Source organism: Pseudophryne corroboree, chromosome 9 (assembly GCF_028390025.1).
Source record: "Pseudophryne corroboree isolate aPseCor3 chromosome 9, aPseCor3.hap2, whole genome shotgun sequence".
In the NCBI taxonomy this organism is placed as follows: Eukaryota; Metazoa; Chordata; class Amphibia; order Anura; family Myobatrachidae; genus Pseudophryne; species Pseudophryne corroboree.
Genome location: NC_086452.1, coordinates 239,213,314 through 239,357,492, shown reverse-complemented (window position 1 = coordinate 239,357,492; position 144,179 = coordinate 239,213,314).

The following is a 144,179-nucleotide window of genomic DNA, read 5'->3' as shown; positions in this document are numbered from 1 at the left end:
CTCAAACCAGGTCAGTGATAGTATACTCAGGCCACATGGACTCGGGGAATCGGAACACGGACTCAAGTGCCATCCAGGACCTGGCTTCCCGTGTACAAAGTCAGGAAGCGGCACAAGGTCAGGTGATGCAGTACCTCCAGGAGTTGTCCGGACGTCTGGATCAGATTCAGGCGTCTCTAGCCTCAGTAATTCCGGCACCAGTTCCGGTAGCTGCACCACTTGCCACCTCCAGCAATGTCCAACCATCGGCCGGTGCCACTCCGCGCCTTCAGCTGCCTACGCCATCCCGTTACAATGGGAATCCTAAGAATTGTCGTGGTTTCTTAAACCAATGCGAGGTACATTTCGAGCTACTAGCTCAAAACTTTCCTACAGACCGGTCCAAGGTAGCATATATTATTTCTCTGCTGGAAGGATCTGCCTTGGACTGGGTGTCTCCATTATGGGAACGTTCTGATTCACTGGTTTCCAATTACTCCGAATTCATCACGTCTTTTCGACGAATTTTTGACGAGCCCGGCAGGATGACCTCGGCCTCTTCTGACTTACTCCGCATCCGTCAAGGCTCCCGATCCGTGGGTCAGTATGTGGTTCATTTCCTAACCATTGCCTCTGAACTTCGTTGGAATAATGAGGCTCTGAGAGCTGCTTTCTGGAACGGTCTTTCTGATCGCCTGAAGGACGAGTTGGTCACTCGAGAGCTTCCGGGTTCTTTAGAGGAATTGATCTCCCTCTGTGTCAAGGTAGATCTCCAGATGCAGGAACGTGGAGGAGAACGTAGTCGATCGGATCGTTCTAGGTTCCGGCTTCCTCCTGCAAGGCAAGCGGTGGGTTTAAGTCCAGACGAACCCATGCAGATTAACCGATCCCGATTGTCCCCGGAGGAGCGGCAACGTCGTCATGAGGGTAAGCTCTGCCTGTACTGCGGAGCTGCGGGTCACTTCATCAAGTCCTGCAAATCCCGTCCGGGAAACGAGAAGGCCTAGCTTGTTCCGGAGGAGTCAAGTTGGGGGTTACGACCAAATCTTCTCCCACTTCGGACTGTTTGCTTCCTGTAACGTTAATCACCAAGGCCACTTCCAAGTCTTTTGAAGCCCTGTTGGACTCTGGAGCTGCGGGAATTTTGTTTCTTCCCTCTGTGTTCAAAGCCTGAATTTGGAAGTACGGTCCATCGAACGGCCTATTTCCTTGACAGCCATCAATGGTACTAGGATATCCAAGGGTATCATAACAGAACGCACGGTTGCAGTTAAACTACAGGTCGGGGCTCTACATCAAGAATACTTGGAGTTCCTGGTGATCCCGGAAATGCATCACGATCTGGTTCTCGGAATACCTTGGCTCAAAAGTCACAATCCCCATATCGATTGGAAGACCGCACAGATTCGGTCTTGGGGTTCTTTTTGTCACGTTAACTGTCTCACCCCTGTTTGTCCGCTTCGTGTTTCTTCTAAGGCGGAGGAGGAACCTATTCCAGAGGCATACCAAGAATTTAGAGATGTGTTTTCAGAACAAGCAGCCGACCAGTTACCACCCCATAGAGCTTGGGACTGCCCCATTGACCTTATCCCTGGAAAAATGCCGCCTCGGGGTCGCATTTATCCTCTGTCTTTCCCAGAGACACAGGCTATGTCTGACTATATCAAAACCAATCTTCACAAGGGATTCATCCGCCCCTCTACTTCCCCGGCTGGAGCGGGCTTTTTCTTCGTGAAAAAAAAGGACGGAGGGTTAAGACCATGTATCGACTACCGCGGCTTAAATGATATTACCATCAAAAATAAATACCCCTTGCCTCTAATCACAAAGTTATTTGATAGAGTTTGTGGTGCCCATGTTTTTTCCAAGCTCGATTTGAGGGGGGCCTATAACCTTATACGCATCAGAGAGGGAGATGAATGGAAGACCGCCTTCAATACCCGGGATGGGCATTATGAGTACCTGGTGATGCCGTTCGGTCTTAGCAATGCTCCTGCTGTCTTCCAGGGATTCGTCAACTAAATATTCCGAGACATGTTATACCTAAGTGTCGTGGTGTATTTGGATGACATCCTGATTTTTTCAAAAGACCTTGCTGAACACAGATTACAAGTCAAAGAGGTACTCCGCCGTCTACGTGAGAATCATCTCTATGCCAAGATGTCCAAGTGTACTTTTGAAGTAACATCAATACCGTTCCTCGGTTATATTATCTCGGGGAAGGAGCTTCGCATGGATCCGGAGAAACTCTCTGCCATTCGGGACTGGGCACAGCCACTCTCCTTGAAAGCAATACAAAGGTTCCTGGGATTTGCGAACTATTATAGAAAGTTCATTAGAGGTTTCTCCACCATTGTTGCACCCATTACCGCCCTAACGAGAAAGGGTTCCAACCCGGGGTTGTGGTCTCCCGAAGCCATAGAGGCCTTTTCCCACTTGAAATCAGCTTTTATGTCCGCTCCAGTACTCCAACAACCAAATTTCGAGGAACCTTTCTTCCTAGAAGTCGACGCATCCTAGGTCGGAGTTGGGGCCGTTCTCTCTCAGTATGCCTCAGATAAGAAATTACATCCGTGCGGCTTTCACTCTCGTAAATTCTCTCCAGCTGAACGGAATTACACTATTGGAGACCAGGAACTCTTGGCGATTAAATCTGCCTTGGAAGAGTGGAGATGTCTCTTAGTGGGGGCCAAACATGTGACTACCATTTACACTGATCACAAAAATTTGTTGTATATCAAAACCGCACAGTGTTTGAATCCTCGCCAAGCTAGATGGGCACTCTTCTTCACTCGATTTTCTTTCATTATCAAATACTGAGCCGGGACTTTCAATACCAAAGCGGATGCACTGTCCAGTTCACAAACTCCCACAGATGATGAGGATTCCTTTGAACGGAGTTTAATTTTAAATCCAATTTCTGTCTCTGCTGCCTTGACTACTTCAGGTCCTCTTCCTGGAAGAATGTCCGTACCGGTCAAATTCCGGTCGAGGATACTTCAGTGGGCCCATATCTCCAAATTCTCCGGTCATCCCGGCGCTCAGAAGATGTACAAGTTTCTGCAAAGATCTTACTGGTGGGACTCCATGAGGAAGGATGTACAGGATTACGTTAATTCCTGTCCCCAGTGTACACAGCATAAATCTCCCCGTTTACCTCCTGCTGGGTTGCTTCGTCCTTTGTCCATTCCTATGAAACCCTGGACTCATATTTCCATGGACTTCATCACTGACTTGCCCCATTCCAAGGGTTGCAACACCGTTTGGGTAATCGTCGACCGTTTTTTCGAAGATGGCACACTTCGTTCCTTTGACTGGTCTACCAACAGCCCCGAAACTAGCTCTACTGTTCATCCAAGAACATTTTCGGTTGCATGGGTTGCCACAGGAAATAGTCTCTGATCGTGGAGTACAGTTCACCGCAAGGTTTTGGAAAGCCCTCTGTTCGACTCTACAGATTAAACTTAAGTTTTCCTCCGCTTATCATCCCCAAACGAATGGACAAACGGAACGAGTCAATCAAGATCTAGAGACTTTCCTCCGTCTTTATCTCTCCCCTTCACAGGACAACTGGGTGGAGTTGTTACCTTGGGCAGAGTTTGCCCATAATCATTTGTTTCATTCTTCCACTGGTGAATCTCCATTTTTCATCAACTATGGGTTCCATCCAAGTGTTCCAGAATTACATAGCCTTCCGATGGAAGAGGTTCCAGCCGTAACGTCCACTCTACTACACTTCAGACAAATTTGGAGTAAGGTTCATGCTAGTCTTAAGAAGGTTTCAGTCCGGTACAAGTTCTTTGCGGATAAGAAACGGCGAGCCGCTCCACAATACAAGGTTGGCGACAGGGTATGGCTGTCCACACGTAATCTCCGGTTGAAGGTGCCCACCATGAAGTTTGCTCCAAGATTCATCGGTCCTTACCCTGTGCTACAAGTCCTGAATCCTGTGGTCTGCAAGCTGGGTTTACCTTCACACCTACGTATACTGAACGCCTTCCATGTTTCTCTTCTTCGTCCTCTCGTCCTTAATCATTTCCATTCAAAGACCTCTAGCCCCACCTCAGTGGAGACTGAAACAGGAACAGACTTCGAGATCAAAAATATTCTAGACTCGCGTTACCTTCACAAGAATCTGCAATATCTGGTGGAATGGAAAGGATATGGTCCTGAGGAGAGAAGTTGGATAAAGGCTTCTGAGGTCTCGGCTCCTCGACTAGTCCGGATCTTCCATGCTAGACATCCTACGAAGCCGGGAAAGTGTCCAGGGGCCACTCCTAGAGGAGGGGGTACTGTCACGGCGCCGCGGTCTTCAGACTTACCTCTCCGGGCGCGCTGGGTCTCCGTGCGGCCGTCCTCGCTGGCGGGTCCCCGGCATCCGGCGCTCCGTCTAGCAGGCCTCCACGTCCGACGTCCTCGGGAGCTGCGGGTGACGTCATCGGCCCGTCCTCCAATCAGGCCCTGACGGGAAGTTTAAATTCAGACGCCGGGCAGTGCTCCGGCGCCTGAGTATCATCGTTCAAACTGTACCTGTGATCTCCAGTGCTCCGTGTCTCCAGCACATCCGTGCCTCCCAGCACTTCCGTGCCTCCAAGCACCTCCGTGCCTCCAGCACCTCTGTGCCTCCAAGCACCTCCGTGCCTCCAAGCACTTCCGTGCCTCCAGCACATCCGTGCCTCCAAGCACCTCCGTGCCTCCAAGCACCTCTGTGCCTCCAGCACATCCGTGCCTCCAAGCACCTCCATGCCTCCAAGCACCCCCGTGCCTCCAAGCACCCCCGTGCCTCCAAGCACCTCCGTGCCTCCAAGCACCTCTCTCCAAGCACCCCCGTGCCTCCAAGCACCCCTGTGCCTCCAAGCACCTCCGTGCCTCCAGCACATCCATGCATCCAAGCACCCCCATGCCTCCAAGCACCCCCGTGCCTCCAAGCACCTCCGTGCCTCCAAGCACTTCCGTGCCTCCAGCACATCTGTGCCTCCAAGCACCTCCGTGTCTCCAAGCACCTCCGTGCCTCCAAGCACCTCCATGCCTCCCAGCACCTCCGTGCCTCCAAGCACCTCCGTACTTCCAGCACCTCCGTGCCTCCAGCACCTCCGTGCTTCCAAGCACCTCCGTGCCTCCAAGCACCTCCGTGCCTCCAAGCACTTCCGTGCCTCCAGCACATCAGTGCCTCCAAGCACCTCTGTGCCTCCAAGCACCTCCGTGCCTCCAGCACCTCCGTGCCTCCAAGCACCCCCGTGCCTCCAAGCACCCCCGTGCCTCCAAGCAACCCCGTGCCTCCAAGCACCTCCGTGCCTCCAAGCACCTCCGTGCCTCCAAGCACTTCCGTGCCTCCAGCACATTCGTGCATCCAAGCACCTCCGTGCATCCAAGCACTTCCGTACCTCCAGCACATCCGTGCCTCCAAGCACCTCCGTGCCTCCAAGCACCTCCGTGCCTCCAGCACATCCGTGCCTCCAAGCACCTCTGTGCCTCCAAGCACCCCCGTGCCTCCAAGCACCCCCGTGCCTCCAAGCACCTCCGTGCCTCCAAGCACCTCTCTCCAAGCACCCCCGTGCCTCCAAGCACCCCCGTGCCTCCAAGCACCTCCGTGCCTCCAAGCACCTCCGTGCCTCCAGCACATCCGTGCATCCAAGCACCCCCGTGCCTCCAAGCACCCCCGTGCCTCCAAACACCTCCGTGCCTCCAAGCACCCCCGTGCCTCCAAGCACCTCCGTGCCTCCAAGCACTTCCGTGCCTCCAGCACATCCGTGCCTCCAAGCACCTCCATGCCTCCTACACCTCCGTGCCTCCAAGCACCTCCGTACTTCCAGCACCTCTGTGCCTCCAGCACCTCCGTGCTTCCAAGCACCTCCGTGCCTCCAAGCACCTCCGTGCCTCCAAGCACTTCCGTGCCTCCAGCACATCTGTGCCTCCAAGCACCTCTGTGCCTCCAAGCACCTCCGTGCCTCCAGCACCTCCGTGCCTACAAGCACCCCCGTGCCTCCAATCACCCCCGTGCCTCCAAGCACCTCCGTGCCTCCAAGCACCCCCGTGCCTCCAAGCACCTCCGTGCCTCCAAGCACCTCCGTGCCTCCAAGCACCTCTCTCCAAGCACCCCCGTGCCTCCAAGCACCCCCGTGCCTCCAAACACCTCCGTGCCTCCAGCACCTCCGTGCCTCCAAGCACCTCCGTGCCTCCAAGCACCTCTCTCCAAGCACCCCCGTGCCTCCAAGCACCCCCGTGCCTCCAAACACCTCCGTGCCTCCAAGCACCCCCGTGCCTCCAAGCACCTCCGTGCCTCCAAGCACCTCCGTGCCTCCAGCACCTCCGTGCCTCCAAGCACCCCCGTGCCTCCAAGCACCCCCGTGCCTCCAAGCACCTCCGTGCCTCCAAGCACTTCCGTGCCTCCAGCACATCAGTGCCTCCAAGCACCTCTGTGCCTCCAAGCACCTCCGTGCCTCCAGCACCTCCGTGCCTCCAAGCACCCCCGTGCCTCCAAGCAACCCCGTGCCTCCAAGCAACCCCGTGCCTCCAAGCACCTCCGTGCCTCCAAGCACTTCCGTGCCTCCAGCACATCCGTGCATCCAAGCACCTCCGTGCCTCCAAGCACCTCCGTGCCTCCAGCACATCCGTGCCTCCAAGCACCTCTGTGCCTCCAAGCACCCCCGTGCCTCCAAGCACCCCCGTGCCTCCAAGCACCTCTCTCCAAGCACCCCCGTGCCTCCAAGCACCTCCATGCATCCAAGCACCCCCGTGCATCCAAGCACCCCCGTGCCTCCAAGCACCCCCGTGCCTCCAAGCACCTCCGTGCCTCCAAGCACCTCCGTGCCTCCAGCACCTCCGTGCCTCCAAGCACCCCCGTGCCTCCAAGCACCCCCGTGCCTCCAAGCACCTCCGTGCCTCCAAGCACCCCTGTGCCTCCAAGCACCCCCGTGCCTCCAAGCACCTCCGTGCCTCCAAGCACCTCTGTGCCTCCAAGCACCTCCATGCCTCCTACACCTCCGTGCCTCCAAGCACCTACGTACCTCCAGCACCTCCGTGCCTCCAGCACCTCCGTGCTTCCAAGCACCTCCGTGCCTCCAGCACCTTCGTACCTCCGTGCCTCCAAGCACCTCTGTGCCTCCCAGCACCTTCGTGATTTACCAGCACCTGTCAAGTTCTCTCTTTCAGGAGACCTTCAGCGTCCGCACGTGCCTCCTGTCCGCCGATCAGATCCTGCATGAGGAAGACTTACATCCGGCCATCTCTGCTGCGGCACAGTTGCGGTTCCACTTCCCGGTCATCGGAAGAAACCCCGAGTCCACAACCTCCTCAAACCAGGTCAGTGATACTCACAGATTATTAATTCGTCCTCACTGGAATCCACCATCTCATATCCCTGTGTACTTTCTGGAGGCAATTGCCGGTGAATGTCTCCACGGAGCAATTGATTATAATTCATTTTGATGAACATCATCTTCTCCACATTTTCTGGAAGTATCCTCGTACGCCGATTGCTGACAAGGTGAGCGGCGGCACTAAACACTCTTTCGGAGTACACAGTGGAGGGAGGGCAACTTAGGTAGAATAAAGCCAGTTTGTGCAAGGGCCTCCAAATTGCCTCTTTTTCCTGCCAGTATACGTACGGACTGTCTGACGTGCCTACTTGGATGCGGTCACTCATATAATCCTCCACCATTCTTTCAATGGTGAGAGAATCATATGCAGTGACAGTAGACGACATGTCAGTAATCGTTGGCAGGTCCTTCAGTCTGGACCAGATGTCAGCACTCGCTCCAGACTGCCCTGCATCACCGCCAGCGGGTGGGCTCGGAATTCTTAGCCTTTTCCTCGCACCCCCAGTTGCGGGAGAATGTGAAGGAGGAGATGTTGACGGGTCACGTTCCGCTTGACTTGACAATTTTCTCACCAGCAGGTCTTTGAACCTCTGCACACTTGTGTCTACCGGAAACAGAGATACAACGTAGGTTTTAAATCTAGGATCGAGCACGGTGGCCAAAATGTAGTGCTCTGATTTCCACAGATTGACCACCCGTGAATCCTGGTTAAGCGAATTAAGGGCTTCATCCACAAGTCCCACATGCCTAGCGGAATCGCTCTGTTTTAGCTCCTCCTTCAATGTCTCCAGCTTCTTCTGCAAAAGCCTGATGAGGGGAATGACCTGACTCAGGCTGGCAGTGTCTGAACTGACTTCACGTGTGGCAAGTTCAAAGGGTTGCAGAACCTTGCACAACGTTGAAATCATTCTCCACTGCGCTTGAGTCACGTGCATTCCCCCTCCTTTGCCTATATCGTGGGCAGATGTATAGGCTTGAATGGCCTTTTGCTGCTCCTCCATCCTCTGAAGCATATAGAGGGTTGAATTCCACCTCGTTACCACCTCTTGCTTCAGATAATGGCAGGGCAGGTTCAGGATTGTTTGGTGGTGCTCCAGTCTTCTGTACGCTGTGGCTGAATGCCGAAAGTGGCCCGCAATTCTTCGGGCCACCGACAGCATCTCTTGCACACCCCTGTCGTTTTTTAAATAATTCTGCACCACCAAATTCAATGTATGTGCAAAACATGGGACGTGCTGGAATTTGCCCAGATGTAATGCACGCACAATATTGCTGGTGTTGTCCGATGTCACAAATACCCAGGAGAGTCCAATTGGGGTAAGCCATTCTGCGATGATCTTCCTCAGTTTCCGTAAGAGGTTGTCAGCTGTGTGCCTCTTCTGGAAAGCGGTGATACAAAGCGTAGCCTGCCTAGGAACGAGTTGGCATTTGGGAGATGGTGCTACTGGTGCCACCGCTGCTGTTCTTGCTGCGGGAGGCAATACATCTACCAAGTGGGCTGTCACAGTCATATAGTCCTGAGTCTGCTCTGCTCCACTTGTCCACATGTCCGTGGTTAAGTGGACATTGGGTACAACTGCATTTTTTAGGACACTGGTGACTCTTTTTCTGATGTCTGTGTACATTTTCGGTATCGCCTGCCTAGAGAAATGGAACCTAGATGTTATTTGGTACCGGGGACACAGTACCTCAATCAAGTCTCTAGTTGCCTCTGAATTAACGGTGGATACCGGAACCACGTTTCTCACCGCCCAGGCTGCCAAGGCCTGAGTTATCCGCTTTGCAGCAGGATGACTGCTGTGATATTTCATCTTCCTCGCAAAGGACTGTTGGACAGTCAATTGCTTACTGGAAGTAGTACAAGTGGTCTTCCGACTTCCCCTCTGGGATGACGATCGACTCCCAGCAGCTACAACAGCAGCGCCAGCAGCAGTAGGCGTTACACTCAAGGATGCATCGGAGGAATCCCAGGCAGGAGAGGACACGTCAGACTTGCCAGTGACTTGGCCTGCAGGACTATTGGCTTTCCTGGGTAAGGAGGAAATTGACACTGAGGGAGTTGGTGGTGTGGTTTGCAGGAGCTTGGTTACAAGAGGAAGGGATTAAGTGGTCAGTGGACTGCTTCGGCTGTCATCCAAAGTTTTTTAACTTGTCACTGACTTATGATGAATGCGCTGCAGGTGACGTATAAGGGAGGATGTTCCGAGGTGGTTAACGTCCTCATCCCTACTTATTACAGCTTGACAAAGGCAACACACGGCTTGACACCTGTTGTCCGCATTTGTGTTGAAATAATTCCACACCGAAGAGCTGATTTTTTTTGTAATTTGACCAGGCATGTCAATGGCCATATTCGTCCCACGGACAACAGGTGTCTCCCCGGGTGCCTGACTTAAACAAACCACCTCACCATCAGAATCCTCCTTGTCAATTTCCTCCCCAGCGCCAGCAACACCCATATCCTCATCCTGGTGTACTTCAACAGTGACATCTTCAATTTGACTATCAGGAACTGGACTGCGGGTGCTCCTTCCAGCACTTGCAGGGGGCGTGCAAATGGTGGAAGGCGCAAGCTCTTCCCGTCCAGTGTTGGGAAGGTCAGGCATCGCAACCGACACAATTGGACTCTCCTTGGGGATTTGTGATTTAGAAGAACGCACAGTTCTTTGCTGTGTTTTGCCAGCTTAAGTCTTTTCATTTTTCTAGCGAGAGGATGAGTGCTTCCATCCTCATGTGAATCTGAACCACTAGCCATGAACATAGGCCAGGGCCTCAGCCGTTCCTTGCCACTCCGTGTCGTAAATGGCATATTGGCAAGTTTACGCTTCTCATCAGACGCTTTCAATTTTGATTTTTGGGTCATTTTACTGAACTTTTGTTTTTTGGATTTTACATGCTCTCTACTATGACATTGGGCATCGGCCTTGGCAGACGACGTTGATGGCATTTCATCGTCTCGGCCATGACTAGTGGCAGCAGCTTCAGCACGAGGTGGAAGTGGATCTTGATCTTTCCCTATTTTAACCTCCACATTTTTGTTCTCCATTTTTTAATATGTGGAATTATATGCCAGTATCAATAGCAATGGCCTACTACTATATATACTGCGCACAACTAAAATGCACCACAGGTATAGAATGTAGATTGATAGTATACTTAATGACGACACAGAGGTAGGTACAGCAGTGGCCTTCCGTACCGTACTGCTATATATACTGGTGGTCACTGTGTCAGTAAACTGCAAAACTAAAATGCACCACAGGTATAGAATGTAGATGGATAGTATACTTAATGATGACACAGAGGTAGGTACAGCAGTGGCCTTCCGTACCGTACTGCTATATATTCTGGTGGTCACTGTGTCAGCAAACTGCAAAACTAAAATGCACCCCAGGTATAGAATGTAGATGGATAGTATACTTAATGACGACACAGAGGTAGGTACAGCAGTGGCCTTCCGTACCGTACTGCTATATATACTGGTGGTCACTGTGTCAGCAAACTGCAAAACTAAAATGCACCACAGGTATAGAATGTAGATGGATAGTATACTTAATGACGACACAGAGGTAGGTACAGCAGTGGCCTTCCGTACCGTACTGCTATATATACTGGTGGTCACTGTGTCAGCAAACTGCAAAACTAAAATGCACCACAGGTATAGAATGTAGATGTATAGTATACTTAATGACGACACAGAGGTAGGTACAGCAGTGGCCTTCCGTACCGTACTGCTATATATACTGGTGGTCACTGTGTCAGCAAACTTCAAAACTAAAATGCACCACAGGTATAGAATTAGAATGTAGATAGATAGTATACTTAATGACGACACAGAGGTAGGTACAGCAGTGGCCTTCCGTACCGTACTGCTATATATACTGGTGGTCACTGTGTCAGCAAAACTCTGCACTGTACTCCTCCTATATAATATTATACTGGTGGTCCCGACTCCCCAGTCCCCACAATAAAGCAGCACACTGAGCACAGATATGGAGTGTTTTTCAGGCAGACAACGTATACTGGTGGTCACTGTAAGCAAAACTCTGCACTGTACTCCTGCTATATAATACGGCTGCTCCCCAGTCCCCACAATTAAGCAGTGTGAGCACAGATATATGCAGCACACTTATCACAGATATGGAGTGTTTTTTTCAGGCAGAGAATGGATAAAACTGGTGGTCACTGATCAGCAAAACTCTGCACTGTACTCCTCCTATATTAATATAAAGCTGCTCCCTAGTCCCCACAATGATATAAGCAAGCACAAATATTTGCATCAACTCAACAATGAATAAACGGAGAGGACGCCAGCCACGTCCTCTCCCTAACATTAACAATGCACGAGTGAAAATGGCGGCGACGTGCGGCTGCTTATATAGAATATGAATCTCGCGAGAATCCGACAGCGGGATGATGACGTTCAGGCGCGCTCGGGTTAACCGAGCCATACGGGAGAATCCGAGTATGGCTCGGACCCGTGTAAAAAGGGTGAAGTTCGGGGGGGTTCGGTTTACGAGAAACCGAACCCGCTCATCACTACTTTATAATAGCACAGTCTCGTATTACCAGCAATAACAATAGGCAGCTGAGTTGCGGGAACAGGTAAGCAAGCTGGCGTTGTCTTTATTATAGCACAGTCTTGTATAACCAGCAATAACTATAGGCAGGTGAGTTATGAAAACAGGTAAGCAAGCTGGTGTTGTATTTATTATAGCACAGTCTTATATTACCAGCAATAACTATAGGCAGGTGAGTTATGAAAACAGGTAAGCAAGGTGGTGTTGTCTTTATAATAGCACAGTCTTGTATAACCAGCAATAACAATAGGCAGGTGCGTTGCGGGAGCAGGTAAGCAAGCTGGCGTTGTCTTTATTTAACACAGAGGTATATGCTTTACAGGCACGGCTGGGCGGAGTTTGCATAACCAGTCAATAAATAACCCTCCTTTGTAGAAGTAAACACACAAGATATGTAAGCTTTAATAGGTACTGCTGGGCGGAGTTTGCATAAAACAGTCATTAAATAACCCACCTTTGTAGTAGTAAGCACACAGATAAATAAGGCGCCCATAATTTTATTGCGATTGACATAAACACTTCTTTAAGCTAGCTTATCACTAAAATAACGACACACACTAAAATAACGACACGGACACGGTTAGCTGTAGTTAAAAGTCAGACTATATTTATTAATCGCTGACCTGTTCTTTAAACTATAATTGTAATTGAATTGATTTTATATTGGAGGATGGCAAAGGACAAGTCGCTACCAGACACCAGCTCCAGTCCCTTGGATGAAATCCAACCACCAAGGAGGGGAGTACCCAGACCCCGCCTCCTCCCTGCATAACCTGCATTGTGCAGGACTCACCACTCTTTTCTCTGGCAAACGTTCGGTTCCCGCAGGGGAACGTCTAAATGTCCAACCGCAAGGTAAGGACACACCTGTCGTCCTTCTAAAGAGGGTGCCCCACAATGACCACTTATGCCCATCTGACCGCTGGTTGGTAGCGACTTCCCGCCACAAAGGTTTAACAAACCGCCCCGCCATCCAAACCAATAAAAACCAGGAAAACAAGAAAGCTAACTGAAAGGACCAAAACCCCAGGTAAGAAAAACCTGCAACACTCCAGCCGGAGAAGACGAACCCCTTCCTCCTTGTCGAAATTGCGGCTGACGCAGTACAAGCAGAGGATGCCTGACCACCTAAAAGCCATAACCCAGAACATCAGCTGTCCTACGTGCCAAGTAATGCCCTGCCGCCCAAAAATGTAAGAGTGGCCAAACCAGCCATTCCTGTTCAAACCATCGATGGCTGCAAAAGAAAAACACCCTAAAATCATCACACTGACATACATCACATAGGAAAACCAAGTGACAGATAACAGAATTAACCCAAGTGAAGCAGAAAACTCAAAAAACCTCCCGTGGACCTTTGATGAGCCAATTGTAATTAGGCCCCCTCGGAGGAAAATGTAAAAATTCACTTCACACCCTCGATTCCTGAACGCTACCCGTTCAAAAAACCGACGGGTAAACAAGTTTTTGGGTTAGCGCAACAGGCGCAACTAAACATTATCCACATGCAGAAGGCTTATAGTAAGCATCCCTCCACGGAGCACCTCCTGAATAGCTGCCGTGGAGGACCCTATGGCTGCCGCACGGTAGCCACCCCCATCCGCAAGGAACAGGACCTAAAAAGTATACCTCCAACGGCCCACCTCCTGAATAGCCGCCGTGAAGGAACCTGTGCCTCCGAATGGTAGCCACCCCATCCATATGGAATAGGACCTAAGAAGTATACTTCCAATGGACCACCCCTTGAATAGCTGCCGAGGACGATCCTATGGCTGCCGCATGGCAGCCACCCCCATCCGCAAGGAACAGGACCTAAAAAGTATACCTCCAACGGCCCACCTCCTGAATAGCCGCCGTGAAGGAACCTGTGGCTGCCGCACGGTAGCCACCCCCATCCGCAAGGAACAGGACCTAAGAAGTATACCTCCAACGGACCACCTCCTGAATAGCTGCCGCGGAGGACCCTATGGCTGCCGCATGGTAGCCACCCCCATCCGCAAGGAATAGGACCTAAGAAGTATACCCCCAACGCCCCAGCTCCTGAACCGCTGCCGCGGAGGACCCTGTGGCTGCCGCACGGCAGCCACCCCAATCCGCTAGGAATAGGACCTATAAGGAGTAAACCTGTAACGCCCCAGCTCCTGAACAGCCGCCGTGGAGGACCCTGTGGCTGACGCATGTCAGCCTCCCCAATCTGCAAGGAACAGGACCTAAGAAGTATACCTCCAACGGCCCAGCACCGGAACAGCTGACGAGGGGGACCCTGTGGCTGCCGCATGGTAGCCTCCCCAATCCGCAAGGAATAGGACCTGCAAGAAGCATACCCCCAACGGCCCCGCTCCTGAACCGCTGCCGTGGAGGACCCTGTGGCTGCTGCATGGTCAGCCGCCCCAGTCCGCAAGGAATAGGACCTATAAGAAGCATACCCCCAACGACCCTGCTACTGAACAGCTGCCGAGGAGGACCCCGTGGCTGCCTCAAGGTAGCCACCCCAATCCGCAAGGAATAGGCCATAAGAAGTATATCTCCAATGGCCCAGCTCCTGAATAGCTGCTGTGGAGGCCCCTGTGGCTGCCGCATGGCAGCCTCCCCCATCCGCAAGGAATAGGACCTAAGAAGTATACCGCCAACGGGCAAGCTCCTGAACAGCAGCCGTGGAGGACCCTGTGGCTGCCGCATGGTAGCCACCCCAATCTGCAAGGAATAGGACCTAAGAAGTATACCCCCAACGACCCCGCTCCTGAACAGCTGCCGTGGCGGACCCTGTGGCTGCCGCATGGTCAGCCGCCCCATTCCGCAAGGAATGGTCACTGAACCCAAACATAGCAGCAACACTGTACATTGGTGAGAGAACCCGCGAGCGCCTGTATCAGCAACTGGTCGCCCCCCCCCCCCCCCCCTCCGGAGGCCCATCTATACTCATACGCCAGGCGCAGCGGGCAGACACCCACCTCCTCCTGGGCCTCCAAGGACACCCAGTGACCCCCAGCTGCTTGGTCTGATTTGGAGCACACCATCCTGCAGAGCCACCGACCATCCTGCAACACACGTTACAGAAAAAGGCCCCGGAATCCCGAAATGTCTGCTGCTCACCACTACTCGCTTACCCCCCAAACTCAGAAGAAAGCCCAGCAAGGGCTAATCTCAAACAGGGGGGCCACCTCCAACACCGCCTCAGCGACAGGAGGCAGCACATCCAGCAACTCCACCAAAAATTGCCACGCAGCAGGCCTACGGGTATCCGCAGGCGCGGGCGCACCCTAACCACAACCCTTAAGCGCCCACGAAAGGGCGAAAGACCAGGTGGGGCCCACCAGACCGCGCAGCCTAGATGGAAGGAAATGCCCGCAAGGGCAGGATACGTGGCTGCCTTGGATCTACCTCCCAGATAACGCTCGAACACGAAAACCATCCACCGTCTACCAGGGACACACCCGCTGTATCCAACCTACTGAAAAAACACCAGGATGCAGCAGACGCCCCAAACGAGAAAGGAGCCAACGCATGCCTAGACCGAGTAGCCGCCCGTACAATCCGCCCGACAGAAGCCGGTCATGAGAAAACATATGTCGCCACCCCCTGAACCCACTCACGGCACTTATCAAACTGAAATGAGACAAAGCATCCGCAAACCCAATCCGACTCCGGGCGCGCAATGGTAAAACTGCGCCGCAAGCCGACAAACAGATTTCGCAACAGTCGCAAAGCCTAGGGGGACCGGAGGGAACAAGGAGGAGGAGGACCGAAAAACCTCCCCGTAACAAGCCTATAGGACTGTAGACCGAATCCACGAAAACATCTCTGATCTCGCGGGAAGGGAAAATGCGTGACGCTACTTGGCTGACCCCGCAGCGTCCCGCATGTTTCCTGCAAACTATGCCACCCATGAGGATAAACATGCTCGCAAAAAAAAGGGGGGTGAGCTGAACGACGACTGACCCGCTAAAACCAAACTTCGCGTTGCCCCAAGCAGTGGTTAACAAAACCAAAAGTGTCGGTAACTTGTCAGCGGGGAGGCGACAGCAACCCGCCATTGTGCCCAGTGCCAACCCCTGAAAACTCAGGCAACCGGTAGGGCCCTAGCAGCGCACCGGGGCAACGGGAAACACCCAGGACCCCGAACAAGACCTGGCAACCTACAGAAAGATAGCTGCAAACCGAAATGCCTCCCAGACCCATGAAGAGAAAATAGTCCCGGTAGCGAGCAACACCGGGGGGGGGGGCGCAGAGACGGACAGTATGCACCAACGCAAAAAAGTGCCGCATTTCTCAAAGAGGCACATGAGACATTAAACCCCAGGGACAAGCACCGTCCACAGAAAACTGGCACCTAATCGAGGCCCGAAAAATTGCAGGGGATAGGGGCGCAGGGGAAGAGGCGAAAACACGACCCAACATATGAGTTAGCCAAAAGGGAGGTACCCGGCCCCTAGTCCTGAAACAAAACGCAGAGTCCCTAAAAGACTAGCACTCACTACGCGCACGGTATCGGAAACGGAGCATGAAAAGAAACCCCATGAGGATAAGACAAATGCCAAAGCCGGTTCTGCGCCCACCTTCCGCCGGACCTGACGCGGGACATAGTGAGCGGACATAAAAAATGCTGGCGCGCCACCATGGGCAGGTTACCCGCTCGCGGCTGGGGCACCGTCACTGGCCGGGTGACAGACCTCACAAAGTTGCATGAGTGACGAAAACTGGAGTGGACCCCTGTGGTATACTAGCTAGAGATGAGCGCCGGAAATTTTTCGGGTTTTGTGTTTTGGTTTTGGGTTCGGTTCCGCGGCCGTGTTTTGAGTTCGACCGCGTTTTGGCAAAACCTCACCGAATTTTTTTTGTCGGATTCGGGTGTGTTTTGGATTTGGGTGTTTTTTTCAAAAAACCCTAAAAAACAGCTTAAATCATAGAATTTGGGGGTCATTTTGATCCCAAAGTATTATTAACCTCAAAAACCATAATTTACACTCATTTTCAGTCTATTCTGAATACCTCACACCTCACAATATTATTTTTAGTCCTAAAATTTGCACCGAGGTCGCTGTGTGAGTAAGATAAGCGACCCTAGTGGCCGACACAAACACCGGGCCCATCTAGGAGTGTCACTGCAGTGTCACGCAGGATGGCCCTTCCAAAAAACCCTCCCCAAACAGCACATGACGCAAAGAAAAAAAGAGGCGCAATGAGGTAGCTGACTGTGTGAGTAAGATAAGCGACCCTAGTGGCCGACACAATCACCGGGCCCATCTAGGAGTGGCACTGCAGTGTCACGCAGGATGTCCCTTCCAAAAAACCCTCCCCAAACAGCACATGACGCAAAGAAAAAAAGAGGCGCAATGAGGTAGCTGACTGTGTGAGTAAGATAAGCGACCCTAGTGGCCGACACAAACACCGGGCCCATCTAGGAGTGGCACTGCAGTGTCACGCAGGATGTCCCTTCCAAAAAACCCTCCCCAAACAGCACATGACGCAAAGAAAAAAAGAGGCGCAATGAGGTAGCTGACTGTGTGAGTAAGATAAGCGACCCTAGTGGCCGACACAAACACCGGGCCCATCTAGGAGTGGCACTGCAGTGTCACGCAGGATGTCCCTTCCAAAAAACCCTCCCCAAACAGCACATGACGCAAAGAAAAAAAGAGGCGCAATGAGGTAGCTGACTGTGTGAGTAAGATAAGCGACACTAGTGGCCGACTCAAACACCAGGCCCATCTAGGAGTGGCACTGCAGTGTCACGCAGGATGTCCCTTCCAAAAAACCCTCCCCAAACAGCACATGACGCAAAGAAAAAAAGAGGCGCAAAGAGGTAGCTGACTGTGTGAGTAAGATAAGCGACCCTAGTGGCCGACACAAACACCGGGCCCATCTAGGAGTGGCACTGCAGTGTCACGCAGGATGGCCCTTTCAAAAAACCCTCCCCAATCAGCACATGACGCAAAGAAAAAAAGAGGCGCAATGAGGTAGCTGACTGTGTGAGTAAGATAAGCGACCCTAGTGGCCGACACAAACACCGGGCCCATCTAGGAGTGGCACTGCAGTGTCACGCAGGATGTCCCTTCCAAAAAACCCTCCCCAAACAGCACATGACGCAAAGAAAAAAAGAGGCGCAATGAGGTAGCTGACTGTGTGAGTAAGATAAGCGACCCTAGTGGCCGACACAAACACCGGGCCCATCTAGGAGTGGCACTGCAGTGTCACGCAGGATGTCCCTTCCAAAAAACCCTCCCCAAACAGCACATGACGCAAAGAAAAAAAGAGGCGCAATGAGGTAGCTGACTGTGTGAGTAAGATAAGCGACCCTAGTGGCCGACACAAACACCGGGCCCATCTAGGAGTGGCACTGCAGTGTCACGCAGGATGTCCCTTCCAAAAAACCCTCCCCAAACAGCACATGACGCAAAGAAAAAAAGAGGCGCAATGAGGTAGCTGACTGTGTGAGTAAGATAAGCGACCCTAGTGGCCGACACAAACACCGGGCCCATCTAGGAGTGGCACTGCAGTGTCACGCAGGATGGCCCTTCCAAAAAACCCTCCCCAAACAGCACATGACGCAAAGAAAAATAAAAGAAAAAAGAGGTGCAAGATGGAATTGTCCTTGGGCCCTCCCACCCACCCTTATGTTGTATAAACAGGACATGCACACTTTAACCAACCCATCATTTCAGTGACAGGGTCTGCCACACGACTGTGACTGATATGACGGGTTGGTTTGGACCCCCCCAAAAAAAGAAGCAATTAATCTCTCCTTGCACAAACTGGCTCTACAGAGGCAAGATGTCCACCTCATCATCATCCTCCGATATATCACCGTGTACATCCCCCTCCTCACAGATTATCAATTCGTCCCCACTGGAATCCACCATCTCAGCTCCCTGTGTACTTTGTGGAGGCAATTGCTGCTGGTCAATGTCTCCGCGGAGGAATTGATTATAATTCATTTTAATGAACATCATCTTCTCCACATTTTCTGGATGTAACCTCGTACGCCGATTGCTGACAAGGTGAGCGGCGGCACTAAACACTCTTTCGGAGTACACACTTGTGGGAGGGCAACTTAGGTAGAATAAAGCCAGTTTGTGCAAGGGCCTCCAAATTGCCTCTTTTTCCTGCCAGTATAAGTACGGACTGTGTGACGTGCCTACTTGGATGCGGTCACTCATATAATCCTCCACCATTCTTTCAATGTTGAGAGAATCATATGCAGTGACAGTAGACGACATGTCCGTAATCGTTGTCAGGTCCTTCAGTCCGGACCAGATGTCAGCATCAGCAGTCGCTCCAGACTGCCCTGCATCACCGCCAGCGGGTGGGCTCGGAATTCTGAGCCTTTTCCTCGCACCCCCTGTTGCGGGAGAATGTGAAGGAGGAGATGTTGACAGGTCGCGTTCCGCTTGACTTGACAATTTTCTCACCAGCAGGTCTTTCAACCCCAGCAGACTTGTGTCTGCCGGAAAGAGAGATCAAAGGTAGGTTTTAAATCTAGGATCGAGCACGGTGGCCAAAATGTAGTGCTCTGATTTCAACAGATTGACCACCCGTGAATCCTTGTTAAGCGAATTAAGGGCTTCATCCACAAGTCCCACATGCCTAGCGGAATCGCTCCGTGTTAGCTCCTCCTTCAATGTCTCCAGCTTCTTCTGCAAAAGCCTGATGAGGGGAATGACCTGACTCAGTCTGGCAGTGTCTGAACTGACTTCACGTGTGGCAAGTTCAAAGGGCATCAGAACCTTGCACAACGTTGAAATCATTCTCCACTGCACTTGAGACAGGTGCATTCCACCTCCTATATCGTGCTCAATTGTATAGGCTTGAATGGCCTTTTGCTGCTCCTCCAACCTCTGAAGCATATAGAGGGTTGAATTCCACCTCGTTACCACTTCTTGCTTCAGATGATAGCAGGGCAGGTTCAGTAGTTTTTGGTGGTGCTCCAGTCTTCTGTACGTGGTGCCTGTACGCCGAAAGTGTCCCGCAATTCTTCTGGCCACCGACAGCATCTCTTGCACGCCCCTGTCGTTTTTTAAAAAATTCTGCACCACCAAATTCAAGGTATGTGCAAAACATGGGACGTGCTGGAATTTGCCCATATTTAATGCACACACAATATTGCTGGCGTTGTCCGATGCCACAAATCCACAGGAGAGTCCAATTGGGGTAAGCCATTCCGCGATGATCTTCCTCAGTTGCCGTAAGAGGTTTTCAGCTGTGTGCGTATTCTGGAAAGCGGTGATACAAAGCGTAGCCTGCCTAGGAAAGAGTTGGCGTTTGCGAGATGCTGCTACTGGTGCCGCCGCTGCTGTTCTTGCGGCGGGAGTCCATACATCTACCCAGTGGGCTGTCACAGTCATATAGTCCTGACCCTGCCCTGCTCCACTTGTCCACATGTCCGTGGTTAAGTGGACATTGGGTACAACTGCATTTTTTAGGACACTGGTGAGTCTTTTTCTGACGTCCGTGTACATTCTCGGTATCGCCTGCCTAGAGAAGTGGAACCTAGATGGTATTTGGTAACGGGGGCACACTGCCTCAATAAATTGTCTAGTTCCCTGTGAACTAACGGCGGATACCGGACGCACGTCTAACACCAACATAGTTGTCAAGGCCTCAGTTATCCGCTTTGCAGCAGGATGACTGCTGTGATATTTCATCTTCCTCGCAAAGGACTGTTGGACAGTCAATTGCTTACTGGAAGTAGTACAAGTGGGCTTACGACTTCCCCTCTGGGATGACCATCGACTCCCAGCAGCAACAACAGCAGCGCCAGCAGCAGTAGGCGTTACACGCAAGGATGCATCGGAGGAATCCCAGGCAGGAGAGGACTCGTCAGAATTGCCAGTGACATGGCCTGCAGGACTATTGGCATTCCTGGGGAAGGAGGAAATTGACACTGAGGGAGTTGGTGGGGTGGTCTGCGTGAGCTTGGTTACAAGAGGAAGGGATTTACTGGTCAGTGGACTGCTTCCGCTGTCGGCCAAAGTTTTTGAACTTGTCACTGACTTATTATGAATGCGCTGCAGGTGACGTATAAGGGAGGATGTTCCGAGGTGGTTAACGTCCTTACCCCTACTTATTACAGCTTGACAAAGGGAACACACGGCTTGACAAATGTTGTCCGCATTTCTGGTGAAATACTTCCACACCGATGAGCTGATTTTTTTGGTATTTTCACCAGGCATGTCAACGGCCATATTCCTCCCACGGACAACAGGTGTCTCCCCGGGTGCCTGACTTAAACAAACCACCTCACCATCAGAATCCTCCTGGTCAATTTCCTCCCCAGCGCCAGCAACACCCATATCCTCCTCATCCTGGTGTACTTCAAAACTGACATCTTCAATCTGACTATCAGGAACTGGACTGCGGGTGCTCCTTCCAGCACTTGCAGGGGGCGTGCAAATGGTGGAAGGCGCATGCTCTTCACGTCCAGTGTTGGGAAGGTCAGGCATCGCAACCGACACAATTGGACTCTCCTTGTGGATTTGGGATTTCGAAGAACGCACAGTTCTTTGCGGTGCTACTGCTTTTGCCAGCTTGAGTCTTTTCATTTTTCTAGCGAGAGGCTGAGTGCCTCCATCCTCATGTGAAGCTGAACCACTAGCCATGAACATAGGCCAGGGCCTCAGCCGTTCCTTGCCACTCCGTGTGGTAAATGGCATATTGGCAAGTTTACGCTTCTCCTCCGACAATTTTATTTTAGGTTTTGGAGTCCTTTTTTTACTGATATTTGGTGTTTTGGATTTGACATGCTCTATACTATGCCATTGGGCATCGGCCTTGGCAGACGACGTTGCTGGCATTTCATCGTCTCGGCCATGACTAGTGGCAGCAGCTTCAGCACGAGGTGGAAGTGGATCTTGATCTTTCCCTAATTTTGGAACCTCAACATTTTTGTTCTCCATATTTTAATAGGCACAACTAAAAGGCACCTCAGGTAAACAATGGAGATGGATGGATACTAGTATACAATTATGGATGGACTGCCGAGTGCCGACACAGAGGTAGCTACAGCCGTGGACTACCGTACTGTACTGTGTCTGCTGCTAATATAGACTGGATGATAATGAGATGTAGTATGTATAAAGAAGAAAGAAAAAAAACCACGGGTAGGTGGTATACAATTATGGATGGACTGCCGAGTGCCGACACAGAGGTAGCTACAGCCGTGGACTACCGTACTGTGTCTGCTGCTAATATAGACTGGTTGATAATGAGATGTAGTATGTATAAAGAAGAAAGAAAAAAAAAACCACGGGTAGGTGGTATACAATTATGGACGGACTGCCGAGTGCCGACACAGAGGTAGCTACAGCCGTGAACTACCGTACTGTGTCTGCTGCGACTGGATGATAAATAATGATATAAAAAATATATATATATCACTACTGCAGCCGGACAGGTATATATTATATAATGACGGACCTGCTGGACACTGTCTGTCAGCAGAATGAGTTTTTTATTTTATAGAATAAAAAAACACCACACAAGTCACACGACGTGTGTTTAACTTTTACAGGCAGACATTCACAATACAATATAGTATACTATATACTGGTGGTCAGGTCACTGGTCAGTCACACTGGCAGTGGCACTCCTGCAGAAAAAAAGTGTGCACTGTTTAATTTTAATATGTACTCCTGGCTCCTGCTATAACCTAACTGCTCCCCAGTCTCCCCCACAATTAAGCTGTGTGAGCACAGTCAGATATTATACATAGATGATGCAGCAGCACACTGGGCTGAGCACAGATATGGTATGTGACTGAGTCACTGTGTATCGTTTTTTCAGGCAGAGAACGGATTATATTAAATAATATAAAACTGCACTGGTGGTCACTGGTCAGTCACTAGTATAACTAACTAATACTATCAGCAAAATTCTGCACTCTCTGGGGTATATTTACTAAGCTCCCGATTTTGACCGAGATGCCGTTTTTTCTTCAAAGTGTCATCTCGGTTAATCTCGGTAATTTACTAAACACTAATCACGGCAGTGATGAGGGCATTCGTAATTTTTTGCAAGTTCAGGTAAAAAATTACGAATGAATACACCATCGGTCAAAACGCGGCTGTTTAAGTATGAATCTCGGTCATTTACTAAGAAGTGCAAAGCCAAAAAAGAACAAACACTGCCGTGAAAAATTACAACTCGTAAAAAAGTGCTAAAAAAAACAGACCTTTTTTTTTTATTCGTGATTGGATAGGCATGCACGGATCCATGAGATCCGTGCATGTATATCAGTGGGAAGGGGTGGGAAAGTGCTTATTTTTTCAAAAAAAATTGCGTGGGGTCCCCCCTCCTAAGCATAACCAGCCTCGGGCTCTTTGAGCCGATCCTGGTTGCAGAAATATGGTGAAAAAAATGACAGGGGTTCCCCCATATTTAAGCAACCAGCATCGGGCTCTGCGCCTGGTCCTGGTCCCAAAAATACGGGGGAAAAAAAGAGTAGGGGTCCCCCGTATTTTTAAAACCAGCACCGGGCTCCACTAGCTGGACAGATAATGCCACAGCCGGGGGTCACTTTTATACAGCGCCCTGCGGCCGTGGCATCAAAAATCCAACTAGTCACCCCTGGCCGGGGTACCCTGGGGGAGTGGGAACCCCTTCAATCAAGGGGTCCCCCCCCCCCAGCCACCCAAGGGCCAGGGGTGAAGCCCGAGGCTGTCCCCCCCCATCCAATGGGCTGCGGATGGGAGGGCTGATAGCCTTTGTTGTAAAATAAAAGATATTGTTTTTAGTAGCAGTACTACAAGTCCCAGCAAGCCTCCCCCGCATGCTGGTACTTGGAGAACCACAAGTACCAGCATGCGGCGGAAAAACGGGCCCGCTGGTACCTGTAGTACTACCACTAAAAAAATACCCAAAAAAACACAAGACACACACACCGTGAAAGTATAATTTTATTACATACATACACACATACATACATACTTACCTTATGTTCTCACGCAGGTCGGTCCTCTTCTCCAGTAGAATCCAAGGGGTACCTGTTGAAGAAATTCTACTCACGAGATCCAGGGGTCCAGGCTCCTCGGCAAATCCAGGGATAATCCACGTACTTGAATAAAACAAAAAAACGGTTGCCCGACCACGAACTGAAAGGTGACCCATGTTTGCACATGGGTCACCTTCCCACGAATGCCAGAAACCCACTTTGCCTTCTGGCTAAGTGGGTTTCTTCAGCCAATCAGGGAGTGCCACGTTGTAGCACCCTCCTGATCGGCTGTGTGCTCTTGTCCTCACTGACAGGCAGCACACGGCAGTGTTACAATGTAGCGCCTATGCGCTACATTGTAACCAATGATGGGAACTTTCTGCCCTGCGGTTGACCTAAAGTGACGTCACCGCTGAGCAGAAAGTTCCCATCATTGGTTACAATGTAGCGCATAGGCGCTACATTGTAACACTGCCGCGTGCTGCCTGTCACTCAGTACAGGAGCACACAGCTGATCAGGAGAGTGCTACAACGTGGCACTCCCTGATTGGCTGAAGAAACCCACTTAGCCAGAAGGCAAAGTGGGTTTCTGGCATTCGTGGGAAGGTGACCCATGTGCAAACATGGGTCACCTTTCAGTTCGTGGTCGGGCAACCGTTTTTTTGTTTTATTCAAGTACGTGGATTATCCCTGGATTTGCCGAGGAGCCTGGACCCCTGGATCTCGTGAGTAGAATTTCTTCAACAGGTACCCCTTGGATTCTACTGGAGAAGAGGACCGACCTGCGTGAGAACATAAGGTAAGTATGTATGTATGTGTGTATGTATGTAATAAAATTATACTTTCACGGTGTGTGTGTCTTGTGTTTTTTTGGGTATTTTTTTAGTGGTAGTACTACAGGTACCAGCGGGCCCGTTTTTCCGCCGCATGCTGGTACTTGTGGTTCTCCAAGTACCAGCATGCGGGGGAGGCTTGCTGGGACTTGTAGTACTGCTACTAAAAACAATATCTTTTATTTTACAACAAAGGCTATCAGCCCTCCCATCCGCAGCCCATTGGATGGGGGGGGACAGCCTCGGGCTTCACCCCTGGCCCTTGGGTGGCTGGGGGGGGGGGACCCCTTGATTGAAGGGGTCCCCACTCCCCCATGGTACCCCGGCCAGGGGTGACTAGTTGGATTTTTGATGCCACGGCCGCAGGGCACTATATAAAAGTGACCCCCGGCTGTGGCATTATCTGTCCAGCTAGTGGAGCCCGGTGCTGGTTTTAAAAATACGGGGGACCCCTACTCTTTTTTCCCCCCGTATTTTTGGGACCAGGACCAGGCGCAGAGCCCGATGCTGGTTGCTTAAATATGGGGGAACCCCTGTCATTTTTTTCCCATATTTCTGCAACCAGGATCGGCTCAAAGAGCCCGAGGCTGGTTATGCTTAGGAGGGGGGACCCCACGCATTTTTTGGGGGGATTTTACATTGTTTAATTAAAAATAAAAAATAAAAAGAACCCCAGCACGGATCACACAGATCCGGCCGAGATTGATTGTAAAAAAAAACGGCAGTGTTTTGCTAATCACTGCCGTAAAATTAGGAAAAAAAAAACGAATGACATCGACATCGGAAGAAAAGAAAAACACGAATACGACAGCTTAGTAAATCCATCGTAATAAATTCAAAAAGTTGCAGTTTTACACTCTCGATGTCATTCGTGATTGAACTTTGACCTATTTTCGGAAATTACGAATGTTAGTAAATATACCCCTCTGTCTGAGTACTCCTCCTAAGCTCCAGTAAATGAAGTGTCACTGTCTCACTCTGTCACTAGTATAACTAACTAATACTATCAGCAAAATTCTGCACTCTCTGTCTGAGTACTCCTCCTAAGCTCCAGTAAATGAAGTGTCACTGTCTCACTCTCACTCTCCTATCTATTTCTTCTCTAAACGGAGAGGACGCCAGCCACGTCCTCTCACTATCAATCTCAATGCACGTGTAAAATGGCGGCGACGCGCGGCTCCTTATATAGAATCCGAGTCTCGCGATAGAATCCGAGCCTCGCGAGAATCCGACAGCGTCATGATGACGTTCGGGCGCGCTCGGGTTAACCGAGCAAGGCGGGAAGATCTGAGTCGCTCGGATCCGTGTAAAAAAAGCTGAAGTTCGGGCGGGTTCGGATTCCGAGGAACCGAACCCGCTCATCACTAATACTAGCCCCTGCCACAAGCGAAACCCCTCCTCCCCCACCACGGAGCGCAAAAACAGAAGTGCCAACAGCGAGGGGCCTGTTACCTGGGACCCCACTGTGCGGTCCGGCCTGCCGGGTGACCCCCAACCACAAAACCAAGGAAAAAACGACGTTCCCACCCCGATCACTATGGACTTCACGTAGTAATCTCCCCAAGCGGAAACCTAGGATTTAAATTGCGTGCGCCGACACAAAACTGCACCATGTGGGGATACGCGGCAGGTCGCGACCCGGTGCCACAATCCGTAAAATCAATCCAAAAACCGTAACCACAGATGAAAGTATGGAAAGCTGTCGCCCCAATGCCCCCCCCCCCTGTCTGCCTTCTTCACGAACCGCAGGGGGCGGAGGGAACCGTAGCCGCCGGTGCCTTGCCTTTCCTAGACGTCTAACGCCACGCGCCGCGCAATGAGCCTAGCCAACTAACGCGGGCGCCAAGCAGAACCAGGGGAACACTACGGAAGTTAACGCAATGTAACAATAAGGAGAAAACAACAGCATGCTCACCGGTGCCTGAAGGACCTGGAACACCATCAGCTGCGGCCACCGATTCCGGCGGTGCGTCTTCCGCTGCCGCCGCATCCCTCCTCGGCCTCCGGTTCCTCCGTGCTGACGCCCCGACTCCTCCGGACCCGCAGACACATGCGCAGAGAAAACAGAGGGGACAACAAGCGCAGGAATCGCACGCGCTTCGACGACAAAAGAAAGGAGACACAGGCGGGAGGGGCGCAAGAGGAAATAGGGTAGGAGGGCTGCCATGACCCACGGAGAGTCCCAATGGTGAAGGCCGGAAGCCATGGTGGGGGGGGGCTATAACCCGTAGCCCGGGAAAACATGGGAGGAACGGTGGGGAACAGTGCGGGAGAGGGTAAGGCCGTAGAAACTGGGCAGGAGGGGCCGTAGCAGGGGAATTCCCGAGCTGGCCGCCCGCGTGGGCTGAACCCCCGGGGGCCGAACTGAGCAAAAATGGAAAAATGGGGGGTGGGGGTGGCAGCGGAAGGCCCGGGATGCGCGCCAAGGAAGACATGGTAATCGACCACGCAACGGGACAGGCACGAGTTCCGGGGAAAATTGGAGGGACCTGACCCCTGGCAAACCCAACCAGTGCCAAAAACCAACAGGAGGGCCAGGCAGGTGTAACAAGGCTGCCGCAGCCGACCGCGTAAACACAAACCGCACCGACCCAGCCTGCAATGCGGGGCACCCGCAAGCCGGAAAAAGGAGGGGGGGCACAGGACGGGCCAGGCAAGCGGGAGAAGGGAGGGGGCCACGCAGGTGAGCCCCCCCTGCGAGCACCGCGTCCAGGGGCCCCCACTAAAGAGGGGGGGCCACCCAAACGCACCCGCGCAACGTAGTCCACCAGCGAAAACTACGGGATCCCACCCGAGCTAGTGACCCCCCACAAACGGACCCCCCCGCGCCTAAGCGATCACACCAGCTCCCACAGCTCCCACAGCGCAGCAGCAACCCATGGAGATGCTGCAGAGACGCTGCCCCTGCCACCTCCCCCCACCACCACCAGAAAACACTGTGCGCCCCCCCCCCCCCCCTGCCCCGGGCCTCCAGGCACCACGTGTGCGCCGGAGTCGTCAGCCGGGGCCGCAACGGGGAGGAGGCAGCAGGCGCGCCGGGAGAAGGAGGACCGGCGGGGAGAGCACCGCGGCCCTGCAGACGCCGGGGATGAACTCCCCGCGACCGCGGCTGTCCACAACGGCGAACGCCGAGGAAGGGACACCACATCGCCCGCCCCAGCAACCGGGGGAGAGCGCAGCATGCAGCCGTCCGACCCCGCCTCTCTCAGCAGGCGCCGGTCCGGAGACCGGGGAGGACACGGGCCCCGCACGAGAGCGCTGGAATCTCACCCCTAATACAAGCGATGGGGTGGGAGGGGGGCGAGAAGAGGACCCGCCGGGACGCTGCATGGTGAAGGGGGCACAGGAGCCACAAGCACCCGAAGCTATAAGAAATGCACGTGGGAAGGAAGGGACAGGGATGGGGAAGGGGGGGGGGAATAAAAACAGTGGGATGGGAAAAAGCATCACATATTAGAAGTGGGATAAGAACCCACACAAAAGCAATAACCATTAACAATATATAATGCCAGCAGTACTCAGCCTTCCTGGGCCATTCCATCATGGCAAGAGGAAGTCTGAGGCACATGACCATGGCTTATATATTATTCCAAGACCAACCCCTAAACCCTTGATGGACAGCCCTATAGTCCTATAGGAAAAATACCCACGAAAACACTGATCTGCCTAGCAACTGCTTAGTCACCAACAACCAATCACAAAAAATTGGTCTCTTATATGGCCTCAGGCTTATGCAGCCTTCAGCTTATCTAAGCTTTAATAGACACTGCTGTGCGGAGCTTGCATAAAACAGTCATTAAATAACCCACCTTTGTAGTAGTAAGCACACAGATAAATAAGCTTTAATAGACACTGCTGTGCGGAGCTTGCATAAATAGTCAAAAATAAATAACCAATTTCATTTGTAGAAGACACACCTCTTTTCAAGTAACCAAGCAGCTTCAGCTGAGGATTTTAACATAACTGTAGTACCATTAAAGACAATTACTGTTGCATTAGTACATTAAAAGTTGAAAGGGCACAATTCCACTAACTCTCTCAGTATAACACCACCAGCATAATTAGCTTACAAAAAAAAAAAAACAGTACATAACCATTAGCACTAAACAGCTTACATTAGCATCACTTTGTACAATCCTCAGCATAAACAGGATACAAATATATACTTCCCTAAGGAATAAGTGTGAAGGCAGCCTGACCCATCTTCAACTTACAGTAAATAAAGCTGAGTGTATCCAAACTTAAGGGGAGCCTACCCCTACGTAAGTAGCCAAGGATGCCCTAAATAAGGGAGCTCATCCTTGCTTAACAAAAAAGGGGAGCTCACCCCCTTTTAGTTGCTCCCCAATGCAGAGTGGTGCAGCGGAAGGGATCAAGCTGGGGCAAAGAGAAATAAGGGGAGCTTACCCCCTATAATAACTAATCCTGTGGGCACAGAAGTAAAGGTAGCCTACCCCCTTTATAAAAGCATGGAGCCAGGGCCACAGGGTGTGGGAGCTTTGCAGTGGAAGGGTTAGCAAGGGGCAGAGTCTAGCAGTGGAAGGGCATCAAGTACCTCACCCCAGTTGCTGCGCTTCTGCCGCCTACGACCCGGCTCTGTCTTCGGCACCACCCAGGATGCAGAACACTGCACCAGGGATGCCCCCTTGTCCTGAGGTCTGCTGTGCCCCAGGGCCTTCTATCCCACTGCAGGTTCCTATCCTAGCTCGCTGTCCACCGGTCGCCAGTCCATGCCATCCTTCCAACCGTAAGCCTGGGGTTCTCGGTGAAGGTCCTCTGTTGCCGCGTTGTCCTCTGCAGTGCCTGCGCTGCCTTCTTTTCCAACTTCAGTGGTCTGCTGCTTTCTCCTCTGCCTCAATGCCAGCCTGGGGCAGCAGCTCTGGTCCTCTTCCTTTCCCAATGGTCTCTTTGGTCTGGTGCTCCGGTCTGTGATGTCCTCGCTCCGTGTCCCACCAGGCAGTATTGCGGACGGTCCTCCTTTTTATACAGCATCACCCAGGGTCTTCGTGAAGGTCTTTCCAGCACCACTGACTCCACGCCCAGCTGGTACACCGTCCGATCTCCGGTCTCCCACGCATCCACTCTGGGGCCAGAATCCGACGTCCATGACACTCCTCCGATCCCTCCAGGTGAGCAGTCCTCCTTCTCTTCCCAGAGCAGCCTCTAGCAACTCCACCTAATCCTTCCAGAAGAGTAGTCCTACTTCAGTTCCAAGGGGGAAAAGCTCACTCTTCCCTCGCTGTGATGATCTTTTTAAAGGGTAAGTGCTCTCCAGCACACCCCCGTCCCTTGTCATAACTGGCTCCTCGGGCCCTGGTAACAGCCTGCCCCAGTGTACTTCTGCCCTGCAAGCTGGGGGGCCACTCAGTGGGGGGCCCAGTTTCCTGGGCTCCGTTATTGCTGAGCAGAGGGGTGAATTATAGGAGGCAGTGGTGCCAATCTACCCCTGTGTAAGCTGATAGGGTCAACGAAAGGGCAGCCTATACTGTTCTATGGACTCTATTGATTTCTACCCATATGTGAGGGGACAATTTGACCCAGGGTGACCCCTGTATGTAAAAAATAAAATGCATAAACATGTGGGGGTACTGAACAAAGGACTTTGTATTATCAGATTTGATGCTGTTATCATATGTTCAGACATGACTGTGTACTTATACCTTTTAAATTGAGTTACTATATTATGAAACATATTTTTTTTTAAAATACTGCAATAGTATTATTAAACATAAACAAAAAACACTGCAATACTATATTATTTTGTCTTCTATCATTGTACAATTCTTACAATGGGGGTCATTCCGAGATGATCGCTCGCTAGCTAGTTTTAGCAGCCGTGCTGCAAACGCTATGCCGCTGCCCACTGGGGAGTGTATTTTAGCTTAGCAGAAGTACGAACGCATGTGCAGCCGAACTCTGCAAAAACAGTTTGTGCAGTTTCAGAGTAGCTCTGAACCTACTCAGTGCTTGCGATCACTTCAGCCTATTCGTGTCCGGATTTGACGTCATACACCCAAACAGCAAGCGCCCAGCCACGCCTGTGTTTTTTCAGACACGCCTGCATTTTTGCAAACACTCCCTGAAAAGGGTCAGTTGACACCCAGAAACGCCCCCTTCCTGTCAATCTTCTTGCGGCCGTCAGTGCGACTGATAACTTCGCTAGACCCTGTGTAAAACAACAATGGGCTTTGTACCCGTATGACGCGCGTTCACATTGCGCAGAAATTACGTTTTTTAGCCTGATCGCTGCGCTGCAAACAACGGCAGCTAGCGACCAACTCGGAATGACCCCGAATATCATTCAGTTTTCAAGTGCCACATACAGACTTTTTGCAGGTAATACATGTTACCACTGTTCTGGGTTTTTTTGTATTAAGTCATCTGTGTAGGTTCCTGACCGGATTCTTGATTAGGCTCTGGAGAAGGAAGAACATTTCTATATATCAGGATTTGCAAATTCTTCAGTTAACCATTGCAGGAAAACTCTACAGGAAATTCTCTCTGACATTACATATTTGTATATGATCCAGGCATTTTTATATATACTAAATTAAGAGTGTTTTGAAAAAGAGTAAATAGGCCATCGTCTAGTGCAGGCCTGGCCAACCTGTGGCTCTCCAGATGTTGTGAAACTACACATCCCAGCATGCCCTGCCACAGTTTTAGCATTCCCTAATGGCAAAACTGTGGCAAAGCATGATGGGACTTGTAGTCTTACAACAGCTGGAGAGCCACAGGTTGGCCAGGCCTGGTCTAGTGCTTGTCTGAATCTTAAATTTAAGTGCCATCTCACCAATTATGTCAACTCCATGCTTAGTATCATTATGTAATTTGGCAATTTCAGGTGTTTTCTTTGCATTATCACAGATTGTCACATCTGAATGAAGATTACTAAGAATAACAAATTTTTTCTTTGCTTTGCCCTGACAGATGGTGAGAGTCATGTCATCAGTTTTATAACCCTAATGTTGAGTATAGGGGTACTTTCAAAGATTTTATTTACGCAGGCAGCTATCTTCTTACTTTGGAGGTCATTCCAAGTTGATCGCTCGCTAGCAGTTTTTAGCAGCCGTGCAAAACGCATAGTCGCCACCCACGGGGGAGTGTATTTTTGCTTGCAGGAGTGCGAAAGCCTGTGCAGCAGAGCGCCTGCAAACACATTTTGTGTAAAACAAGACCAGTCCTGTAGTTACTTATCCTGTGCGATGATTGCTGACGAGTGACACGGTAATGACATCAGATACCCGCCCAGCAAACACCCGACCACGCCTATGTTTTTCCAAACTCTCCCAGAAAACGGTCAGTTGACACCCATAAATGCCCTCTTTCTGTCAATCTCCTTGCGTTCGGCTGAGCGATTGGAATCGTCGCTAGAACCAGTGCAAAACCACAATGGACTTCGTACCCATATGACGCACATGCGCATTGCAGTGCATACGCTTGCGCAAATTAGCCATTTTTTTCACTGATCTCTACGCAGCGAACAACGGCAGCTAGCAATCAACTCGGAATGACCCCCTTTGTTCATAGTCCCTAAAAGACTGGTCCCATTCTTTTCTAATTTTTTTTGCAAAGTTGCAAGTATTTGCCCCGATGTCAAAACTTTTTGAGCCATGTTGTTGCAAAACATACATCTAGTAGTGTATATGCCATAGCACCGGAAGAGGGAAATAAAAACAACCTTCTCCCACCCCACAAAGTGTGTAGAGCAGGATTACGGGTCACTCATCTCTTATCATGATTATTATTTTTTTATTTTACTGATATTACAATGGAGTTTAGTTTTTTGTTGGTTTGTATATACAAAGAAAAATAAAGCCTAAAAATTTGACAAACACTAATTTCAGTGCTTTGGTTCTGTTAAATCATAAAAATAAATAAAAGTCACTAGAGGTTATTCCACAAAATGAATTAGAAAATTAGATGACAAGAAAGGTTTGCGCAGAGGCAAAATGACTCCATCAGGCATTCTAGTGTTAAAGGTCTTAGTTGCGCAATCTTTCTGATATTAATTTAAAAAAATGTTCTCACTCATGCTTTTGTATGCTCATACAGGAATTCCAGCAGCTTGCAGTGTTATTTTCATTCAATAACATTATAGCACTAGTCAAGGCAGCATCACTAGTGCTAGCATTGTAATTAACCATTTATATTTGTGTTTTAATTTGCCACTTCCATAAAAGGTGGACTTTCATCTTTTCTCTACAGTAAGTATGGCTACGAATGCCATTAGGAGGAGGAATGCCGTGACTGGAGGCCTGGGCCCAGACAGCGAGGGGGGCCTACCCCTGGCTCCTACTGCCAGGGTAGTACTGGGCTACTGTTACATCCCTTAGCAGTGATTCTATTGATCTACTCATCCTAGCTGTGGGCACTGGCCTGGATCACTGTGAGTGTGGGCAGATGAGTGATGTGGGGGGGAGCCCAGTTTCATGTCAACTCAAAGCTTCACCCCGCTGAGTACCTGAAGCCCTGCCCACTCACTTGTGGCAGTTTGAAGCCCCACCACCTAGTCAACCATAGACATGTCTACTATCGCAAGAATGTTGAAGCCCCACCTCCAGCTAATCATCACAACTGGTCTCCCCAAGCTCTGGCCATTCACCCCCCTTACACGAAGCTCTGCCCATCCCGCCGAGTGCTCTAAACCCTGCCCCCATTTACTTGAAGTGCCAACCATTAACCTTGCACAAAGCCACATCCCCAGCTTTAAAGTGCCTGTGCGCAGCTGCCTATACCTACACGTTACACTATCTGCCTGTTTGTAGCGTGTCCTATATTTGCATCTTACAGTATATGTGCCTGTTTGCAGCCATTCTGAAGGGGAGGACCTACCTATATTGTCAGTCCCGGGCCCCACAATTTCTAATGGCATCCCTGAGTATGACAGATATACAGTATTTCTATATAATTTAGAGATGTGCACCGGAATTTTTTTGGGTTTTGTGTTTTGGTTTTGGATTCGGTTCCGCGGGCGTGTTTTGGATTCGTATGCGTTTTGCCAAAACCTCCCTGAAATTTTTTTGTCGGATTCAGGTGTTTTTTTTTTCAAAAAACCCACAAAAACAGCTTAAATCATAGAATTTGGGGGTAATTTTGATCCTATAGTATTATTAACCTCAATAACCACAATTTCCACTCATTTCCAGTCTGTTCTGAACTCCTCACACCTCACAATACTATTTTTAGTCCTAAAATTTGCACCAAGGTCGCTAGATGACTAAGCAAAGCGACCCAAGAGGGCGGCACAAACACCTGGCCAATCTAGGAGTGGCACTGCAGTGTCAGACAGGATGGCACTTAAAAAAATTGGCCCCAAACAGCACATGATGCAAAGAAAAGAGAAAGCGAGGTGCACTGTGGTCGCTGCACGGCTAAGCTAAGCAACACAAATACCTCAATATCACAGGAATTTTTCTTTCTAATCAATGGTATTATTGGTCCAAATCACTGGAAGAAAATGACAAAATCACTGGAATTATTCGTTCTAATCAATGGTATTATTGGTCCAAATCACTGGAAGAAAATGTCAAAATCACTGGAAAATAATGGCAGGTGTATAACACAAGTCACACAGTACAGTATACATACTGGTCACAACAATGCAGCAGATATTGAGCACTGATCAGGATACTAGAAGTGACACAGAGCTGCAAGATACTACAGCAATGGCCTAATGTACTGTACAACTATATACTGTTGGTCACCAAAATGCTGCACTGTCCTACTATATACTGCTCACAATAATGCAGCACAGATATGGAATGGTTACTTGCAGTGACACAGAGCTGCAAGATACAGCAATGGCCTACTGTACTGTACAACTATATACTGTTGATCACCAAAATGCTGCACTGTAATACTATATATACTGCTCACAAAAATGCAGCACAGATATGGAATGGATACTTGCAGTGACACAGAGCTGCACGATACAGCAATGGCCTACTGTACAACTATATGCTGTTGGTCACCAAAATGCTGCACTGTCCTACTATATACTGCTCACAATAATGCAGCACAGATATGGAATGGATACTTGCAGTGACACAGAGCTGCAAGATACAGCAATGGTCTACTGTACAACTATATACTGTTGGTCACCAAAATGCTGCACTGTCCTACTATATACTGCTCACAATAATGCAGCACAGATATGGAATGGATACTTGCAGTGACACAGAGCTGCAAGATACAGCAATGGCCTACTGTACAACTATATACTGTTGGTCACCAAAATGCTGCACTGTAATACTATATATACTGCTCACAAAAATGCAGCACAGATATGGAATGGATACTTGCAGTGACACAGAGCTGCAAGATACAGCAATGGCCTACTGTACAACTATATGCTGTTGGTCACCAAAATGCTGCACTGTCCTACTATATACTGCTCACAATAATGCAGCACAGATATGGAATGGATACTTGCAGTGACACAGAGCTGCAAGATACAGCAATGGTCTACTGTACAACTATATACTGTTGGTCACCAAAATGCTGCACTGTCCTACTATATACTGCTCACAATAATGCAGCACAGATATGGAATGGATACTTGCAGTGACACAGAGCTGCAAGATACAGCAATGGCCTACTGTACAACTATATACTGTTGGTCACCAAAATGCTGCACTGTAATACTATATATACTGCTCACAAAAATGCAGCACAGATATGGAATGGATACTTGCAGTGACACAGAGATGCAAGATACAGCAATGGCCTACTGTACTGTACTACTATTATACTGGTGGTCCCCAGTCCCCACAATAAAGCACACTGAGCACAGATATTTGCAGCACACTGAGCACAGATTACGGAGCTTTTCATGGAGAGAACGCAGCCACGTCCTCTCTGTTCAATCTCCAATGCACGAGTGAAAATGGCGGTAACGCGCGGCTCTTTATATAGAACACGAATCTCGCGAGAATCCGACAGCGGGATGATGACGTTCGGGCGCGTTCGGGTTAACCGAGCAAGGCGGGAAGATCCGAGGCTGCCTCGGAATCGTGTAAAATAGGTGAAGTTCGGGGGGGTTCGGATCTCGGAGAACCAAACCTGCTCATCTCTAATATAAATACATTAAAAAAAATATAAGGGATTCAGCATTGTGTCTTCCTGAGTATGCTTTTTAGAGTGTAAACAAAAACCTCTAGAGTATTTCTATTATGTAGAAACATGCTTGTGAGTATGGTATAATTTATAATCCTGAACACAACCTTCAAATATGCAGAGATCTCTTGTGGATTAATAACACTCTCATTACTGTAATTTCATTACACCACTGTGAGTCATATTCATTCAAAACTAGTTATTAACGAAAATATGCAGCTGTGTTGCTAATGTTACTGCTCTCTTAACTGTAAAGACTGCTTAACTTTTTCACATGATTGTTGAAATGCAATTTGTTTCCTGTTTTGAAAAATAGTAATTTGTCGTAATTTTTGCAATGTCATATCATTATTATAAAAATGTACTAATAGAACTCTCAAGCACAGAAAAAGAATAATATAGGGGTAAATGTGAGATGAATGCTTTAATGTATTTCTGGTGAGTTTGCCCAATGTTTTAAAGCTGCAATAATTTAAAAGGCAAAACTAAACTGGTTTTACCTTTTAAATCATTGCTGCTATAAAATATTACTCAGACTCGCTGGAATACCGTAGACACCTGTACACCTATTACATTTCCCACAAAGGGGGATACTTTTAAAATCTTAAGCTGGGTACATCTTAAATCTTAAATGATCACGTGCTGCTGAGTGACATTGGAGGAAATCACGCTCTAAGGCCGACTTCCTCCACTACAAATATATGCTCTCACCCTACTTTGCTGCCCTTACCCTCTCTAAACAATTTTACTTCAAAAACCTCATCTCCTGCCAATCCTCAAACCTCAGGCGCCTTTTTGCCACTTTCAACTCTCTCCTCTGCCCACCCCGCCTCAACTCCCCTCATCACTTTCTGCTCTTGACTGTGCCACCTACTTCACATACAAAATTGACTCCATTCGTCAGGACATAATATCCCACCAGAACCTGAGCAAGCCCCCTCCTCCATTTCCCAACCCCCCTTTCCTTTCCTAAAACCAACTCTGACATTTTTCTTCCCTGTATCTGCAGAGGAAGTCATGGTCTTCATACGGTCCTCTCCCCCCTCCACCTCCCCACTTGACCCTATTATCTAGCCTTCTCCGCTTCCTCTCTTCTTCTGCCTGTTCCCATATTGCCCATCTACTCAAATTCTCACTCTCATCAGGCCCTGTCCCTTCTGCCTTCAAGCATGCACTTGTCTGCCCTATGCTTAAAAATACCTATCCTTGATCCAACCAATATCTCCAACTACCGACCCATCTCTCTCCTCCCTTTTGCCTCCAAACTCCTTGAGCATATTGTCTACAACCGCCTCACTGTCTTTCTTTCTTCCCACTCACTGCTTGACCCTTTTCAGTCTGGTTTCCATCCTCTGCACTCCACTGAAACTGCCCTCATGAAAGTCTGCAATGACCTCCTTGCTGCTAAATCCAAAGGCCACTACTCTCTACTTATTCTCCTTGACCTCTCTGCTGCTTTTGATACTGTAGACCACCTTCTCCTCCTGCAAATCCTTTACTCCCTTGGTCTGCGTGATACTGCTCTCTACTGACTGACCTCCTACCTTTATGACCGTTCCTTCTTTGTCTCCTCTCATGACTTCACCTCCCCCCACTTCCTCTACCAGTAGGTGTCCTCGAGGTACTGTTCTTGGGCCTCTCCTTTTCTCTCTCTACACATCCTCATTAGGTGAGCTCATTAGCTCTTTTGACTTACAATATCATCTCTACGCTGACTATACTCAAATCTTCATTTCCTCCCCTGACCTCTCCCCTACTCTCCTCACTCGTATCTCCAACTGTCTCTCTGCTATATCCTCCTGGATGTCCCAGCGCTTTCTTAAACTTAACATGTCTAAGACTGAACTGATCATCTTCTCTCCCTCCCGCATAATCTCACCTCCCACAATTACATTATCCATTGATGGCACAACTATCTCCTCTAGCCCCCAAGTGCGATGTCTTGGAGTAATCATTGACTCCTCCCTCTCCTTCAAACCACACAATTAGTACCTCTCACAAACCTGCCGTTTTCATTTCAAAAACATCTCTAGGATCAGACTCTTTCGCATCCAGGATGCTACTAAGACCCTCATTCACTCACTGGTCTTCTCAAGATTGGACTACTGCAATCTCCTCCTATCTGGCCTCCCTCAAAAATGCCTCTCTCCACTCCAACCCATGCTGCTGCCTGTCTTATCTTCCTCACCAAACATACTACATTCACATCCCCTCTCTTGCAGGACCTTCACTGGCTACCCTTCCCATTCAGAATCCAATTCAAGCTTCTCACACTCACCTACAAAGCCCTCACTCTTCTCCCTCTTACATCTTTGACCTTATCTCTCTTAACATTCCCACTCATCCTCTTCGCTCGGCTAATGCACGCCGTCTCTCCTGCCAACTGATTAACTCCTCCCACTCCTACCTACAAGATTTTGCACATGCTGCTCCCTATCTATGGAATTTTCTACCTCTCCCCATCCGACTCTCCACCTCGCTACAAAACTTCAAAGGGCTCTCAAGACCCACTTCTTCACCAAACCCAGCCGACTCTCTTCCAAACCCTCTTGTCTATGCTCACTGTCTACCCCACCTGTGTCACCCCGGTCTGTTAGCCCTTCACCTTTTTGATTGTAAACTCGCAAGAGCCAGGCCTTCTTTCCTCATGTGCCTTTCCTTTTCTTACATATACTATCTTATACTCCATACTCCCTTTGCTGGCACCTAACCCCTGTTTTTTTATACTTGTCCTATATTGTCTTGAACTGCAAGTGCTGTTTTCTTGTTTGCCCATTTAATTATGTACTGTGTCATGGGAGCTGCTGATCCCTTGTGGCACCATATAAATAAAGGATAATAATAATAATAATAATAATAATAATAATAATATTACACCCTTGAGATGAGCACTTTCAGTTGTCTGAGAACCGGACCCACCCAAACTTTCCGATCCAAGTCCGGCTCGCAGTTTCCCGCTTTACTCGGATCCCAAATCGAGACAAAACGTCTTCATCCAACTGTCAGATTCTCGCAGGTTTTGGATTCTATAAAGGTCCCCGGTGATCAGCGCCATTTTCACTCTGGCTGTGGAGAGTATACTGAACAGATGTGTTTGTCTCAGTACTGTGTTGTCTGACTGGCATGGGTTTGGTGTATCTGAGAGGGGTGCTCTGTCTGCTATGTCTGAAAGGGGTGCTCTGTCTGCTGTATCAGTCCAGAGGTGCGCTGTCTGCTGTATCTGAAAGTGGTGCTCTGTCCATACATTTAGGGGGTTCTGCCCCAGTTTTAATTAAATTAACCCATTATAACATCCAGGTGCTGGTGTGTCCTATCAGCATCAGTCCAGGGGTGCTCTGCCTGCTGTATCTGAAGGGGGTGCTCTGTCCATACATCCAGGGGGCTCTGCCCCAGCCTTAATTAAATTAACCCATTATAACATCCAGGGGCTGGTGTGTCTTATCAGTATCAGTATCAGTCCAGGGGTGCGCTGTCTGCTATATCTGAAAGGAGTGCACTGGTGTATCTGAAAGGGGTGACCTGTCTGTCCATCCAGGGGCTCCGTCCCAGTGTAAAATTTAAAAAATAACAGCTAAAAACAAAAAGCCTAAAAAATATAATTATAAAAAAAATATTTTTTTTTTGTGCTGTACCCCAGTGTACTATACAATTATTGTTTAATTTTTATAAGTACTGTGACACTGCCTGTCATACCACAGTATATTATTATTTTGTACTCATACAGGTATTGTGTGACACTGTGGGTGAAGGTGTTACCTCAATAATATATTTTCATAGTCATACACGTATTGTGCGATACTGTGGGTGAAGGTGGTACCACAGTAACATATTTTATTTGGTACTCGTACACATATTGTGTGCCACTGTATGTGGAACATTTTATATATAAATTGGGGTGTGTGCTATACTCCACTTTGTGTTTGTTGATAAATACGGTGGATGAACATTTGAGAAGAGAGCAGTACCTCCTACGCTGATTGCTGACAAGGTTATCGGCTGCACTGAAAACTTTCTGAGTACACACTGGAGGGTGGGCAAAATAAGTAAAGCAAATCCAGTCTGTGCAAGGGCTTCCAAATTGCTTTTTTTTCCTGCCAGTATTGGAACAAACTGTCTTACACGTCTATTTGGATGCTATCACTAAAATAATCATCAACCATTTTTTTGAATGGTGACTATATTATTTACAGTCATAGCAGACATGTCAGTAATTGTAGTCAGTTCCTTCAGTCCGAAAAAGATTTCAAACGTTTTTGATGACTGATCTGCCACTGGACCTCTTAGGAATTTTTTTTTTTCCTGGCAGCTGCAGTTGCAGGAGAAACTGAAGGAGGAGATGTTGCTGTGTCACCTTCCGCTTGAGCTGACCATTTTCTCATCAACAGCTTTTTGCATCTCTGCAGATTTGTGTCTGTTTGAAAGAAAGATAAAACGTACAACTAAAACCTAGGATCAAGTATAGGGGGTAATTCAGAACTTATCGCTAGGAAGCGATTTTTGCAGTCCTGCGATTAGATAGTCGCTGCCTACAGGGGGAGTGTATTTTCGCTGTGCAAGTGTGTGAATGAATGTGAAACTGTGCTGCACAAACTGCTTTTGTGCAGTTTCAGTGCAGTTTAGGACTTACTCGGCCACTGCGATTACTTCAGCCTGTCCGGGACCAGACTTGATGTCAGACACCCTGCATTCCAAAACTTGGACACGCCTGCACTTTTCCAGACACTCCTTGAAAATGGTAAGTTGCCACCCACAAATGGCCTCTTCCTGTCAATCTCCTTGAAATCGCCCATGCAATCGATTTTTTCGCACCATCCCATCGCTATGCACCGATGCCCGAAGCAGTCATCAGATGCACCTGCGCATTTCAGTGCATACGCATGTGCAGTTTGGACCTTATTGCAGGCTGTGAGAAAATGCAGCCAAGCGATTAGGTCTGAATTAGTAGTGTCACAAGGCGGGTGCGGGGGTGCCGCCCACACCCAGGTGTGATGCCTAGAAAGAGTGACACCAATCTGTGGGCTCCACCACAGAGACAGGAGCCAGGTGGAGCCAGGTGCTGCAGTGTGAAATTCTGCTGCAGCACCTGTCTCCTGTCATAGAAGAGGAGCCGACTGCAAACAGTCTCCGGGGGCAGCCCAGCATCTCTGAATTAACGATCCATGAGGCCATACCCTCTATATTTTCAGTCATGCCCCCTTTTGCCACGAGGCGTCACCCGGTGATGCCTCAGATCTGAATTACCCCCATAGTCACTCAAGCACGATCGTGTAATTTAAAAAAAAAATTGGAACCATCAAGTTTATTGTGTGTGTATTAGGAATAATGATGTGCACTGGAAATTTTTTGGGTTTTGTATTTTGGTTTTGGATTCGGTTCCGCGGCCATGTTTTGGATTCGGACGCGTTTTGGCAAAATTTTCCTGAAAATTTTTGGTCGGATTCGGGTGTGTTTTGGATTCGGGTGTTTTTTTACAAAAAACCCTCAAAAACAGCTTAAATCATACAATTTGGGGGTCATTTTGATCCCATAGTATTACTAACCTCAATAACCATAATGTCCACTCATTTTCAGTCTCTTCTGAACACCTCACACCTCACAATATTATTTTTAGTCCTAAAATTTGCACCGAGGTCGCTGGATGACTAAGCTAAGCGACCCAAGTGGCTGACACAAACACCTGGCCCATCTAGGAGTGGCACTGCAGTGTCAGACAGGATGGCACTTCAAAAAAATAGTCCCCAAACAGCACATGATGCAAAGAAAAAAAGAGGCACAATGAGGTAGCTGTGTGACTAAGCTAAGCGACCAAAGTGGCCGACACAAACACCTGGCCCATCTAGGAGTGGCACTGCAGTGTCAGACAGGATGGCACTTTAAAAAAATAGTCCCCAAACAGCACATGATGCAAAGAAAAAAAGAGGAGCAATGAGGTAGTTGTGTGACTAAGCTAAGCAACCAAAGTGGCCGACACAAACACCTGGCCCATCTAGGAGTGGCACTGCAGTGTCAGACATGATGGCAATTAAAAAAAATAGTCCACAAACAGCACATGAAGCAAAGAAAAAAAGAGGCGCAATGAGGTAGCTGTGTGACTAAGCTAAGCGACCCAAGTGGCCGACACAAACACCTGGCCCATCTAGGAGTAGCACTCCAGTGTCAGACAGGATGGCAGATTTAAAAATAGTCCCCAAACAGCACATGATGCAAAGAAAAATAAAGGCGCAATGAGGTAGCTGTGTGACTAAGCTAAGCGACCCAAGTGGCCAACACAAACACCTGGCCCATCTAGGAGTGGCACTGCGGTGTCAGACAGGATGGCACTTTAAAAAAATAGTCCCCAAACAGCACATGAAGCAAAGAAAAAAAGAGGCGCAATGAGGTAGCTGTGTGACTAAGCTAAGCGACCCAAGTGGCCGACACAAACACCTGGCCCATCTAGGAGTGGCACTGCAGTGTCAGACAGGATGGCAGATTTAAAAATAGTCCCCAAACAGCACATGATGCAAATAAAAAAAGAGGTGCACCAAGGTCGCTGGATGGCTAAGCTAAGCGACACAAGTGGCCGACACAAACACATGGCCCATCTAGGAGTGGCACTGCAGTGGCAGGCAGGATGGCACTTCAAAAAAATAGGACCAAACAGCACATGAAGCAAAGAAAAAAAGAGGCGCAATGAGGTAGCTGTGTGACTAAGCTAAGCGACCCAAGTGGCCGACACAAACACCTGGCCCATCTAGGAGTGGCACTGCAGTTTTCTAGCGAGAGGATGAGTGCTTCCATCCGCATGTGAAGCTGAACCACTAGCCATGAACATAGGCCAGGGCCTCAGTCGTTCCTTGCCACTCCGTGTCATAAATGGCACATTGGCAAGTTTACGCTTCTCCTCAGTCGCTTTTAATTTAGATTTTTGGGTAATTTTACTGAACTTTTGTTTTTTGGATTTTACATGCTCTCTACTATGACATTGGGCATCGGCCTTGGCAGGCGACGTTGATGGCATTTCATCGTCTCGGCCATGACTAGTGGCAGCAGCTTCAGCACGAGGTGGAAGTGGATCTTGATCTTTCCCTATTTTACCCTCCACATTTTTGTTCTCCATTTTTTAATGTGTGGAATTTTATGCCAGTATCAATGGCAATGGCCTACTACTATATATACTGCGCACAACTGAAATGCACCACAGATATGGGTGGATAGCATACTTGACGACACAGAGGTAGGTAGAGCAGTGGTCTACTGTACCGTAATGCTATATATTATATACTGGTGGTCAGCAAACTGTGCAAAACTGAAATGCACCACAGGTATGGATGGATAGCATACTTGACGACACAGAGGTAGGTAGAGCAGTGGCCTACTGTACCGTAATGCTATATATTATATACTGGTGGTCAGCAAACTGTGCAAAACTTAAATGCACCACGGGTATGGATGGATAGTATACTTGACGACACAGAGGTAGGTAGAGCAGTGGCCTACTGTACCGTACTGCTATATATTATATACTGGTGGTCAGCAAACTGTGCAAAACTTAAATGCACCACAGGTATGGATGGATAGTATACTTGACAACACAGAGGTAGGTAGAGCAGTAGCCTACTGTACCGTACTGCTATATATTATATACTGGTGGTCAGCAAACTGTGCAAAACTTAAATGCACCACAGGTATGGATGGATAGTATACTTATTATTTATTATTATTATTTTATTACCAGTTATTTATATAGCGCACACATATTCCGCAGCGCTTTACAGAGAATATTTTGCCCATTCAAATCAGTCCCTGCTCCAGTGGAGCTTACAATCTATATTCCCTACCACATGTACACACAGACACATTCAATCTGGGGTTAATTTTGTTTTGAGCCAATTAACCTGCCAGTATATTTTTTTAAGATTGTGGGAGGAAACCGGAGTACCCGGAGGAAACCCACGCAAGTACGGGGAGAATATACAAACTCCACACAGTTAGGGCCATGGTGGGAATCAAACCCATGACCTCAGTGCTGTGAGGCAGTAATGCTAACCATTACACCATCCGTACTGCCCATACTTGACGACACAGAGGTAGTTAGAGCAGTGGCCTACTGTACCGTACTGCTATATATTATATACTGGTGGTCAGCAAACTGTGCAACACTGAAATGCACCACAGGTATGGATGGATAGTATACTTGACGACACAGAGGTAGGTAGAGCAGTGGCCTACTGTACCGTACTCCTATATATTATATACTGGTGGCCAGCAAAATTATGCACTGTACTCCTACTATATACTACAATGCAGCACAGATATGGAGCGTTTTTCAGGCAGGGAACGTATAATACTAGTGTTCACTGGTCAGCAAAACTCTGCACTGTACTCCTCCTATATAATACTGCTGGTCCCCAGTCCCCACAATAAAGCAGTGTGAGCACAGATATATGCAGCAAACTGAGCACAGATTTGGAGCGTTTTTCAGGCAGACAACGTATACTGGTGGTCACTGGTCAGCAAAACTCTGCACTGTACTCCTCCTATATAATACTGCTGGTCCCCAGTCCCCACAATAAAGCAATGTGAGCACAGATATATGCAGCACACTGAGCACAGATATGGAGCGTTTTTCAGGCAGACAACGTATACTGGTGGTCACTGGTCAGCAAAACTCTGCACTGTACTCCTCCTATATAATACTGCTGGTCCCCAGTCCCCACAATAAAGCAGTGTGAGCACAGATATATGCAGCACACTGAGCACAGATATGGAGCGTTTTTCAGGCAGACAACGTATACTGTTGGTCACTGGTCAGCAAAACTCTGCACTGTATTCCTCCTATAATACTGCTGGTCCACAGAATAAAGATATGCAGCCCCCTGAAACAAAGTGAGAGGACGCCAGCCACGTCCTCTCACTATCATTTCCAATGCACGAGTGAAAAATGGCGGCGACGCGCGGCTCCTTATATAGAATCCGAATCTCGCGAGAATCCGACAGCGGGATGATGACGTTCGGGCGCGCTCGGGTTAACCGAGCAAGGCGGGAGGATCCGAGTATGCCTCGGACCCGTGTAAAATGGGTGAAGTTCGGGGGGGTTCGGATCCGAGGAACCGAACCCGCTCATCTCTAATTAGGAATGACATATATGGAGGAGAATCTTAGCGGGGTAGCCATTTTGCTATGACATCCCTGAATTTTTCTTACAGAATGACACTGGTATGCTAACTAATCAATACTTCTCTCTTTCTTTTTCAACAACTAGGGCAGTATAGATCGTGTAATGGTTAGCATTACTGCCTCACAGCTCTGAGGATATAAGTTTGACTCCCACCATGGCTTCGATTCCTACCAAGGCCCTAACATGTGGAGTTTGTATATTCTCACCCACTGGTAGGTTAACTGCTTTAAAAAAAAAACCTAAAAAAAAACTTTATAATATGTGCATTAAATGGGCCGGTTCTTACTTCTTAACTGCTGTCAAATTCTAAGCTAATCCTTCTTTCTTTTTTTTACAGCAATTCAGAAGAGAAGAAAAGGCAAAGAAAGAAAAATGTCTCCAATGCCCTCCTTGATTAACATTTTCATAATTAAAAAATTAAATTAAAATATTTTATGAATCAATCCTTCCTTCCTTCCTTCTGATCTAGGCCCAAATGTATTAAGCCTGATAAAGTGGAGACGGATAAAGAGTGATAAATGATCAGCCAGTCAGCTTCCTCACTGCCATGTAACAGGCCATGGGGGTCATTCTGAGTTGATCGCACGTAGCAACTTTTTGCTGCTCGTGCGATCAACCTGACGCCGCCTATGGGGGAGTGTATTTTAGCATAGCAGGGCTGCGAACGCTTGTGCAGCCCTGCTCTGCTAAAAAAGTTTTAAGTAAAACAAGACCAGGGCTGCAGTTACTCACCCAGTGCAACAGATCCAGCGATGAAGGTCTCGGTCCTGACATCAGACAACCGCTCTCCAAACGCCTCAACACACCTGCATTGGACTCACCACTCCTGCAAAACAGTGAGTATCCGCCCCTGGAACGCCTCCCGCCTGTCCGTCTTCTTGCGATCGCCAATGCGATCACATTTCTCGCTGGCGGCGGTATTGCATGCACATTTCTGACCCGTTCGCACCGCAGTGAAAAAACGCTGTGTGTGAACGGGTCGGGATGACCCCCTATGTTAGATAAATGACAGTTAGGAAGCTGGTTGGCTAGTCATATATCACTCTTTATCCATCTAGACTTTATCACTTTTTAATGCATTCGGGCCCTAGCTCTTACTTAATGAAAACATTCTCTTGGTTACTTTATGGCACAGGTTCTCAAACTCAGTACTCAGGACCCCAAACAGTTCATGTTTTCCAGGTCCCCTCACAGAATCACAAGTGAAATAATTAGTTCCACCTGTGGATATTCTAAAATGTGTCAGTGAGTAACAAAGGCATAATTAGGGTTTTTGGAGCCCAGGGCAAGATAAGGAAGCCCCCCCCCAAAAAAAATAAAAAAAATAAAGGAAAAGAAAAGCCTTACAAACAAACTGTGTGCACGTGCCACAAAAAAAATGGGTGAGGTCACGCGGCGCAAAAAAGGGTGTGGTCACATATCAGAAGGGGTGTGGCCACTGAAATGGGGCGTGACAACATGATATGCCACCTGTTTCACGTCACACTGGGAACATTCTATTCAATTCAACACACACCTTGCCTGTATGATGTTTTCTCACAATATGGAACCTCTAAAGAACTGTATCCTCTGAGCAGACGGCATCTTCAGTCGGTAATCACTATTCATGTCGGAGATCCCATCATCCAGAAGATGCCTGTTTGTGTAGGAATATTAACAAGGTCTGCAACATGCAACAGTGGTTCAACAAGACTCACATCCTGCCCCCTGCGTCTCTCAGCCACACCATCATCTCCCTCTCGTGTCATCTCACAGTCATACCAGCACCACCCCCTGCATCATCTCTCAGCCACACCATCACCTCCCCCTGCATTGTCAGTCAGCACACCATCACCTCCCCCTGCATCGCACTCTGGGGGTCATTCTGACCTGATCGCATGCTGCAGTTTATCGCAGTGGTGCGATCGGGTCAGAACTGCACATGCGCCAGTGCCGCAGTGCGCCGGCACATGCAAGATAGTTGTTTTGTGGGCGCAGTCCAGCTAACTCAGGCGTGGCCGGACTGAACGGGGGGCGGGCCGCAGAGGCTGCATGACGTCACACGCTGCCGCTGCGGGACGGGGAGTGATGAGTAGCTCCCGGCCAGCACACTAAAGCTGCTCTGGTCGGGAGCTGTGCAATGCCTTTTCACTTCTGCGCGGGGGGGGGGGGGGGGGGGGGCGGCACTGACATACGGGGCGGGATAGCGCTGTGCTGGGCGTCCCCCCACATGTCAGTGTGAATGATCGTAGCTGTACTAGATTTAGCACAACTACGATCATCTCAGAATGACCCCCTCTGTGTCTCTGTGTGTGTCCCATGTGCTGGGACCCCATGCTGCTGCTGTCAGGGAGACTGCACTGCACCTGAGCACCCTGTGCTGGCATTCTGACAGAGAGAGCGGTATGTATTAAAATACATTGCCGCCCCTCGCTGCCTACTGCAGCGATGCTAATTGCATATGTACTAACATGCTATTAACATCGCAATGCGGTAGATGAGCACACTGCTGGTGGGGGGAGGGGGACATGAGACACACTGCTGGAGAGGGACATGGAGACACACACTACTGGTGGGGGGAGGGGGGAATGGAGACACACACTGCTGGTCGGGAAGGGGGACATGGAGACACACTTCTGGAGGGTGACATGTAGACACACACTGCTGGTGGTGGTGGCGGGGGGGACATGGAGACACACCGCTGGAGGGGGACATGGAGACACACACATTGCTGGTGGGGGGAGGGTGCATGGAGACACACTGGTGGGGGGGATGTGGGGCATAGATACAGACACTGGAGGGGGGCATGGATTCACACACTGATGGGTGGTATGGAGACACACTGGTGTGGGGAGGGGGATATGGAAACACACACTGCTGATCGGGGGAGGGAGGCACGGAGACACACACTGGTGGGGGGAGAGTACATGGAGACACATGCAGTCAGGGTCACACACAAACACAGAGATGCCCTCACCTTGATGACTTGTAGCCTCCAGCAGCTGCTCCCTCCTCTTCCACGCTGCCAGCCAGGGCACAGGAGAAGAGTTGTAGATGCCGCTGTAGCCCCGCCCCCTGCTTGGGTCAGATGAGCATGTGCTGGGCTCCACCAATCTGGGCTCTGCACATGCTCCTTTGACCCCCACTGTCATCAGGTTACTCTCTGCTGCTGCTGCTGCTACTGCTCATTATCACAGAGCAGGCTCTCAGCTCTACCCTAACGCGGGAGGGCGGCATCAGCAGCACATTGACAGAGGCGGGCGGAGCAGGTACAATGCCCTGGCTGGTGGCGTTCCCTTCTTCTGGGCCTGCCACGATGCCCAGGGCATGTGCTCTGCTCGACCCCCCTTAGTTACGCCTCTGGTGAGTAATGAGGTCACCTGTGCACCTGCTGAGTGACCAGCAAAACGTGAACAGTGTGGGGTCTTGAGGACTGAGTTTGAGAACCATTGCTTTATGAGGTCATACCAAGAGCGTAGCTACCATAGGTGCAGGGAGTGCAGCTGTTATGGTGCCCAGAGCTAAGAGAGGGGCCCACCTTTCCTGTCATAGTTACATTTGTTATATTCATTTTTCACCATTGGGTGGTACGTAGGGAACCGTACAAACTTCTATAGTGGGCCTACAATATATCTAGTTACATCCCTTGACCTGTTCATTGAAATGTTGTATAAAATGAACTGGAGTACATTATTATGTTACATAACATGAACTGATGTATTGTAATGTGGCAAAACATGAAGTGGAGGCACTATAGTGTGGCATAATATGAACTGGGAGCACTGTAATGTGACAAAATATGACCTGTGGACACTATGTCATAATGTGAATTGGAGGTACTCTGTTGCATAATGTGTACTAGGACACTACCATGATTCATAAAATAAACTATGGCACTACTATGGGGAATAACAATAAGTTCTAGTATGCTTCAGAAAATTAACTCGGTCACTATTTTGGGGCACAAAATGAACAACTGCTGCGGATAGTGGTCTTTCTAGAAGCATTGGGAAAGGGGCCCCATCAAATTGTTGCTATGGGGCCCACAAAGTTCTGGCTACGCCCCAGGATCATACAGTTTAATAAACTGCCATACTGTCTGCCACTGCAGTACCATTCTGTTTCCTAGATGTGTCATGTTGGAAGTTTAAGTGCCACATGTTTGTGTCGGCCACTGCTGTCACTTAGCTTAGTAAACCAGCTACCTCGGTGCAACCTTTATTCCTAAAAGGATGAAAACAATATTGTGAGCTGTGAGGTGGTCAAAATTAACTGGAAATGAGTGGACATTAATGTTATTGAGGTTAATAATACTGTAGGAACTGGAAAACTATATTGTTGGTCGCATAGGTAAGTTTATATCAAAAAGGTTGCCCCCTAGTTATCTCAAAGAAAACTTGTATCTCGTTGAGAAGAATGGGGGGTGTTACCACAAGCAGGAATGAATAATAAAATGGAAGAGAGGAAAGAAGAATTTTGCTTTGAAGCGGTGCACCTTATACAGTTCAATAAAATATAACTTTTAATTTACAATATATTAAAAAGAGCTACTAGTGAAATATTAAATTAAAATGAAGAATATGTGAAATAGACAAGAAAAGTGATTAAAAATAGTAAATTCTGTGCACCAGATGTCCACTTATTATATAGTTAATAAACTCATTATATACAAATGCGTCCTGTTTTATATCAGTGTATCCATTATGTTAATCAGATATAAAATGTGGTAATCATCAACAACTCAAAATGTAAATATGTATGCACCACTTTAAAGCAAAATTCTTCTTTCCTCTCTTCTGTTTGATTAATACTGTAGGAACAAAAACAGTCCGAAAATATTTGATTTCAGCTGCTTTTATTATTTAAAAAACAAAATACAGATCCAAACCTAAACCAAAACCCACAGGGGATGTTTTGGCATAAAACAACATATTGGTCAGATCATTCAGTGTGTATGGCCAATCTGCATGCTCTCGCAGTCACAGGCAATATCGTCCGGTCGGCTGTGCTGCGTGGCCAAACTAATAAAGGACGGAATGAGGGATTGTTCCGTCCTGCATTATATAATTCTGAAGTGTACCACAATAACTGTATGATGGCCTGTCTGCCATCATATCTATTTTCATAGGCCACTAGTTGCATTATTTAGTGTCCTTAGTCTATTGGATCACATAGTATAAAGTGGGAAATATATATTGATATGACACTGAAAAAATAATAAAGACTGTGATTAGTTAAAATTTAACATACTGTAGCATCTATGTTGAGCATAATAAATATATTTAAAGTTATTTTTCTGAAAATAAAAGGATAATATTAGACAATAGGTGTAGGATTCTACTGTTAAAAGAGTCACATGAGAAATGTTTGCTACATTCCAGTCTGGCAGAGTCTCCTTTAAGTAGTGGACACTGAATATTGTTTTTCACAGTATTTTATGCCTGTCTGTCTGGGATGGCAGCCCCTCCTTCTTATGTCCTTTTAGAAAGCAAAAGAAGGTTTTAGTTTGTGTGTGTGAATGCAAAATGACCACCTGCTATGCACCTAGACCCTTTGCTGGGGGAAGGAAGGGGGTCATGTAACCCCACACAACCTCATTGAGCTATTATAAGCGCCACCTCACTACCTGTATAAACAGCTGCTGATGTTATCAATGTGTAAGGGATTATTGAACACATTTATTCACTAACTAGGGTTTTAGAGTATGTGCCAGGAGATGGCTCATAAATGTTTATCTTGGTTTTAGGGATTTTCCTGACAGATGTTTCCAAACCACAATTTTGGGGATCTGAGGATCCTCAGATCTAGAAATGGATTTTTAGGGGAGGAAAGAAAAGCCCAAAGGGGCAGAAGGTTAGACTCTTAAGTGACCAAGCATTCATTGTGATAGAAAAGGAGTAATGTAAAATGCAACCATTGATTATATTCATTTAAAAATCCCTGAGGTAGGGTGTGTGTTCACATACATATCACAGAGGCGAAATATAGACAAATACATACACGTAAACAGTAATACACATATAATAGTTAAAAAGCAAACAAGTCCTTTCTTCATAAGAGTGTCACTGACCCAGTGCTTCTCAAAGAAGGTGATATAAGAGATAGCATAGGCGGGACTACTGAGGTACGTTCGGAGTTCTGCTTCCCCCCATTTGCCTAGGCATTGGATGAGGGGTGAGAGACTCCTATTAGTGTCAGTCCCTAGAAGATATAGTAGGTGTGAAAGAGATGGGAACTTTTCCTTTCTGCTTTTGGCTGATAATTGTGATAATCAGCACAGCCAATGAGAAAATTACTCAGTTACCCTCCTTCTCTCACAGAAAAAAAGTGAAGTGTAGTGGCAATGCAGTTAGGTATACAAATAACAGTGGAAAATACATTTTCACATAAATGTAGAAATCAGGTTAAAAAGGCCCTCTTCTGTGGGTCTTTGTACCTAAGCAGTATTCACTGTATTTGCATATCAAAGCGTAACAACATAATATTCATAACAGACACAGGAACAAAATAAAGAGTTTTATCAAGAGCAACAATGTAACTACTTATACCCAGTGATTTCTATTCTGAAGTATCTGTTTCTCAAAATGACATCTCAGTTCTATTAGTGTAGAAGAGGATGTTGCAACATTAAACATCTAAGCATAACAAATAACCGCTTTGTCTGTTGTATGCAAGTGTCAATCAGACAAAAGAGACAGATAGTATTTTTACAATGCAGACTGCATTCTGTACATTGTCTATGTCCTGACTACTAAAACCAGCCTACTATTGACACATATTTCTTACTGGCAGATGTCTAGGGTCAGAGTAGTAAACACATGATCGATATCAAAAACACATAATGGACCTGGATGCTGCACTAGTCCGCTATGCGCAAGTTGCGGACATACCTTTCCTGGATGTATGTTTCGCCAGGTGGGGAGGCTTTTTCCTGTCAAAAAATTTATACCACAGAAAGCCCATGCTATGATGGCCCTTCCCACAATACCGTTTATTAAATAACATATTTCAATATACTGCCATAACCAGAATTTAAACCTATAAGCTGTTTCATTCCAGTCAAACACCCTACTCATTGAGCTATTTGATCCTACATAACAACTATGAGAACTATATGAAACTACTTGTCATTTTTGAAAAATAATCAGCATTGCAATTGAGCAGATCTATGTAGTGTGCTCCCCCTACCCTGCAGCGCTATGGGCCCAATTCAGACTGGATCGCTGCAGCGATTGCAATCTGTAGCACTTTGCGGAATGCGCAACCCATGAGCCCAGTGAGATGCTAAAAGCATCTCAGGGCTGCGATTGCCTCTGTCTGTTAGAAAGGTGGAGGCGGTTGCGGGGTGGGAGGGGGCGTGCCAATGGTGGTAGAATACCATTGGTGGGGTGTAGTCCGGACAAAGCAGGCATGTCCGGACCAATGTGGGGGCGGGCCACAGCAGCTGCGTGATGTCACACGCAGCTGCTGTGACCCGGACGCAGTGGGTAGCCGTGCGATGCTTTTGCACCTGTGCGGGGGGTGCAGGGCCTGACATGCGGGGTGGACTAGCCCTGTGCTGAGTGGCACCCCGCATGTCAGAGTAATTGATCGTAGATGTGCTAAATTTAGCACATCTATGATCAGATCTGAATTACCCCCTATGTGCGGTGCCCCTTCCACACACACCTAGTTACGGCCCTGCTCTGCATTTGATACGCCACGAGTGCCTCAGCCTGTCGACCTCTGGGGGCTTTTCCACTTGTGCCTGGCTATTGTATTCCTCATCAATAAACCGATGAAAATAACTTTTATACGACTGGCTCAGCTATTGTTTATAAGCACCACCGACTCCTTATCTCACAACTCGGATTCACCACACACCTCAGTCTTAACATGGCCATTTAAGTACAGACTTTATTTTAGATCAAATTGTATTTATTTCCAAATAATTTAAGTGTGTGTAAGTAATTTGTTAAATTTGACGGTAACTGACGGTTAGGGTATAGGTAAGGAATAACTAAGTAGAAAAATTAGGAAGTTTATCCCTTTCATGTGCATTGTACCTAATGCAAGATTTAAAAAATATATATTTTTAGTCTTCAGGGCTTAAAAAAAATACAAAAAGTGTTGTTTTTTAACTATAAAAATGAAGAATTTGTACACGTCCACTTAAATGTATCCATGTATCTGTGACATAAAATTGCCCTATTATCATGGAACATATCTGGTAGGGTTCAAAATTGTTCTTATCATGCATCTTACTGTAAATCCTCTAAATTGAAAACAATATATGTATGCCTATTTCTGGATATACAGTATTCATCCAGAGAGGTTGTTTACACCTAGAAAGTTAATCTTTTTCACAAACTGAATATGACTGATTTTAATTAATTAGCTGCGTTAATACATCAGGCTCGAGAAACAAAAGCTTTTTCTGATTTTTCCCAATGTTTACATACATAGTAACATAGTAACATAGTATCTGAGGTTGAAAAAAGACAATTGTCCATCGAGTTCAGCCTATTTGTGGTGTCCTATGCATGATGATTTAACTAAAATTTCTGACTGATGCTGCTGTCAGCCATTGCATTTTATCCCTATTTATAGTAACTATAATGCATGACTATGCACCATACCCCTGGATATCCTTATCCAATAGGAATTTATCTAACCCATTCTTAAAGGTGTTGACAGATTCCGCCATTACAACTCCCTCGGGCAGGGAATTCCAAACACGTATTGTCCTTACCGTGAAAAAGCCTTTACGTCGTATTGTGCGGAATCTCCTTTCCTCTAACCTGAGCGAGTGTCCACGAGTCCTCTGTGTTGATCTAACCAAAAACAGGTCCCGCGCAAGCTCTGTGTATTGTCCCCTTATATATTTGTAGATGTTGATCATATCCCCTCTTAGTCTCCGCTTTTCCAATGTAAACATGCCTAGTCTTTCAAGCCTTTCCTTGTATTCCATCGTCTCCATGCCCTTAATTAGTTTGGTCGCCCTTCTCTGTACCTTTTCAAGCTCCAGGATATCCTTTTTGTAGTACTGTGCCCAGAACTGTACACAGTATTCAAGGTGTGGCCTCACTAGTGATTTATATAACGGGAGTATAATACTCTCGTCCCTAGCATCAATACCCCGTTTTATGCATGCTAATATCTTATTAGCCTTATTTGCTGCAGTCCTACTTTGGGTACTACTGCTTAGCTTGCTATCTATGAGGACACCTAAGTCCTTTTCCAGTACAGAATCCCCTAATTTTACCCCATTTAGTAGGTAGGTGTAATTTTTGTTCTTGTTACCACAGTGCATTACCTTACACTTGTCTGTGTTGAAGCGCATTCACCATTTGGCTGCCCATGCTTCTAATGTAACTAAGTCGTTCTGAAGAGACTCGGCATCCTCCTCTGTATTTATAGCCTTACACAATTTGATATCATCTGCAAAAATTGACACCATGCTCTCTAGACCTTCTGTTAGGTCGTTAATGAAAATATTGAACAATAGCGGTCCTAATACTGAGCCTTGCGGCACACCACTTAGCACTTCAGTCCAAGTTGAAAAAGATCCATTAACCACAACGCGCTGCTTCCTATTATCTAACCAGTTTTTGACCCAAGTGCATATTGTGCTTCCTAGCCCTGATTCTTGTAGCTTGTATATAAGTCTCATGTGTGGTACAGTATCGAACGCTTTGGCAAAGTCTAAAAAGATTACATCCACGTCTTTACCCTGATCTAGGTTTGCGCTTACTGTTTCATAAAAGCCAAGTAAGTTGGTTTGACAGGATCTGTCCTTCATAAACCCATGTTAATTCCTTTTAATGACCTTATTGGTTTCAAGGAACTTCTGATTACTATCTCTTAGAATACCTTCCAATACTTTCCCCACTATAGATGTAAGACTAACTGGTCTATAATTACCTGGTTCAGCTTTACTTCCCTTTTTGAATATAGGCACTACTTTCGCTATACGCCAGTCTTTGGGAACCATACCTGATATAACTGAATCCTCAAAGTTCAAAGATAGCGGTTTTGCCAGTTCAGAGTGAAGCTCCATTAGAACTCTTGGATGAATACCATCGGGCCCTGGTGATTTATTAATCTTTAAATGTTTTAATCGGTCACAGACTACTTCCTCGCTTAAATATGTACCTATCAGTGTGATATTGTCATTATTGAGATTGTGTGTCAGTCCCTGAATTGGGTCCTCTCTAGTGAATACTGTTGAAAAAAACTCATTTAGTGTGTCCGCTATGTCATTATCATTTTTGCTTAAGACTCCCAACTTGTCTTTCAAAGGGCCTATACTCTCCTTTTTTAATCTCTTGCTATTAATGTATTTAAAGAATTTTTTGGAATTCGCTTTGCTTTCCTTTGCTACTAGTTTTCCAGTTTCTACTTTAGCCGCTCTTATTTCCTTTTTGCAATTTTTGTTACATTCCTTATAGTGCTGAAATGACTCTGCTTCCCCGTCAGATTTGTATTTTTTAAATGCTCGCCTTTTCTTGCCCATAAGTTCCTTAATCTTTTTGTTAAGCCACATCGGTTTATGATTTTTATTCCCTTTTTTGCTACTCATAGGAATATATTTCACCGATTTATTTTTACTGTCTATAGCTCGTAAAAAAAAAAACCCTTTCTCCTGAATACACAAGGTTCAATGAAACCTATATGTTTTCGTGAGAAACAGCCCCGTTTCCACTTGAAAATGGGGCTGTCTCTGGGGATTTGGTTTTGGCTTCCTGAGGCAGGAAAAGCAAGATCACTGATAAGTTGCGGCTCTGTAATTTACCACAGCTAATAGGACACCTCTTTTGATCACTATAAATTTTACACACATGTGAGTGTAAAGCACAGGAGGAGCGGTATATATGTTTTATATGAATTTATTGTGGTTAAATAAGTTTTGTGGTACCACTTGTTCAGTTGATATTTTACTTCACATACCACTACCCTACTATTTTACAATCCTATCCTATGTCTATTCTATTTCTATCATATCTGATAGGATTACAACGAAAAACATTATAAATTTTGCCTTAAAGACATAAACTAGTAGAGGAACCTAGCCGATTTTGTGGCTGCAGCCTGCCCATTCTTTTCTTCGATACAAGATTTGTGCAGATACTGTATATAATATTTTATTCTGTACTTAGTTTTACGTTTACAAGATGCATTGTGGCACTTGTTACATATTTTTCCTCTGTAAGCAGGGCTACCATCAGAAATTGTGGGGCCTGGGATTGACAAAATTGGCAGGTCCCCCCTTCTCTTTATTCTTCCTCATCATCACATGTAGGTGTAACACTGTGGACTTGCAGGAACGATTCATAAAGGGCTGATGCACAGGGATGGCTTGTTTTCAAGAAGTCTCCCCTGCACATTGGAATGCTGTTGTTGCACAGCCTGATGTAGTTCTCCAGGTGTTAGTGGTATAAACAAAAGGGAAGACCCCTCTCCTCTGTCTGGCGTCGGGACTCCAGTCCCAGCAGTCCCCACTGATGGTGGCCCTCTCTGTAATATTTAACTAGCTATTTCATTCTCTGAACCTGATTTCAGAAGGTGCCTTTAACACGGCCCTGCACTACAACGGAAGTTGTGTCTCACTTGTAGGTTTATTTATCACCATCATCTGATGATGCGGATGACAGGTGATAACCTAGACCAAACTTGCACTGAGATAATTGAGTACATTGCATGGATGTATCAATTATCGCATGCAGGGACAGAGCTTGCGGTCAAGCTCTGTCCCTGCGATGCCTCTTCGCAGCATCTTCAGGGTATTTTTAATAAAAAAATACCCCGATGCCCTGCTGCGCATGCGCCACCACCAATTGCAACCGTGACTACCCCAGCGTCAGATAAAGCACCCACCCCCACCTGGATTCATACTTACCAGTCCCAAGAGCCGGTGTCCGCTGCTCCAGGAGGCTGCCAGGCACCGGGTATTTCTTCTGCGCTGTGACCCGCGGTGCTGTAAAGGTAGCTGCTGTTTTGCAGCATCACTTTACTGCACCAGCGTAACAGCGCAGCATATGGAAGACTTGGCGCCCAGCAGTACTCACCAGAGCAGCGGAAACCGGCTCCCTGAACTGTTAAGTATGTTTTTTTATTATTTTTCTTTTTTTTCCCTTTTTTTACACTGTGATCAGCTTGTGTGTCCATAGGGGGCAGAGAAAGCTGGGCAAAGGGTGTACATCGCAATGCTGCCCTGTGAAATTACAACAGGGCTCACTGCTGTATTTTTTTACATATATATATATATATATATATATATAATTTTTTTTTTGTACATTTGGCCACATTGCTTTTCCCATTATAAGTATGGGGATTGCGATGTGGCATACTAAAAAAATGTCAATTAAAGTGATTGGAGCAGTTTTTCATGAAAACTGCTCCAAATGCCCTTTAATACATTCAGGTGATACTAAAATAATGTGAAAATGGTGTGAAACACCCTTTTTCACATTAATTTAGTAAAAATAATGTTAATAAATAGTAGAGATGTGCACCGGACATTTTTCGGATTTTGTGGGGGGTTTTGGATTCAGTTCCGCGGCCGTGTTTTGGATTCGGACGCATTTTGGCAAAACCTCCCTGAAAATTTTTTGTCAGATTTGGGTGTGTTTTGGATTTGGGTGTTTTTTTTTTTTTTTCAAAAACCCCTCAAAAACAGCTTAAATCATAGAATTTGGGGGTAATTTTGATCCTATAGTATTATTAACCTCAATAAAAACAATTTCCACTTATTTCCAGTCTATTCTGACATCTCACACCTCACAATACTATTTTTAGACCTAAAATTTGCACAGAGGTCGCTGGATGACTAAGCAAAGCGACCCAAGAGGGCGGCACAAACACCTGGCCCATCTAGGAGTGGCACGGCAGTGTCAGACAGGATGGCACTTAAAGAAATTGGCCCCAAACAGCACATGATGCAAAGAAAAGAGAAAAAGAGGTGCACTGTGGTCGCTGGATGGCTAAGCTAAGCGACACAAACACCTCAATATCACAGGAATTATTTGTTCTAATCAATGGTATTATTGGTCCAAATCACTGGAAGAAAATGACAAAATCACTAGAATTATTCGTTCTAATCAATGGTATTATGGTCCAAATAACTGGAAGAAATTGACAAAATCACTGGAATTATTCATTCCAATCAATGGTATTATTGGTCCAAAATACTGGAAGAAAATGACAAAATCACTGGAATTATTCGTTCTAATCAATGGTATTACTGGTCCAAATCACTGGAAGAAAATGACAAAATCACTGGAATTATTCGTTCTAATCAATGGTATTATTGGTCCAAATCCCTGGAAGAAAATGACAAAATCACTGGAATTATTCATTCTAATCAATGGTATTATTGGCCCAAATAACTGGAAGAAAATGACAAAATCACTGGAATTATTCGTTCTAATCAATGGTATTATTGGTCCAAATCACTGGAAGAAAATGACAAAATCACTGGAATTATTCGTTCTAATCAATGGTATTATTGGTCCAAATCACTGGAAGAAAATGACAAAATCACTGGAATTATTTGTTCTAATCAATGGTATTATTGGTCCAAATAACTGGAAGAAAATGACAAAATCACTGGAATTATTCGTTCTAATCAATGGTATTATTGGTCCAAATCACTGGAAGAAAATGACAAAATCACTGGAATTATTCGTTCTAATCAATGGTATTATTGGTCCAAATCACTGGAAGAAAATGACAAAATCACTGGAATTATTCATTCTAATCAATGGTATTATTGGTCCAAATCACTGGAAGAAAATGGAATGGATGGATACTTGCAGTCACACAGAGCTGCAAGATACAGCAATGGCCTACTGTACACAACTATATACTGTTGGGTCACCAAAATGCTGCACTGTAATACTATATATACTGCTCACAAAAATGCCGCACAGATATGGAATGGATACTTGCAGTGACACAGAGCTGCAATATACAGCAATGGCCTACTGTACTGTACTAATATAATTATTATATAGATGACAGATATAAAGTTACATTGTGGGGGAATCCAGTATACGTTCTGTCACCAGGTACCAGTGAATGGCCACATCATGTATATAGGTGACAGATATAATGTTACATTGTGGGGGAATCCAGTATAAGTTCTGTCACCAGGTACCAGTGAATGACCACAGTATGTATATAGGTGACAGATATAAAGTTACATTGTGGGGGAATACAGTATACGTTCAGTCACCAGGTACCAGTGAATGACCACATCATGTATAAAGGTGATAGATATAAAGTTACATTGTGGGGAATCCAGTATACGTTCTGTCACCAGGTACCAGTGAATGACCACATCATGTATATAGGTGACAGATATAAAGTTACATTGTGGGGGAATCCAGTATACGTTCTGCCACCATGTACCAGTGAATGACCACATCATGTATATAGGTGATAGATATAAAGTTACATTGTGGGGGATTCCAGTTTACGTTCTGTCACCAGGTACCAGTGAATGACCACATCATGTATATAGGTGACAGATATAAAGTTACATTGTGGGGGAATCCAGTATACGTTCTGTCACCAGGTACCAGTGAATGACCACATCATGTATATACTGTAGGTGACAGATATAAAGTTACATTGTGAGGGAATCCAGTATACATTCTGTCACCAGGTACCAGTGAATGACCACATCATGTATATAGGTGATAGATATATAGTTACATTGTGGGGAATCCAGTTTACGTTCTGTCACCAGGTACCAGTGAATGACCACATCATGTATATAGGTGACAGATATAAAGTTACAATGGGGGGGAATCCAGTATACGTTCTATCACCAGGTACCAGTGAATGACCACATCATGTATATAGGTGACAGATATAAAGTTACATTGTGGGGGATTCCAGTTTACGTTCTGTCACCAGGTACCAGTGAATAACCACATCATGTATATAGGTGACAGATATTAAGTTACATTGTGGGATAATCCAGTATACGTTCTGTCACCAGGTACCAGTGAATAACCACATCATGTATATAGGTGACAGATATAAAGTTACATTGTGGGGGAATCCAGTATACGTTCTGTCACCAGGTACCAGTGAATGACCACATAATGTATATAGGTGACAGATATAAAGTTACATTGTGGGGGATTCCAGTATACGTTGACAATGCCTATTCTATACCTTGTATAAAACACGCTAAAAGGTTAAAGAACACAGTACGCAATTGGCGTATGGAATACCGTAGGAGTACGCACATAGCATAACGAACGCTTAGCCGTGGATGAGACGCACGAGCGGCACATTCGCTCACGGCTTAGAGCGTAAAGGCAAGCACGCTATAGGCTGCCGACTAACGTAATGATACGCTATCAGCGTAGCGGACGCTCGAGACCACGAGGAGATCACAAGCGGCGCTGACGCTCACAGAGTTAAACCTTTTTAACTATACCATATACAATGTACTTATACTGTAAACCCTTGTGCAGTGATAAGGTGTAAATGCAACACAGTGTAACCTTGTTAGTTTAAAAGCTGTATGAGCGTATGTGACGCTCTGAGAACCCCTTAGCAATATAATAAACACTCAAATACCGGTCTAAGGGTCTAACGCCTTTTAAGGAAATGAATGAACGTTCAATTGCAAAAGAATAATACAATACAAGTTATACACTACCAAGATAACATAAAATACCTAACCGAATCACTACACATAAAATACAATAAAGATACAATTACATTTAAGGGGGAAGGAGAGAGAGAATAGCTTATAACATTAAAATAAGAGACAATATGGTTGCAGAGAACTTACGCACCAGGGAAAACAATCGCAAGCGCCTTTTCTGGATATCCAGCTCCCGATTATCAGCAATGAGAACCGTTGAAGAGAGTAGAGAGCTGGCCCAGATCGGCTTGTCCTTTTATACACTACACACAATACAGTACAATGGTCCCTACATTCTTATTGTTCATTGGACACAGGAATTCGTCTTCGCATTATAACAAAAGGTCATAGGTTGGTTCATACAGGTGGGCTGTGACTATTTCAAACTGCTCAGGTGGGAGGGAAACTGGGTTTCCCGCCGCATGGGTAATAAAGTGCAAATATAGTAAATGTCCATAAACTTCTTATGTCCATAACTATGCGCACGAGCGATTAATCCGCTTCAAACCAACACCGGAAAATTGCTAATTATATTCTCTTCCGATGGATACTAAACACCACTGTGTAACCCCTGTCTGACCCTTCGTATCAAACAAAGAGGGATCTCTTTGTCCCCGAAAATACTACATTAACTAAACTTTCAGATTCTATCAAAGGGACCATAATCTACAAAATACATTATATGAATAAAATATGTTACGATTGAGTCGCCCGCTAGACGAACATAAACTCTACCGTAAATGCGCATACCGCGCGCCTGCGGGTGCACGCAACTGAGAGTATGCGCACGCACGGGAGGGCTCATGCACACGCAGCAGGCACTCGCATGAGGTGCATATATGGCAGTGTGTAGCGTGTTATTTTTCTGACTTTGACACAACGTTCTGTCACCAGGTACCAGTGAATGACCACATCATGTATATAGGTGACAGATATAATGTTACATTGTGGGGGAATCCAGTATACGTTCAGTCACCAGGTACCAGTGAATGACCACATCATGTATAAAGGTGATAGATAAATAGTTACATTGTGGGGGAATCAAGTATACGTTCTGTCACCAGGTTACCAGTGAATGACCACATCATGTATATAGGTGACAGATATAAAGTTACATTGTGGGGGAAGAATCCAGTATGCGTTCTGTCACCAGGTACCAGTGAATGACCACATCATGTATATAGGTGACAGATATAAAGTTACATTGTGGGGGAATCCAGTATACGTTCTGTCACCAGGTACCAGTGAATGACCACATCATGTATATAGATGACAGATATAAAGTTACATTGTGGGGGATTCCAGTTTACGTTCTGTCACTAGGTACCAGTGAATGACCACATCATGTATATAGGTGACAGATATAAAGTTACATTGTGAGGGAATCCAGTATACGTTCTGTCACCAGGTACCAGTGAACGACCACATCATGTATATAGGTGACAGATATAAAGTTACATTGTGGGGGAATCCAGTATACGTTCTGTCACCAGGTACCAGTGAATAACCACATCATGTATATAGGTGACAGATATAAAATTACATTGTGGGGGAATCCAGTATACGTTCTGTCACCAGGTACCAGTGAATGACCACATCATGTATATAGATGACAGATATAAAGTTACATTGTGGGGGAATCCAGTATACGTTCTGTCACCAGCAGAGCTGGATTAAGACTTCGGGGGGCCTGGGGTACTTAAGGCAGGGGGGCCCTCAGGTCTAAAATGAAAACCATAATACAAACGCATATATACAGTGTATGATACACGCTGTGTCATTTGAACTAGGACAGTACTGGGCAGTTTGGATTATATATATATATATATATATATATATATATATAAAAATAATGGATCAGTGCGCCTACCCTCGTCAGTATACCCTGTTCACACACCTCAGCCAGTAGAAAAGTAAGTAATCAATAACTCTTGTGTCCTGATTCCATGCTCGGGATACACGATGTATATTAACAGTCATAAACAGGCCCAATAGCCAAAAGTCCACACCCTGACCGTCTTACGGGCAGCTGCTAGGTTCTTCAGATATGCCACTAGGTACAAGTAGCTCAAGGATAAACTAAAAGACAACAGGAGGAACAAGAAAGCGCCTATGGTGTAGTAGTTCTTGGGAATATTTGTCACACGCAAATAAAAAACTGCGTACCGTGTCACAGCTTGACTCAAAGCATCTCAAACTCCCATTCTGTAGTCCAGATATCTCAAGACTGTATAAGATGGAGATGACCGATAACCGCCCTCTCCCACAGGGCTCTCCAGTGACGTGATTCTGTCTGACGTCCGGAGCGTGAAGTAAGCACCGTAATGATGAGGAGGAGGAGATGCCGGTGGCGATGCTGCGCCGTTACAACTGCCGGTCACACAGCGTACACAGCACAGTTACTATCGCCATTCAAATTACATATAGATATATAGAACATAGGAACATAGAATTTGATGGCAGAAAAGAACCACTTGGCCCATCTAGTCTTCCCATGTACACGCACAGCTACACACTAGGGCTAATTTTTTTTGGGAGCCAATTAACCTACCAGTATATTTTTGGATTGTGAAAGCAAACCATAGTACATGGCGGAAACCCACACAAGCACATGGAGACTATACAAACTCCACACAGTTAGGGTAGTGGTGGGAATCGATACCACAACATCAGTGCTGTGAGGCAGTAATGCTAAACGTTATTCCAAACATGCTGTGGACAGTTTAGTTGTGTCTACCACATAAAGATGCATATGACTGGGCTAGCTTTATGTGAAGTCTCTACTCCCAATAAATTCAAATCACATCCCCAATACGAACCACTTCATATATCACCCTAAAGCTACTGTTAGATAATTAAACTCCTACTAATAAAGATTGCACATACATTTTGCGACCATTTGATGTGGTGACCCAATAGTCAGATTTAACCAGACTGATAAAATTGGACATATCACTGTTCATCAAGTAGCTAGTAACTATACCAAGTAGCTCGTTCACATGCTCTTAGGCTATCAGAGTGTTTTTAAAGCTATGTTTATTCACACACTTAATTGAACACAAAAAGACTGTATAATGGACTAAGAATGCCAACGTTCCACTGAAGTGGCTTAATACACAATGGGGGTCATTCCGAGTTGATCGTAGCTGTGCTATATTTAGCAGAGCTACGATCATCTTTAGTGACATGCAGGGGGGACACCCAGCACAGGGCTAGTCCGCCCCGCATGTCAGTGCCGCCCCCCCCCCCCCCCGCACAAATACATAAGCATCGCACAGCTGCGATGCCTTTGTATTTGGGGAGTAACTCCTAGCCAGCGCAGCTCCTGCGGCTGGCCGGGAGTGAATTCTCGCTGCCGCTGGCCGCAGCGGCTGCGTGAGACGTCACGCAGCCGCCACGGCACACCCCCCAATGTTCCAGCCACGCCTGCGTTGGCCGGTCCGCTCCCCCTAAACGGCGGCTTAACGCCGTCATTCAGCCCCCTCCCGCCCAGCAACCGCCTCTGTCTCAGAAGCGATCGCTAGGCAATGAAAGCTGCCATGCGCCGGCGCACTGCGGCGCTGGCGCATGCGCAGTTCCGACCCGATCGCTGCACTGCGACAAACTGCAGCGAGCGATCGGGTCGGAATTACCCCCTATATTTCCAGTTACAAGCAAATATCCCTACATATACTGGTCTAGTTTTACTGCTGGGCAAATCTTAAACCTCTCTTTTCAATCAAGTGCTCCTATTTGGCACGATGTATTAAGCCTTGAAAAGTGATAAACTGCACGATGACAAAGCACCAGTCAACCAGCACCCAACTGTCATTTTTCAAACACAGCCTGTGACATGACAGTTAGGAGATCATTGTCAGGCGCGCCATCACCGTGAAATCTATCACCCTTTCAAGGCTTAGTACATCTCCCCCATTGTTTTAAATTATGAAGATCTTGAATTGTGCCCATGAACTGACTGAAAAGACTATTGGCGGTATCCAATTGGTGGCGATACTTTACATAGTTCCCGGACCCATGCGTTATCAAGCAGAAATGGGTCTCTGAGGGCCGCTTATCAGGGATTCTTCTTCACGTGTATGCCAAATCCCTGATATATATTGAATCCATGGTATGCAAAGCAGCGGCACTCAGAGACATTCATGGAGAATAAAGTGTATTTCACAACTACAACTACAAATGTTTCGGGGCGTTTTAGCCCCTTTGTCAAGGTGAACAGAACGCCCCGAAAAGTTGTAGTTGTAGTTGTAGTTGTGAAATACAAGTCTCTGAGCGCTGCTGCTTTGTGCATACCATGGATTCTGTTTAAAAAGTCTACCAGAGGGCACCGAAGCATTGTGACTTATTAGGAGGAGTGCCGGTCCACTAAAAAAATATATATATATATTCTAATGGTAATTCAGTCGCGCCTTCAGTGTTTAAAAGTGGTTCACCAAGGAATCCTTAAATGACAACTTAATATGCGTACCAGATATGAAATGATCAACCGCTTTGTACAGGGTGCCTTTACACCATTTGTCGAGGGTGCAACACCAATTATCAGTGTTTATATAAGGAGAGAGTATTATTTCTACTCATAAAAAAATGCACTCACGTTTGGCACTGCACTGTATTGGAGGTTTTTCTTGTCAGTCAACCATCAATATGGGGTGCCTTAAGATTGGGGAATACTCCTGGTTTACAGCTCACCTTATATAAACACTGATAATTGGTGTTGCACCCACAACAAATGGTAATTGAGCACATTACCTACATGGGTTACTGTACCTAATTACGAATATAATATTAGCACTCCAGCACTTTTTTGCACGTAGTCACTTTCTATAGCATTTTTTGCACAAACTCAGCACGTAGTTACTATTAAGAGCATATTAATGATACACTGCTCTACATATTTGCACATATATACTCCTCACACGGATCCGGACGGATGCAAGAGGAAAAGGAGCATGCACAAGGGTAACTCCTGATGTAAAGGCACAATGTACAAAGCGGTTGATCATTTCATATCTGGTACGCATATTAAGTTGTCATTTAAGGATTCCTTGGTGAACCACTTTTAAACACTGAAGGCGCGACTGAATTACCATTAGAACATTCTGTCTTTGGTCCATTTTGGAATTGGACTATTTTGAATTCTGGTCGTGACACCAAATTAATTGGGAGTGTTTATTATTGTTATTATTATTTTCATTATCATTTGATGTTCTGTCAGTCACTGGATTCTTGCTCTGTGTAGATATCGACCAGAAAATATCGATATCAGGTTGTAGCGCTATTTGCATTCTTACATAAATATATATATATATATATATATATATATATATATATCTTCATTTGGGACCCAGCACCAAAAAAACAATTTGGGACCCAGAACTATAACAAAAAAAAATTCAATGCAGCCAGAAAACGTAAACTCACGCAGAAAGGAGAATGAGAGTTTGAAGTTCTCTCTGACGACGAGCACAGACACGTATGCTGTGGCTGTGTGAACGGCACGGGCACTCTAGGAATCCTTCCTCTTTCATCCCTGCAGCCTGCGCTCCGGCCAGTCACCGAGCCACAGGCTGCAGCTGCACATTCCATTGGACAGCTGAGCTGTCTCTCAGCAGCCCAGCAGAGCTCTGAAGAGCCGGCGGCTGTGACGGCAGACAGCGGGGAGGAGCTCAGCGCTACGGATCGGATCTGTAACAGAGATCCGATCTGTGGCTGGCGGCGGGGGCCCTTTTAAATTTGGGGGGCCCGGGGTACTGACCCCCGGAGCTCCCCCGTTAATCCGGCTCTGGTCACCAGGTACCAGTGAATGACCACATCATGTATATAGGTGACAGATATAAAGTTACATTGTGGGGGAATCCAGCATACGTTCTGTCACCAGGTACCAGTGAATGACCACATCATGTATATAGGTGACAGATATAAAGTTACATTGTGGGGGAATCCAGTATATGTTCTGTCACCAGGTACCAGTGAATGACCACATCATGTATATACTTATACTGGTGGTCCCCAGTCCCCACAATGCAGCACACTGATCAGATATTTGCAGCACACTGAGCACAGATATGGAGAGTTTTCAGGCAGAGAACATAGATAATTTCAGCACACTGAGCACAGATGTTTGCAGCAAACTGAGCACAGATTACGGAGCTTTTCAGGGAGAGAACGCTGCCACGTCCTCTCCGTTCAATCTCCAATGCACGAGTGAAAATGGCGGCGATGCGTGGCTCCTTATATAGAATACAAATCTCGCGAGAATCCGACAGCGGGATGATGACGTTCGGGCGCATTCTGGTTAACCGAGCAAGGCGGGAAGATCCGAGGCTGCCTCGGAACCGTGTAAAATGGGTGAAGTTCGGGGAGGTTCGGATCCCGAGGAACCAAACCCGCTCATCTCTAATAAATAGGGTCCTAGGTCTTCATTCTCAGCATTGCTCCATGGAGCCAGCATTGATCAATGCTTGAACAATGGATGCTTTGAAATCCAATTGATTTTGGTCAATGAATCCAGACATTTGATACAGCAGCCATGTGTTTACACAAATCACATCAAGAAAGTAAAAGAATAGAGAAGTGTAATTATACTGTACATTGTTTGGCATGCAGTGCAAATGTCATTTGCATTCTCCATAGACACTGTCCACTTCATTTTTAAACAGTGTTTTTTTTATTTGGAAGTCACCAAGGGCCTTATAGCAAAGATTAGTATAATACTTATCTTCTTTCTTTAAAGTTGTTCTTGTAAATGTTGCGTGGTTCTATTTCTGACATTACCTGGAAAATGGCCACTTCATGGATCGCAATCTCTGTTTTATGTCAACTCAGGAGAAAAAAGAGAAAAAGCTAATTTTGCAAAGAAAATGCAGATAAAGAAGAGTTTTCCAAACTCAGCCACTGCAGTTCAGGTTTTAAAGATATTCATGCTTGAGCTCAGGTGACCTAATTAGTTCATATTTGGACTCATCTAAGGATATCCTTAAAACCTTGACTGCAATGAGTTGTTTTGGAAACCCTGAGTAAAAACTAGAGGTATTTTCAATGGGATGTAATTGGTACCCAAGTGCTTGGGATCCTGGCAGTGAGAATGCTGGCACCAGAGTCCCAACACCTGTCAGAATGCCTATGCCAGGATCCCAACTGCTGGAATCCCGAATGTAAGTATCCTGGGGAGGGTTAGGGGTAGGCTGCAGAGGGAGGAATAGTTTTAAGCTGTGGAAGAGGGTTAGGTTTAGGCTGCGGGAAGGCAGGAGGCCTCAAAAAATTTAGAATTATATTTTTGGGAGCAATTCAGTGTATTCCCTTCAGGGACGGATTGTCCATTGGGAAGATTATTGTTTGTGCTGACTCATCTGTGGGACAGCCTGTCAGGTGGGTGATTTTTTTTGTGATGTGCCCCATTAGAGGTATTCTCTATGCTACCTCTGTAACTAGAACTTGAGATGAGCGGGTTAGGTTCTCAGAGAACCGAACCCTCCCCCCAACTTCACACTCCAAGCCTGGATCCAAGTCCGGCTCAGGACTACCCACCAGACTCGGAAACCAGAACGAAGCAAAATGTCATCATCCTACTGTTGGATTCTCGTGGGTTTTGGATTCCATATAAAGAGCTGCACATCAGCATTTTCACTCTGGACTTGGAGAGTGAGGGAAACAGACCTCTGTCTCTCTGTGGGTGGTGGTATCGGGTGGGGTCAATGTGTGCTCTGTAGGGTTGCTGTTCCTGTCACTGTGGTGTCCCTGTGCTATTAGGGGTGCTGTCCTGGCTGACACTGGTGTTTCATGTGCTGTTAGGGGTGCTGCAGATGTATATGTGTGTTGCTGTCCTGGCTGTCACTGTTGTACAGGAGGTAGGGGCACTGTCCTCCTGTATGCAGTGAAAATACAGGGGTGCTGCTGTTAAAATAAAAGTACATTGGTCATGTATGTTGTAAAAATACAGGGGTGTTGCTGTTAAAATAAAAGTACACTGGTCCTGTATGCTGTAAAAATACAGGGGTGCTGTTGTTAAAACAAAAGTACACTGGTCCTGTATGCTGTAAAAATACAAGCATGCTGCTGATAAAATAAAAGTTCACTGGTCCTGTCTTTTATGCTGTAAAAATACAAGGGTGCTGCTTTTAAAAAAAGTACACTGTTCCTGTTTGCTGTAAAAATACAGGTGTGCTGCTATTAAAATTAAAGTACACTGGTCCTGTATGCTGTGAAAATACAGGGGTGCTGCTGTTAAAATAATAGTACATTGGTCATGTATGCTGTAAAAATACAGGGGTGCTGCTGATAAAATAAAAGTACACTGGGCCTGTCTTGTATGCTGTAAAAATACAGGGGTGCTACTGTTAAACATCCTTGCTTATAGGTCACCTGTAGCGCATTCATCAGAAGTCATTGTCAAGTTCAGAAACTTTGGGTAAGAGCATAAGCAGTGCACTGACACCTAAATCCCTTCTTCCTCTTGTACCCAAGCTACTGCAAGCCACACCACCATCTCCCTCAATGTCAATGTCCTCCTCAGTCAGGAACATAAGTAGTCCTGCAGTCCATGCCACTGGCATGACTGACGAGTCCTCTCCTAACTGGGATTCCTCCAGAGGATCCTTGAGTGGTATGCCTAGTGCTGCTGTCGCTGCTGTTGTTCCTGCTGGGAGTCGATCGTCATCCCAGAGAGAAAGTCAGAAGACTACTTGTACTACAGTACTTCAACTAAGCAATTAACTGTCCAACAGTCCTTTGTGAGTAAGATGAAATATGACAGCAGTCATCCTGTTGCAAAGCAGATTATGGAGGCCATAAAAACTATGCTGGTGTTAGAGGTGCGTCCGGTATCCGCTATCAGTGCAGTGGGATTTAGACAGTTGATGGACATACTGTGTCCCCGGTACCAAATCCAGTCTACATTCTAATTCACTAGGCAAGCGATTCATGGACTGTACAGGGATATTAAGAAAAGTGTCCTCAGTGTCCTGAAAAATGCCATTGTACCCAGTGTCCACTTAACCACGGACATGTGGACAAGTGGAGCAGGGCAAACTAAGGTCTACATGACTGTGACAGCCCATTGGGTCGATGTATTGCGTCCTGCGGCAACAACAGCAGCGGCAGCAGTAGCAGAATCTCACAAACGCCAACCTGTTCCTAGGCAGGCTACGATGTGTATCACCAGTTTCCGTAAGCGGAAGACCACTGACGACCTCTTATGGAAACTGAGGGACATCATCACACAATGGCTTACCCCAATTAGACTCTCCTGGGGATTTGTGATATCTGACAATACCACCAATATTGTGCGTGCATTACATCTGGCCAAATTCCAGCACGTCCCATGTTTTGCACGTACAATTAATTTGGTGGTGCAGATTTTTTTTTTTAAATGACGGGCATGCAGGAGATGCTGTCGGTGGCCAAAAAAAATGCGAGCCGCTTTCGACATTCAGCGACTGCGTGCCGAAGACTGGAGTGCCAGCAAACACTCCTACAACTGCCCTGCCATCACCTGAAGCAAGACATGGTAACTCGGTGGAATTCAACAATCTACATGCTTCAGAGGATGGAGGAGCAGCAAAAGGCCGTTCAAGCCTATACATCCACCTATAATAAAGGCAAATGATGGGAAATGGACCTGACTCAAGTGCAGTGGAGAATGATTTCCATGTTGTGCTAGGTTCTCCAACCCTTCCAACTTGCCACACGTGAAGTCAGTTCAGACACTGCCAGCATGAGTTAGGTTATTCAGATGGAGCGATTCTGCTAAGTATGTGGGACTTGTGGATGGTGCCATTCATTCACTTTGCCAGGATTCAAGGGTGGTCAATCTGATGAAATCAGAGCACTACATTTTGTCCACCATGCTCGATCCTAGGTTTAAAGCCTACGTTGCGTCTCTCTTTCCGGTGGACACAAATCTGCAGATGTGCAAAGACCTGCTGGTGAGAAAATTGTCAACTCAAGCGGAACATGACCCGTCAACAGCTCCTCCTTCATTTTCTCCTGCAACTGAGGCTGTGAGGAAAATAATAAAATGTCCTAGCCCACCCACTGGCAGTGATGCAGGACAGTCAGGAGCAAGTGTTGACATCTGGTCCAGACTGATGGAGCTGCCAACTATTACTGACATGTCTACTGTCACTGCATATGATGCTGTCACCATTGAAAGAATGGTGGAGGATTATATCGGTGACAGCATCCAAGTAGGCATGTCAGAAAGTGCGTATGTATACTCGCAGGAAAAAGAGGCAATTTGGAGGCCCTTTCACAAACTGGCTTTATTTTACCTAGGTTACCCCTCCTCCAATGTTTACTTCAAAAGAGTGTATAGTGCAGCTGGTAACCTTGTCAGCGATCAGCGTAGGAGGTTACTTCCACAAAATGTGGAGAAGATTATGTTCATCAAAATGAATTATAAATTCCTTCCGGAAGACCTTTACCAGCAATTGCCTCCAGAAAGTACACAGGGACCTGTGGTGGTTGATTCATAGTAACATAGTAACATAGAAACATAGTATCTAAGGTTGAAAAAAGACAATTGTCCATCGAGTTCAACCTATTTGTGGTCTCCTATGCACGATTATTTTGTATAAAATTTTGACTGAAGTTGATGACTGCCGTTACGTTTTACCCCTCTTTTTTATAATAACCATAGTGTGTGACTATGCCCCGTAACCCTGGATATCCTTATCCATTAGGAATTTATCTAACCCATTCTTAAAGGTGTTGACTGAGTCGGCCATACAACTCCCTCAGGCAGGGAATTCCAAACACGTATCGTCCTTACCGTAAAAAAGCCTTTATGCCGTATTGTGCGGAATCTCCTCTCCTCTAACCTGAGCGAGTGTCCACGAGTTCTCTGTGTTGATCTAACCAAAAACAGGTCCTGCGCAAGATCTGTATATTGTCCCCTTATATATTTGTAAATGATGATCATGTCCCCTCTTAATCTCCTCTTTTCCAGTGTAAACATGCCTAGTCTTGCAAGCCTTTCCTCGTATTCCAGCGTCTCCATACCCTTAATTAGTTTGGTCGTCCACCTTTGAACCTTTTCTAGCTCCAGGATATTCTTTTTGTAGTAAGGTGCCCAGAATTGTACACAGTATTCAAGGTGTGGCCTCACAAGGGATTAATATAACGGGAGTATAATACTCTCGTCCCTAGCATCAATTCCCCATTTTATGCATGCTAATATCTTATTAGCCTTCTTTGCTGCAGTCCTACTTTGGGTACTACTGCTTAGTTTGCTATCTATGAGGACACCTAAGTGCTTTTCCAATACAGAATCCCCTAAGTTTACCCCATTTTGTAGGTAGGTGTTATTTTTGTTCTTGTTACCACAGTGCATTACCTTACACTTGTCTGTATTGAAGCGCATTCTCCATTTGGCTGCCCATGCTTCTAATTTAACTAAGTCGTTCTGAAGCGACTCAGCATCCCCCTCCGCATTTATCACTTTACACAATTTGATATCATCTGCAAAAATTGACACCATGCTCTCTAGACCTTCTGTTAGGTCGTTAATGAAAATATTGAACAATAGCGGTCCTAATACTGAGCCTTGCGGCACACCACTTAGTACTTCAGTCCAAATTGAAAAAGATCCATTAACCACAACGCGCTGCTACCTACTATCTAACCAGTTTTTGAACCAAAGGTCATATTGTGCTTCCTAGCCCTGATTCTTGTAGCTTGTAGATAAGTCTCATGTGTGGTACAGTGTCGAATGCTTTGGCAAAATCTAAAAAGATTACATCCACCTCTTTACCCTGCTCTAGGTTTGCGCTTACTGTTTCATAAAAGCCAAGTAATTTGGATTGACAGGATCTGACCTTCATAAACCCATGTTGATTCCTTTTAATGACCTTATTGACTTCAAGGAACTTCTGAATACTATCTGTTAGAATACCTTCCAATACTTTCCCCACTATAGATCTAAGACTAACTGGTCTATAATTACCTGGTTCAGCTTTACTTCTCTTTTTGAATATAGGCACTACTTCCGTTATATGCCAGTCTTTGGGAACCATACCTGATATTACTGAATCCTTAAAGATCAAAAATAGCGGTTTTGCAAGTTCAGAGTGAAGCTCCATTAGAACCCTTGCGTGAATACCATCGGGACCTGGTGACTTATTAATCTTTAAATGTTTTAATCGGTCACAGACTACTTCCTTGCTTAAATAAGTACCTATCAGTGGGATATTCTCATTAGTGAGATTATGTTTTAGTCCTTGAATTGGGTCCTCTCTAGTAAATACTGTTGAAAAAAACTCATTTAGTGTGTCCGCTATGTCATTATCATTTTTGCTTAAGACTCCCAACTTGTCTTTTAAAGGGCCTATACTCTCCTTCTTTAATCTCTTGCTATTAATGTATTTAAAGAATTTTTTGGGATTCGGTTTGCTTTCCTTTGCTACTAGTTTTTCAGTTTCTACTTTAGCCGCTCTTATTTCCTTTTTGCAAATTTTGTTACATTCCTTGTAGTGCTGAAATGACTCTGCTTCCCCGCCAGATTTGTATTTTTTTAAATGCTCGCCATTTCTTGCCCATAAGTTCCTTTATCTTTTTGTTAAGCCCCATCGGTTTATGATTTTTATTCCTTTTTTTGCTGCTCGTAGGAATAATTTGAGTGTATTTTTAGCTTGCAGGAATTTTAGTACCTCCCATTTCTCCGTAGTATTTTTTCCTAAAAACAAACCTTCCCATTCAATATCCCTGAAAAATACCCTCATCTTTTCAAAATTCGCTTTGCTAAAGTTTAGAGTCCTAGTTGAGCCAGTATAGGGCTGTTTATGAAAACTGATATTGAATGTGACCATATTGTGGTCGCTGTTTCCTATGGGTTCCCCTACTATAATACCTGATACCAAATCCCCATTGTTTGTTAATACCAGGTCTAAGATTGCATTGTACATAGTTGGTTCCTCAATTAGTTGAACTAAGTAGTTATCATTAAGTGTGTTTAAAAACATATTGCCCCTAGCAGTATCACATGAATCATTTTTCCAGTTTACCTCTGGATAGTTAAAATCTCCCATCACTACTATGTCTCCTACTCCTGCTGCTCTTTCAATTTGCTTTAGTAACAATTCCTCATCAGATACGTTGATACCAGGCGGTCTATAGCATACAACCAATACTAACTTTTTTATTCCTTTTTCCCCGCATGCAATTTCTAACCATAATGTCTCGACAGTGTCTCCATTCCCATCCTTTATATCTTCCTGTGTATCAGGTTTTAAATACGGCTTTACGTAAAGACACACCCCTCCACCCTTTTTATTTAGTCTGTCTCTCCTAAACAGTGTATAGCCCTCTATATTGACTGTCCAATCATGAGATTCGTCCCACCAAGTTTCAGTAATGCCTATAATATCATACTGTTTGCTTGCTGCAAGTATTTCTAGTTCGCCCTTTTTACCAGTAATGCTTCTAGCGTTTACATACATACAACTAAGATAAGTATTTTCCCTTGCGTTAGGGACATCTTTCACCTTATGTAGCAATGATGACCTGTAATCGTCATTGGTTAGTACTTTGGTAAAATCTCTTTTAGTACCCATGTTAGTAACCTTACCGCCTGCTCTTACCCTCCCCCCAACTTCTCCCCCATTTCATTTACTACCGCCATCCCCACTATTCTCACTGCATGACCCGTAGTTTCTAGCTAAACCCTCCCCCAAGACTCCTAGTTTAAAATCTCCTCCAACCTTCTAACGATCCTTCCACCCAGCACCGCTGCCCCCTCCTCAGTCAGGTGCAATCCGTCACGACAAAAGAGATGGCGCCTGACTGAGAAGTCCGCCCAGTGTTCCAGGAACACAAACCCCTCTTTCCTGCACCAATCCCTAAACCACACATTTACCTCCCTAATCTCCCCCTACCTCCCTGGACTAGCGCATGGCATGGGTAATAATTCCGAGAATATTACCTTAGATGTCCTTGCCTTAAGTTTCTTTCCTAAGTCCCTATAGTCTTTCTTAAGGACATCCCACCTTCCGCTAACTTTGTCATTGGTGCCAACGTGCACCAAGACTGCCGGGTCTTTCCCAGCCCCTCCCAACAATCTATCTACCCGGTCCGCGATGTGCCGTACCCGAGCACCCGGGAGACAACAGACTGTACGGCGATCACGGTCCTGGTAGCAGATTGCCCTATCTGCCTTCCTGATGATAGAATCCCCTACCACCACCATCAGACTAGGTACCTCACTATTTTTTATCCCAACCGTGCCAGAGGGACCACTCCTCTGGATGCTAGAGGGAGCAGTCTCCTCCGGCATCGTCATTTCTTCACTATCATCTACGATTCCTCGTCCAGTTGGGCAAATTTATTCGAGTTTGATAGTTCGGAGATGTCGAGCCTCCCCCTCTTTTTCTTCCTTCTAACTGTGACCCAGCTGGCTACCTGATCATCATCCTCTTCTACCAGTGACCCCTCCCGCAACTCCTCCACCATTCTGTCTAAACTTTGCTCGAGATTGTGAATCTCCCTCAGTCGCATAACGGTTTGCTCTAGATCAGTTACCTGGGCTTCCAGGGCAACTGTTCGCACACACCTCGTGCAGATGTAATCACACTGCGCCGGTTGCTCCAGGTGTGCATACATCTTGCACGACATGCACTGAGTGAGGTCCCCAATCACAGACACTCCCACAATGTTTGTAAGGTCTAACTCCCTGTAACTCTCAAAGAAAAAGCAGCAAAAAGAAAAAGTAGAAGACAAACAATCTCACTTATACAATAATTAAGCTGGCTTATACTTATCTATCTTTGTGCGGTTCTTGGTCCTTCACTTTTATGCAGCCGTAGTACTCTCTCCTGCGGCACTGATACTCCACTTAGCAGTTGCAGTTGTTACAGCTCACTGCACCTCCTTTTCACTCGGCTTCCAGCTCCTGCTAAAAAAAAAAAATGCCCCTCACACACGCACAATCACAGCCCCTCTGCTACTCCAAGTCAGAGACCCTCTCACTCACTCACAAGGTCAGCCCCTTGCAGCCTCACCAGAAGTTTAATGGTACTGCAAATATGTGTGTTCCTGATTGTGTATTATAAAACTCACCTTTTTCTGTATTCTAACTCACCTTTTGCTGTTACCAACTCACATACACTTACAAATCCAAGCAGCACTTTAAAATACAAGCCCTTACAATGAGCAAGCTCCAAAGAGTCTAATCACTGATTATATAGGCTCAGCCAGCTGCTTTAATCAGCCCCTCCTCCTCCTGATTACTCACACCTGATTCAACCCCCTCCCTCTGGCTTTCTCCTCACACTTTTTTATTTCCCCTCCAAAAAAAAAAAAAAACCAGTACAGGTACAAACAAAAAAACCAGTATAGATACAAACAATCAGATTCAGATTAACTCTCACATTGGGGGTAATTCCAAGTTGATCGCAGCAGGAATTCTGTTAGCAGTTGGGCAAAACCATGTGCACTGCAGGGGAGGCAGATTTAACATTTGCAGAGAGAGTTAGATTTGGGTGTGGTGTGTTCAATCTGCAATCTAATTTGCAGTGTAAAAATAAAGCTGCCAGTATTTACCCTGCACAGAAACAAAATAACCCACCCAAATCTAGCTCTCTCTGCAAATGTTATAACTGCCCCCCCCTGCAGTGCACATGGTTTTGCCCAACTGCTAAAAAATTTCCTGCTGCGATCAACTTGGCATGACCACCAATATTACTATTCCTTTATCCAGTGGGAACGAATTAATACTCTGTTAGGAGGAGGATGTACAGACTGAAAGGGGTGAGGAATCAGAGGATGAGGATGACATCTTGCCTCTGTAGAGCCAGTTTGTGCAAGGAGAGTTTAATTGCTTCTTAATTGGTGGGGGGATTAATTGCTTCTTTTTTTGTGGGGGCCCAAACAAACCAATCATTTCAGCCACAGTTGTGTGGCAGACCCTGTTGCTGAAATGATGGGTTTGTTAGAGTGTGCATATCCTGTTTATACAACATAAGAATAGTTGGGAGAGCCCAAGGACAATTACATCTTGCACCTCTTTTTTTCTTAGCATTATGTGCCCTTTGGGGACTATTTTTTAAAACTGCCATCCTGTCTGCCACTCTTAGTTGGGCCAGGTGTTTGTGCCACCCACTTATGTTGCTTAGCTTAGTCATCCAGAGACCTCGGTGCAACCTTTTGGCCTAAAAACAATATTGAATATTAAATGAAAGTTATTGAGGTTAATAATACCATAGGATCAAAATGTCCCCCAAATTTTTTTGATTTTAGCTGTTTTTATATTTTTTTAAAAAACTCATCCAGATCCAAAACCAAAACCAAAACCTGAAAGGGTGGTTTTGGCAAAACCAATCCAGATCCAAAACACGAGCAGAGATCCAGATCCAAAACCAAAATACAAAATCCGAAGTGTTTCGCTGCACATCTCTACTAGGAACCAGTGGCTCTCCTATTATATATGCCGCATCCCTATGTAATGGCTGCCTTGTGTGTATCTGGCACTGAGTCTGATGCAGAGTCCTGCTGTCAGTGGAGTCCAGTGAGTACTCAACAGGGGTGTTTTGGGATAAGATTCCCGCAATAAGTACAGGACACCAAGTGCCATGGAGCACAGGAGTGCAGGCCCCTATACACTGGCAAACTGTAGAGTCTGCTGTATTCTCTGTAGGGCAATGGAAGATTTAGAGCAGCCTTCCCTCTGCCTACCACAGCCAGCCATCTGCCCCCTACAGGTCACAGCCTGCCCTCTGACCAAAAACTATCATAGTTTGCCATATGGTCCGTACCTGTCACAACCTGCCCTCAACCCCTTAAATGTGACAGCCTTCCCTCTGCCTCCTACCTGCCACAGTCAATCTTCTTCCCGGCTCGCACCACCTTCCCTCTGCCCACTACTTGTTACACCCTTCCTTCTGCCCCCTACCTACCACAACCTGCCCTCTGACACCTACATGTCACAGCCTGCCTTTTGACCCATACATGTCACAACCTGCCCTCTGACACCTATCTATCACAGCCAGCCCTCTGCCCCCTACCTGTCACTGCTAGCCCTTTGCCCCCTACCTGTCACTGCCAGCCATCTACCTACCACAGTCTGCCTCTTGAGCCCTACTTGCAGTGTTGGACTGGCCCACAGGGGCACATGGGAAACCACTGGTGGGTCCCACTGCCTGGGGGCCCACCTCCTCCTCTAGGGATCAGGTTCTAGACTGTGCACTCAAAATGATACATTATACATATGTAACCTTATAGTGCACAGGACTATGTGGCAGCTGGTAACACCCACTCTGGAGAGTGGCCACACCCCTAAACATGAGCTCCTACCATTGCATCACCCCGGTGGGCCGTTCATGCCCCAGTCCAACACTGCCTACCTGTCACAGCCTGCCCTCTGCTCACTATATGTCCCAATCAGCCTTCTGCCCTTTGTTCTCTGTTGCAGCCTGCCATCTGCACCCTACCTGTCAAAAGTTTCCCTCTGACTCCTACCTATCTCTGCCTGTCCTCTGCACTATACCTGTCATGGTCTGCCTACTGCAACCTACCTGTTACAGCCTACCGTTTTAGCATTACCTGTCAGTGTATGCCCTCTGGCCCTACCTGTTACAGCCTGCCCTCTGCCCCCTACCTGTTGCATACCAGCCCTCTATCTGTCACTGCCAGTCCTCTGCCAACTACCTGCCCATTGCCCCTACCTGCCATAGCAAGCCTTCTGCCCCCTACCTGTTATAGCCAGTTATTTACCCTGTAACTGTCCCAGTCTGCTTTCTGCCCCCTACCTGTTATAGCCAGTTCTTTACCCTGCAACTGTCACAGTCTGCTTTCTGCCCCTTCTTGTTACAGCCAGTTCTTTACCCGGCAACTGCCACAGTCTGCTTTCTGCTCCTAACTGTTACAACCTGCCAACTACCTTTCATATCCAGCCCTCTGCCTTCTGTCACTGCCAGTTCTCTGCCATCTGCACCTTTATCTGCCACAATCTGCCTTCTGCCCCTTGTCACAGCCTGACATTTGCACCCTACCTTTCACAGGCTGCCCTCTGCCAACTACTTGTCACTGCCAGCACTTATCACCCTACCCGTCATAGCCTGCCCTCTGACTTCTAACTGTGACAGTCTGCCCATACACTCTAACCAGTGCTAGCTCAAGGAACATAGAATGGGTATTAATAACAGGCAATAATTAATGTATGTTTTAATTTTTTTACTGGGGAAGACAAAGGTATAAATTTACTAAAGCTTCTAAAAATGAAAAGTGATGATGTAGCCTATAGCAAACAATAAGATTCTGTCTATCATTTTCTAGGATGCAATAGAGAAATTTCAGACAGAAACTGATTGGTTGATATAGGTAACATCACCCCTTTTTTAGAAGCATTAGTAAATTTACCCCAATGTGTTTTATTTTTTTTCCATGTACAATGTATTTTTTCTCTGTATGGGACAATATGTTTTATTTATTTCTGTGGGGGACAGTGTGTTTTCATTTTTACTGTGGAGGACATTATTTTTTCCTGTAGGGGCCAATGTGTATTATATTTTTCCTGTAGGGGCCAATATGTTTTATTTTTTCTCATTGACATATATTCATACATTTGTTTAATTCACATAGGTTTAGAACTTTACCTTAGCTCTTTTGCTATTTTTTCTTCCTCTGCCAATTTAAAGGAGGAATTGGCAATCTCCTCTTGAAGATTGGCCACAGAGGTTATTTTCATCTCAAAACTAATTAACACTCAATAGCCTAACATTAGTTTTATGGGTATTGTCTGGTACTTCTAGCATCACACTACAGTGTGACACTATCACACTATCATATCACACTACCCTAATAAATTTGATGGGCACACAGTCCATTCCATTTGCAATTCAACTATACACATGTACTGTATCTACGGACCTATCATGCTGCTATTCCCCATGTGGTGTGTGTTTTGGTCTTGTTATGTATGTATACTGTTTGAGAGTGGTGGCTATCGGAAACAAATTCCTTGTGTATTGTGCACTCATATACTTGGGAATAAAGTGATTCTGATTCTGATACAGATGTGGCCACTCTGATCTAACCAATATACGTGTCCCTTGCTGCAGCCCATTTTGCAGAAGCGTACACACCACATATTCCTATGGATTATGAGTGCGTGTGCAATGCTTGTAGGATGAGCAGGGTAACATCTGTATTTGAGTAGAAGGAAATACTACAACAAAAAGCAAAAATATAAATTGATATGTCTAGCTGCCAACACCAAGCTTGACTGTGATTACAGTATGTCAATGTATCCAATATTGGCTGCAATCTGTTTAGATCATGAGTTGTTGTGATGGTGCCATACTATTGTGTGTCTATTTGCTGGATATTTGGAGGTCTGTGTTAAGTCTTGGCGGGAGAGGGTGGAATTGGGGGGCTGTCATTTGGAATGTGGAGTTTTAGGTATTGTTAAAGCAGCTGAAAGGATTGTAAGTGTTGAAGTCACTTGACTACAAAGCATATAGGAACCAACAGCTTCCACACAGATATTATAATGTATTAATCCAGCCTACTTTGGTGTTAGACAATTTTAGTTCCCATTCTGCTCCATAATCTCATCCAGGAACACAACCCAGTGAATGTGGCTGAAATTGGCTGGTGATTTGTGTGTACAATACTGTAGAAAACTACTGAACACTATTTCAAATGTATATAAAGAGGATGTACAGTAGTTGGCATCCAATGTACAGTATGCTGGCAGTCAGAAGACTGGCGCCAGAATCCCAACACCTGTAAGAGTCCCAATGCCAGTATCGCAACAGTCGACATCCCAAACATAATTATGCCATGGGAGAGTTATGGTTATGCTTGGGGGGGGGTTAGGGTTAGACACTAGGGGAAGAGTTAAGTTTATGCTACAGGAAGGGAGGGTTAGGCTTAGGCTTCGGGGAGGGAGGTTAGGGTTAGGTTGCAAGAAGGGAGAGTTAGGGTTAGGCTGCGGGAAGGGAGTGTTATGGTTGGGGGAGACAAGGTTAGCATACTTACCCGCCAGGTGCCGGGATACTTAGCATCGGGATGCCAGTGTCGGTCATGTGACTGATGGATTGTAAATGTTGGGATCCCATATTCAACACATATAAACATATCTGGTGATTGCTGCTGTATGATGCATATACTTTGGCTGCTTACCTTAAATTATTACAATGTTACATCCTAAATTATGTAAACTTTTCCTTGTAGTTTTGAGCAGACATACATGATTTCTGTAGATAATAATGAAAGTTATTCTACTGTTACATGGTTTCATTCACAGGAGATTGTTAAATTGGGTTAGTTGCAACATGAGTAGTGTATGTGAATCTTTTTATTTGTAAATGTTTTATTAGTTTTTGATCTACGTTTTTTTAAACATGTGTTTATGTACTTTACTAGTTTTTATAGAAACCTTTTATACTCAGAATATACTTGCACATGTAATTGTTGGTTATGTGAATCAAATTAAAAGACCTAGTAACCTGAAATTGATATACAACAAGGAACCCAATATAAAGAGTCTGGGCGGGATGTAATGGAGTCCAAGTTAGCCCGACGTGCAGGATGCACTGACTTTTTTTTAAAGGGGCAATCATTTACAAGGCATGGTTATGCTTGTAAATGACTGCCCCTTTAAAAAAAAAACATCCAAGTTCGGCAAGCATCCCGCACGTCAGGCGAACTCAGACTCCATTACATACCGCAGTCTGTCGCTGTGTGATGCGTACTATCTTATGCTAATGCAAATTTCCATAGGACTACTGTGAGGATCTGTGCATCTGCAAGTGGGAAGCCTCTCTGCCCAGTGCTTTTCCATTCACAGTCTGAACCATCATCATTAGTACCTTCACTTGTCCCATGTCCATTCTAGGTGCATGAGATCAACCAGAAACAGGCTTCTCTTCTCAGCATGCATGACTGCTAGCTACATGCCTATAACACTCGCGTGACACTCCCTCAACATCGGACAGAGATGCACAAATATGCGTAAATGCACTTCTGCACAGGTATACTAAAATTCTCTGTTTGCATGTGAGAAAAGAAATTTGTCCAATCCAGAACCAGCTCCAAAAAGTGCTCCTGTGGGGAAAAAAAAAATCAATGGGGGATATTCAATTGTTTGAAAAGTCGGTTGGGTGTCTGTTTATTAGATAGGAAAAATCCGGCACCCAACTGACTTTTCAAACAATTGAATTCCACCCAAGATCTCCAGAAATAAAAGTGTTACTCTATCGCATGTACTGTAGAACCTGTCCCAGTGACAAAGGTAAAATTAATGAATTTTCAGACACATAAATGCTTTTTTGAAATAGCTGCAACGTCATCTATGGGTTGCAAGGTTAATGATTTCAACTTTATATAGAAAGCACAACTTGCCGTTCGGGAAAAAAAATTACTAACTGAATACATAAATCATGGCACAAGTATTAAATATGTATAAGAAAAACATTTAGTTTCAGAAGATTTTAGAACTGTTTATGAGTGGTCTTTAAAACCTCTGAAAAAATTTCAATGGAGAGATGGGTTCACATTCATCTGGAGAATAATTAATTAACTTGCAGTTTAGCCAAAAAAAATTAAAACAGAAATTATCTGTAGTTTTAATGTTAGAGCTCTGTATCCTAATAAACTAAAGGCTTAATTCAGTAAGGATTGCATTTTCAAAGCTGCACACAGACAGATTTGAAAATACAAACACTTCCTTGTTGCATTTGAGGTTCCAGTGCTGCGACGATCAACATCATGACAAACATGTGATGTTCCCCGCAGACTGCCAGCTGAGTAAGTCTCATCTTACTCAGGCTGGCCATTGTAGAGGGCCTTGCAAGGCCAAATAATCTGCATCTGCGATGCAGGCCTTGGCCTTGAAACTCCCAGAAAATAGGAGAGAAATGCCGGCCGTCTCTGCACCCACCCCCCGAATGCCTCTGCCTGTCAATCTGGCATAGGCTGCTGGAAAAATGCGAGAGGTAATAAGCTTACCTAAAGAGGATTTTTAGAAAGAGAACAGGACAGTTCCAAGAACAGAACCTTGGGGGACACCTACTGTTAGTGAAAGTAGGGGTATGGAGTCATTGGAGGAGACAGAGAAGGAACGGTCAGAGAGGAAAGAGGATAGCTATGAGATGGCAGTATCATGTAGACCAAGGGAGTGAAGGATTTGTAGGAGGAGAGATTGGTCCACAATGTCCAAAGCAGCAGCAAGAATTCACATGGAGAATAAGCAGATAGTTGTTGCCTTTGGATTTTGCAGCAAGGTGGTCATTGCAAACTTCCATGAAGGCAGTTTCAGTGGAGTGGAGAGAACAGAAGCCAGATTGAAGTGGCTTAACACATTGCTATACTATTTTAACAGTGACAATGACTTCAGTTGAAGCTCTGTTAGCCACATGAGACATACACACACACACACACACACACACACACACACACACTCACGCACACACACACACACACACACACACACACACACACACACACACACATACACATTCACTACTAAAAAGAGAGGGGAAGGGCCACAGTTACATGGATAGTCAGAAAAATGAAAAAAGTACATTTACAGAGGAGAAGGTCCTAATAGAACTCTCACAGCTGAGAGTGGATAAATCAATGGGGCCAGATGGGATACATTCAATGATACTAAAAGAGCTTAAAGAGGTGCTGGTAGCACCATTAACAGCATTATTCAACCAGTCACTAGTTACAGGAGTACTTCCTGAGGACTGGAAAAGAGTGAACATAGTCCCACTGCACAAAAGTGGAAGCAAGGAAGAGGCAAGCAACTACCGACCAGTGAGCCTTACATCAGTAGTAGGGAAATTGATGGAAACACTCTTAAAAGAAAGAGTTGTAGATTATCTCAAATCCAGCAATTTACAGGATACCAAACAGCATGGATTCACTGGGGGGAGATCATGTCAAATATATATTATTTACTTTTTTGACTGTGTGACTAAAGTAATAGATAAAGGAGAAGCCATAGATATAGCTTATCTAGACTTTAGTAAGGCTTTTGACACTGTCCCACATCACAGACTGCTAAATAAACTCAAAAGTGTGGGATTGGTTACTGAGATGATTGAATGGGTAAAATCTTGGCTGCAGGATAGAAAACAAAGAGTTGTAGTAAATGGAGTGCATTCAGAGGAGGGAAATGTTACCAGTGGAGTACCATAGGGATCTGTACTTGGACCAGTGTTTTTTAATATCTTTTTTTGTGACATTGCAAATGGCATTAAAGGGAAAGAATCTCTTTTTGCAGATGACGCAAAGGTATGCAACAGGGTAGACACATCAGGAGGGGTAAAACAAATGATTGAGGATTAAGTTAGACAAGAGGAATTGTCAAGAGCATGGAAATTACAATTTAATGCCAAAAATGCAAAATCATGCACTTGGGTCTCAAAAGTCTAAAAGCTAAATATAGTATTAATGGCACTATACTGGAAACTACTGAGGAGGAAAGGGATCTAGGAGTCACTATTTCAAGTGACTTAAAGGCAGGTAAGCAATGTGACAAAGCAATGAGAAAGGCTAGTCTGATGCTTGGTTGCATAGGGAGAGGAATCAGCAGCATAAAGTAATAATTCCACTATATAGGTCATTGGTACAGCCTCATCTAGAATACTGTGTTCAATTCTGGAGGCCATATCTTCAAAAGGATATTAATACATTAGAAACTGTACAAAGAAGGGCAACTAAAATGGTGCATGGCCTACATCACAAAACATACCCAGAAAGTAAAAAAAAAAATCTCAATATTTATAGTTTGGAGCAGAGAAGGGAAAGGGGGAACATGATAGAAACTTTCAAATTTATCAAGGGTTTTAACAAAGACCAGTGGGGGGGGTCATTCTTCAAATGAAGAGAACTATTAGAACATGAGGACATGCACTGAGACTGGATTTTGGGGAGGTTCAGGGGAAATTTGAGGGGAAAATTACTTCAAATAAAGAGTAGTGGACAAGTGGAATAGCCTCCCATCAGAGGTGGTAGAGGCTAAGACAGTACAGCATTTTAAACGTACATGGGATAGACATAAGGATATACTTACAAAGAAATATGTATCAAATAAGATTTGAGGTAAAAATATGGTAAAAAATGGGCAGACTAGATGGGCCAAGTGGTACTTATCTGCTGTCACATTCTATATAAAACTAACATTTAAAATATATAAATATTTAAATATCCCAATATAAATACTGTAACTACTCATTTCCCTTACCCAACTGGAGATGTTCTGATGGGCTGGGTCCAACAGGTAATTATTTGTCTTAGGAAGGAAGCAGCATCAGAAGCAGCCAAACAGGACTAAGCCTACTGTGATATGCTGCAATCTCTTCACTCACACTCAGTAAGGTAAGAAATAATGAAAGTCATGTATATAATGGAGGTTGTAACAGGTGACTCATCCTACCAGTAGCTCCCAAAATAAAACTGAAGCCAGAATGTTAAATTTTGCTGGGGCATCTTGAAATGCAAACACAGCAGCCACTGCCCAAGAGTTGACATCCCACAATCAGATGGAGGGATCATTTATATGTATTGTGGTCAGGCTTGGACTGGCCCACAGGGGTACAGGGGAAACCACCAGTGGGCCCTCCTGCCTGGGGGCCCACCTCCTGCTCTAAGGATCAGGTTCTAGACTGTGCACTGGAATTACACATTATACATGTGTTACCTTATACTGGACTATGGTGTATTTTCTACAGTGCATTGCTGTTATTAATCTGGTACATTATCATGCATGCAGCAGCTGAATTTACTGTATATATTTATGACGGGGCCCAATCCTTGCACTCTCTAATGGTTAGTCAAACCAATAAGGTGGCAGGCCACACCCCCTCTGCAGACTGGCCACACCCCTAACATAGGCTCCTACCACTGCATTCCCACGGTGGGCCCTACATGCCCCAGTCCCACACCGATTGTGGTAAGAGAGGTGGTCTCTCACCTGATTTGTTCACATTCTGGTGGAATCAGCTCCCTCCAAGGGAGAAGAAAACAAGACCTGCACATTCCGCAGCTGCAGAAAAGATTTGGAACTCTGAGTTTTGTGGATTGCCCAGATCCAGCAGGAACTCATCACTGAGAATAGGAAGAGTTTCAAACTCCCAATACACCCATTGCATGTTGCACTAATGCCTATTAGGGGCCAGTGAGTAGGATGCAGTCTGTGGTGTCAGGGACTACAGACGTTGGCTGTGCCAGGAGAATATGGCAGATGGTGGCTGCAGGCCATTGCAGTAGTAGAATTATTGAGCATGGAAAGTGCTAAGACCTTTTATGTTCATTTGTTTATTATCTCTTACGTCCTAGAGGATGCTGGGGTCCACATTAGTACCATGGGGTATAGATGGGTCCACCAGGAGCCATTGGCACTTTAAGAGTTTGAGAGTGTGGGCTGGCTCCTCCCTACCAGACTCAGTTTAGAAAATGTGCCCGGAGTATCCGGTCACAGCTAGTGGAGCTCTACTGAGCTTTTCTAGTTAAAGTTATCTTAGAGTTTATTTTTTTACAGGAGGCTGTTGGCAACAGCCTGCCTGCAGTGTGGGACTAAGGGGGGGAGCAGTGTCCGCCCTGTGGGGTCTGAGCCACTGACTCCGCTGACTGGACACTGAGCTCCAGAGGGGTCGGATCTTTCTCCACCACAGGGGACCGCTCGCCCCAGCAGCATGCCGCCAACCCCTTTCAGAGCTGAAGAGTGGTGAGTGAGTCACCAAACCCCCTAGCAAACAGGGGGCCAGTGTGAAGATGGCGGCAATGGGGAGGGAGCGCAGTATTAACTGCGCTCCTGTGAAGGTCCAGAGGCACATGATGCAGCACTGTGAGGGGCGCCCTGCGCCAGCGCTTACCCCTACACTGGTCAGCAAGTCTGTCGGGGTCCGTGGATCTCAGCCAGCACATTTCTCCTCAGGCCAGTGTAATCAGTGAAGAGCGGGGAGACAGCACCATTAAGGGGGCGGAGCTTCTCATCAGAGCGGACCCAGCAGCGTTCCAGCGCCATTTTCCTGTCTGCACAGCGCTGGATGGAAGAAAGGTCCCTCCACAGAAACTCCAGCTATCAGTACACGGTACCAGGGGGTTGTAGAAGGAAAGGGGGGGGGGGCTGTAAAACGACTGTGTCTCCTATTAAGGGACACAGTCTGTGCTGATAAGGGGTCTCCCTTTACCGATAGTGCTGTGGTGTGGGTTGGCTCCAATCTCTGTGTCTCTCTTGCCATTCTTGAGGGGGAAACTCTGTCTGCCCCCACCTGTGTGTATGTGGAGTGTTTGGTGGTCTCCTTTAGCTATGTCCAGGGACACTGTGTCATATGCTGCAGAGGATTTATCCTCCCAGGATGATCCCATTCCATGTAATCACTGGTTTAGCACAGATACCAGCAAGGGTACCAGAGTGGTTTTCCTCTATCAAATCTTGGATTTCTCAGATTCCTGACAGGGTTGCAAGTACTGAATCTGCAACCCAGGTATTACAGAGCTCTATGGCAGTATGGCCTGTTTCTGGTACCTCGGGAAGCCCCGCTATATACCCCCACAAATGTGCGCTTGTGCATGTCACAAAAGACGACACGGATACTGATTCTGACACTACAGATGGTAATGGGGATGTGTTGCGGGGGTCCGCATCTCTTGCAAAGGGGGTGCAATTGTTGATAGAGGCTATCAGGGATGTGTTAAATGTTAATGATACCACACCTGAGCTGGTTGAGGAGGATTTTTTCACTGAAAATAAAAAAGCCTCACTAACCTTCCCTGCGTCAAAGGAATTGAATGCTATATTTGAAAAAACATGGGGAAACCCTGAGAAAAATTTCCAGGTCCCCAAAAGGGTCCAGTTGGCATTTCCTTTCCCTAAGGAGGATAGGAAAAAATGGGAAAACCTACCGATTGTTGATGCCTCTGTGTCCAGACTCTCAAAGAAGATGGTTTTACCTGTTCCAGTATCTACCGCCTTAAAGGAGCCGGCTGAAAATTGATAACATGCTTTAATCAATGTACACTGCTTCAGGGGCCATATTACATCCCACTATTGCTACTGCATGGATTGCAAAGGCAATAGTAAAGTGGTCGGCTACCTTACTTAAGGATTTGGATACCATGGATATGGATGACGTTGTATTGTATTTACGCAACATACATGATTCTGCAGGTTTTTTGGTAGAATCCATGAAAGACCTTGGTTCCATGGCTGCGGGAATATCTTCCATGTCTGTTTCAGCTCGTTGGGGACTGTGGCTCTGCCAGTGGTCGGCCGACGCGGAATCCAGAAGAAGTGTGGAGTCCCTACCCTATACAGGTCAGGCTCTCTTTGGGGAAGCTCTAGACGCGTGGATATCCACCGCTACAGCAGGTAAGTCTCCGTTTCTTCCCTCAGCAGCACCTGCCCCGAAGAAATCTTTCTCTTCAGCTGCAACACAGTCCTTTCGGCCTAACAAGCCTAGAAAGGCCATAACATCAAATACCTTATTTAGGGGAGGTAGGGTTAAGTTCAAGAAATCTGCCGCTGCAGGTTCCCAGTAACAAAAGCCTACTTAGGGTACGCCTAAGTCCTCTGCATGATGGTGGACTGCACGCCCCGGTGGTGGGGCCAGTGGGAGTGAGACTCTGACACTTCAGTCACGTCTGGGTATCGTCCGGCCTGGATACCTGGGTGATAGATATTGTGTCTCAGGGATACAGGCTGGAATTTCAAAGTCTCCCTCCTCATCACTTTTCAAGTCAGCGCTTTTTCAAGTCAACTCTGTTGGAGGACAGCACTGTACTGCAAGATGCTGTCCAAAAGCCGGTGAAGGCACAGGTCATTGTGCCAGTGCCACCTCACATGCTGACCAAAGGTTACTATTCAAACCTTTTCGTGGTACCAAAACCGGATGGTTCGGTCAGGACTATTCTGAACCTAAAATCATTGAACCCATTTCTAAAGAAGTTCAAGTTCAAGATGGAGTCTCTCAGGGCATTGATATCAGGTCTGGAAAAAGGGGAATTCCTGGTATCACTGGATATCAAGGATGCGTACCTCCACATTCCGATCTGGCTGCCGCATCAGGCTTATCTCCGCTTTGCATTGCTGGACTGTCATTTCCAGTTCCTGCCATTCGGCCTCTCCACAGCACTGAGGGTGTTTACCAAGGTGATGGTGGAAATGATGATTCTCCTCCGCAAGCAAGGTGTGAACATCATTCCATATCTGGACGATCTGCTGATAAAGGCATCATCCAAGGAGAAGCTACTGCAGTCCATTGTTCTCACAACACGACTGCTCCAGAGTCACAATTGGATTCTGAACCTTCCAAAGTCACATTTGGAACCAACCCAGAGGTTGTCATTTCTGGGAATGATCCTGGATACGGAAGTGCAGAGGGTGTTTTTTCCGAAGAAAAAGGTGTTGGTGATACAAGCTATGGTCCAGGATGTCCTGAAGCCACCCCGGGTGTCGGTTTATCAATGCATTCGCCTATTGGAAAAAATGGTGACCTCTTACGACGCTCTCCAGTATGGGAGGTTCCACGCTCGGACCTTCCAACTGGATCTCCTGGACAAGGGGTCGGGATCTCACCTCCACATGCACCAGAGAATTTGTCTGTCACCAAGGGCAAGGATTTCACTTCTCTGGTGGCTCCAATTGCCTCACCTTCTGGAGGGCTGCAGGTTCGGGATTTAGTACTGGTTCCTTCTAACCACGGATGTGAGCCTCCGGGGCTGGGGAGCAGTCACTCAAGGAGTAACCTTCCAAGGACGAAGGTAAAGCCTGGAAGACTGCCTGCCAATCAACATCCTGGAACTAAGAGCCGTCTACAACGGTCTTCTTCAGGCGGCCCCTCTTCTGAGAAATCAGGCCATTCAAGTGCAGTCGGACAACGTAACAACAGTGGCTTACATAAACCGACAAGGTGGAATGAAGAGCAGAGCGGAAATGTCAGAGGTGACAAGAATACTCCTCTGGACAGAAAAACACACGTTAGCGCTGTCAGCCACCTTCATTCTGGGATTAGACAACTGGGAAGCAGACTTCCTCAGCAGACACGATCTCCATCCAGGAGAGTGGGGCCTCCATCCAGAAGTGTTCAAGGAAATAACAGATCTTTGGGGCTTACCCCAAATAGACATGATGGCCTCTCATCTCAACAAGAAGCTTTGGCATTATTGTTCCATTTCGAGGGACCCACAGGCAGTGGTAGTGGACGCCTTGGTGTCTCTGTGGGTGTTCCAGTCAGTGTACGTGTTTCCACCACTCCCACTCATCCCAAGAATCCTAAAGCTCATAAGGAGAACAAGGGTTCAAGCGATCCTCATTGCCCCAGACTGGCCAAGAATGGCTTGGCACCCGCGTATCTACTGCAAGAAGAGCCGAGGCCTCTTCCTCTTCGGGAGTACCTGCTGCAGCAGGGGCCGTTCGCCTATCAAGACTTACTGTGGCTACATTTGACGACATGGAAGTTGAGCGACTGATTCTTGCTCGGAAGGGCATTCCGAAGAAGGTTATTCCTACCCTCAGACAGGCTAGGAAAGGGGTAATGTCTAAACATTACCATTGTATTTGGAAGAAATATGTCTCTTGGTGTGAGTCCAAGAAGTTTCCTACGGTGGAGTTTCAACTGGGACGTTTCCTCCTCTTCCTGCAAGCAGGAGTAGATATGGGTCTGAGGTTGGGATCTTTGAAGGTCCAGATTTCTGTCCTATCCATTTTCTTTCAGAAACAATTAGCTGCCCTCCCTGAGGTTCAGACCTTTTTGAAGCGAGTTCTGCATATCCAACCTCCCTTTGTACCGCCTACAGCGCCTTGGGACCTTAACGTGGTGTTGCAGTTCCTCCAGTCAGATTGGTTCGAGCCTCTACAGGAGGCAGAGGTCAAATTTTTTACATGGAAGGCTGTCACTTTGTTGGCCTTAAGGGGGGTACTCAAGGAGCGATATTCTAAGCAATCTGACTAGATTGCTTAGAATTTGAGCATTATCACTCTGTGTGTAGCCCCTACAGCGATAGCGATGTGCAGCCCCGCGCATCGCTATAGCTGGTGCTAGATTGGCCTGACGTGCAGGCCAATCTAGCGGGTCGCTCACTTCACCCGCTGGGTGAAGTGAGCGGCCCCTCCGTCTCCCCCCGCACGCTCAGCACAGATCGCGCTGTGCTGAGCGGCGGGAGAGATGTGTGCTGAGCGGTTCGCTCAGTACACATCTCTCCTGCATTGGCCCATCTATATGGGCCTTTAGCTTCTGCTAGATGTGTGTCTGAAATGGGGGCTTTATCCTGTAAAAGCCCTTACTTGATCTTCCACGAAGATAGAGCTGAGCTCCGGACTCCCCAGCAGTTTCTTCCAAGGGTTGTGTCGGCATTTCATTTCAACCAACCTATTGTGGTGCCAGTGGATTCTGACTCCTCAATTACATCAAAGTCCTTGGATGTCGTAAGGGCTCTGAAGATATATGTGAAGAGAACTTCTCGTCACAGAAAGTCGGACTCTCTGTTTGTCCTATATGATCCCAAGAAAATTGGGTGTCCTGCTTTTAAGCAGACGATCTCTCGCTGGATCAGGTTCACTATCCAGCACACTTATTCTATGGCAGGACTGCCGTATCCAAAATCTGTTAAGGACCACTCTATTCGTAAGGTGGGGTCTTCCTGGGCAGCTGCCCGGGGTGTCTCGGCAATGCAACATTGCTGAGCTGCAACTTGGTCTGGATTGAACACGTTTGCAAAGTTTTACAAGTTCGATACTTTGGCCTCTGATGATCTGAAGTTCGGTCAATCAGTTCTGTAGGAGCCTCAGCACTCTCCCTCCCATTCTGGGAGCTTTGGTACATCCCCATGGTACTAATGTGGACCCCAGCATCCTCTAGGACATAAGAGAAAATAGGATTTTGGTACCTACTGGTAAATCCTTTTCTCGTAGTCCGTAGAGGATGCTGGGTGCCTGCCCAGTGCTTTCTTTTCCTGCAAATGTTATTTGGTTCAGTACAACTTTGTTTAGTTGAGTACTGCATTGTTACTTGATAAGTAATGTTTCAGCTGTTGCTGAGTAGTTCAAGCTAGTTGGCTTGATGTGCCTTGTATGTGTGAGCTGGTATGAATCTCACCACTATCTGTGTATAATCCTTCTCTCGAAGTATGTCATCTCCTCGGGCACAGTTTCTAGACTGAGTCTCGTAGGAAGGGCATAGAGGAAGGAGCCAGCCCAGACTCTCAAACTCTTAAAGTGCCAATGGCTTCTGGTGGACCCGTCTACACACAATGGTACTAATGTGGACCCCAGCATCCTCTACGGACTACGAGAAAAGGATTTACCGGTAGGTACCAAAATCCTATTTTCTGTATCTACCTGTGTGACGAGGCCCAAACCTGTGTATGCTATGCACAGTTTCTGGTTCTAGTAAAGACACTGTTTTTCACCAGAAAACCTGCCTACTGAGTTCTTGTTTCCAGTACCCATTTTACAGTATGTACGTGGCCACCTCACCAATTCTGTTATTGAATATACTGCACTTTTAGCAGAGTAATGTTTGCTTCTATCTTAATCCATCATGCAGGCAAACTATTACAAAACTATGAACCTAGGGGGTAATTCCAAGTTGATCGCAGCAGGAAAATTTTTAGCAGTTGGGCAAAACCATGTGCACTACAGGGGGGCAGATACAACATTTGCAGAGAGAGTTAGATTTGGGTGTGGTGAGTTCAATCTGCAATCTAAATTGCAGTGTAAAAGTAAAGCAGCCAGTATTTACCCTGCACAGAAACAAAATAACCCACCCAAATCTAACTCTCTCTGCAAATGTTATATCTGCCCCCCCTGCAGTGCACATGGTTTTGCCCAAATGCTAAAAAATTTCCTGCTGCGATCAACTTGGAATTACCCCCCTAATCAACATGCATGCTTATGAACAAGCAATCTCAAAAACTTGCTCATTATAATTAATGCATTATGAAAGTGAGGATAGTGACTAAGTAAAACAGAAAAGGTGTGAGTTTTATGAGGCACTCCTACATAGACATTTTTGCATGTTATATGTTTCACAGCTCAAGTTTCAGTTTCAGTTTTTCTAGATGTTTTTAAGCCATAAATATTTTACTGCATTGGCCATCATCGATATCTCTGTATTCTAAAAATCCTGCCTTCTACATTTTGTATATGCGCGGAGTATGATTGCAATCAGCAGTAAAGACAGTTGCTGAGGGTTTGATACAGACTTGCTGTATTTATGCTGAAGTAATTTTTTGTTATTTGTACTACATTGTAAAAAGAATGTAGAAACTTTTGCACACAAAGGTAGGGAATATAATTATGATACTGTACAATCAAACAGTTGATTTAAAGTGAACTTTCCCTGTAGCTTTTAGAAAGTCAAACACCAATGATATAGAGTTTGAAGAAGAGTTATTACAGTGTACAGTTATTATCATATACACTAGTAGAAATAAAAATTAATATTTATAAAGCATTTTTTTAAAGTGAAAGCCCTACCATGCTGTAACCATGGCAAAGCTATAGCCATAGCCCCAGATCATAGCACCAGTGCTTAAAATGGTCCTAGAGAGGTGTAACTCCCCCCCCCCCCCAAGTGCCCATGTAATAAAGGGATTGAGTGCACCGTAGGCGCGCACACCATAAATGGTGTGTGGTCTCTAAAAGAAAGTGGCATAGTCACACAACAGTAACCCCAATTTAAATTGTGCCACACTGTAGCACAATCTTATTCACATTATACCACATAGTAGTTTCCCTTATTCGTGTTATGACACACATGAGTGACCCTTATACACAAAGCTCACAGTAGAAGCACCCTTAATACACATAATGCCCACAGTAGTAGCAACAATAATACACATAATGCCCACTGTAGTAGCACCCCTAATACACTTAATACCCACAGCAGTAGCGCCCTAATGGAATACCCACAGTAGTAGTGTCCCTTATGCAATGTTCACTGTAGTGGTTGTGCCCACAGTGGTAGTGCCCCTTATGTAGAGGCCATAGTAGTGGTGCCCCTTATGCAATGCCCCCAGTAGTAGTGCCCCTTATGTCCCCAGGAGTGATGCCAATTCTGAAGTGCCCCTTATAGAATGCCCTCATTAGTAGTGCCCCCAGTAGTAATGCCCTTAGTTGCAATGCCCCTGTGTAGTATTGCCACCAGTAGTAATGCGCCTGTAGTAGTGCCACCTTTAGTAATGCTCCCAGTCATTTAGGCCCTGTAGTTTAGCCCCAGTGGTAATGCCTCCTGTAGTTATGCCCCCAGTGGTAATGCCCCCCAGTAGTTTAGCCCCCCTGTAGTTTAGACCCCTGTAGTTTAGACCCCTGTAGTTTAGCCCCAGTGGTAATGTCCCTAGTAGTTATTCTTCCAGTGGTAATGCCCTCTGTAGTTATGCCCCCAGTGATAATACCTCCAGTAGTTATACCCGTAACCCCCCTGTAGTTTAGGCCACCTGTAGTTATAGCCCCAGGAGTTATGCCCCCAGTAGTTTAGCCCTCTGTAGTTTATCCCCCTGTAGTTTATCCCCCTATAGTTTGCCCCATGTAGTTTGCCCCCAGTAGTTAGCACCCATGTAGTTTGCCCCCAGTAGTTAGTCCCTGTGCAGTTTGCACCCAGTAGTTTGCCCCCATGTAATTTGCCCCCAGTAGTTAGCCCCCATTTAGTTTGCCCCCAGTAGTTAGTCCCATGTAGTTTGCCCCCATGTAGTCAGTCCCAGTAGCACCGCTTACACTCACACATCTAAAAAAAATAAAGGCAATACTCACCAAGCCCCACTCCCACATCTAACCGCTGCAGTCCTCCTGGCGTCTGCTCCTTCGAATTATGGGAGAGACATCATGACAGTGGCATTATTACTTCTTTCTGCTGATGATTCCTCTCCCTATGCAACCAAGCATCTGATTAGCCTTCCCCATTGCTTTGTTGCATTGCTTACCTGCCTTTTAAGACCCATACACACTTTTGGTGTTTTGAGCTACTTTGTGTATGGTCGGGCGATAAGCGATGAGCACTGATGCTCCTGCATCATTGCTAGCCGCAGCTGTCCGTCAGGCTGTTTGTACAGCCGAGTTTAGCACTTTCCACAGTCTCCTACTGTGGAAAGTGCTTCACCCCCTGGGAACATCGCCGGGCACAGGGAAAATAGTTCAGTGTGTATGCACCTTTAGTCACTTGAAATAATGACTCCTAGATCCCTTTCCTTCTCAGTAGTTTCCAGTATAGTGCCATTAGTACTATATTTAGCCTTTGGATTTTTGAGACACAAGTGCATGATTTTGCTTTTTTTTCCACATTAAACTGTAACAGTTACAATATAGGGCAGCAATGGATACATACTGTAGTTACAAATTGCATCTAAGATTACTGCAGAAAAGATGTGATTGCATTTGCCTGGAAGTGCTTGATGTGTGGATGCTAAAACCCTAATGTAAGGGTTTCTGATGATGACGACGACAGACTCGTTTTAGACAAATAAAGTATGCTGCATACCCTGTTGTACAAAGGGTAGACTCCATATATAACGATCAGTGTTATCATAATAAAATATATAAATGTATGTATTTGCCCTATACAGCCATTAAATGAAATGTTCCTGCATTGTGTACTGTGAGTTTAGTTTTTTCAGTGCTCATAGTGAGGCCATAACTCTAGTCATAATCCAGCTGAATCTGAACCAGGCATGTGAAGGGGAGAGGGTGACAGGTCCAACCTTGTGTATGTGACTAGACCTGAGGGGGGTAATTCAGATCTGATCATAGATGTGCTAAATTTAGGTGATTCATTGTGCCCTACGCGCGCTCTTCACAACGTCGTAAGGGGCTACACACCCTTAACCCTTGCACGCCCTTGTGGCATGCAATATTTGTATTATATGGAGAATTACCTCCAATCATAATTGTTTGAATGGTTAAATATTGCACGGACAAAGGGCGTGCAATGGTTATGGGGTCATAGCCCCTTGGAACGGTGTGAACAGTGCATGCAGGGCCTGATGGAGGGCCTAGTAGGTGCTGTGGTTGGGCAAGTGGCAGGTGCGGGGGAGACTTGGATGGGGAAGGAGGTCCGGGGGTGCCACGGGTGGGGGAGGGGCAGTTGCCGGGGTGCCGCAGGTGGGTAAGGGGTGGGTGCGTGGGTGCCATGGGTGGTGGTCTGGAGCCACCGCGGGTACGGCGGGTAAGGGAGGGGCGGGTATGGGGTGCTGCGGATCGAGGAGGGGGTCCGGTGCCACCGCAGGTGGTGGAGGGGGTTTGTGGTGGTACCGGAAATGGGGCCCGGAGGTACTGCGAGTGGGGGAGGAGCAGGTAATGCTTCTCCTGCTTCTCCTCCTGGAATCAGCTAAGCTCCTGTCCTCCATTTGGCAGTGACTCGTACAGCAGCCAAGCAGCCAGTCACTATTGTTAGCGCCGGTGTCCCAACGCACCGCATTACAGGGAAGAAGAAGTACTCTATAAACTTCAGACTCCCAGCAGACCTTAGCGCCAGAATGATTCGGCACTAAGGGCTGCTGGGAGCTGTAGTTTATTTAGTGTGTCTAGCACTGTCACCTTTTACATTGATTCAGCGTCCAGACATTACCCTCCGCGATATCACCCATCCTATCCGTTACATTAGCCATCTCGGGGCTTTCAGGCCAGCAGCCCAGGTGCTGTGTTGCAGAGTCAGGGCCTCTGGGAATCTGGGCGCGGCTGTGGTGGGGAGGCACTTCTGTGACATCACGCACAGAGGAGGCTACGGGGCTCAGAGAGTATGCGACGCAGGGAGGGCTATGAAAGCCTTCCACTGCAGCACTTTCATACACATCTATGACGGTGGCCACAGCAGCTTTTGTTCCACCTGCACCGTGGCTAAGGAGTGGGGATTTTTGATGCCGGAGGAGGCAGGCGGACTGGCAGCAGGACATAGGACACTGCAGTGAAATATTTTTTTTTCTCCCTATCAAGAGTGTAGAGACTTGCAGCAGAAGCAATGGTATACCCTCCAACTGTACCTTTTTGGCAGATACAGTACCTTTTTTTATGGTTTGTGCCGATTTTTGGCTCTCCAGACTTCCATTGAAAGTATAGGAAAATGGGCGTGGCCACATCACTGTACCAGTGGCCACACCCCCTTTTTGAATTTGTACCCTTTTTTTGTGTGTAAATTGTAGGTGGGTATATTGCTGCAGATGCAATGTGCCTATTTTGGGGTGTGGGCCTGGAGCTGCAGCTCCATCAGCCCCATTGTTAATCCTGCTCTGGGAACACACAGCAGCCAAAGGGCAGAGGCTCCCATTGGATGTAACCTGTGTGGGAGGGAGTTTCTCGCCCAATCAGCTGTGGACTGGGTGTGATAGCCCTGCTGCTAACCCAATGAGAGCTCCTACCCACACCCAGCGTTAGCCACGTAGTCACAGAGTGACAGATCTGAGCTATTATATAGGAGATAGGAGATGGGACACTGCCCATGGGCTAGTGCTGTTTGCTTGACTCACCCAGGCTAAAATATATCAGTCAGCCACTGGTGTTGGTGGAGAGACTCTGGATTGATCAGATTTGGAGAACAAATGCACCAGAAGAAGCACTGGATCTGCTGTCAGCATTGGAGCATGGGTATCTTATAGCCTTGTGGTGAGTCTGTAATTTTGCATATATCTGTTGAGCACTGGAATAAAAATTGTTATATCAATCTTTTCTAAAAGATACCAATAACTTTGATGTTGTTTTTAGATTCCTTACACTGTTAGAATGAGTAACATTTTTGAATTCAACCATTTTTTTTTCATTTACAATAAAACAATTTGCCTACCATATTTCATCTGCGTATCAAGTCTTCTATATATTTATAGATGCAGGACATTGTGCATTGTATTCAAGGTGCATATTCCACCCTGCAGATACAGGCCCTCATTCAGTAAGCAACACAAAGCTGCATTTATGCAGATCAGCCGTTTATTGTCCATCTGCGCATGCGCAGCATTTGCATTGTACATGTGTGGGCATCTTAGTGTGATCGTATCCCATCATAATGCAATTGCACTGTATTTGACAGGGGGACCGCCAATGCAGTGTTAGGGGGGAGTGGTCCAGACAATGCAGGCATTGGACCATTTTAGGGGTGGCCGCATGATGTCACATGCAGCTGTTGTAGGGGAAATCATGGTGCGGTGCACCTGCATATGCAACCGTGCAGCATATGCAGGGGGGCTACTGGTAAGCCCGATGGTCACAACACCTGCATTGCGATCGCATTTTGAGGGTGATTCAGATATGATCGATGCTTTGCATTTTCACACAGCGGGCGATCAGTGATAGATTGCACATGCGTGTGCACCACAATGCGCACGCGCATCGGCAAACAGCAATAGGCATCAATGGACAGCATCAGGACATTTGTGGGTGGTAATTGACCATGTACTGGGAGTGTCAGGGGAAACGCAGGCATTCCCAAGCGTTTTCAGGGATGGTATGTGACGTCAGCTCCGAACCCGATCAGCCTGTTCTCATCGCACTGTAGGAGTAAGTCCTGGGCTGCGCACAGACTGCACAAAGTGGAAAAATCATTCAATGGTGAGTGAGCTGTGAATGGATTTGCAGTTGTCCGCTGACTCAGGGATTTTTTTGCAGCTGGGCGTACACATGCAATCGCACACTTGCACAACAAATATACACTCCCCTTGGGTGGCGACAATCTGATCGCAGCACAACAAATTTAGCAGCCCAGCAATCAGGTCTGAATCACCCCCTTTGAAACTGAGAAGTGTTGCAGTGCTAGCATTTTTTTCATTTAAAAATATATGTACTTTTGGATCCTTTGGAAAGACTTATTGGTTTCATTGAGTATACTGTATACTTTTGTATATTGTTTTAGAGAAGAGGCAGGTTGTGATTTTAAAATGTTCTATTGTTTATGTTTGAAGTTTTTGGTGATATGTGAAGAGCACCGGCCGCATGCACTCCATGCTCTGGAGTGCTTCACACAGGTAACATGCAGCAGCAGCAGCAGGATTGCACTAACACTGATCCTTCTCCCACTCCACCACCACCACTGTCAGAATCACAGGTTGACAGGTACAGCCTGAAAGTGATCGACTGCCACAGCCCGATACTCCTTCCACTTCTTTGCAGTGGCTGCTACTAAGGAATCCCAGGCTGGCACAGGAGCCCCGGCAGTGATGGACATCTTGTCCATCACTGCCGGGGCTCTCATGTCAGCCAGAGATCATGCTGGTCATGGTTAAAAAAGTAGGAGGACACTGCCTGCCAGTGTCCTCCTACGTATCGTTTAGGTGGGGTAAAGTTCTCCCTACACTAGAACAGTTAATTGGGGAAAATCAAACATGTTTGATTTTTCCAACTACAGTAGTTGGACAGATCATTTTTTGGCAGTTTTTCAGCCGTGTGGGAGCAAACGGATGATTATCATTTGATACCACACACTGCCATATTATCATTTCAACTAGAGATGTGCACCGGAAATTTTTCGGGTTTTGTACTTTGGTTTTGGATTCGGACGCGTTTTGCCAAAACCTCCCTGAAATTTTTTTGTCGGAATCGGGTGTGTTTTGGATTCGGGTGTTTTTTTACAAAAAACCCTCAAAAACAGCTTAAATCATAGAATTTGGGGGTCATTTTGATCCCATAGTATTATTAACCTCAATAACCATAATTTACACTCATTTTCAGTCTATTCTGAACACCTCACAATATTATTTTTAGTCCTAAAATTTGCACCGAGGTCGCTGGATGGCTAAGCTACGCGACACAAGTGGCCAACACAAACACCTGGCCCATCTAGGAGTGGCACTGCAGTGTCAGGCAGGATGGCACTTCAAAAAATAGTCCCCAAACAGCACATGATGCAAAGAAAAAAAGAGGCGCACCAAGGTCACTGTGTGACTAAGCTAAGCGACACAAGTGGCCGACACAAACACCTGGCCCATCTAGGAGTGGCACTGCAGTGTCAGACAGGATGGCACTTCAAAAAAATTGTCCCCAAACAGCACATGATGCAAAGAAAAAAAGAGGTGCACCAAGGTCGCTGTGTGACTAAGCTAAGCGACACAAGTAGCCGACACAAACACCTGGCCCATCTAGGAGTGGCACTGCAGTGTCAGACAGGATGGCACTTCAAAAACATTGTCCCCAAACAGCACATGATGCAAAGAAAAAAAGAGGTGCACCAAGGTCGCTGTGTGACTAAGCTAAGCGACACAAGTGGCCGACACAAACACCTGGCCCATCTAGGAGTGGCACTGCAGTGTCAGACAGGATGGCACTTAAAAAAATAGTCCCCAAAAAGCACATAATGCAAAGAAAAATGAAAGAAAAAAGAGGTGCAAGATGGAATTGTCCTTGGGCCCTCCCACCCACCCTTATGTTGTATAAACAGGACATGCACACTTTAACGAACCCATCATTTCAGCGACAGGGTCTGCCACATGACTGTGACTGAAATGACTGGTTGGTTTGGACCCCCACCAAAAAAGAAGCAATCAATCTCTCCTTGCACAAACTGGCTTTACAGATACAAGATGTCCACCTCATCATCATCCCCTGGTTCCTCACCCCTTTCACTGTTTACATCCCCCTCCTCACAGATTGTTAATTCGTCCCCACTGGAATCCACCATCTCAGATCCCTGTGACCTTTCTGGAGGCAATTGGTGGTGAATGTCTCCACGGAGGAATTGATTATAATTCATTTTGATGAACATCATCTTCTCCACATTTTCTGGAAGTAACCTCATACGCCGATTGCTGACACGGTGAGCGGCTGCACTAAACACTCTTTCGGAGTACACACTGGAGGGATGGCAACTTAGGTAGAATAAAGCCAGTTTGTGCAAGGGCCTTCAAATTGCCTCTTTTTTCCTGCCAGTATACGTACGTACTGTCTGACGTGCCTACTTGGATGCGGTCACTCATATAATCCTCCACCATTCTTTCAATGGTGAGAGAATCATATGCAGTGACAGTGGACGACATGTCAGTAATCATTGGCAGGTCCTTCAGTCCGGACCAGATGTCAGCACTCGCTCCAGACTGCTCTGCATCACCGCCAGCGGGTGGGCTCAGAATTCGTAGCCTTTTCCTCGCACCCCCAGTTGCGGGAGAATGTGAAGGAGGAGCTGTTGACGGGTCACGTTCCGCTTGACTTGACAATTTTCTCACCAGCAGGTCTTTGAACCTCTGCAGACTTGTGTCTGCTGGAAAGAGAGATACAACGTAGGTTTTAAATCTAGGATCGAGCACGGTGGCCAAAAATGTAGTGCTCTGATTTCAACAGATTGACCACCCGTGAATCCTGGTTAAGCGAATTAAGGACTCCATCCACAAGTCCCACATGCCTAGCGGAATCGCTCTGTTTTAGCTCCTCCTTCAATGTCTCCAGCTTCTTCTGCAAAAGCCTGATGAGGGGAATGACCTGAGTCAGGTTGGCAGTGTCTGAACTGACTTCACGTGTGGCAAGTTCAAAGGGTTGCAGAACCTTGCACAACGTTGAAATCATTCTCCATTGCTCTTGAGTCAGGTGCATTCCCCCTCCTTTGCCTATATCGTGGGCATATGCATTGGCTTGAATGACCTTTTGCTGCTCCTCCATCCTCTGAAGCATATAGAGGGTTGAATTCCACCTCGTTACCACCTCTTGCTTCAGATGAAGGCAGGGCAAGTTCAGGACTGTTTGCTGGTGCTCCAGTCTTCGGCACGCGGTGGCTGAATGCCGAAAGTGGCCCGCAATTCTTCGGGCCACCGACAGCATCTCTTGCATGCCCCTGTCGTTTTTTAAATAATTCTGCACCACCAAATTCAATGTATGTGCAAAACATGGGACGTGCTGGAATTTGCCCAGATGTAATGCACGCACAATATTGGTGGCGTTGTCCGATGTCACAAATCCCCAGGAGAGTCCAATTAGGGTAAGCCATTCTGCGATGATGTTCTTCAGTTTCCGTAAGAGGTTGTCAGCTGTGTGCCTCTTATGGAAAGCGGTGATACAACGCGTAGCCTGCCTAGGAATGAGTTGGCATTTGCGAGATGCTGCTACTGGTGCCGCCGCTGTGGTTCTTGCTGCGGAAGGCAATACATCTACCCAGTGGGCTGTCATATAGTCCTGAGTCTGCCCTGCTCCACTTGTCCACATGTCCGTGGTTAAGTGGACATTGGGTACAACTGCATTTTTTAGGACACTGGTGACTCTTTTTCTGACGTCTGTGTACATTTTCGGTATCGCCTGCCTAGAGAAATGGAACCTAGATGGTATTTGGTACCGGGGACACAGTACCTCAATCAAGTCTCTAGTTGCCTGCGAATTAACGGTGGATACCGGACACACGTTTCTCACCACCCAGGCTGACAAGACCTGAGTTATCCGCTTTGCAGCAGGATGACTGCTGTGATATTTTATCTTCCTCGCAAAGGACTGTTGGACAGTCAATTGCTTATTGGAAGTAGTACAAGTGGTCTTCCGACTTCCCCTCTGGGATGACGATCGACTCCCAGCAGCAACAACAGCAGCATCGGAGGAATCCCAGGCAGGAGAGAATTCGTCAGACTTGCCAGTGACATGGCCTGCAGGACTACTGGCTTTCCTGTGTAAGGTGGAAATTGACACTGAGGGAGTTGGTGGTGTGGTTTGCAGGAGCTTAGTTACAAGAGGAAGGGATTAAGTGGTCAGTGGACTGCTTCCGCTGTCATCCAAAGTTTTTGAACTTGTCACTGACTTCTGATGAATGCAGTCCAGGTGACGTATAAGGGAGGATGTTCCTAGGTGGTTAACGTCCTTACCCCTGCTTATTACAGCTTGACAAATTCAACACACGGCTTGACACCTGTTGTCCGCATTTGTGTTGAAATAATTCAACACCGAAGAGGTGATTTTTTTTGTATTTTGACCAGGCATGTCAATGGCCATATTCGTCCCACGAACAACAGGTGTCTCCCCGGGTGCCTGACTTAAACAAACCACCTCACCATCAGAATCCTCCTTGTCAATTTCCTCCCCAGCGCCAGCAACACCCATTTCCTCATCCTGGTGTACTTCAACAGTGACATCTTCAATTTGACAATCAGGAACTGGATTGCGGGTGCTCCTTCCAGCACTTGCAGGGGGCGTGCAAATGGTGGAAGGCGCAAGCTCTTCCCGTCCAGTGTTGGGAAGGTCAAGCATCGCAACCGACACAATTGGACTCTCCTTGGGGATTTGTGATTTAGAAGAATGCACAGTTCTTTGCTGTGCTTTTGCCAGCTTAAGTCTTTTCATTTTTCTAGCGAGAGGATGAGTGCTTCCATCCTCATGTGAATCTGAACCACTAGCCATGAACATAGGCCAGGGCCTCAGCCGTTCCTTGCCACTCCGTGTCGTAAATAGCATATTGGCAAGTTTACGTTTCTCATCAGACGCTTTCAATTTTGATTTTTGGGTCATTTTACTGAACTTTTGTTTTTTGGATTTTACATGCTCTCTACTATGACATTGGGCATTGGCCTTGGCAGACGACGTTGATGGCATTTCATCGTCTCGGCCATGACTAGTGGCAGCAGCTTCAGCATGAGGTGGAAGTGGATCTTGATCTTTCCCTATTTTAACCTCCACATTTTTGTTCTTCATTTTTTAATGTGTGGAATTATATGCCAGTACCAATAGCAATGGCCTACTACTATATATACTGCGCACAATTGAAATGCACCACAGGTATGGATGGACAGTATACTTGACGACACAGAGGTAGGTAGAGCAGTGGCATTCCGTACCGTACTGCTATATATACTGGTGGTCACTGTCAGCAAACTGCAAAACTAAAATGCACCACAGGTATAGAATCTAGATGGATAGTATACTTGACGACACAGAGGTAGGTAGAGCAGTGGCCTTCCGTACCGTACTGCTATATATACTGGTGGTCACTGTCAGCAAACTGCAAAACTAAAATGCACCACAGGTATAGAATCTAGATGGATAGTATACTTGACGACACAGAGGTAGGTAGAGCAGTGGTCTTCCGTACCGTACTGCTATATATACTGGTGGTCACTGTCAGCAAACTGCAAAACTAAAATGCACCACAGGTATAGAATCTAGATGGATAGTATACTTGACGACACAGAGGTAGGTAGAGCATTGGCCTTCCGTGCCGTACTGCTATATATGCTGGTGGTCACTGTCAGCAAACTGCAAAACTAAAATGCACCACAGGTATAGAATCTAGATGGATAGTATACTTGACGACACAGAGGTAGGTAGAGCAGTGGCCTTCCGAACCGTACTGCTATATATACTGGTGGTCCCTGTCAGCAAACTGCAAAACTAAAATGCACCACAGGTATAGAATCTAGATGGATAGTATACTTGACGACACAGAGGTAGGTAGAACAGTGGCCTTCCGTACCGTACTGCTATATATACTGGTGGTCACTGTCAGCAAACTGCAAAACTAAAATGCACCACAGGTATAGAATCTAGATGGATAGTATACTTGACGACAAAGAGGTAGGTAGAGCAGTGGCCTTTCGTACCGTACTGCTATATATACTGGTGGTCACTGTCAGAAAACTGCAAAACTAAAATGCACCACAGGTATAGAATCTAGATGGATAGTATACTTGACGACACAGAGGTAGGTAGAGCAGTGGCCTTCTGTACCGTACTGCTATATATACTGGTGGTCACTGTCAGCAAACTGCAAAACTAAAATGCACCACAGGTATAGAATCTAGATGGATAGTATACTTGACGACACAGAGGTAGGTAGAGCAGTGGCATTCCGTACCGTACTGCTATATATACTGGTGGTCACTGTCAGCAAACTGCAAAACTAAAATGCACCACAGGTATAGAATCTAGATGGATAGTATACTTGACGACACAAAGGTAGGTAGAGCAGTGGCCTTCCGTACCGTACTACTATATATACTGGTGGTCACTGTCAGCAAACTGCAAAACTAAAATGCACCACAGGTATAGAATCTAGATGGATAGTATACTTGACGACACAGAGGTAGGTAGAGCAGTGGCCTTCCGTACCGTACTGCTATATATACTGGTGGTCACTGTCAGCAAAACTCTGCACTGTACTCCTCCTATATAATACTGCTGGTCCCCAGTCCCCACAATACAGCAGTGTGAGCACAGATATATGCAGCACACTGAGCACAGATATGGAGCGTTTTTCAGGCAGAGAACGGATAAAACTGGTGGTCACTGATCAGCAAAATTCTGCACTGTACTCCTCCTATATAATACAGCTGCTCCCCAGTCCCCACAATTAAGCAATAAGCACAAATATTTGCAGCAACATTAATAAATGGAGACGACGCCAGCCACGTCCTCTCCCTAACATTTCCAATGCACAAGTGAAAATGGCGGCGACGCGCGGCTCTTATATAGAATACGAATCTCGTGAGAATCCGACCGCGGGATGACGTTCGGGCGTGCTCGGGTTAACCGAGCCATACGGGAGAATCTGAGTATGCCTCGGACCCGTGTAAAATGGGTGAAGTTCGGGGGGGTTTGGTTTATGAGGAACCGAACCCGCTCATCACTAATTTCAACCATCCACCTAGTTGGCTGGTTGAAATTATATCATTCTAATGTATGACCAGTCAGGGCCGGTTCTAGCCCTTGTGGCGCCCTGGGTGAAAATAGGGGTGTGGCTTCATAAAGGGGCATGGTCTGGTATGCCCCTGCAGAGTTGTGCCCCCGTTTGTGTCCCCTTTAGAGTTGTGCCCCCGTTTGTGCCCCCTGTAGAGTTGTGCCCCCGTTTGTGTCCCCTGTAGAATTGTGCCCCCGTTTGTGATGCTTACAAAAAAATAAAAATAATTAATACTCACCATCCCCGCTCCTGATTCTCAACCGCTGCTGACCTCCATCTCCGTCTCCAGCCGCCGGAGCCGCTCTTCTGATCTATGGGAGAGACGTCATGACGTCTCTCCCATAGCAAGCATAGAGACTAGAGGTCAATTATGACCCCTAGCATCTATGTGATGGTCCCACAATGCCGTGCGATGCGCGATGATGTAATCGCGATGATGTGACAGCACTGCACCTGGGGGCACCACCAGTAGCTGATCTTGCCACGGCGGTGGCACTCTCCGGATGGCGGCGGCACCCTCCGGATGGCAGCGGCGCCCTGGGCAAAAGGCCCATGTGCCTGTAGCAAGATCCGCTACTGTGACCAGTTTAAGATGATCAATTGCTTAATTTGCATGCTGCCTGAATCATGTGCAAACTGAATCCAAATGTAGGGTATAAAGCAAAAAAAATCATAGAAATTACTTGGTCATATTATTAAAAGACAAAAAACAAAATATTAGACTATATACAGAAAGCACAAAAACCTAAAAAACAAAATTTGCAGTAAGTGCATTGCCACCCAAAGAAACAGCTGAAATAACAAAATGAGGCTTCCCCTCTTGCACTAGATGTTAGGTTTGTAACCTTTTCAAACAGCAAAAGCAGTTATTACCATTAAATATAACACTACATCTAAGTAAATTTGACTCTAGCAGGGTACTTTAGTTACATATCCATGCCGACTCCAAGATGTGTGATCACAAAAAGAATTTTTTTTTTATGTGCCTCGCAATTCTGTGGATTTGTGTAGATTCAAAGTGAGTCACGCCATTGATACATTCTCTATAGATATAAAAGGCTGGGAACGCTTTCCGTTATCCTATCTAGGTAGAGCCAATTTGTTGAAAATGGTGCCCATTTCTCACCTGCTATACCCATTACAATCACTCCCGGTCTTATTGATAAAAGCAGACATGTGTCAAATCAACATACTCATCCAAAAATGTTTATGGAAAGGAGGTCAGTCCCACATATAGTAGCTTTGAGAAAGCTTCACCAAACAAAACCTAATAGAGGCATAAACTTCGCCGATTTTGTGACTTATAATCACGCACCACTTTTACGCCATCTATGTGACTGGCTTCACAAAAGCACCACTTATACAAATGCCTCCTTAGAGCAGGGCTTCCTAACTAATATGGTCCTAATCTACTTTCTACACCAACACGACCAGGAGATACCTGAAGCTTAAAAATCCAACCCACTTTTGTGGACTACCAGAAAACTGCATCATACTGCGAATCTAAATTCACATCACTCCCTACATCTACCCCTGATCCAAAATCATAACTTTCTGGATGGCATGGCTGCTCACCCCTTCACTATGTGGAGGTTGGCAGGTATCAATGGTATTAGGTCCTTAGTTTCTACGGATAACCAACGTCTCTTAACCTATGCTGAGGTGTCCTCACAATTTGCCATGGTTAGCCCATACCCCTTAGCTTTTTTGCAAATATGCTTCTATGTATCATATGTGATAGGGCATTTATCAGAGAGAGACTGAAATGGCGCATTGAACTGCCTTTTGACCCATCAAGTGCCTAAATCTAGAGCTATTTCGATTCATTATGGCTGGCTCATTTTCCCACACTATCTGTGCTGACCCTGGAAAAGGCTCTGTTATTCTTTCAGTAAATGTTACCATTCATTATGTACACTAAACTCTTTTTGAACATATATTATAATATATATCGTTCCCCACTCAGGCACTTTCAAATGAGAATGTCCGAGACTCACTACAGCCCAAAATGTCATCAAGGCAAGGCAGATACTTATCATTGCCTTTGGGCTTGTCCCATTATGCAATACTTCAGGCATCTTGTCCGCAGATATGCAGAAGCCAAGCTGGTAACATTTGTACCTTTCACCCCTGAATTGGTGATTTTGGGGGTGTTTGAACCAAAACAATGCATTACCCTGGAGAGTAAGAAATCATTACAGGCTATTAGTGCGGTGGGCAAAAAAAATGATTCTACAGGGTTGAATTGAAAGTGCCCCCCCACAGATACCTTTATTCTTGACCAAACTAAGTGCCCCCCCACAGATACCTTTATTCTTGACCAAACTAAACTTCCTGTTTAGAATGGACTGGATGGAGGCTATCTTAGACAGAGAGAAGCAGGTAGAACATTTCTTTACGATGTGGCAGCCATAAATGGAAACTCTCCCCCTTGCTACCAGACGTCAAATACACCATAGCCTTAAAAACACCACCTGGGGAATGTAATCATTCCCCACTGTCTGATACTGACTAATTGTTACAGTTCTTCCTCTTTTACCTTCTTATACCAATGTCTGATTATGCCGCTCCTACGAACACAATTATTGTAGAGTTTAATTTTTGTCTTTATGTTCCTCCTTATGTGTCGCTGTTATGTATTCTTTTTCCTTCTTTTCTTACTTGTACTATTTACTGTTCTCTTTGTTTTGTCTCTGTTGGTATTTCTTCTATTTGTTGCCAAGTCTAGTATTACACGATGGGCGAATTGAGTACTCTGTTCTAATGTTACTGTATTATGTTGACTGTTGACTTCTGTCATTTACTTAATCCTGTTATTTTTTTTTGGATTTCCTTTGTTGTGCAATGTACTATTACTCTTGGTCTCTGTCTATCTGAAACTTAAACACCACCTGGTACCTCATGCAATTAGTGGTGCAAAACTCACCCATCTCACTTGATTGATAGAGGTGGTACACCTTGGCATCTCCATTCATGGCTTCATAACATAATGTGACATTGTGACAAACTAAACAATCTTTCTACTGTTATTATTTGTCTCTTATTCAAGCTGTAACAACAGTATTGGTGTTGGTTAATATAAATATATTGTGAAATTGGCACTCATTATATTTTGATATACTGTATGACAAACACTTTTGATCTACTGTGATTACAATGCCAAATTATATTTGATGTACTGTTTATTCATGATGTCTAAATAAAATATATTAAAAAAAACCCAGTTAAGGCAAAATCAAAGCAAATAGTAAAAATAATTAAGTAATACAGTAATACAGAGGTAAAAACAAAAATTACAGTGGAGAATAGGCTTGATGCAGATGTGGTTGGACGTGTTATCACGGCTCCTAGGAAGCAGCTGTGATAGCGTAGCATGGTAATGTAGCAGGAGGTGTCTATGACAAGCAGACACCTTCCAAGATGTGTCTGCAGATGATTGACAGCGGCGGCCGCCGGGGGGGATATATGGCATTGCATGCCAAACAGGGGTGTGTGGGCAGTATTTTCGGGATAGCTGCGTGATGTCACACACAGCTGCTCTGAAACAAAGTGGTGCTGGACAGCCAGCCAGCACAGCCAGACTGCGCAGGCAGGGGTCAACCAAAAACCAATGCATCCTCAATAAATTACTAATGCATAGTGAGGCAGATCCTTGCTCCATGTCAGGAGATGAACGCAGATCTTGCTGTGGGAAGCGTCCATCTCTGAATGAGGTCCAGCATATTGAGGTGGGGCAGCCGTCTTGGGTGCATTATGTAGGAATACCCTGGGTGGAATAGGTCACACCTACAAGAGATGACACAAAATGAATGGTTGCAGCATTCTAATGCTAGGATTAGGGCCCCAGAGCAATCATTTTGATTTTGCATCTTTCTGATCATCTAACATCTAAGCACCCTGAATAAGAAATTAAATAAACAATAACTTTAGAATCAGCTATACATAAATCATTTCCCAATTATCTATATAAAATAAAAGCGGATATACTGAACAATTTTTTTTCATCAGTATTCACCAGGAAGGCTCAGACGGTGATAGTAGTGCTTAATGAAAGTAAAGGTAATGATTCTTGGCTGGAGGCTTGTTTAAGTGAGGAAGTAGTCCTGGAGAGACTAAGCAACATAAAGATTAATAAATCACCAGGCCCAGATGGTTTTCACCCGAGGGTTATTATGGATCTTAAGGCACAGCTTGCAAGATCCTTATGCTTGATTTTCAATAGTTCAATTAGATCAGGTATGGTACCGAGGGATTGGCATATAGCTGAGGTAGTGCCATTATTTAAAAAGGGATCTAAAAATGATGATGGGAACTATAAGCCAGTTAGTTTAACCTCTATAGTGGGTAAAATATTGGAAGGAATTTTGAGGGATAGCATAGTGGATTATCTGCAAAATACTAAGTTTATTAGCAAGAGTCAGCATGGGTTTGTGAGGGACAGATCATGCCAAACTAACTTAATTAGCTTCTACGAGGAAGTGAGCGATAATCTTGACCAGGGAAAAGCAGGGGATTTGGTCTATTTAGATTTTGCAAAAACCTTCGATACAGTGCCTCACAGGAGACTGATCAACAAATTAAGATAACTTGGCCTTGGAAATACTATTTGTACATGGATAGGTAATTGGCTAGATAACGGTACAATGAGTAGTGGTCACCGGATGTTCTCCAGCTGGCCACCAGTTATCAGCAGATTACCATACTTGGCCTGCTACTGTTCAATATATTTATTAATAAACTAATAATAGGCATGGGAACACAGTGTCAATCTTCGTAGATGATACTAAACTGTGTAAGGTAATTAATTCAGAAATCGATGTGGAGTTTCTACAGAATGACTTATTTAAACTTGAAACCTGGGCGTCTAAATGGAGAATGAGGTTCAATATAGAAAAATGCAAAGTTATGCATTTTGGGACAAAAAAACACACTTGCACCCTACACTCTAAATGGGGAAAATATAGGGGTAACTGGTGGAAAAAGAGTTGGGGGTGCTCATAGATAATAGTCTTAATAACAGTACACAATGTCAAAATGCAGCAAAGAAGGCAAGTAAAGTCCTTGCATGCATAAAGCGGGGTATTGAGACAAGGGACGTGGATGTAATCCTGCCTGGAATATTGTGTTCATTTTTGGGCACCATATCAGAAAAAAAATATTGGTGAACTCAAAAGCGTTCAAAGGTAAGCTACTAAACTAATTAAAGGGTTAGAAACACTGGAGTGCGAGAAAAGGCTTAATAGGTTAAATATGTATACACTAGAAAAGAGGCGACTAAGAGGAGACATTAATATCTTCAATTATGTAAAGGGTCATTACAAAGAGTTAGCGGGGGATTTGTTTATTAATAGAACTCTGTATAGGACACGTGGACAGTCACTGTGGCTAGAGGAGAGAAAATTTCATACAAAACCTAGGGAAGGGTACTTCACCGTAAGGGCAATAAGGATTTGGAACTCCCTGCCGGAGAAGGTAATAATGGCGGACTCTGTAAATGCATTTAAAAAATGGATTAGACAGTTTTCTAGTATCCAAGGCTATAGCATATAATATATTGACAATAAATATCTGGGAGTGGTACGAAATATAGTTGTCAATTGGTACGAAATCATTACTTCAGCTGGCGCATTAAAATGTGCTTAGCTTAATACAGAATACAGGTTGAACCCGATGTGCATTTTGCCTCTTTTCAACCTCATAAGTATGTTACTATATCCTGCTGCACTACTTAATATTTCATGAGGCCAATTTTATATGGATCTCCAGGTATGTCCATTGTATTATTTTTATGCAAACCTCTTAATTTGAATTGTACACATCAATACTGTACATGTTAATTGTGATCTGTGTATGCTGACCACATACTGCACATAAGTAACCTTAAGCCATGAGATCGGGACTGGTGAAGGCTTGGAAAGTAACATCCCTTTGCTCACTGACTAGAATTTTTAATGTTTCAAAGTATTATGAAGTTTGTACAATCTGTAACACTGCAGGAGATTCATATTATAACTTTAAATAGTGCATATATCACAGGCTCAAGGCAAACTTGTAAATGAAGCTGAAAAGGATTCATGTCCAAAACGTTGTGTCCATTAAACCGATTTCAATTCTTTACTGACCAAGAGGCACTTTTACTTAACAAATGTAAACACTATTCTTTGGATTCCTTGCCAAGCACTGAAAGCTGTTTTGGAGCTTGTTACATTTCATAATCTTATCAGAGCCATTGCAAAAATTGAAAAATGCCAAAATATAAAGATTCTTAAATAATACATGCTATATCAGATATAATAAAACTGATACATTTTGAACATGTAAAAATACAAAAAGTGCAGAAAACATCGTTTTTTGTCATGTATTGGGGTAAATTACAATGATAAATAGGTCAATAAAAGATCAATTACAAAGTACAGTCAGCATTACTTTGCTAAGTCAGTGAAAAATGTTTGTTTGTTTGTTTGTTTGTTTGTTTGTTTGTTTGGTAAGGATGGGGCCTGATGGAAATAGAGTGTGTGGTATCTAGTCTCCTGTTACCAGAAAAATGCAACAAGAGAGGTATTTTCCAAGTGGTACACCTTTTCAAATGGAATGTTATTGGGCAGCCTTAGGGAAGGATGAAGCATAATGTAAGTTTAAAACAATTTAATCTACAAAGAAATGATAACACAGCCATGCTTTTACTCAATGCGAGAACGGCATGTGCAGCGTAGTGGTTAGCATTACTCCATCTCAGCCTTGTGGTCATGAGTTCAATCCCATGCGATAGGAAATAAACTGTGGACTCCTTCAAGTGATTTAATTGTGCTGGTCTTACATACTGTATCTGAGCACGTTCAGTCTTGATTTCAAGCAATGTATGCATGTACATGGTGTAAAGTACAGTCCTTCAGAGATTGTATTATATCATTCATTCATTCATTCGTTTGTTCGTTCGTTCGTTCGTTCGTTCATTCATCCCATTGAAAATATTTACATGAAATAAATAAATGTGTTTCACAGTTTTTCAGGAACAGATTTCTAAGGGAGTCTAATTAATAAACTAAAAAAATACTTTTCCCCAGAATTTTAGCTGGAAAAAGCCAAAAGTATCAGTTCTCAAATGTATCAAAGGGAAAAGTGCAGATAAATCACAGATATTTCTGCCTCTTAATTTCTGCTTTCTTCTGCTGCAACCCATTGGATGCAATGTGGACTGTTCAGGAATAGTATTTATATACTGTAGATGAAAGAAGGGAAGCTCACATTTTTTCTGACAAATACAATGCCATCTCTGTGGCTTTTTATCTGCTGAAATGTAAAACCGCTGACCTGACTGGCTCCCTTTTCTTTGCTCCCTCACTAGCTCTGAGCTTTCCCAGCAGGATCACCCTTCTTTGCTCACCTCGGCCGGTTCCCCATTCAGCGTCAGCCTGAAGTCACTAATGCTGATGGGTGCATGCAGACAAATGCAAAAGATGAGCAGAATCTCCTCGCTAGGACAACCGTTTACTGTAAGGGCTGTCCCAAAACGTCAAAAATATAATTAAGGAGATAATACAAAGCAAAAAGCTGTATTGTATATTGTGCTGCTTTTAAATTTGCTTTTTAAATGTTGCAATCTGAACAGACATTTAAAAGAAAGGTACAGTATAACGTATCGATTGTATCAACACAAAAAGTCAACCAAGCAATACTGTTGCAATTCTCTCTACAATCAGGCAAATATGTAATGCAGTACAAGCTGTCCATGGAAAACAGCAACAAAGAAAACACAAAAAGCCACAAAGTAAAATAAATAAAACTTAGTAAAATAAATAAGACTAACTTAGTGAAGACATGTAAAAAAGTGTAAATCTTCTTCCTATTTTCTTTCATTAAGTTAGACTTTTTAGTCTTTGTCCCAAACTATTGCCCTGATTTATGGGGTAATCAATCACGAGTGACAGGGCACTGGGATTGTTTTGATTACAAATGGAAGCTTACAATTACTGAATACTACTACAATTTAACTACTCTACAAAGATGAAAGAAGCAACTTCATAACATAAAAGCATTCCAAGTGGATGAGACCCAAATGTAACAAACTGTGAACAAGTGCAAAATTAGTGTCAGTCTAGGCTAGGGCATGAAGGACCTATTGGAGGAATGCAACAGAAGAAGTCCATAAAGCTGTGTGTTCACTGATTTACTGCTGAAAGCATATGGACTGCCCAATGCAGGCATGGCCAGCTACTAGAGAGTCAGTCTCAAGTTGGATACACATCTAAACAATATTGTGACCCAGTCATTCTGCAATGTAATGATATATCAAATTGCTGTACACACTATACGATACAACATGTGACAATGCAATACATGGTGTCTATCTTCATGTAACAATACTGCTCATCTATGGACATGTCCCATTGGATGTGCAGAACAGCCAATGGGATGATGAAATGGAAGATGGATGTGAATGATCATGCAGATCAGTCAAAAGTACCAAGTTTGCAATATATATATCGTATAGTGTGTACTTGGTTTAACCATTTTCCTAGTGGGCTTTCCCTGACATGGTTGCATCTGATGCAACCAGTCAGAAATGCCTACTATGCAGCTGCTAGAAGATAACCTTCCAGCAGCTGTAACTCTCAGAAGGACCTCCCAGCTGCTCTACTTCCTGGTTCTCTCCCTCAGTGCCTGCTTGTAGCCAATCACTGCTGATCAGGGAGCCCATCAACACTCCCCACCTGAGACTCCAGGGATTATCAGCCACTATGGAAATGTAAAAAAACAGCCCTTACTTTCCCTGTGAACACCAAATGGCTACAGAGAGGAGCAGCCATGAGGAAAATGTAAAGTTGCAATCAGGGGTTAAAGTGGGGGGGAACGAGGTGGACCTGAGTTCCACCACCTGTAATGGTAGGGGGAACTAGTTCCACCTCCACCATTTCCCTGCACATTAATTAAGAAAAAAACCTGCCCCATCACCTGTATCAATAGATGATGCAGGCTGCGCTAGTGTTTCTGATGAGCTGCAGCCAGATCCCCCTTCCTCAGGTCATTGCTGTAGAAGTGAAGAAGAGGCATGAAGAGAAGCAGGCTCTGTGCATCTTGAAGACAATATGAGAGGGGGCTGGAGGGACAAGAGAAGTGCGGAAGCTGCTGGAGGGATACAGGGCATGGAGCTGCTGAAGGGACTCAGGCGGTGAGTTGCTGGAGTGACAGAGCCAGAGTGTATAAGGGGTACTACTGTGGGCATGTTCAGAACTCCGTGGAAATGTTCGCTGCACCATTTTTACAGTGATTAGACAGCACTGCTAACGTCGGCATGGGACTCCGGAGGGGTGAGTATTAAAAAAATGGGTTCAGCTGCACCTATTATAGATAAGCCAGTGGCCACATAGTAGTGCCACTTATACACAAAATTCTCACAGTAGTAGTGCCACATGCGGCAGTAGAGAAATCACTGGGAAAATGATCGCTGCGCCATTTTCCCAGAGATATGGGCATGCTCAGACTCTCAGCACTGCCAGCAGTAAGGAGGGGTCCTGAAAGGAGGAGGCTGCAGACGAGCCTCCTCCTCTCTTAAAGAGACCCTGTGTGTGGTATAACATGTATAGAGGGTACCAGCGTGTAGTGGAATGTGATTAAAGGGCACTACTGAGTGATTTAACCTGAAAGGGGCATTACTACATGGTATAATATGAATTGGGGCAATACATGTTCGGTGTAATGTGAATAATATTGTGCTATTGTGTGGTGTAATTTGAATTGGGGTATTATTCTGAGGGGTGGTCTTCAGTTTGCTGGCTGTCGGGATCCCAGTGCACAGTATACCGGCGCCGAAATCCCGACAGCCGTCATACCGACACTATCTCACTCTTGGGGGTCCACGACCCCCCTGGAGGGAGAATTAATAGCATGGCACACGTAGCGCGCCACCATGCCCACAGCGTGGTGAGTGCAGCGAGCCCGCAAGGGGCTAATTTGCGCTCGCCATGCTGTCGGTATGCCGGTGGTCGGGATTCCAGCACCGGTATGCTGGTCACCGGGAACCCGGCCACCGGGATACAATACTACACCCATTCTGAGACCATGCTGCTTTTTTGTGAGATCAATATCCCTTTATAAAGTATGGTAAGTAGGGAAATAATTGCAGCGGGTTGCAGAAAATACTAGCATTAGCCCTGGCTCTGCTTAATGTGAGGATGTGGGGAAGGTAGAGGTAGGTGGTGGGGTAAATGAGTTCCACCACCTCTCCAGGACCACTTTAAGCCCTGGATGCAATGTTCCAATCATTGGTGGACTGATATATCAGCAATCAATGTTTAAACCAATCTTTGTAAAAATAAAAATAAAAAATAGGGGAAGGAGAGTAGTTGGTACAGTCAGAGCAAGGACATAGAAGCTGATGCAGAGAGGAGAAGGGGTGACATAATTCCACAGACAGGAGAAAAGGTGAGAAATAGTGTACTGAAAAAAGAAGAGAATAATAGAAAATGGACATAAAACATGCATTTGTGCTTGTCTTCCAGTCCTTGCTCCATGTGCAGGAGGAGGAGTAAAGCTTTTTTTTTTTTTACAGACCACAGCCAAGTGGAGGATGAGTGGAGATGGTTTTGAAGGGTAGCAGCAGATAGGACCTGTCCTTCTCCACAAGGCAAGCAGTGGAAATATGGCATCGGCATAAAACTCAGCAAATCCTTTCTGATTGCCTCACCGATCACTGAAGAGGGGACAAAGCCAGTGTCGGATTGGGGCATGAAGGGCCCACCAGGGAATGCAGTGGTAGGGGCTCATGCTTAGGGGTTTGACCAGTCTCCAGAGGGGTTGTGGCCAGTCACCACAGAGGCTTGGCTAACCATTAGCGAGTGCATGGTCTGGGCCCCTTGATAAATATATACAGTAAATACTGCTAGTTCATGCACATTAATGTACTAGAATAATAACAGCAATGCACTGTACAAAATGTACCATAGTCTTATGCAGTATAATGTAACATATGCATAATGTATAATTAGTACACAGTCTGAAACCTGATCCCTAGAGGAGGAGAAGGACCCCCAGACCGTGGGGCCCACCGAGGGTTTCCCCTGTACCCCAGTTGGCCAGTCCAGCTCTGGACAAAGCCCTTGGGCATTGGGTGCTGACTAGAGATTTTTCCAGTTTCCCAGTAGTCCAGTGTAAGACTGTACAAAACTAAAGTCATTTCTGAATATGGAATTGAATGTGTGACAGTTTACACAGGAAGGAACACCCCTGCTCATCTCGTTTGCCTGCACAAAACCTTGCACCTCTGCAAATGCTGCCATCCTGCTCCTTTAACAGAAGTGTTTTAACAGATTCAAAATATCAGATCAGTTATATCTACAAAGCCTATATAAAATATATGTTTGATTTATTGACAGTAATTAGGAACCAATATATAAGGAAAACGTCTTTAAAAACAAGTTACAGTATATACAATTCTTCATAAATCACTGAAAATATACTGTATACAGTATTTGTCATATGTTGTTTTGTACCATTTTGAACTTTTGCAACTATATCATATACTGTAAAACATTGGAATAGAACACTAAAGTGAAAAGTGTAAAATTGTCTTTTCACCTATTATATCTGCAGTCAGTAACTAAATATTTCCTAAATCACTTTAAACATGCAAATTTAAGCACATGGAGATTTTAATAAATTAGAGTTCTACAATGAAAACACAGATGTGCAAAAGAGTCTGTTTTTCTTAGGTTAAAGGTTAAGTCACACAGCCTCAGTAATTACCAGGAAAATGGAAATAAAAAATGAATTGGAGGGTAGAAATAAGGATTTGTATTTTGCCCTTCAATTTTATTACTTACAATTTGACCTATATGACAGCAAGTGAAATCCTACTAAAATGTCATACTTATGCATTGACCTTTTTTAAGTAAGGCTGAAATGCCAACTAATTAATCAGTTTGAACTTTTAATGTGAGGTTACAACTGAAAATCTGTTGAAATAATCCCCTTGTGTCCCATATTATTTTACAGTCTGATTTTGCATAATGTTAAACTATTACATTTATACATCATTAGTTTTAAATTAGTCTTCCAGTGCATAGTTCCTTTAAGAAGGGGCATAAGAATATAACACCTCTCAAAAAATCAAAGCTTGTAATGTGTACTTAAAGCCTGATCAAAGAAAACCATTTTAGAAGCCTTATATGGATCAAGACACTTATAAAAAATGTGTTGTTTTTTTTGTGGAAGTATTTTATATAAAAAAATACAGTATCCCACTAACTAAGGGTTACCAAATGAGAGTACCGTATAATAGTCAGTGTTCTTTATCTGGTCATTTGGGTATCACCAATACTGACATATTGGGAGAGCAAACTGCAACCAATTAGATAGCTACAGTATGTTCACAGCAGCACATCATTTTTCTGAAGATGAGTGAATTGATCTTATGTGAAACAGTGAACTGTCCTCTCGTGTGTAAATAAGGACAGGGCTAGATGTGATAGAGGCAGTGACAGGATCTCAGGATGTCAAAGACAAAATTGGCTAATGAAAGGATAAGGTTCCGAACATTTGCTGAGAGTAAAGAATTTTGGTTTCCTTCCCAGGAAGTGACATGACTTGTATATTTGCTAACAATCTCATACCATTTTCAGTGCAGTGGAATCCCTATAATTTTTACTGAATTGGACTGTAATGCATTGTCAACATTGTACATATTAATCAATAAAACTAAATTAAAAATACGAGATAAGAAATAACAGATTAGGCATAGATTGTAAGAATTGAATTCCTCAAGCAGGAAGTTAGATATTTTTTCCATAAAATTAAGCATAAAATTAATAGTGCTGAGATCAGGATAGGGGTGCCCTCTCCAGGTCTAGATGGGCACCTCCAAACACAAAGCAGCCAGGAAAAAAGCACCCCAGTCCAGAGTTTTCATGCAATCTAGCCGTAGCTAGTTTTAATGTTCAATACAATAACAAATCATAAAAATGAATCCTAGCCAATCTGGGCACTAAGTAAACATCATAGATGTCCTCATACAAGGTAGTGGGACCTAATGTCCCTATCACAAACACAGGCATATGCACAGTACTTACAGTCAGTAAATCAAAGTGTCTCATTACAGGCCTGCTGCCTATTTCCCCAGGTAGTGAGAGCTTGAGCCAAGACCTCACACATCTTATAGCAGCCTCTTATATAATTAGCCTGCTCTAAGCCTGAAGGCATACAAACCTGAAATGGGCTTTAATGGTGGAGCCCTTCCGACTTTCTCACACCCAAACCCCGAGGACCCCTTATTTGGGTTTTTACAAAAAGCCCAAACTCAAACTCTAAACTCTAATGAAGTCCATTTAGCAGGAACATATATCTCCTGTGGGTATAGAATACTGAGGGCATAAGCCCGGGACAAACATATATCCCAATTATAACTTTTCAAAGTGCTTCTATCACTATCTATCTATCTATCTATCTATCTATCTATCTATCTATCTATCTATATATATATATATATTTATATATATACAGACCAGTTCAGTGCGGCACTCGCAGGCTTTGAAATAAATATTCAATAAACGTACAGCAGTTTCCAACTTTTCAATGTTGTTAAATTTTTGTCAAGGATAAAGTGCAATAAAACATTTAGAGGTATTAATACCTGACCAACATGTGCTTCTGGCGTCCTCTCCGGTTACGGGACTGCCCCCTCCCCAGCTGATTGTGCAAATTAGTGATGTCATAACCCAGCAAGCGAGCCGGTCTGTGCAGAAAATTAAAGTGACAGATCTAAACATAGTGTCCCTTGCTATGAATATACCAGGATAAAAACATGAATATATATAAAGATAGAAGATAAAAAAATACTAAAAATGGGTCAGCAACATTTTATAATATACTAATGCTCATAGTTATAAGTATTTTGAACAAAAAAAAAGAAAAAAGCATTATAACTATTTCATAAAGAGCAAGTTATATAAACATGTTAATAGAAACATATTAACAGAAGCATACAAACATTTATAGGTACTTTGTTGATCATTCAGTTATATATTAAAGTTCATCATATATGTATGTCTCCTTATGCTTACTACATGTGGGAGTTTATGGTGTCTAAAGCTTCTAAAAGTATAGAAAAACAGGTAAAATGTAAACAAGAGCCATAGTTCAAAAGCAATTTAAGCCAAAATTTTTGTTGAGCCCTCTCGATGCCAGTGTGCCTAATCGCACTATCCACTGGGACTCACATTGAAAAAGAGATTTAACGCTCGATTACCTCCTCGAATATTATCTGGGATAGAATTTATCATCCTGTATCTTAATGATGCAAGACTATGTTTAGTGTCACAGAAGTCACACGCCACTGGTTGTTCATTTGATCCTGATTGTAGAGCTGCTCTAATGGCAGACCTATGTGCTGTTTCATTAAATGTTCTTTCAGTTTTCCCTATATAGGATTTTTCCGCAGGGGCATAATATTTGGTATACTACATATCTAGATTTACACGATAGATGGTGTCTAATGTTATATGTTTTACCCGAATGAGAGTGTTGGAACGTTTTACCTTTTTTCATAAAACGTCATGTTGTACATCCACATGCATAGCAGCCTGTTTTTTTAGTCAAAAAATGGTATGACTTTTTTCTTTTAGTAATGTCGGTTTTAACCAACATATCCCTGAGGTTTTTACCTCTAGTATAGCACGACATAAGTCGTGTATTAGCCAAATCAATATCTGGGTCTGTTTGAATCATAGTCCAATGTTTTTTAGAGACCTTGTTAATAATTTCACTACTTGTGGTATATGAATTTACCCAAGGGAGAACCTTATTATTGGCTTTTTGGGGTTTTTTCTGTAACAAGTTGGATCTTTGAGTGGATAATGCTTTTTGTTTAGCTAGCATCAAGGTCTCCCTATCATAGCTCCTTTCCATGAATTTAGACAACATAATTTCCATTTCTTGATCAGCCTTTGTAATATCACTATTTACTCTCATAACCTGTATAAATTGCGAGTACAGTAAACCATAGCGCAATGGTTTAGGTTGAAAGTTAGTGAATAGGAGTAAATTATTCCTATCTGTTTCTTTGGTATATAAAGATGTAGTAACCATAGTACCTTGTAATTTTAACATCCAAATAATTAATCTCTGTATCACTGATTTTATACGTAAATTTTACACAACTACTACCAGCATTATGATGTTCAATCAAGTCAACAAATGACTGTGCAGACCCCTTCCAAAAAATTAATAAATTGTCTATAAACCTTGTATGGAAAATAATGATCTTCGAAACCTCCTGATCACTGAAAAAGATCTCCTGTTCTATAGAGAACATATACATATTTGCATAAGTTGGTGCGACGGCTGATCCCATCACACACCCACTTGTTTGCAGGTAAAAATCACCTGCATAAAGGAAAAAAATTATTAGTCAGTACTAGATTAAGCAATTTTAATACAAGGTTCATATCCTGTCCTGTATACATAGGATGGTTTTGGATATATACTTTTGACTGACAAAATGCCCTCTTGATGCAGAATTATAGTGTATAGGCTACTAACATCAACACAGCATAACTGGATCTCCCCTTCCAAAGGGGGCAAATTGATAAGCTTATTTAAAAATTCTGTTGTATCTAACAAAAAGATATTATGTTTTTGTACACATGGCTGAAACAAAGAATCCAGGTATACTGAAGTTGGCTGGAATAAATAATTGGTAGCTGCAATAATCTGGCATCCCGGAGGATTCACCAATGATTTGTGAATCTTAGGGACTGTGTATATGATAGGGACCACAGGAAAAAATGCTTCACTTAATTTCTTAGTGATAATTTTATTTTGAAATGCACCCTGGAGTAGACTTTGTAATTTTTTTTTAAAACATACTCCTCGGATCTTTAGGTAAAATCCGATAGACACTAGTATCACTCAATTGACGTTCCAATTCAATACATTAGTCCTAGAGAGCTTGTACTACCAGCCCTCCTCCCTTATCAGCTGGACGGAAGATCAATTCTTTGTTATCCGAAAGTACCTTGAGTGCTTTCTTTTCTTCAAGCATCAAGTTATGATGTATACTCCTTTTAGTTATACATGGACCTCCTGTTCCACCATCCGCATATATAATTTAGTGGTGGGGTTGGTTAATGGAGGATCAAATTTTGAATGAGGAAATAATTTTTGTACTTGAGGAGGAATCGTATCAACCGAACTGGTCTGTCAGGGTTTGTTAGCAAATAATTATCTTAATTTTAATTTGCGTTGTAACTGATTAAGTTCAATCTGCCATTGTAGTTCGCTATGCGAAGTCGTGGGTAAAATGAACGTTTTTGAAAGAACACGTTCCTCAATGGCTGACAATTTATAAGTGGATAGATTGAATATCACGTTCTTCGTTGAAGCGGGGGTTTATTTGGAGCTCATTTACGTCCTCTTCTTCTGACCATCGCACCTGGTGAACGGTCTCTTCTTACGGTGTTTTTTGCCCTCGTTGTAACCCCTAAAGGGCCGGTACCTGAGGTATTAATGGATCGTAGGTCATCTCTTTCCCCTTCGCTATTAGATGTAATACCTTCATTAGATGTATCTGTAGCAGATGGATAATAGCGGTTCCTTCTGAAGAACGGTTTACGACCTTCTCGTGGTCTATTAGTTGCCCACTGATATACAGTATGATGCGCATAATCAGCTTCAACTTTTGCGAATTTCGTTTTCTTAAATTTAATCAAATCAATTTGATGTTTGAATTTGTGTGTTAAATTTTTGTAGCCAATTTGAGCCAGTATTTTTAATTAGGGTCGGAAAAATGTCCGTTTCCATGGATACAATTTTCTCCTTCAGCATAGATAATTCCTTCTTTGAATATTCGATTACCAGTAGGATAAGTTTGAGGGAACATTTATTTAATATAGCAACCCATCGCTTACAAAAAATGGGATCCTGGCACCCTATTGTCGGGCAGACTTTTACACGGAGGCCCCGTGGTATTTTCTTTGCTTTGTAATAATCACTTAAGGATATGGCATGGTACTTATTATCCACTTCTCTTTGTTTCACTCATAAAATACTCTTATATAGAGCTTTACAAGATGTATCTTCTAAATTATCATTCAATTGTTCTTTAGTCAGTATGGCTTCTGCCTCTGACTTGGAAAAAGACAGCACGTCTCCACAGTAAAATCTAAACGTCTGTAGCCACTAGATACATCCTCACTAGATTCCACAATGATTATGGATAAAGTATAAATGACTATTCAGAATGCAAAAGTGTTAATGAGAAAGATTGCTGATAGTCCCATAGTAGATCCAGAGGCGTCACTCACCTCTTCTGAACCTAGTGCGGCAGTGGGCACAAAGGGGTCATGGCTTCGTGGTATGAACCATGGGAGGGGCATGTCTTCATGGAAAGGGGCATGGCAAAGTGCCCCATCCCCTGTTTTCAGCATTCTGGGGGTCCGGGACTTGCTGCTTGCCCCCTGAGACTAATGTGTCTGCAGTGCCAGCTCCTACATGGTGACAGAAGCCAGGTTGCTGCACATAATGTTACAGTGCAGCACCCAGCTCCTGTAACTGAGCAGCAGCCGGCAATTTGGTGTCACCCCTCGGCGGATGACACCCGGGTGCAGGCCGCACCCCCCGCACCCACCTTGTGATGCCAGTCAGTAGATCCAATATAATCGGGATCTATTACCATATGCACACATAACATCAATAAGTAAAAGTCTCTTGCTGGGTGCCCTATCATAGGTGATGCTTGCTGCAACTAGCAAAACCCAAATACAAATGCACAATGGATCAGCACTCCATAATTGAAATGTTGGAAACTGCTGCACGTTCATTGAGTATTTATTTCAAACCTGCGAGTGCCGCACCAAACTGGTCTGTATAATTTCTCTTTGAGAATGTGAGGGCACCGGGATGTTATGCTGGTAATTAGGGAGTGCTGATCCGTTGTTTATATATATATATATATATATGGAAGTGATGGATAAGATCTGAGCGACCAATGGTGGCAGCAAATTAAAAGGACTGCTAATTTACATAAAAGAAGGGGGTTTATTCAGGAACAGAAAGATGTTGTATATATAAAAAAAGTTTATAAAAACACACAACTGGCCAAACGGGGTTGCAACATCCAAGGTGCTAGATATTAGCACGATGGGACCCTAGGCACATAAAAATGAAAAAGCATCAAAATTACACTAGCAAGAAAACAATTTAAAATTTACACGGAGCACATAAAAAGTTTGAAAACAAATTGAAAAGCATGGGGTTACTAAAAAATACAATTCAAATGTTAAAAGCTAAAAACATGGAATTGATGAGGGATAAATAAAAGTTGGAATGCAATTAAAATAATGGAGATGGATATAAGTAGCTTAACTGAGGATTCAGTAGTATCAGGAGTCACCCAACGCGTTTCGTCTGGTCTCCACAATGATTATGGATAGAGTATAAATGACTATTCAGAATGCAAAAGTGTTAATGAGAAAGATTGCTGATAGTCCCATAGTAGATCCAGAGGCGTCACTCACCTCTTCTGAACCTAGTGCGGCAGTGGGCACAAAGGGGTCATGGCTTTGTGGTATGAACCATGGGAGGGGCATGTCTTCATGGAAAGGGGCGTGGCAAAGTGCCCCATCCCCCGTTTTCAGCATTATGGGGGTCCGGGACTTGCTGCTTGCCCCCTGAGACTAATGTGTCTGCGGTGCCAGCTCCTACATGGTGACAGAAGCCAGGTTGCTGCACATAATGTTACAGTGCAGCACCCAGCTCCTGTAACTGAGCAGCAGCCGGCAATTTGGTGTCACCCCTCGGCGGATGACACCTGGGTGCAGGCCGCACCCCCCGCATTCACCTTGTGATGCCAGTCAGTAGATCCAATAAATCCCTGCCAGACCTAAGTAAGAAACACAGGTCTGGCAGGGATTTATTCTTTCCAAACTGCAATTCTGCATATGACGGCGTCACTACTATACAAAGTATTAATCACTTGAATTATGTCACGTAAGTGACTCCTTTATAATACTTTTAATATTTTTAATTTTGTTAATATTTTACTAGCTTAATATCCATAAGACACCGGTATATGTTATTTTAGCACTCTAGTCTCCTTCGAACCATTGTGCCTAAAGGTTATACTCATCTAAATCTCCTGTATGTATACACTAGACTATTAATGTTTTTATCTGTATCATATGTGCAGAACATTGCTTAATGTATGTGCTTAAGTATCCATATGAATATGTCCAGATGCCATGTCCCTTAAGAAACATATATAAACTTTAGAGCAAATAGATCTGTGCTGCTAAAAAAGAAACTTCTGATTCCGTTTTCCTTTCCTTGTATGATGAATCACTGCCTGGAGACAAGCAATCCTGAAGAATTAGCGCCTATGAATGGACTAAATCACCACTAAGATGGCCACCGGCACTTGCTTTCAGCATCTAAGACTGTCTCCAAATAACGGACTTCTTAAAGATGGCCGCCGCACCCTGTAATACACCCGCCTGGCGCATGTGCAGCAAAGGCTCCCGGACACAGGAAGTGGGGCGGAAATGACGTCAGCGACGTCCCGGACCGGAAGTCCGCACCCAGAGACTTCTTTTAAGTTTTAAACCACTTTGCAACATTAGTTTTATAACGCAAACATGGCGTTTTACATGTCTCAGTGTCCATCTATGCAACTAGTACAATGAATATGCATTACTAGATCCTGAACCCCTGGTGAGGTTAATTACAGGAAGTGAGGTAATTAATCACTTCCTGACCCATAATGGTATATATAGATGATCTGTCCCACTTACATGATACCCCTTGATGAAGTCAGACCAGATGAAACGCGTTGAAGGAATCCTGATACTAGTGAATCCTCAGTTAAGCTACTTATATCCATCTCCATTATTTTAATTGCATTCCAACTTTTATTTATCCCTCATCAATTCCATGTTTTTAGCTTTTAACATTTGAATTGTATTTTTTAGTAACCCCATGCTTTTCAATTTGTTTTCAAACTTTTTATGTGCTCCGTGTAAATTTTAAATTGTTTTCTTGCTAGTGTAATTTTGATGCTTTTTCATTTTTATGTGCCTAGGGTCCCATCGTGCTAATATCTAGCACCTTGGATGTTGCAACCCCGTTTGGCCAGTTGTGTGTTTTTATAAACTCTTTTTATATATAAAACATCTTTCTGTTCCTGAATAAACCCCCTTCTTTTAAGTAAATTAGCAGTCCTTTTAATTTGCTGCCACCATTGGTCGCTCAGATCTTATCCATCACTTCCAACTTTTAATCTCTATCCTGCACTCGTACTAGTGCAGAACCCACTTAAGAGGTAGCAGACGCCCTTTATGGATTAGGGAGTGGCATATAGAGACTGTATACTTGGGGGTATTTTAAGCTGACATACTGTGAAAAACTTGTGTCCACTGCATAAAATTTTTTTGGCGCTGTTTGCTCACCCCATACACATATATATATATATATATATATATATATACACATCCACATAGTGGTAAAAGGTTCCCATTTAAGCACAAGCTTTCCTGCACGTCGTACTTTGTCTTTTACATCATTATATGCCCATGTGGGCTTTATTATATGGGTCTTACGACTCAGTGATTCCGAGAACGCATGGCTAGCCATCGCTATTCGATACGTTTGGCACTTGAGACAAATAAAACGGATAAACCCGTGGCCAAACATTTTCTACAATATAAACATTCAGTGTCTAGTCTCAAATGTATGCTGATCGATCATATCCCTCCATCCGTTCGTGAAGGTGATAGGGAGATGAGGTTGAAACAATGGGAATCTAGATGGATTTTTGAGTTGGACACTGTTACACCTCATGGACTTAACGAAGCGAAACCCTACGGAATTTTTTAGGATGATATTTTTCTACAGCAAAGCCTCCTTACTTTTTTTTTAAAGGTGTGTGGGTATTTTTTACTGTTTAAGGAAGGGTAGGAGTCTTTAAAATGAGTTTCTTGAAGGAATATTATATCCGGCTTGTGCCGAGTAAAAAAATGGAACGCCATGGAATGCTTAGTCGGGGAGTTAAGACCATTGACATTTATGGACAACAATTTCAAGGTCATGGAGGGTAATAATGACCCATGTGAAGTACAGTGAGCAACCATTGATGTGGCCAAACATGGAAAGAGCGAAAGGACAGAGAAGAATAGAAAAGAATATGAGCAAGAGGGAACTCAAAGGACAGGCCCATTCCTTAAAGCGGGTAGGGCCTAAAAGCAGAAGGGGTAGTGCCAAGCAGACAGCCCCTCCGGTGTGGGGGGTAGCGACAATATAAGAAAACAGTAAATAGAAAACCAGAACATATATAGCAATAACAAAGTTATCCTGCGGTCAAGCGCGAGGGCATAGATATAAACAGGTCAAGACATAAAAAGAGAAATTTGACATCCTGACTTAACTCGGCAAATATACAACTAAACAACTATAGTGATAGCAACTAGATACGGAGAGAAAATGAAAAAAAAAATCAACATTTGGGAGAGCTAGCAATGTCACATAATAACATTTAGTGAGTGACTGTATATGTTACAGCGGGAAGCGGGTTAGGAGTAGCAACAATATCGAATATAAAGCCTGAGGTGGGCCCATGCTATTGAGTACAATATTAGCCTTACCAATTCAAGGCACAATAAACATCATCCCAATGGGTCCAGGCAGGACCATCACCCAAAAGTCCCATAAATCAAACAGTCGCGTAGAGTGTAAAAAAAAAGGGGGGGGGAGGGGAGAGAGGGAAGAAAGAAAAAAAATGGGGGGGGAGGGGGGTAAATTGTCCAGTAATCAGCAAAACATAGTTACGTATCTGTAGTCATCAGAGAGCTCTGTTATTTAGTAGACCAATCAGGAGTCGGTGCTACAGGCCTCAACGGTGACGTGGGGGTGAGCTGATTCCTAAGGTCGCCAGGTAGAGTATCGAGAATGCCAAGAGTCTTGAGAAGGTCGTAGCCTTGAGCAGGGGTTTTAATTGAGTGATGGGACCTATCTTTGGTTACTTGAAGTTGAAAAGGGAATCCCCATTTATACTTAATAGAATTAGTATGGAGGACTTTGGTAATTACAGCAAGGTCTCGGCGTTTTCTAAGTGTAGAGGGAGCTAAGTCTTGATATATTTGAAGTTGAGTGCCAGAGTAATCTACGGATTGGAGTTCCCGAGCGGCGAACATGAGCTTTTCCTTGGTCTTATAATAGTGGAATTGGAGGATGACATCTCGGGGTGGTTGGGTCGGAGGAGGCCGAGGACGGAGCGCTCTGTGCGCTCTATCTAGAAGCAACAGGTCTTTCGGAGTACCAGGGAGTAAATTCAGAAACAGGCCTTCTAGAAAACCTGGGAGGGTTTCCAGGGTAACACTCTCAGGGATATTGCGGATCCTGATATTGTTTCTCCTATTCCGGTTGTCCAAAACCTCCAGGTGGTCCTCATGCACGTCGACATCAGTGCGGAGGTCAATTAACTCCTGTTCAAGTACGGCCTGGTACTGGCATACCTCATCCATCTTACGTTCCAACAAATCAGTACGCGTGCCCAAGTCGGTCAGATCTTTTCTAAATTCTGCAAGCGCCGACCTCATTTCGGTTTGAATAGTTTTGGTGACAATAGAGACGATGTCTTGGGTGGAAAGGTGAGCTCTTGGCGATGGAGCATCCTCCGAATAAGACATTCGGTCTACAGTTGACGAGTTATGAGAAGTAGATCCTGCCTTCTCCCATGCACGGAGGATGCTGAGTTTATTAGCAGCATTCGATTTGCAGTTTTTTTGCGACATAATAGAGCGGGAAAGGCAAGGAAGTAAATATCAAAAATATCAGCTCCGCGTAGGAAATCTCAGGTGTATCCGGAAAATAATCTCGAGAGAGGCCTTGGCTAGGACAGTAGCTGACCCTCTAGCGCTAGGAGACAGCAGGATAGGCTAGTCTAGGACAGGCATAGGGAGCACCATGGAGCACCTCCTAGAGCTTGGGCAACCATTAGGAAAGAATCACGGTGAGATGGTGTGGAATGTCTCGGTGTCCCGGGGCGCGGGCGGCCAAGGAGTATAAGGTAAGTATAAGATGGCCGCAGGGAGTCGTCAGCAGGGGCCACCACGGGCCAGCCAGTGGTCTGCAGCAGTGGTGGGGGGCCACGAGCAGTGACAGTCCGCGTCCCGCCTGGGTGCCTGTGTGGTCGTAATATAGCAAGCGGGTGTGGAGGGTATTTCTTTTCTACTGCACCCCTTCTGTTGTTAACAGGATTGAGGTATAGGACAGGGGGGCCGGAGTATTCACTTTTACCCCATGGAGGGGGGCTACTGAATATGAACTGCCTCGGGGTATCAGCGCCGTGGTTACTGGGGGCAGGGAGGGCCACAGAGGCTGTGAAGAATGTACCCTGAGAGGAGGGAGAGCTGCAGGGAAGTCTGTGGGCTATGGTGATAAGCGGCAATGCAGCACAGTGTTATTCCCTCAGCTCCGGGACCAGCAGCCTGCTCCCGCGCCACCTCACTGAAGACCCGCCGTGGGTGCCCCACAGCTGGATGCCGCGGTTACGGAGGAGAGAGCCGGCACCAGGTGTAGGGAGCCGCGAACAGGCGCCCTGTTCCGCCCGTCCCCGGCCTCAGGGGAATCCGCGGTAAGACGGGCAACTGTAAGACGGCGGCCGCACTCCCGCTGATCTCTGCCACACGGGGCTCTGGGCGCCGACGTCACGGGTCCCGAGCATCTCTGAAAGCAGGTAAGCGGAGGTGGGAGTCCAGGAGATGCTCCACAGGGCCCCGGGTGAGTTGCAGGGCAGTCCGAGGTGTCGTGGCCAGTCCGGCGCGGCTCTGGGAGTCCAGGCCGGGTTCAGTGTTCACTCTAGGCCCCGGCTTCAATCTGGGGAGAGGGCCGCAACCCGCAGGAGTGCATAAAGTCACTCCCCGATTCCGCAGCGTCTCCCCAGTGTAACCTAAGCAGGCTGGAGGGTAGTGGGGGTATAAATAGGGTGGGAAGGGATGATAACAGGGGCCATAAAGAGGGCTTTCTGGAGGTTAGTGTGCAGGAGCTCCAGAGCTGCACGTTTGTCTTCTTCAGCAGCTAAGCCACGCCCCGCCTCCTTACTTCTTTATTAGTGTATTGTATGCTACTTTTTGCTTTAGTCACTGGTGACTGTGCCTGGTATCTCTAGTGGGGCCGATACCTGGATATTTACTCTGGTGTTATGCCGCACTCAAGTGACTGGACATACTACCGGTGACCATGATTTTAGGTTGTGTTTATAAAAGGTTATATTTTATATTTTTTTACTTTTAAGGTCTATATACTATGATGCTATTTTGTCTCTGTGCCATCACAGTCCGAGACAGGTGATACAACTTAGTGTATATTATTCACTATTTCCTATGATATGTTGTGATTATGTAGTTATCTGATCTGGCATAAACATTCCCAATGACAGTATATTTTTATTTTATTATTTGATACTGATGTATACCTGATAATGCCTGTAGGTTTAAGTGACTTTTTTTGTATTATTTAGTCACTATGGGTACCCCTGAGGATTACTATGGTGAATGTGGGCTTTGTCGCCATAGTTACCGGCGAGCGCTGTTGTTTGGATGGCGCCATGTCACTTCCGTTGACCAGGCGCGTCATTTCCGTTCACGAAGTGCGTTCCAGCACAAGTGGAATGCACGGCCATTTCCGGGCTTGATAGTTTTATGTATATATCCATCTCAGTTGTATATTAAGGACCCATTTATTGATTCCCATTATAGCGTGGTTTGTAGGTTTGTGCCTGATATAAATTACAAATATTATCTACATGACTAATGTGTTTTTAGCTGCACTTCCTGTTGGATTCACCAACAGAAAGTGAAGTACAGTATGTGGGTGTCTCACTGTCTCTGATTGTGTTTGGTATAAATATTCCAGCATGTGAGCATGCTATTCATTCTGCTCTTGGTGTCCTGCTTTCTGCATTACCAAATGATGTCTTGACAAAGATCATTGGGTGTGATCGAAACATCGACTGTACTATGCTTCTACAATAAATGACCTTTGATGTGTTTTATCCAAATGGTGAGTGCCCTCCTTTACAAATGACTATATACATATATTTATTATTTTATTTTTTTCCCAAAAAAGTCCACTTGCATATCTTGACAAGAAAAACAAAAGGATTTTCCCACGCACCCTGTGGGCTGTTAGTAACAAGAACTGTATATTATATAATAATAAAAAATTTAGAGCTCTTCGTTACATATATTTTGCAAAAAATATGATAAGCCTCCAGGCCACTTCACGGCCGCTCTATTAATGCAGGTCCCTAATACTAAGTATAGTACAGGCTTTAAATCCAATAAAACTGCCCCAGTTAGCTTCTTGAGTAGACCCCCGGGTTGTTACAGATGCTTAAAATGAACCACCTGTGCACACATGATCACAGGAACCCAGTTTAAACACCCACACAGTGACCAGGCTTACGCCATTAGACATGTTCTTACGTGCACATTGACACATATTGTGTATATAGCATCATGTCCCTGCAAGTTATACTATGTAGGAAAAACTAGCAGGACCCTAAGGGAGAGAATGGCCTTACACAGGTTGGCCATTAAACAAGCCCTAGCGGGGAAAGGAGCGGACCAACCAGTGGCTAAACACTTTGCCGAAAAAGACCATGGCATGGGGGACCTCAAACAATTTATCATCGATCATATCCCGAAAAGTCACAGAGGAGGCGACCGTGAGGGAAAGTTATTGCGCATGGAAGCAAAGTGTATTTATGAACTGAACACTATTAATCCCAGAGGCCTCAGTGAAATTATGCCGTGGAACGTGTTTTGACAGGACGGTGATATATCCCAATATACCTGGACTAATTCCCCATGACCTGTCACCTCATACTATCCTTTTTAAAAAGTTTATGAAATGTATATGCACTGAGGGGTGGCCCTGATGTATAGGGGAAGCATTGTTTTGACCACAGTAAAGAAGGTGGAACCGTCCTGACAGATAATATTTTTTAATAGACATATGCACTCGGCCCAGTTTTTTTAACCCAATTAGCACTTTATTACTATAAGCACTTTACACTAGTGTATATTTCATGTTTTATGATGCACTATAGCACTTTTATAACTCACCTTGCACTTTAATGGGCACCTTAGATCTTCAATATTTACTAATTTAATATTATGGCCAGGAATATTTATATACACCTAATGATATGGTTAGTCATTAATTTCACTGTAAAAGACATCACAGAATATATTTTATACACTATAATATTAACATAGTATGCCGTTTTTTTACACGCCCAGCAAAGGCAGGCACCTCACCGGTCTAATGCACACAGGTATAAAGATATATAAATATAGTTTATGCCCAATCAGAGAGTGCAGTTTTGCACTATCACTAATTTTTATTATCAAGTTTATATGTGGTATTTCCACTAAAAATATAAGTGCAAACCAAGCGATTTCAGTAACCCCAGGTAAATACATATTGCAGGGTATTCAGTACCATTTAATATCTAGCACCCCCTACAGGCTGCTTTCCCCCGTACCATCAAATTGATATGACTAAACTTCGGATGTAATTCCAGTATAAGCGGGCATCATGTACTTTATTCATTTGTTTATATATAGACAGTGGGCAATGGTGCTGTAATTAGTATTCACTTTTCACTTTTCTCTATTCCAGCGCATACAGGGAGCCAGGCCGGACGACCTGGTAACCATGGTAACCCGACGCGGCGCACCCGATGACGCGTCTGGAAGGCGCCGGGGACCGAGTCAGACACGCTGGGGCTCAGACGGTGCGGGGCACTTTGGCGGGCTTCTTCTTTGGTATTTAGGTAAGTTTGTGTGATGTGATTTGTTATATGCACCTTGACAAAGGGGCGGGTGAGCCCCGAAACGTTGGAGTTTGTGTGATGGCATACTGAATATAATTGTTCATGTTTAAGACTCCGGGTGCCGCAGTATTTTGTCTTCTTCTACAACATTGAGTCTGAGGACACCGGAGCCAATTACAATTATCTATGGGAGTGCCGGTCTGACAATACTGGCTATATATATATGTATATATATAAATTTCAAGACAGAACTGGCACTCACCCCAAAGATGTTGCTCCGGTGCCCTCTGGTATAATAGGAATAGGCAGACAATGGGAAGCAGGCAGCGGCACTCAGAGACTGACTCCAACGAAATTTTAAAGTGCAAAAATATTTAATCCATAAAAAACAGCACAAAGGTGACCGCAAAGGTGACCAACGTTTCGGGGCGCTGACGCCCCTTTGTCAAGGTGATACAGTGCATGCAAAATTAACGTACCTTTAAATAAACCAGAAGACCCGCGAACGGGACACACGCTACGGAAGGGAGGTGAGGACGGGCATCGCTCCGTGTACTTCCGGGTGTGGTGACATCAGCACGCTCCTACGCAGGGGTCCGTCACTTCCTGGATACCCGCAGTTGACTCGGTTACTAGGGAGACCGGCGCTGTGGTAACCAAGGGAGGGATAGGCATAGTTGCAGCTGTCAAAAAAACATGTGAACTTAAACAGTGAAAGAAATATGAACTTGGCAAAAGTGTATGACATCTAAAGTAAGCTTAAAATTAAGTTTAAAAGTACATGAGCAAAGAAATACATGATTGGCAGACATATGCTGTGAGGTAACCAGTAAAGAAAGAATGCTTAAAGTTACTGTGTTCTTTTGCAGTTGTAACTAGGAAACAAATTTCCTGTGGATTCATTGATAGCTGCAGAACAATTAATTAAAGTTACATACTTATGGATCTTGGTGGCATAGGTCCAACCTCTAATTTTGGAATACACTCCAGGTTATTTTGTCATTAAGACCTTTGGGTCTGATGGTATCGAGCGTATAGATCCACCGAGCTTCAAGACGTAGGAGCTGTCCCCCACGGTTACCCCCTCGTAATGATTTGGGGATGTGATCAATGATCTGGAAATTAAGGTCATGAAGTGAATGTTGACATTCAGCATAATGTTTGGCGACCGGTTGGTCCGCAGACTTTCCCGAGATAGCATACTTGATGGCAGATCTATGCATGGCAAAACGCTCTCGTGCGGTATGGACAGTCTTACCCACGTATTGTAGCTTGCAGGGACATGTTATTAAATATACAATGTGGGTGGTGGTGCAAGTAATAACATGCTTGATGTTAAAGGATTTTCCTGTGGTGGTAGATATAAAAGATGGACCGGGTTGGATATTAGTACATGTCTTGCACCCAAGACACCTGTAACACCCTGGGGGTTTGGTCATAAAGTTGGTGGCGGGTTGTTCCCCAAAACCCGTTATGTCGGAATGCACCACATAGTCCTTTATGCTTCTACTTTTTTTGAAGCATGTGAGAGGTCTTTTCTTCTTGAATACAGGTAACTTTTTGTCAGTGGAAATAATGGGCCACATTGCTTTTAAGGCACGTGGTATCACAGGGCTGGCAGTGGTGTACTTTGTGACTAATGGTACCAGATCCTTTTGTTTCTTAGGTTTTTGCTGTAATAGTTCTTGTCGTGGGATGGCTGCCACATCTACTTTGTGTTTCAAAAGTTGGTTGGCATCGTACCCTCTGGCGGTAAATCGATCCACTACTGTAGACAGAGCCTGCTCCAAATTAGACGGATCGCTGGTTATTCTTGCAGCTCTTATTAATTGTGACCTTGGTAGACCTTTCTTCAAGGCTCTTGGATGATGGCTATTGGCTCGCAGTAGGGTGTTTTTATCGGTGGGCTTGTAAAAAACACCAGTGGTGATGTGGCCATCGGTGATGGAAACCTGCACATCTAAGTAATTAAGGGTATGTGCACTGCTTTCTGCCGTTATTTTAATTGGGGAATGCCGGTTGTTGATGGTGCTAACCAGTTGTTCGAAGAGCAGTCGTCCACCTGTCCATAGGATGAACACGTCATCAATGTAACGTGAGTAGTGTAAAATGTGATCTCGAATGGAGACATCAGCAAAAAACATGGTTTGTTCCTCTTGCATCATGTACACATTAGCAAAAGAAGGGGAGACACTGCTTCCCATAGCACACCCGCTGGTTTGGCAAAAATACTTTCCATCGAACAAAAAATAGTTTCTAATCAAAGAGAGTTCCAACAACTTGAGGAATAGATCTATATTGATAGAGGTCAGATTTTCTTTAATGAGGAACTGTCTCATTGCTGCCAAACCCTGTGTATGGGGAATACATGTAAATAAGCTGCATATATCGATGGTACAGATTAAAGTACCGTCAGGTATATTGGAAAGGACTGCTAATTGGTTCAAAAAGGAGGTGGTATCCTTTATAAAATTAGGTTGTTTCAAGATTAGTGGTTGGAGTATGCCGTCCAGAAACTTAGATATCGGTTGGTACAGTGATTGGTGGGCAGAGATTATAGGTCTGCCGGGGGGATGGGTGGAATTTTTGTGTACTTTAGGAACAGTAAACAGAATTGGGACTTTGGGATGTTCTTGTTTTAAAGCCCGACATAATTTATCGGAGATGGATGCAGATTTGCAAGCTTGGTCCAAAATCTTGTCTACCTCTTGTTTGTATTTAAGTGTGGGATCGGAGGGAAGGCTCTTGTAAACTGATGTGTCACTCAACTGCTTGTATATTTCTGCCGTGTAATCGGCCAAATTCAATATCACAATTCCGCCCCCCTTGTCGGCGGGGCGGACAACGATGTCTTGATAAGATCCAAGTTGTTTCAAGGCTTTAAACTCAGATCGAGAGAGATTATGGTGCATCTCTTGTGAGGCAGCAGTGTATTTAGTGACAGAATCGTCTATCAGCCTGGTGAAAGTTTTAATTGACGCATTACTGGATTGAGGATCGAAGGTTGAGGCATGTCTGCTATTAATGAATTCTTGATGAGGATCAGTGGATGCGACCGAATGATGTTCCTGAAAATACTCCTGTAACCTCAGCTTGCGAGAAAAGTGATGTAGTTCAGCTTGCCACGTGAGACCATCAAATTTGCTGGTGGGAATGAAAGATAGGCCATTATTAAGCACTTTGGTTTCTGTTGGAGTGAGAATGCGGTCGGAGAGATTGAAAATCAAACTTTCCTCCTTGTGGAGGTGTTTCTGGATCCTACGGTTCTGTTTGCCCCTGCGGGTGGGCGACCTCTTGGTTTGGTTTCTGCCACCACGGGAGAAGTCCCTAAAGGGACAACCGCTGGATCTGTTGGTCCATCAGAGTCAGCCACATTGAATTCATTGTCGCTATTTGACGTAGCATAGTCACGATTACGTGACTCCCCTCGTTTGCGCCACGTATGTTTAGACCTCTGGTTGTAAGGACGATGATTACCAGGTTCACCTCCGGCCACCCATCTGTAAACCCTGTTCAATTCATAGTCCTCTCGGACCGTAGCGCATTTATTGCGTTTGAATCGAACCAGTTCTTTGCGGTAATTTTCACACTGTGTCTTTAGTTTCTGGACTAAGGCTTGGTTAGCTTCCAGCAATAAAGTGTCTTTGTGCTCATGTTCCAGATCGTGGATTCTCTCTCTGGTAATCTTCAATTCCCTCCCCGACTCTTCAACCACCAGTAAAATTAAATCAAAACTGCATTTGTTTAGTATAGCCATCCATTTGTTACAAAATTCTGCATTGAAACGGCCTATGGTAGGCACATTACGGATTCTGAAACCGCGTGGAATCATTTTTTCACGGAAGTAATCTGACAATGAGATGCCGTGCATTAGGTAGTCAGTCTCGCGCCGCTTTAATTTAATAAGCTGATGGTAAATGTCCTCCATACTCAATTGTTTTTCAGAGTCGGCTAAATCTTCAGTAAATAAAACTCGTTCAGCATCTGTTTCGCTGAAGCTGAAGCTGTTGGTTGGACTGGGCGGCATTTTAATATTGCTTGTAGATGCCCCTTGCGTCATGGTAAGACCAGATGGTTTTTAATACAAATGCAGTATACACAAGGTGGATGATACGTTAGGGGAGGTCTTGAAATTTATTTTCGTTTTTGATTATCTATCAACAACCCTGGACCGAGGCACCCCCACCACTTTGATTATTTATATATTGACTGTTTAAATACTGAAGGCTCAACTATTGGAATTTTTTCCTCTTACAACGTTACCCTAAAATTCTGCCAGGTGAAGCTTAGTCTTTTTTAGCACTTAGCACTTTGATTGCACGGACACTTTTCTTAGACACTTGGCACTTTACTGCAGAGAATCCTGCAGCACTTTATTCCCTTTTTTTCCATTGATTACCCTCCCCTAACGTATCATCCACCTTACTGGTGGTTGAAGAGTCGGGGAGGGAATTGAAGATTACCAGAGAGAGAATCCACGATCTGGAACATGAGCACAAAGACACTTTATTGCAGGAAGCTAACCAAGCCTTAGTCCAGAAACTAAAGACACAGTGTGAAAATTACCGCAAAGAACTGGTTCGATTCAAACGCAATAAATGCGCTACGGTCCGAGAGGACTATGAATTGAACAGGGTTTACAGATGGGTGGCCGGAGGTGAACCTGGTAATCATCGTCCTTACAACCAGAGGTCTAAACATACGTGGCGCAAACGAGGGGAGTCACGTAATCGTGACTATGCTACGTCAAATAGCGACAATGAATTCAATGTGGCTGACTCTGATGGACCAACAGATCCAGCGGTTGTCCCTTTAGGGACTTCTCCCGTGGTGGCAGAAACCAAACCAAGAGGTCGCCCACCCGCAGGGGCAAACAGAACCGTAGGATCCAGAAACACCTCCACAAGGAGGAAAGTTTGATTTTCAATCTCTCCGACCGCATTCTCACTCCAACAGAAACCAAAGTGCTTAATAATGGCCTATCTTTCATTCCCACCAGCAAATTTGATGGTCTCACGTGGCAAGCTGAACTACATCACTTTTCTCGCAAGCTGAGGTTACAGGAGTATTTTCAGGAACATCATTCGGTCGCATCCACTGATCCTCATCAAGAATTCATTAATAGCAGACATGCCTCAACCTTCGATCCTCAATCCAGTAATGCGTCAATTAAAACTTTCACCAGGCTGATAGACGATTCTGTCACTAAATACACTGCTGCCTCACAAGAGATGCACCATAATCTCTCTCGATCTGAGTTTAAAGCCTTGAAACAACTTGGATCTTATCAAGACATCGTTGTCCGCCCCGCCGACAAGGGGGGCGGAATTGTGATATTGAATTTGGCCGATTACACGGCAGAAATATACAAGCAGTTGAGTGACACATCAGTTTACAAGAGCCTTCCCTCCGATCCCACACTTAAATACAAACAAGAGGTAGACAAGATTTTGGACCAAGCTTGCAAATCTGCATCCATCTCCGATAAATTATGTCGGGCTTTAAAACAAGAACATCCCAAAGTCCCAATTCTGTTTACTGTTCCTAAAGTACACAAAAATTCCACCCATCCCCCCGGCAGACCTATAATCTCTGCCCACCAATCACTGTACCAACCGATATCTAAGTTTCTGGACGGCATACTCCAACCACTAATCTTGAAACAACCTAATTTTATAAAGGATACCACCTCCTTTTTGAACCAATTAGCAGTCCTTTCCAATATACCTGACGGTACTTTAATCTGTACCATCGATATATGCAGCTTATTTACATGTATTCCCCATACACAGGGTTTGGCAGCAATGAGACAGTTCCTCATTAAAGAAAATCTGACCTCTATCAATATAGATCTATTCCTCAAGTTGTTGGAACTCTCTTTGATTAGAAACTATTTTTTGTTCGATGGAAAGTATTTTTGCCAAACCAGCGGGTGTGCTATGGGAAGCAGTGTCTCCCCTTCTTTTGCTAATGTGTACATGATGCAAGAGGAACAAACCATGTTTTTTGCTGATGTCTCCATTCGAGATCACATTTTACACTACTCACGTTACATTGATGACGTGTTCATCCTATGGACAGGTGGACGACTGCTCTTCGAACAACTGGTTAGCACCATCAACAACCGGCATTCCCCAATTAAAATAACGGCAGAAAGCAGTGCACATACCCTTAATTACTTAGATGTGCAGGTTTCCATCACCGATGGCCACATCACCACAGGTGTTTTTTACAAGCCCACCGATAAAAACACCCTACTGCGAGCCAATAGCCATCATCCAAGAGCCTTGAAGAAAGGTCTACCAAGGTCACAATTAATAAGAGCTGCAAGAATAACCAGCGATCCGTCTAATTTGGAGCAGGCTCTGTCTACAGTAGTGGATCGATTTACCGCCAGAGGGTACGATGCCAACCAACTTTTGAAACACAAAGTAGATGTGGCAGCCATCCCACGACAAGAACTATTACAGCAAAAACCTAAGAAACAAAAGGATCTGGTACCATTAGTCACAAAGTACACCACTGCCAGCCCTGTGATACCACGTGCCTTAAAAGCAATGTGGCCCATTATTTCCACTGACAAAAAGTTACCTGTATTCAAGAAGAAAAGACCTCTCACATGCTTCAAAAAAAGTAGAAGCATAAAGGACTATGTGGTGCATTCCGACATAACGGGTTTTGGGGAACAACCCGCCACCAACTTTATGACCAAACCCCCAGGGTGTTACAGGTGTCTTGGGTGCAAGACATGTACTAATATCCAACCCGGTCCATCTTTTATATCTACCACCACAGGAAAATCCTTTAACATCAAGCATGTTATTACTTGCACCACCACCCACATTGTATATTTAATAACATGTCCCTGCAAGCTACAATACGTGGGTAAGACTGTCCGTACCGCACGAGAGCGTTTTGCCATGCATAGATCTGCCATCAAGTATGCTATCTCGGGAAAGTCTGCGGACCAACCGGTCGCCAAACATTATGCTGAATGTCAACATTCACTTCATGACCTTAATTTCCAGATCATTGATCACATCCCCAAATCATTACGAGGGGGTAACCGTGGGGGACAGCTCCTACGTCTTGAAGCTCGGTGGATCTATACGCTCGATACCATCAGACCCAAAGGTCTTAATGACAAAATAACCTGGAGTGTATTCCAAAATTAGAGGTTGGACCTATGCCACCAAGATCCATAAGTATGTAACTTTAATTAATTGTTCTGCAGCTATCAATGAATCCACAGGAAATTCGTTTCCTAGTTACAGCTGCAAAAGAACACAGTAACTTTAAGCATTCTTTCTTTACTGGTTACCTCACAGCATATGTCTGCCAATCATGTATTTCTTTGCTCATGTACTTTTAAACTTAATTTTAAGCTTACTTTAGATGTCATACACTTTTGCCAAGTTCATATTTCTTTCACTGTTTAAGTTCACATGTTTTTTTGACAGCTGCAACTACGCCTATCCCTCCCTTGGTTCCCACAGCGCCGGTCTCCCTAGCAACCGAGTCAACTGCGGGTATCCAGGAAGTGACGGACCCCTGCGTAGGAGCGTGCTGATGTCACCACACCCGGAAGTACACGGAGCGATGCCCGTCCTCACCTCCCTTCCGTAGCGTGTGTCCCGTTCGCGGGTCTTCTGGTTTATTTAAAGGTACGTTAATTTTGCATGCACTGTATCACCTTGACAAAGGGGCGTCAGCGCCCCGCAACGTTGGTCACCTTTGCGGTCACCTTTGTGCTGTTTTTTATGGATTAAATATTTTTGCACTTTAAAATTTCGTTGGAGTCAGTCTCTGAGTGCCGCTGCCTGCTTCCCATTGTCTGCCTATGTATATATATATATATATATATATATGAGAGATATGCGTCTGGCACTTTTCGTGTTTTGTATTTTGGTTTTGGTTCTAATTACACTTTTGTGTTTTGGTTTTGGCTTTGTTTTGCCAAACCACCCTTTTCGTTTTTGGTTTTGCTTTTGGATCTGGATGATTTTTGAAAAAAACATAAAAACAGCTAAAATCACAGAATTTGGGGGTAATTTTGCTCCTACGGTATTATTAACCTCAATAACAATTATTTCCACTAATTTACAGTCTATTCTGAACACCTCACACCTCACAATATTGTTTTTAGGCCAAAAGGTTGCACCGAGGTTGCTGGATGACTAAGCTAAGCGACACAAGTGGACAACACAAACACCTGGCCCATCTAGGAGTGCCACTGCAGTGTCAGACAGGAGGGCAGATATAAAAATAAGGCCCCAAACAGCACATCATTCAAAGAAGAAAAATAATTGCAATGAGGTAGTTGTATTACTAAGCCAAGTGACACAAACTATTGGCCAATCTAGGCGTGGCAGTGCAGTGGCAGACAGGAGGGCAGATATAAAAAAAAGGCCCCAAACAGCACATCATGCAAAGAAGAAAAATAATTGCAATGAGGTAGTTGTATGACTAAGCCAAGCGACACAAAAAATTGTCCCATCTAGGCGTGGCACTGCAATGGCAGACAGGAGGGCAGATATAAAAAAAAGGCCCCAAACAGCATATCATGAAAAGATGTAGAAGAGGAGCAATGAGGTAGCTGTATGACTAAGCCAAGCGACACAAACAATTGGCCCATCTAGGAGTGGCACTGCAGTGGCAGACAGGAGGGCAGATATATAAAAAAGGCCCCTAACAGCACATGATGCAAAGAAGAAAAAAAGGTGCACCAAGGTTGCTGTATGACTAAGCTAAGCGACACAACCACTTGGCCCATCTAGTAGTGTCACACAGTGGCTGATTGTAGAGAGTGGGCAGTAATTGTTCGGTCCACTGACAGCATCTCAAGCATGCTCCAGTAATTTTTTTTAATTCTGCAATTGGTGGACTTATACAGCAGTACCCCAGGACTTATATAGCAGTACCCCTGGACTCATATGGCAGTGTCAGACAGGATGGCACTTTTCATAAACTAGGCCCCAAACAGCACCTCATGCAAAGATGTCGAAGAGGTGCAATGAGGTAGCTGTATGACTAAGCCAAGCGACACAAACAATTCCAACTGGAATTATATGTCCAAATCACTGGAATTATACGTCCAAATCACTGGAATTAATTGGCAAAATCACTGGAATTAATAATTATACGTCCAAATCACTGGAATTAATTGGCAAGATAACTGTAATTAATAATTATACGTCCAAATCACTGGAATTAATTGGCAAAATCACTGTAATTACACGTCCAAATCAATGGAATTAATTGCCAAAATCACTGTAATTAATAATTATATGTCCAAATCACTGGAATTAATTGGCAAAATCATTGAAATTATACGTGCAAATCACTGGAATTAATTGGCAAAATCACTGTGATTAATAATTATACGTACAAATCACTGGAACTAATTGGCAAAATCACTGTAATTATACATCCAAATCACTGGAATTAATTGGCAAAATCACTGGAATTAATAATTATACATCCAAATCACTGGAATTAATTGGCAAAATCATTGTAATTATACGTGCAAATCACTGGAATTAATTGGCAAAATCACTGTGATTAATAATTATACGTACAAATCACTGGAACTAATTGGCAAAATCACTATAATTATACAGCCAAATCACTGGAATTAATTGGCCAAACCACTGGAATTATACGTCCAAATCACTTGAATTAAATGGCAAAATTTTGCTGTCACTTGCCTAGTGAAGTGGAATCTAGGTGGGATTTGTACCGGGACACAATACCTCCATCAATTGTCTAAATCCCACTGCACTAATGGCAGATACCGGACGCACGTCTAACACCAACATAAGTGTCAAGGCCTCAGTTATGAGGGCTTCCATCGTCATGTGAAGCTGAACCACTAGTCATGAATATAGGCCAGGGCCTCAGCCGTTCCTTGACACTTCATGTCGTAAATGGCATATTGGCAAGTTTACGTTTCTCCTCAGACCATTTAAATTTATTTATTTTTGGGTCTTTTTACTGAACTTTGGCTTTTTGGATTTTACATGCCCTCTACTATCACAATGGACAACGGCCTTTGCAGACGACGTTGATGGCATTTTATCGTCTATGTCATGGCCAGTGGCAGCAGCTTCAGCACTAGGAGGAAGTGGTTCTTGATCTTTTCCTATTTTATCCTCCAATTTTTTGTACGCCATTATTTTTCTAGAGTTATATAACACAATGGCCCTCATTCCGAGTTGTTCGCTCGCTAGCTGCTTTTAGCAGCATTGCACACGCTAGGCCACCACCCTCTGGGAGTGTATCTTAGCTTAGCAGAATAGTGAACGAAAGATTAGCAGAACTGCTACTAAATAATTCTTTGCAGTTTCTGAGTAGCTCCAGACCTACTCACAGTTGCGATCAGCTCAGTCCGTTTAGTTCCTGGTTTGACGTCACAAACACGCCCTGCATTCGGCCAGCCACTCCCCCATTTCTGCAGACACTCCTGCGTTTTTCCCTGACATGCCTGCGTTTTTTAGCACACTCCCGGTAAACGTTCAGTTACCTCCCAGAAACGCCCCTTTCCTGTCAATCATTTACTGATCAGTAGAGCGACTGAAAAGCGCCGCAGAATCCACAGCAAATCTGCTAAATTTTTAGTTAAATAACTAAGCGCATGTGCCCTGCGTGCCCAATTAGCAACAAATCACAGCATAGCGAAAATCGGCAACGAGCTAACAACTCGGAATGACCCCCAATATGCGGCACAAGAGAGCGTACCCCTACACCTCACAGGACAAACACTAAAAATTATTTAGATCAAAAATGAATAACTCCTTTATTTGGAGTAAACAATTTACAGCACAGGACAGCACCACTGAACTAATATGGCAGCACCACTGAACTGGATTTATATGGAATTATATGGATTTATATGGAATTATACGGCAGGATAACAGGAACTATATGGCAGTATCACAGGAATTATATGGCAGTATCACAGGAATTATACGCCAGTATCATGGGAATGATACGCCAGTATTCCGAGAATTATATGGCAGTATCACAGGAATTATACGTCAGTATCACAGGAATTAAATGGCAGTATCACAGGAATTATACACTAGTATCACAGGAATTATAAGGCAGTATTACAGGAATTATACGCCAGTATTTCGAGAATTATACGGCAATATCATGGGAATTATACGCCAGTATCACGGGAATTATACGGCAGTAACACTGGATATATGGCAGCAGAGGACACCACCACTGTGACTGATCACTGGACTGATGCTGCACAAGACACTTCCCCTGGTCTAATGCAGAACAACACAGCACCACTGAAAGGGACCTATGCATCTACACTGGATATATGGCAGCAGAGGACACCACCACTGTGACTGGTCACTGGACTGATGCTGCACAAGACACTTCCCCTGGTCTAATGCATAACAACACAGCACCACTGAAAGGGACTAATACAGCTACACTGGATATATGGCAGCAGAGGACACCACCACTGTGACTGGTCACTGGACTGATGCTGCACAAGACACCAGTGCCGTAACTAGGTGTGTGCCGGCGATGCCTGGCACACAGTGCATGTGTACTGAGGGCACAGGACCGCCGGCAACACGTGCAGGTCCGCGCTGCTCAGTGCTTCTTCTGCAGTAGTACAGTAGCTGCAGCAGCGGATCAGGATGCTGGATGAGATTGCTGTTTGTCCGGTCCTGCGCCTCCTCCACTCCCAGTCCACCTATCTGTGCTTAAAGGGGGTGTGGCCACGGGTCCACAATTAGGCCATGCCCCCGGACTTTGCTGTTTGGTCTGTCAGCGTCCATCTCTGCTACAGCTCTCCTGGAGGTAATACAGTGGGAAACGGAGGATGGGACGGGAGGAGTGTGTGTGTGTGATGTGACTGGAGGGAACAGGCTATGTGTGTGTGTGTAGTCTCTGGATGGGGCAAGGTGTGTGTGTGTGTGTGTGTGTGTGTGTAGGGACTTTCTGCTGTAATGTGTAAAAAGGGGGATGCTGTCTGCCGTAATGTGTAAAAAGGGGACTAACTGCCGTAATGTGTAAAAAGGGGGATGCTGTATGCCATAATGTGTAAAAAGGGGGACGCTGTCTGCTGTAATGTGTAATAAAGGGGACGCCGTCTGCCGTAATGTGTAAAAAGGGGATGCTGTCTGCTGTAATGTGTAAAAAGGGGACACTGTCTGCCGTAATGTGTAATAAGGGGACGCTGTCTGCCGTAACGTGTAAAAATGGGGACGCTGTCTGCCATAATGTGTAAAAAGGGGGACTCTGTCTGCCGTTATGTGTAAAAGGTGGACTCTGGCTGATGTAATGTGTAAAAAAGGGGACTGCCTGAC